At 42.3% G+C, this 140302-nt stretch overlaps 3 protein-coding genes across 7 annotated transcripts; 2 read left to right on the plus strand and 1 right to left on the minus strand.

Moving 5' to 3' along the window:
- Positions 1-24335: 24335 nt before the first annotated feature.
- LOC124115946 (collagen alpha-1(XXVI) chain-like) lies at positions 24336-79949 on the plus strand. 2 transcript variants are annotated; one of them, XM_048385240.1, is made up of 7 exons: positions 24336-25045; positions 55533-55607; positions 64524-64624; positions 65030-65100; positions 70482-70827; positions 73190-73354; positions 74513-77248. In XM_048385240.1, the coding sequence occupies exons 1-7, from the start codon at positions 24924-24926 to the stop codon at positions 74641-74643; spliced, it is 1011 nt and encodes a 336-aa protein (XP_048241197.1). In that variant the 5' UTR covers positions 24336-24923; the 3' UTR covers positions 74644-77248. The 2 variants fall into 2 exon arrangements, with proteins under 2 accessions (XP_048241197.1, XP_048241196.1); XM_048385239.1 differs by lacking the exon at positions 74513-77248 and adding an exon at positions 79071-79949 and having other exon boundaries at positions 24346-25045.
- A 6697-nt stretch (positions 79950-86646) lies between these two features.
- On the plus strand, positions 86647-97003 carry LOC124115945. The gene is made up of 6 exons (XM_046477122.2): positions 86647-86932; positions 88216-88362; positions 89004-89072; positions 91731-91925; positions 92239-92379; positions 93272-97003. Exons 1-6 carry the CDS (start codon positions 86765-86767, stop codon positions 93467-93469), a joined length of 918 nt encoding a protein of 305 aa, XP_046333078.1. The 5' UTR covers positions 86647-86764; the 3' UTR covers positions 93470-97003.
- Positions 97004-111038: 14035 nt separating this feature from the next.
- Positions 111039-137042, minus strand: LOC124115943 (universal stress protein in QAH/OAS sulfhydrylase 3'region-like). 4 transcript variants are annotated; one of them, XR_007218586.1, is made up of 5 exons: positions 136855-137042; positions 131396-131476; positions 124366-124472; positions 115305-115845; positions 111039-115257 (listed from the first exon to the last, which is right to left on the minus strand). XR_007218586.1 is itself a non-coding variant. In XM_046477117.2 (4 exons), the coding sequence occupies exons 1-4, from the start codon at positions 136925-136927 to the stop codon at positions 115630-115632; spliced, it is 477 nt and encodes a 158-aa protein (XP_046333073.2). In that variant the 5' UTR covers positions 136928-137042; the 3' UTR covers positions 111039-115629. The 4 variants fall into 4 exon arrangements, 3 of the variants coding, with proteins under 3 accessions (XP_046333073.2, XP_046333074.2, XP_046333072.2); XM_046477117.2 differs by lacking the exon at positions 131396-131476 and adding an exon at positions 131266-131346 and having other exon boundaries at positions 111039-115845; XM_046477118.2 differs by having other exon boundaries at positions 111039-115845; positions 124366-124469.
- Positions 137043-140302: the final 3260 nt, after the last annotated feature.

Consider the following 140302-nt stretch of genomic DNA (forward strand, 5'->3'; position numbering starts at 1 on the left):
GTGTTCAGAGTAAAAAAATATATCGAGGAATGGATATTTCCAGCTCTTGCCACCAGCCATGAGAGAATTTGCGTGAGACAATTTCCAGCTTATTTTCACTGAAGCGTTGACTTCATACTCTGGTGGGAGCGACTGCAGGAATGTCAACAATGCGGGTTTGTCACTCTCCCTCACAATGATGTCCACGTCGTCGTCCCAGGGAATAATGCCGTGATGGGAGTAGGAACCCAGTAAAGCTCCTGCATAGATGAAGTAGGTGATGTTAGAGGGCACACGTTCACTGAAGGTTCTAATGAGGTCCCTAAATTTCTCTCTATCTTCCCGTGATAACCTTTCAAAAAATAGATCTTTTGCTCGTCTCTCTGCCTCCGCATAATCTGTACTGGCTCCGTTACTCGCCCTGCTGACCCAACACCCATCCTTTCCTTGTTTTATGTTTTGGAGTCTTGGAGCATTTCTGGTATTTCCTGTAACAAGATTTCGCGTTTTATACTTTAATCTATGTTTTGTGTTTTCTGGTCTTGAAGCATCTCTTGTGACATTTCTTGTCAAATCTTTTGTAACAAATCTCGCTTTATTCTCTGCATTATCATGATTATTTTCTGATGCAATTTCTGAAGTCCTTGTCAAATCTATTCTGAAATCCCTCTTCAGTTTACAATGAAAGAGGTATGTGCTGCATAAGCATATAAATACCACACAGATGAGACACTTCTTGGATCGCATGGTGATGTTCTGTAAAATAAAAACAAAAAAACATTGATAAACTCAATTCAATGTGTTTATTAATTATTTTTCACCTATTGACATGACTTATATGCCTGTCGGCAGACCCAGGATAAATTCATACACATGCATGTCTGCAGGTTATCGGATTTTGTTATAAAGATATCCTAAGGAATGTAAATTGTAATAGGACAGACTTCAAGGTTTTACTAACCTCTTTAATTTGCTATCTGTTTATCATCTTCGAATTGAGATAAAAGCAATGTAGTTACTGTCATTGTTTTGACTAATCTTATGCAAATCGTTTTTGTTGAATCACAGCACTCAACAAAATATAAAAAATACAACGACCCACAAACAACCATAGGAATAACAGTCCATACTTTCGTATGATATTCTCAGACAAGTCATTTTCTCAACTTGGACTACCTTTCCAACAGGGAAGCAAATTTATGTTGTCATTTGAGAGAAGAAACAGTGAGAGGCATACTCGTACTTCCACGGCACAATAATTGGTTTTCAAATATCCGAACCAAATGGAAACTGAATAACATGGTTTTACGCCTGGTTTCCTCGAGGAAATACATTTAGTGATGGTTTTCAGTTGAAGGTTCACATAGAACATTTTGCTAACACTTTTCTGGAAATCACAGCTTCTGAAACCACACAATGACACCCACATGCACGTGTGAGTTACAGTCTAATGCGCAAATCACAGCTTCCTGAACCAACCCACAGACTATCAATCAATCAATCTTTATTGTATGAAAGGCCATTGGCCCATATACACATATAGATAAACAATATCATGTATAGCTGTACAGCGCATTATATAATTATTGGATAACTAATATGATGATGCTTGACATGTATTAGAGGTATTGTAATAACAGTGGTAATAACCACAGTGGCAGCAGTAGTATAAAATACAAAAGGAATGGAATAGCATAGCACGACGTTCAAGACAAAAGAATCTATCAGTAATATACATCATGTCATGACAATTTGACAATTTAAATGTATATGCATTTCTAGTAGAAACAAACAGACAAAAATGAAATGTAGATACTCCTGATCTAGATGCGAAAGTTTCAAAACAACTATTTTTTTCTGGACATATCGGATTCACTAAGTAATTTACTACGCACTCGTAGACTTTGATAGATGTATTGTAATATCTAAGTTAATTTTTGACTAGGGATACCATTAAAAGATAGTATTTTGTTCATGGAATAGTGGTTCTTTGTAATATCAGGCATATATTTCAATCTTAGGTTGTCGTAAATTGGACATATAAACAAAAAGTGTAATTCGTTTTCAATATGGTTTTCGCAGAATGGACAAAAACGCATATCCTTAGGAATAGAGGAGAAGCGACCCCTGTTGCACATCAAATCATTTAACCCTAGCCTAAGTTTAATAAATGTGTCTCTAATTTTTCTCTCTGTTATAGTATGCAGGTAAACCTCTGGTGTTAGACAATATTTAAAGGTATTATAGACGTCGTAGCGTGTACTGTTATCTAGTGACGACCTCCAGTTTTGAGTAAACATATCAATTGCTACCTGCTTAAAACAGCTAAGAAAATACATTTTGTCTCCAACGCTTTGATTTAGCCAAACATATCCAAATCCGTGAGAGAAGAGTAAATCCTTAATGTTTGATGCCCAGGTTACGTAACCAACACTATCACGATAGACAAGCATTTCGTAGCAATTACATGTAATCGATTAAGAAGGAATCAATACTTTTCGAAATTACAAACTCACAAAACATCACACTATCAGGACATCCGACACAAAACAATACAAATCGAAAACTAAACGGTACCCAAAGGAAGCCAAAGCGTCTCAATCGCATCACAACAATGGGACTCGGAAATTTTATGGCCGCGACATTGGCGTCCAACGTGGGGCTGTTCACGTTCATATTTAATTTCAGCAAAATAAGTCCCAGTACCCTACTATGCGGCCCGGGGCGTGCCTTCTGTTGACGGGGAAGTATTAGCAGGACGTGGAGTCATCCCACAGATGACATCCTTACCTTGTCAGCTTGCTGACGGGCTTAACCTCTTTGGTCATGTGGACAAGGCGTCCGACAACTGATCAGAAGTTCCGTGGTTTGAATCCCATCACGGGACTCGGAAATTTTAAGGCCACTACATATATTCAAAACAGAAGAACATATTTTGAAAACGTTTATGTAAGTGATTCTGACATGAGTATCATTATCAATAAATGGTTTCACAATGTGCTTAGTGTTGGTTTTCACGCATACCAATTTTCATGATCACAAGAAAACACTGCGTTTGCGGCAGAATCCAAAGAAACATGACATGGGATAAACATTAAAGTCGCTTGACTCTCACAAACAGTTTGATGCACGTGCAGCACGCACACTAGTGGCTATACACGTTGTGGAGGTCTCGAGCGTTTTCACATCACGGAGTAAGGAAGCTAATACTCTAATTCAAAGACCATTGACCATTTGGAGGCTGATGACTCTCGGTCAGCTGTGGCAAGGCTACTGCATATTAACAGCTGACACTGACAAGCCCAAGGACCAATAAATTATCTACAGCGTTCTGGAAGACCACACCCACTCAGGACAGTTTCACCTGCTTCATCGTTTCTCACCGGCCCCTTTCGATGGACTTGGTGGTGGCAGTGTTTTGGTGGCCATCTGATACACTTGAAGCACAACCCATGTGCACGTCACAAGCAACGAACCAGCCGTTCACCACATAGGAACCCAACATGTATAGGACGACCGTGATAAGGCGTATATGACGATGACGTAACCCTGTGCCACAGACATTGCAGGACTTGATGCGGATCTGGCAGAACATGTGGAATAACATCTCCAGACAGTTGATGAGGAATCTTGTTGACTCCTCAGCGGTGTCAGCGGAGTCAGGCTGTCATTGATTTCATTCATTGTCGCAAATGGCATTCAGCATTTCAGTATATATTGTCTTCATCCGACTAAATACTGGTATATAACGTAAAAGCCGAGAATAATCAGCTGCCGAAACAGATTCCACTGGGTGTAAATGGAAAAAATAGTGATGAAAAGTATTACGGCACAGTGTAGTCATCAGGGACAAGTGATGGTGCAAAATCGGGATATTACACTCCCCGAAAGGTAATACATATTTGTTAACCTACAAATGTATAAACCTTTTAATCACTACGATGTGGACTTTCGAATAACAGAATATTCCATTCCTGAAGGCTCTAACAACGGAAAGTGATGGCCACGTTGCCTGTCCTTAGTGAGCAGCAATCCAAGCATTGTTGAACCTTTGATTACAAGATTCTCTGAGGTTTCTAATCCGCCATACATAGATGGGGACTGTTATAACGAATGTGATTGGTACCCAATAAGAGACGTTACATCTAGCTCATTAAATTCGTGTAAGTGGAACGCGAACAATAAACTCCATTCTGTCTGTTCTGGAACTGTGATGCAACTGAGGCGATTTCCAAATTGAAACCATAGCTCGGTTCGTACAGAACTAAATTGTGTAATCAATAAATAATCCCACAAGATCCACGAAAAATCAATAAATTATTTTGAAACACTCAGGTTTTGGTTTACAATCACAACTATCGAGAAGGCGGGAATAAGTGGTGCACTTGTGCCCAATCCCTTTGTCTTTTTGGACAGTAAAACATGTTAAATATATAAACAAAATACAGTGTAATGGCAAGTAGCAATATATAACAGGCGACACTGTCGAATGCATTGAAGTCTTTGACAGGCATTTCGACGTTTGGAGAACATAAATAGATGACACATTTTTATGGATAGCAACTTCTTTAATTCTTTCAACGACGTTACAGGGCTACTTCTTGCTCTTTGATCGGGTGAATGTCTACGTTCTTGAATCTAGAATGGTGATGGAAACTGGCAGCTGAGTTCAGTGAGTAATAATAGTAATCTAATATGCGCTCAACAAGTACATAAGGCACGAGTTAGTTTGAAAAGGGCTCGTTTTCCTGATTAACTGGTAATACGTTGATGGATTAGCTATTTATATCTCAGTAGATCTGTTTAAGAGAAAGAGAGTTTGGAAGAGAGTTTGGAAGATAACCTGCGTTCAGCACAACAAACCAAACACTGAACACTGACACTGCACAACCTAACACTGAACAATAGGCTCATTATATTCCAGGAGTATATCTCGAATGAGTCAATAGAAGCAGCCCTTCAAGAACACATCCATGTTTCAAGATTTGAGCTGGGCTGTTAGAATGATATGGGAGAAAATTAATGCACTGTTAACCACATATTATCGCAACCCAGAATATTTTCGTTTTATGGTGCTGGGTGATGAGACAAGGATCGATCAATAAGGCCCCGAGAGTAAACAAGAATATAATTCGTTGAAAGGACGCAAACTTCAAAAAGTTTAAAGCAACCAGATGAAGAAAGAAACTTTTGGCTACCTTCAGTTGGCACAGCAAAGGTTAGAAGTGAGTAATTGTGACATCGTCCTGAAAAGATGGCGGGTGGCAAATAAAGCGACAAAACCATTTCCATGCCCAATAGAGAAATCTACAGAAAGCTGAGTCGATTGATTCCGACTATATCATGAGCATATGTTTATGAATCACTATCCAATAGTAATGATTCTAAGTGTTCGCGAAAGAGTGAGCGTAGCCTGCCCTACTGTTGGCACACGTCACAAACACATGCAAAGGGAAGTAAATTGTTTACCTGAAAAACGCGTCTCGGCAGTCACGCAACAATGCCGACAGTACCTAAAATGTATTGTCGCCGAAAATTCTTGAAAAAATAATTATGGTTCAGACCGGTCAAAAAAGAAAGAAATTGGCTGCCGCAAAATAAATCAATTGGCTGCCTCAAACACACACAGACCGGAATATTAAACGATCGGTCCCTAATCAAGTCTACAGTATATCTTCAAGTACAAAAGTAGTACATCTCGAGGAGGTATTTGAAATATATATGACGAGAAACATTCAATTGGAGATAAAGCTTTATCACTATTCCAACAATATTGTATAATGTGCAAGTGTTTGATAGAACCATATTTTAACATTCATTCAGAGAGATCAAGAATCACGTTGAACACAATACATTTATACACATACATTCTTAGCATTCAATTAAAGCCACAAAACCACCAACATGTTCACAGACAATGGCACTTAACAACTGTACTTACGTTAACATAATTCACAGCCCAGGGTTTATTTTGTGTATTCCTCAATGATCCAACATTCCTGATTTTATCTCCTGGCATTTTCACCCTTGCTGCAGCGAAAACAGCAATGTTCCACATTATAACAAAGGCCATACGAGAACTATATTCAAAAAGCATATACAAAAAGATAACATATCGTATAATTGTCTAAAATTTAGGGCAAAGTGTTAAATTTAATGTCCACATGTATAACGTCGGATCGGAAATATCTCAAAATTACCAAAATCATTAAGTGAGTTCCATAATAAAAAAACGCTTAACATTATTTTGTTTCCTTATCATACTCCGGTCCGAAAGAATGGATTAGTAGCCAGACAAACCAGTGATTGGTATTATGAGCCACGGCCTCACCCATGTCAGAACATTCCAAGAGTAAACCGTGCCTATCTCACCTTAATAATCACCAAACGACGACCAACTCACTGACAATATATTGTATAATTAATTTTTGACTATTGACTAGCTTATCACCACATCACCGAGGGCCAATCGCAAACACCCCGTTATAGCGCGCAACGAGAGACTCGTTTTACTTTTGCTCGTTTTCTTTAGAAGGGAGACGGATATATTTATCGAAAAATTATGAATTGATTCTTTTGTGGAAATATTAAAAATACACATTGTAAGCGCCTTGCTACAATATAACTTTATACAACACCAACACCCAGAAGATCCACATTTAGGCTAGTTTAGTTTGAGCTAATGAGGCTTATTCGTAATTAACAAGCATGTTTCTGTCTCAAACATCGTTGAGCGCTTTAGACTAGGGCGATAACAAGCAGCCTACAGTTAGTCGATCTGAAAATACTTCTGTTGTTTTAATTCTCTATCCTCGCTCTTTCTGGTCAAACATATACTGCTTGCCCTTGATAATTACTTTTTGTTTCCGTAAAATAATAACATGGAAAATAGCTGAGACCTCCTTCACCTCTATATACATCATGGTCTGTGTATCAAATATTAATATCAACACTGACGCTCAGTGAAAGTGACCGGCAAACTGCTTTCTAAACCCCGCCACTTCTGAATAATACGATACATTAATCATTTTACAATCTTCATGTACAGAAACATTACAACTAGCGGAGACTGCTTTTGAAAAGTTAACTTGCCTGATCCCAATCCACAGATCAACTATTCAGTTCCAGTAGCTTGAACTAAGATGGCTGCTGACAACATATCTTCCTCGATAATCTGGCGTCATTCTGACGTCACTTCACGAGGCAACAAGGCTTTACTTTTACAATTTACAATTGTTTGACGGTAATATTGCTTGTGACACTATATGACAAAACAGCTACGCAGCAAAGGTGGAGTTTTATCTTACTCATGTAAACTTGATTTTTATGAAACATACAGATACGTACAGACATAAGTCTACAGATTAAATAGATCTATATGTTCTAAAGAAATAAAACTAAGAGATGATAGATCTGCAATTGGTTTCCTTAACATTATTTACAAAAACGTTTTGTTATGCCCAATGCACCACGTTGTTGTTACGTTGTGGAATAACGTTACAATGTAACGTAATACTAACGTTGTCATAGAAAGATGCAAGTACGTTCTGGAGATTTTAGTAAGAAGAGATGAAAATTTAAATGCCGAATATATACGAAGGTAATGCATAACTGCCTCGGTATTCTGACAAAATCAAGTTGATTCTTATGAAGCAGTTCTATACCTCTGTGACTATCGACTAGCAAACTGTATAACGTTTCACCGTTGTTTCAGAAACGTAGTTACACAACGTTGTGGGATGTCTGATGCACAACGTTTTCACAATGTAAATATGCAACGTTGTTATAACGTTGTGAAATAACGTTGCACGGTGACGTTATAATGACGTTGTGACAACGTTATATGACGACGTTACCAACCCACAACCCTACCACAAAGTTGTGACAACGTAATGTGTCAGCTGGGCAATACCTGACTTGGGATGCGAGCTTCCGCCACTCACACCTTATTCGCCAGATCTGGCCAAAAGTGACTCCAACCTGTTTCAAATTTTAACAAACCACTTGCGTGGCCGAAGAGTTTGCTCACGTGGAGGGCTTGCTGATAGCCCTGGATTTGACTACTCTGTATGTCCAATATCATTGCGAATAAGTAGATGTCTTACCTTGTACGAAACTGCTCGATACACACTTTCACCATTGAATGTATTCATGAAACAGAACCAGGCAATGCAGCTGCAGGTGTTATACTAATAAAGAACGCACGGATAGCTAAAGGGCTCTATTTATTGAGAATCTGACGAACTTTTGACGAACGAACAATTGATACAGGATGAAATAAGAGATTTGCATATGAAACATGTTGACAATAAATCAATACTCAGAAGATACACACAAGTCTTGTGTATTTTAAGTAATGACGTGTTTATATCTAAACACAAAAGGGACATCTGGCTTTTCTTCAGAGAGTAAGATTACACAGATTATACAGCACAAATACACAGATTACACACAGAGATTACACAGCACAAATACACAGATTACATACACAGATTATACACCACAAATACACATATTACACACACAAATTATACAGCACAAATACACATATTACACAAACAGATTATACACACAGATTACACAGCACAAATACACATATTACACACACAGATTATACACATAGATTATACAGCACAAATACTCATATTACACTCAGGGATTATACACACAGATTATACAGCACAAGTACACATATTACACAAACAGATTATACACACAGATTATACAGCACAAATACACAGATTACACACACAAATTATACACAGAGATCATACAGCACAAATACACATATGACACACACATATTATACAGCACAAGTACACATATTACACACACAAATTATACACACAGATTATACAGCACAAATATTACAAACACAGATTATACAGCACAAATACACATATTACACACACAAATTATACACACAGATTATACAGCACAAATATTACAAACACAGATTATACAGCACAAATACACAGATTACACACACAAATTATACACACAGATTATACAGCACAAATATTACAAACACAGATTATACAGCACAAATACACATATTACACACACAAATTATACACACAGATTATACAGCACAAATATTACAAAAACAGATTATACAGCACAAATACACATATTACACACACAAATTATACACACAGATTATACAGCACAAATATTACAAACACAGATTATACAGCACAAATACACAGATTACACACACAAATTATACACACAGATTATACAGCACAAATATTACAAACACAGATTATACAGCACAAATACACATATTACACACACAAATTATACACACAGATTATACAGCACAAATACACATATTACACACACAAATTATACACAGAGATCATACAGCACAAATACACATATGACACACACATATTATACAGCACAAGTACACATATTACACACACAAATTATACACACAGATTATACAGCACAAATATTACAAACACAGATTATACAGCACAAATACACATATTACACACACAAATTATACACACAGATTATACAGCACAAATATTACAAACACAGATTATACAGCACAAATACACAGATTACACACACAAATTATACACACAGATTATACAGCACAAATATTACAAACACAGATTATACAGCACAAATACACATATTACACACACAAATTATACACACAGATTATACAGCACAAATATTACAAAAACAGATTATACAGCACAAATACACATATTACACACACAAATTATACACACAGATTATACAGCACAAATATTACAAACACAGATTATACAGCACAAATACACAGATTACACACACAAATTATACACACAGATTATACAGCACAAATATTACAAACACAGATTATACAGCACAAATACACATATTACACACACAAATTATACACACAGATTATACAGCACAAATACACATATTACACACACAAATTATACACACAGATTATACAGCACAAACACACATAATATACACAGAGATTATACACACATATTATACAGCACAAATACACAGATAACACACAAAAATTATACTCACAGATTATACAGCACAAATACACATATTACACAGACAAATTATACACACAGATTATACAGCACAAATACACATATTACACAAACAGATTATACACAAAGATTATACAGCACAAATACACAGATTTCACACACAGATTATACACACAGATTATACCGCACAAATACACAGATTACACACACAGATTATACAGCACAAATACACATATTACAAACACAGATTATACAGCACAAATACACATTACACACAGATATTATACACACACAGTTCACAGTATAAATACACAACTTACATACAGATATTATACACACAGATTATACAGCACAAATACACATTAAACAAAGAAATTATACACACACATTACTAAGCACAAATACACATATTACACACACAGATTGTACACAGATTATACAGCACAAATACACATTACACACAGAGATTATACACACAGATATACAGCACAATTACACAGATTGCACGCAGAGATTATACACACAGATTATACAGCACAAATAGACAGATTACACACAGATTATACACACAGATTATACCGCACAAATACACAGATTACACACACAGATTATACAGCACAAATACACATATTACAAACACAGATTATACAGCACAAATACACATTACACACAGATATTATACACACACAGTACACAGTATAAATACACAACTTACATACAGATATTATACACACAGATTATACAGCACAAATACACATATTACACACAGAGATTATACACACAGATTATACAGCACAAATACACATATTACACAAACAGATTATACACACAGATTACACAGCACAAATACACAGATTACACAAACAGATTATACACACAGATTACACAGCACAAATACACATATTACACAAACAGATTATACACACAGATTACACAGCACAAATACACAGATTACACACACAGATTATACAGCACAAATACACATATTACACAAACAGATTATACACAGATTATACAACACAAATACACATATTACACACAGAGATTATACACACAGATTATACAGCACAAATACACAGATTACACAAACAGATAATACACACAGATTACACATCACAAATACACATATTACACATACAGATTATACACACAGATTACACAGCACAAATACACAGATTACACACACAGATTATACAGCACAAATACACATTACACACAGACATTATACACACAGATTACACAGCATAAATACACAGATTACACACAGAGATTATACACACATATTATACAGCACAAATACACATATTACACAAACAGATTATACACAAAGATTATACAGCACAAATACACATATTACACACACAGATTATAAAGCACAAATACACATTACACACAGATGTTATACACACAGATTACACAGCACAAATACACAGATTGCACACACAGATTATACAGCACAAATACAGAAACTACACACAGAGATTATACACACAGAGTGAGTGAGTGAGTGAGTTGGGTTAAACGCCGCTTTTAACCGTATTCCAATTATATCACGGCGCGTCAGCTTAATGTGGGAGGAAAGCCCGAAGGGATGCAGGTCTCAGACGTTTACCACTTCGGTGAAACCCACGAGCATAGGTTTCTGGTGTGTCCAAGGGACGCAACTCTGCACAGCGAATCGCGGCGCCTTAGACGACTGGGCCACCCGTGCCCCCATACAAACAGATTATACAGCACAAATACACATCACACACATAGATTATACACATAGATTATACAGCACAAATACACAGATTACACACACAGATTACACACACGGATTACATACACATATTACATACACAGATTTTACAGCACAAATACACAGATCACACACACACAGATAGCTTACACAGATTATACAGCATAAATACACATATTAAACACAGAGATTACACACACGGATTACATACACACATTACATACACAGATTATACAGCACAAAGACACATATTAGACACCGAGATTTTACAGAGTCTACATACGCAAGTTACATACATATTACATACACATGTTACATACACACATTACACAGAGAGATTACATACACAAGTTACATACATATTACATACACATGTTACAAACACGTATTACACAGAGAGATTACATACACAAGTTACATACATGTACATATTACATACACAAGTTATATACATATTACATACACAAGTTACATACATATTACATACACGTTTCATACACATATTACACAGAGAGGTTACAAACACATATTACACAGAGAGGTTACATACATAAGTTACATACATATTACATGCACATGTTACATACATATTACATACACGTTTCATACACATATTACACAGAGAGGTTACATACACATATTACACAGAGAGGTTACATACATAAGTTACATACATATTACATGCACATGTTACATACACATATTTCACAGAGAGATTACAGACACAAGTTACATACATATTACATGCACATGTTACATACACATATTTCACAGAGAGATTACAGACACAAGTTACATACATATTACATACACATGTTTCAAACACGTATTACACAGAGAGGTTACAGACACAAGTTACATACATATTACATACACGTTTCATACACGTTTCATACACGTATTACACAGAGAGATTACATACACACGTTACATACATATTACATACACATGTTACAAGAGAGAGATTACAAAGACAGATTGCATACACACATCACATGGGGCTCGAGTCACCGAGTCTTCTCTGGCGCTGCAATTCGCACGCCAGGATCGTTTGAACGTGGTACCAAAGCCCGCTTCGTCCCGATTATGACGCTTTTGTCCTCGCCACTTGAAACAGAATAACGATTAATGTTAAAATGTTTGATAGGCATTCCTGGGAAGTTGACGGATGACAAGGTAAACACAATTTTTATGGATAAGAACTTCTACCTTGAAGATTAATGTTGATAAATAATCCAAGACAGCTGCATGTGTGCTTATATTTATCAATCGAAAACAAGCCATTTCGCCGAAAAAAAATACTTCCTACATTTATGATAAAAATGCGTGCGCTTTTCAAGAAACATCATTGATGACTGACGCTGGGCAATGTGACCTGTGTTGTGAGCTAAGCAAGGTGGCCTGTGTTGTGAGCTAAGCAAGGTGGCCTGTGTTGTGAGCTAAACAAGGTTGCCTGTGTTGTGAGCTAGAGAAGGTGGCTTGTGTTGTGAGCTAAACAAGGTTGCCTGTGTTGTGAGCTAAACAAGGTGGCCTGTGTTGTGAGCTAAACAAGGTGGCCTGTGTTGTGAGCTTAACAAGGTTGCCTGTGTTGTGAGCTAGAGAAGGTGGCCTGTGTTGTGGGCTAAGCAAGGTGGCCTGTGTTGTGAGCTAAACAAGGTGGCCTGTGTTGTGAGCTAGACAAGGTGGCCTGTGTTGTGGGCTAAGCAAGGTGGCCTGTGTTGTGAGCTAAGCAAGGTGGCCTGTGTTGTGAGCTAAACAAGGTTGCCTGTGTTGTGAGCTAAGCAAGGTGGCCTGTGTTGTGAGCTAAGAAAGGTGGCCTGTGTTGTGAGCTAAACAAGGTTGCCTGTGTTGTGAGCTAAACAAGGTTGCCTGTGTTGTGAGCTAAACAAGGTTGCCTGTGTTGTGAGCTAAGCAAGGTGGCCTGTGTTGTGAGCTAAACAAGGTTGCCTGTGTTGTGAGCTAGAGAAGGTGGCTTGTGTTGTGAGCTAAACAAGGTTGCCTGTGTTGTGAGATAAACAAGGTGGCCTGTGTTGTGAGCTAAACAAGGTGGCCTGTGTTGTGAGCTTAACAAGGTTGCCTGTGTTGTGAGCTAGAGAAGGTGGCCTGTGTTGTGGGCTAAGCAAGGTGGCCTGTGTTGTGAGCTAAACAAGGTGGCCTGTGTTGTGAGCTAGAGAAGGTGGCCTGTGTTGTGGGCTAAGCAAGGTGGCCTGTGTTGTGAGCTAAGCAAGGTGGCCTGTGTTGTGAGCTAAACAAGGTTGCCTGTGTTGTGAGCTAAGCAAGGTGGCCTGTGTTGTGAGCTAAGAAAGGTGGCCTGTGTTGTGAGCTAAACAAGGTTGCCTGTGTTGTGAGCTAAACAAGGTTGCCTGTGTTGTGAGCTAAACAAGGTTGCCTGTGTTGTGAGCTAAACAAGGTGGCCTGTGTTGTGAGCTAAACAAGGTGGCCTGTGTTGTGGGCTAAGCAAGGTGGCCTGTGTTGTGAGCTAAACAAGGTGGTCTGTGTTGTGAGCTAAACAAGGTGGCCTGTGTTGTGAGCTAAACAAGGTGGCCTGTGTTGTGAGCTAGAGAAGGTGGCCTGTGTTGTGGGCTAAGCAAGGTGGCCTGTGTTGTGGGCTAAACAAGGTGGCCTGTGTTGTGAGCTAGAGAAGGTGGCCTGTGTTGTGGGCTAAACAAGGTGGCCTGTGTTGTGAGCTAGAGAAGGTGGCCTGTGTTGTGGGCTAAGCAAGGTGGCCTGTGTTGTGGGCTAAACAAGGTGGCCTGTGTTGTGAGCTAAACAAGGTGGCCTGTGTTGTGAGCTAAACAAGGTGGCCTGTGTTGTGGGCTAAGCAAGGTGGCCTGTGTTGTGAGCTAGAGAAGGTGGCCTCTGTTGTGAGCTAGAGAAGGTTGCCTGTGTTGTGAGCTAAACAAGGTGGCCTGTGTTGTGAGCTAAACAAGGTGGCCTGTGTTGTGGGCTAAGCAAGGTGGCCTGTGTTGTGGGCTAAACAAGGTGGCCTGTGTTGTGAGCTAAACAAGGTGGCCTGTGTTGTGAGCTAAACAAGGTGGGCTGTGTTGTGAGTTAAACAAGGTCGCCCGTGTTGTGAGCTAAACAAGGTGGGCTGTGTTGTGAGCTAAACAAGGTCGCCTGTGTTCTGAGCTAAACAAGGTTGCCTGTGTTGGGAGCTAGAGAAGGTGGCCTGTGTTGTGAGGTAGGTAAGGTTGCCTGTGTTGTGAGTTAAACAAGGTGGCCTGTGTTGTGAGATGATTATGAGTTGGTAACCAATATGCCAGCACAAAAGACCTTAACTTCACCTCAATGACGACATTTGGTTATATGCATGTACTGTCGCGTAGTGACAAATGAAGGGAGATAACTCCGCGAGGTCTAGCCAACAACCCTGACGTACAGTAAAATACCCCGTGGGCCCTCCTCACACAACGCCGCGCACCAACCGGAAACATTATAGCATGTTTACCATGGCTACACTGTGTTGAACTTCAGAAACTTTCGATCCAAAAGTCTGTATTTGTAGATGATGAATAGATTTTAATTGGCTGAAGGCAACTGATGTCGGGTTTGCAAAATTCACCCAAACATATTTTAATGTTTAGAAGTCCGTTTTTGAGAGGTCCGTTTTTATAGCACGAGAATAGAAAAATGTAAATAGGGTATAGAAAGACAGGTGGTAAGAACACGCGAGAAAACGTCCAAGGTTATCAGTAGAAGCGAGAGAGAAAATATCCTTTGAGTGGCACTGATTGGAGCTATACGCAGGTCCATATTGCAAGAAAGCTCGGTCGTGCCTCTCATCCGACCTCTCACCGATAGAGCACCTCTAGGATTATCTTGGGCGACAATTCACTGAAACCTGTCGAACCACATGCAACAGCAGAAACGTGGGTCATTGAAGGAGTGATAGGACCTACCCAAAAATGTCATCAAGTGTCTAATGTCATCAACGAGGTGCCGTGGGTCAGCATGGGTCAACGCGTGATCGGCCAAGGTCGGGACGACCAAGAGTAACCACCCCCGCCCAAGATGCTACATCCGACTGTGCCTTCTACGTGGAAGGACACAGCCACCTCAACCGCATCCCAAATACCCGGACTGCGAATCTCCGACCAGACCGTACGAAACCGTTTAAGAGCAGCAGGTCTACGAGCAAGACGTCCTGTTCGACGCGTCATATTGAGTCGACCACATCGTCAACAACGACTGCTTTAGTGTCGTCAGCACAGGGTATGGCCTCAACTGCGACGGAGAGATGTCTGGTTCAGCGACGAGTTAAGATTTCTCCTCCGTCGAGGGTATGGGAGAACACGGGTCTACAGAAGTCGGGGAGAACGTTACGCCGGAAACTGCGTACAGGAACTGGACAGGTTTTGTGGGGGTAGCGTTCTCTCCACACTATTTTGGCTCAATACCTTGTATGGCTACATCGTGTAGCTTTGGGTTTCTGTTTTTGAAGAGTAATATGTTTATTTTTGTTTTTGCTTGTGGTTTAACTTCGCACTCTGCAATATTCCAGTTACATGACGGCGGTCTGTAAATAATCGAAACTTGACCAGACAAATCCAGTGATTGACATCATGAGCATCGACCTACGCAGTTGGGATACGAGGACAGGCATCTGAAGTCAGCGAACCTGATCACTGATTTAGGCGAGGGGATACTCGTATTTCATCCTATTTGAAATACTCTGGGCATGTTAATTATATTTGTGTGTCAGAGAATGATAAAACATAGTTCTCTCGGTATGAACTCAGATTATGAGACTCATCGTCTGTAGAAGCTTAGACGAAAACAACCATGTCTTCATGGACAAATACTTGGATCACCGGAGCCAGTTCCATATGAACCGGCATTCAGTCATAAGTATTCAAGAAATTAATTAAAAGTACTTGGAAATAGCCTATCATGTAGTGGAACTGCCCCGTTCTCACACAACTCTGGCGAAGGAGTCCCACATTTGTGGGAAAGACCCGAACCTGCCCGAATAACACGGAAATAGGCGAGTCGAAATCGCCAGTCTTCTCCTGTCAGAACACGGCATCTCCTTCAGACTCTTGTAACACTAATAGATTGGTTGCTATTGAAATGTTAAAGCTGCATATATCAGTACAATCTTCAGTCTACGACTGTGTGTTTGTGGCCGACCATTGAATATGCTGGGAAGGCCTGGTTGATTTGTTAGAGGCAGGATATTTCTTCCGTCACTGCTCCAAAACTAGCATGTTGTCTTAAAAGGATGAACCTTTCCTTTCAACACGTTCCGAAGTACCAGCCATACCCAAGAATATGATTTTCTGTTAACTCTGTGTATAGTGACAAATTTGTCAACTATGTACAGTGTCCCCTGTTATCTTTGTGAGGTGAAGAGAGGTTAAATGTGTATTAACGTCGCGATCGAGGTTATGGCACTTGCGGCCATGTTAATCTTTTGTACAGTGACGCCAGTTAACTAGTGTTCAGTGCCACCATGTTAATCTCGTGTACAGTGACGCCAGTTAACTAGTGTTCAGTGCCACCATGTTAATCTTGCGCACGGTGCTACGGTGTTAACCGCGTGAACACTGCCCCCATGTTAACCAGCTTAAAGATGTCCGTAAATAGGTCCGTATTAACGGGGTTTTCGGGTTAAGTTAGGTCCGTATTAACGGGGTTTCCGGGTTAGTAATAATAAATATAATTATTCGCAGGGGCAGGTGGTGACTTCGGAACCCATTTCTATTAGAAGAAGAATATTTCAGGGCGATTCTTTCAGTCCTTTGCTTTTTGCTTAGCAAAGAGAAAGGTAATCATCTTGGACCTCCTCAGCACAGATCCCCAACATCCCTCACTCACTTTACATGGATGACCTTGAACTTATTGCCAATGGAGGATCCACACTCAAAAACCAGATTCTCCTTGTCGAGTCCTTTTCTAATGATATCGGCATGTCCTTTGGACTCGACAAATGCAACATTCTTCATCTGAAACGTGGCAAGGTAGAAGAGGGAGGATCAGTCAGTTTACTTTGGAGGAGGAGTTATTGATCATCTTGTTGAAGGTCGTGGAAGGTCAGGTCTATACGTACTTAGGGATGCAGATTAGGGACAAACTCAAACTCATATCAAGGAAAACTTCGGGCAGAGTACAAATGTAGAGTTAAGAAAATCTGGAGTTCAGAGCTGAACGCTCGCAATAAAGTCAAAGCCACAAATACCTATGCTGTACCCGTCCTTTCCTGTATTCTTTTGGTGTTATTGACACCCTCACACGAAGAATCATGTCAGACAATAGATCCCACCATCCTCGCTCTTCCCTCAATCGCTTATATTTACCAATCATTATGAGAGGACGTGGTTTGATTAACGTTGGGGCTCTTCATGATAGAATTTTTTGTGCACTTGTGCACACATTTATTTGTCTGATGATCCTCTTGTGAAGCATGTCAAGACTCATGATGAAAACAAGGCATTCCATAGTTTTCTAAAACGAGCCAAGGATGTGGGACATAATCTCAATGTCGGTGTTGATTTTGTTGATGGTTCTGTACTGCTGGACGGTACAGAAATGAGTGTCAACCAAGCGAAGTGCCATAGCAGGTCGGCCCAGACTCAGTTTTTAAAGGAGAGGCTATCTGAACAACCACTGCATCGAGTTTATGTGCAGTGTGTTGAGAAGATCAGCAATCCTGCAGAGCCCTTTTCTTGGATGAAGTCGTCTGGCCTAAAAATGAAACAGATGGTTTTCTGTTTGTTGCTCAGGACCAGTCACTTCCCACTCGAAACCGTCAATGTGTGATTTTGCATCAAAATGTAAATATGAAATGTAGACTGTCAAACACATTGTCAGTGAATGCCCAGCTATGGCACAAACACAGTATCTTAAACGACATGATGGTGTAGCTCGATCATTATATTATCGTCTTCGCCATGCTTGTGGTGTTGACACAGAGGTCCACCCATGGTACGACCCGGAATATATAGAGGGCGTCATGAAAAATGATAAGTACAAAATCCTTTGGAATAGGCCCATTTACAGCCTCAGAAGTATCCAGGCCAACAAACCTGACCTTGTCCTTTTTGATAAATCCAATGAAATCATTTAAACCATTGAATTTTCTGTCTCTTTTGACAGTAATGTGATTGAAATATTGAGGATAAACATGGCAAATATGCAGACCTCGTTTTCAAAATATGTCAGGCTTGCATCCCAAATACCAAGTTGTCCGACTCCCCATTGTTCTCGGTGCCTTAGGTTTGGTACCTCCCAATCTGTTGACTGACATTGGGAGAAAACCCGGGTTTGCTACCATGAATACAGTCCTCGGACAATCTGGGTAATGCAGAAGGCTGCAGCGTTGGGGAGTCTTCACATTCTCCGAAATGTCCGAAATGGTGGATTTGACTAGACAGCGCTTCCTGGGAGAAGTCCCATTCGCTGTCAGGGCTGCGTGTAGAAGGGACAAGGGCCCTGAGCTGATGATGAGCCTAACCAGACTGACTGTGCCAGGATCACCCTCTTTGCAGCATTTTTTATTTTAGTCTGTAAATAATAATAATAATAATAAGTTAATGCTCATGGTGCTGCAGGAAAGAAAATGTCGCGGCTGGCGGCGAGGGGTGTTGGATGTAGGCTGAAAAGTACTGCTTGCAAAGGTAGGTCTTTAGATGTGCCTTGTATAGTGGGTGTGATGGTGAGAGCTTATATTCTGTTGGTAGATTGCTACAAAATGTGCAAGCACAGTATTCGAAAGATCTATTACCAAAAGTTTTCATGCGTATTTCTTGACAACAGGTGTTCACTTTCATAACAGAGATGTCTAGTTGGCTTATATTTAGGTAAAAGTTCCATCAGATACAGTGTGGCTGATTCACTGAAGCATTTAAACTAATAACTATTGCCTTAGAGACTTGTGCAAGTCTAGCATTTCGTCTACTGTTCTAAGAAGAGAATTATGTATTTGAAATGTGTGTCAATTGTCAATTGTGTTTAGAATCGACCTATTCATTTGCAAGATGCACAGAGTGTTATGAGATAGCATGTACAGTCAGTTGTATTGAGTGCTTGAAATGAGGGTACAATGTCGCCACAAGAACAGTCTATAGGCAACACACAATTATATCTACCGGCTCCATCAAATTTAAAATCTGGCGACCTATTTTAACTTCCCCGATAACCGTTCCTTAAAAAGTAATTATCCTTAAAATATGTATTTGCCTTGTCTGGATGAATGAGACCAGTGGAATCTGTTTTTTCTTATTTTACCCCATTTTTCTGTTGTTTTGCTCATTTTACAGTTGTTTTACTGTTGTTTCTCTCTTATTTTACTGTTGTTTCTCTCATTTTACTGTTGTTTTAGTCTCGTTTTACTGTTGTTTTATTCTAATTTTACAGTTGTTTTTCACTTGTTTTGAGTCAGTGAGTGAGTGATCGCTTAGCCTACCCCACCACTCAGTTACTATTGGTGCGATATGAGGTTGGTAGAATGTATACTGCATGATTGTCATACACTCTACCATCTGTGTTGTACATGATATAGATCCTTTAAATTTCTGTGTATGAACAATCTCTCCAGGTCAAGGTTAAATGTGCTCTCTAATCTCTGCTTTCTAATTTCCACACTGGCTGTAAAAGGGTTAATAAGATATTTCAGACGTCGCCATCAAATTGATCGCGTAATTTGGACATACAATGGACATTTATAACTGGCTCGTCAGTTGTTTTGGTTGGGAATTCAGAAACCTGACTCCTAGCATTAGACCTCTTCGTGATTTATTAGGATTATTAAAATTTGGGCGTGGTTCAAGCTTTTAATGTGCAGCAGATGGAGAGCAGTTTAGAAGCCGGCTTAGAACAGAGGTCGTTCAGTTTGACCTCCAGATTTCCAAGTTTCTGGTCAATAAACAACCCACGGGTCAGATGGGCGTCAGTGTCATCAACGTCACTTTGACGGCAAGAGTGTATGTGTTGCTGCGTGTACACTAACAGGGTTCGAGGGTTTATAGACACAGGGTTTACTGCTGGGTTTGAGGATATATACTGCAGGGTTTAAGGGTATGTACTCTGGGTTTGGGGATATATACTGCAGGGTTTAAGGGTATGTACTCTGGGTTTGAGGATATATACTGCAGGGTTTAAGGTTATGTACTCTGGGTTTGAGGATATATACTGCAGGGTTTAAGGGTATGTACTCTGGGTTTGAGGATATATACTGCAGGGTTTAAGGGTATGTACTCTGGGTTTGAGGATATATACTGCAGGGTTTAAGGTTATGTACTCTGGGTTTGAGGATAAATACTGCCGGGAGTGAAACTGGAGACTGCAGGGTTCGGGGATATATGCTGATGGGTGTGAGGGTATATAATTGAGGGTTTGATGCCATATCCACATTGTCACAGAGATCCACATTGTCACAGACATCCACATTGTCACAGAGATCCACATTGTCACAGACATCAACATTGTCACAGATATCCACATTGTCACAGATATCCACATTGTCACAGATATCCACATTGTCACGGAGATCCACATTGACACAGACATCTACATTGTCACAGACATCCACATTGTCACAGATATCCACATTGTCACAGATATCCACATTGTCACAGACATCCACATTGACACAGACATCTACATTGTCACAGACATCCACACTGTCACAGAGATCCACATTGTCACAGAGATCCACATTGTCACAGACATCAACATTGTCACAGAGATCCACATTGTCACAGATATCCACATTGTCACGGAGATCCACATTGACACAGACATCTACATTGTCACAGACATCCACATTGTCACAGATATCCACATTGTCACAGATATCCACATTGTCACAGATATCCACATTGTCACAGACATCCACATTGTCACAGACATCTACATTGTCACAGATATCCACATTGTCACAGAGATCCACATTGTCACAGACATCCACATTGTCACAGAGATCCACATTGTCACAGACATCCACATTGTCACAGAGATCCACATTGTCACAGATATCCACATTGTCACGGAGATCCACATTGACACAGACATCTACATTGTCACAGACATCCACATTGTCACAGATATCCACATTGTCACAGATATCCATATTGTCACAGATATCCACATTGTCACAGACATCCACATTGTCACGGAGATCCACATTGACACAGACATCTACATTGTCACAGACATCCACATTGTCACAGATATCCACATTGTCACAGATATCCACATTGTCACAGATATCCACATTGTCACAGAGATCCACATTGTCACAGACATCCACATTGTCACATATATCCACATTGTCACAGACATCCACACTGTCACAGAGATCCACATTGTCACATATATCCACATTGACACAGAGATCCACATTGTCACAGAGATCATCATTGTCACAGAGATCAACATTGTCGTAGATATCTCCATTGTCACAGAGATCCACATTGTCACAGAGATCCACATTGTCACAGACATCCACATTGTCACAGACATCCACATTGTCACAGACATCCACATTGTCACAGACATCCACATTGTCACAGAGATCCACATTGTCACGGAGATCAACATTGTCACGGAGATCCACATTGTCACGGAGATCAACATTGTTACAGACATCCACATTGTCACAGAGATCCACATTGTCACAGACATCGACATTGTAACAGAGATCCACATTGTCACAGACATCGACATTGTCACAGACATCCACATTGTCACAGACATCCACATTGTCACAGACATCCACATTGCCACAGATATCTACATTGATTTTTTCATGCGGGTAGCATGAGTTTTTATTTATTCCCCATTTCGCAATGCTTGCTGGGAAACGTGTGTCTACTTTGAGCTGCGGATATTTATATTACCAGACCATCGTCGTTCAATTAAGAGCAGCAAACTTCCCTTTTCCGTTTTCAGAATTCGGCGTGTGGTGGTATCTTCCATTGTCGGCTGTTCATACCCCGGGGGCATCCAAACACTTATCGGAGTTAGGAGTTAATATTGATTCACATGTACGTCCCCACCCAGGTGAGTTTTAGTTGGCGAAGTCTTGGACCCCTTCACACAACGTGAAAAAAGCGAGCAAGGGCGTCTAGGTTTTCTAGATTAATAATAAAGACAAGTTGTCCTACAAGAGACAGGACTCCTCAGGAGTACTGTCCACATATCTAGACCTGCTTATTAGGAGGATAGACTTACTACACATCCATTGACGTGTCTTTCACTACAGCCTTGGAGCAAGGCTACCCTCCTCTGTTTGCGTCTTTAGCAGTAACTTGTACCCTTCTGTAGTCACAATGTTCAATTGGAATATAATTTAGAAGTCGCCAGGGCTCAATTACTTGAGTGAGTATAGTTTCACGCCGCTGTTAACAAATCCAAGCAATGTAACACCTGTGGGATGGTTTGATTCCCCACACAGATACAAAGTGTAAAGCTTATTTCCGGTGTCCCCCGTAGTGATCATGCTCGAATATTGCTAAAAGCGGCGTAAAACAATACTCACTCACTCACCCTATTCATTGTGTCCATCATGCTTACCGTTTTTAGTTGTTTCCTTGTTTTAGCCCCTTAATGACAAGCGCCAGACAGGTAAGCAACCAGTACCATGTTTTAAAGTCGTTTTGTATGACGCGACCGGGGATCGAACCAGGAACCTTCCTCTCTCCTGGGCAAACGCACTTCCACAGGACCACTGGGGCGGTCTACAGAGACCACGACCCACTTGCACAAAGCGACCTTAGTGCTAAGATGATGGTAACTCCCATACTTTAACATAGACTTACAATAGTCTTATCGCTAAGATCGCTTTGTGCAAGTGGGCCCTGAGGTTACCGACCCCGCAGACCACCGGAGACGGCAGTTTGCAACATCGTTCCTGCAACCCTTCACGTCTGTGTTGAGGTTAAGGAACAGACAGAAGACCTTCAAGTACCCCGCCATAAGTACTGCAAAGCCTCACTCAGACTTCGGGTCAAAAAGTTAAAAACGCTAACGATAAGCCATTAAATCCTCGACCACCTGTTCCACGTTATCAGTTATATTTTAAATGTCATTTTAATGTTAGAATTGAACTTGCTCGCTAGAGATAGGACGCGTGCATACTACATGGGTTTTGGCAGCCATATTTACTATTCAAGAGTATCATGACAGAGGTGTTGGTCGTTCTACGTTTCTACTAAATTATGTTTCTGACCGTGAAGACACCTAAGCCTTCGTGTTTCATTACCAGTGACATATGTACAGACTCCAAGACTTTACATGAAGACCAGGGAGTGTCATTTGAGAAATAATGAAAAAGTTGAGACGAGGGTAAAACGAGGCGAGCTATGTACAATTCCAACATTGAAGAAACTCCTGTCGCTGCTCTCTCATTTCGCGATACAAATATACGGTTTCACAAAAAAAAACTCATTTCGGCAACAAATCGGTTCAGGTTCCGAAACTATTTTTGTCAGAAAAGGTTGCTATTTTTTTCCAAATGAAGCATCACTTTCGTCTCTCGGAAGCACTTTTTACAACCACAACACGGCAGGACATAAAAGCAATTAGAAGTTTCCGACAGCCGGCCCTCTCAAATAGGTCATTGTACGCGGGGAGGCGGGCGCCACGAGAAGGCGAGAAAAACCACATCAACACTCCCCTCGTCTGTCCCTCCTTTCTCGGTCAAACTGTGGTCGCTCAGTCAGGCACGAGGGTTTGTGGGGGGTGCTTCTCCAACGTCGGCTAGCCCTTCACCCTGATCCTTGCGACTGTCGCCGTGCGGGGCTCGTCGGCTTCTTGTGTGTGTAGAGTGGAATCCACCCGCGACTGGAGCAACTCAATGATGTACAAGAAGATATGATTTTTTTTCAGATAAAACAAGCGTTTGATTATTATACTTTGATGGATGTTCTTGTGGAAAGGATTTTTTTCCAGATCTAAAACAAAAACTGACGGATAGGAATGAAATATTGAACCAAGGGAACAAAATGGAGAGATTTGTTTGAAAGGGACAACTCTGTTCGTGTGTGTCTTCTGGCAAAGACTGAGGTTGCTGCAGCATCTGTAGCTGCGTCAAGACGCAGGAGAAAGTATACAGCTCAGGTTATTTCTGCAACAAAAAACGGGTATAGGATTTACAATCTGAGAAAAGTGACACACAAAAATGATGGATTAGATTTGAAATGAAGATAGTGAAGATTTAAGTGATCCGGGGTATAAACTCAGAGTGGATGATAGTCCTGCTTTCGACAGCGAGTATGGCGTCAGGAGGGGTTCTCCGACAACTGACAGTGTGTGTGTGTATTATTGGAATGTACATCGCAGGTGCAGCCAGCTACGGCGACGCAAGCGGGTAAGTGTTCTTCCTGCATCCCTTTGATGTTTCTACGTCAATGCACATTACGATGTAACTAATAATAACAATAAACAAACTCGCAAAAAACTCGCAGATGAGAGCGAAGGCCTGCGAGCTAGTTTGTTATTATGATGAATAGTTATAAATGGTCTAAATTGTGGTCAATGCATATCTCTCTCTCTCTCTCTCTCTCTCTCTCTCTCTCTCTCTCTCTCTCTCTCTCTCTCTCTCTCTCGCTCTGACTGCGTGTCTCTATCTGTGTGTGTCTCACACTCTGTCTCTCTGTCTCTCTCTCTCTCTCTCTCTCTCTCGCTCTGACTGCGTGTCTCTATCTGTGTGTGTCTCACACTCTGTCTCTCTGTCTCTCTCTCTCTCTCGCTCTGACTGCGTGTCTCTATCTGTGTGTCTCACACTGTCTCTCTGTCTCTCTCTCTCTCTCTCGCTCTGACTGCGTGTCTCTATCTGTGTGTGTCTCACACTCTGTCTCTCTGTCTCTCTCTCTCTCTCTCGCTCTGACTGCGTGTCTCTATCTGTGTGTGTCTCACACTCTGTCTCTCTGTCTCTCTCTCTCTCGCTCTGACTGCGTGTCTCTATCTGTGTGTCTCACACTGTCTCTCTGTCTCTCTGTCTCTCTCTCTCGCTCTGACTGCGTGTCTCTATCTGTGTGTCTCACACTGTCTCTCTGTCTCTCTCTCTCGCTCTCGCTCTGACTGCGTGTCTCTATCTGTGTGTGTCTCACTCTCTGTCTCTCTGTCGCGCTTGCCCTGTCTCTGCAATGCACAAGTCCATGTTTCTCCACATGAAGGCAGCTAGATGTATATTGCTATCATGTGTCCTGTCTCATGTACTACGCGGGGACACGTGGTCCCAGTCAAACGGGCTATGCACCTCCGGTAGTGGATTCCACTGAACACTTAGAGAAATAATTGCTGGTCTATCAGAATATGTGCCAGACAAAAGGTTGAAGGTCACCGGGGGCTGTATTTCGTCTCCTCAATTCCCCAATACACCAGGAGTCGACTCTCGTCCCTCGCTCAATTGACGTTTGTGTGTTACCCTTCCCCGAAACCTAAACAATTGCGCCGAGAAGAAAAAGAACCTGTTTTAATGCGCGACGTTTTTAACATGTTTGTTAATGCTTAAAGGTTTTGTTTCTAGTGCTTGTGGATGTTCGGTTGCCTGGAAACTATATTTCAAAGAACGAACTCGGAAGGTTAATAAATGTTGTAAAATCCGGAAAAGATTTGAAACGTATGTTTTGTCATTGGTGGGTCTTAATTCGGCCCCAACGCCTTCCTAATTACTTTCACATATTTGTTTGTGTGTGTTGCTTTGATCAAGGGAAGCAGTCGTTCTTGCTGATTGGTGTGTTGCTTTGATCAAGGGAAGCAGTCGTTCTTGCTGATTGGTGTGTTGCTTTGATCAAGGGAAGCAGTCGTTCTTGCTGATTGGTGTTGCTTTGATGAAGGGAAGCAGTCGTTCTTGCTGATTGGTGTGTTGGTTTGATCAAGGGAAGCAGTCGTTCTTGCTGATTGGTGTGTTGCTTTGATCAAGGGAAGCAGTCGTTCTTGCTGATTGGTGTGTTGCTTTGATCAAGGGAAGCAGTCGTTCTTGCTGATTGGTGTGTTGCTTTGATCAAGGGAAGCAGTCGTTCTTGCTGACTGAAATAGAAATGTGAACGTGTGGTCATGTTAAACAGGTCTGCGGTCTAGAGGGGAACTTAATAGAGCGCGGGAAATATGACAATATCGCATAATACGTATGTTAAACATCTATACTGAACAAACGTTAGGGATCAGGCAATATCTGTATATACCATACACATTTAAATACTCAACCTTCACCACAAAATAATATCCTCGAGAATTATGTCTAACAAACGTCACATCTCCGGGCCTCCAGTAGAACTATGGCTAATACACGTCATATCTCCGGGCCTCCAGTAGATCTATGTCTAATAAACGTCACATCTCCGGGCCTCCAGTAGAACTATGTCCAATAAACGTCATATCTCCGGGCCTCCAGTTAAACTTTGTCTAGTAAACGTCATATCTCCGGGCCTCCAGTAGAACTATGGGTAATAAACGTCACATCTCCGGGCCTCTAGTAGAACTATGTCTAATAAACGTCACATCTCCGGGCCTCCAGTAGAACTATGTCTAATAAACGTCATATCTCCGGGCCTCCAGTTAAACTATGTCTAGTAAACGTCATATCTCCGGGCCTCCAGTAGAACTATGGCTAATAAACGTCACATCTCCGGGCCTCCAGTAGAACTATGTCTAATAAACGTCACATCTCCGGGCCTCCAGTAGAACTATGTCTAATAAACGTCACATCTCCGGGCCTCCAGTAGAACTATGTCTAATAAACGTCACATCTCCGGGCCTCCAGTAGAATTATGAATACAAACGTCACATCTCCGGGCCTCCAGTAGAACTATGTCTAATAAACGTCACATCTCCGGGCCTCCAGTAGAATTATGAATACAAACATCGCATCTCCGGGACACTGGTAGAACAATGCCTTACAAACAACAGAGGCCACAAATTACACTATGGACATGGGATCAATGTGTACAATGTCTGAAGCCCGCGTTGTGGCCCCCGACACTAATGGAATGAATATGTGTAGACACTCACTCATTCACTCACTCACTCACTCACTCACTCACTCACTCACAGGAGTCGGAGTCTGTATGCTGACACTGCTGCAGTTCTGATGAAGGGGATGCTAACCTCACTCAATCATAAAGAAATGTTTAGTATTCGTGATCACGGAGCGGGTGTTCTCCCACTAATGTGTTCCACCTCAAATCAAAGGTCCACGTGAGAAGAGTTGGTCGCCTCATTGGGTTTGTGTGTATCCTCGTTCCACAGACAAGTCGTGGAACACTTGACACCATGTTGGCAGTGAAGCTGGGGCCCGTCTGCACAAAGAGTATAAAGAATGGACCCTATAACTGGCCACAGAGTAAGACTTTATTGTGGTACAGGGATGAAAACAACAATATGTCATACACTGGGTTCGAGCTGTAATCACGGCGCGAACAGATCTGATTGAAACACATATTCACGGCAATTAAAAGCGGTCTGTAATTAATCGATTCATTACAAGACAGACTATTGGTTGATAGCATTATCAACGTACCACGCCATTTGACAACGATACACACAATCTGAGACAAGTTTACCTGACCTGGTCAAAGCGACGCCCAGTTCCATGAACACGTGGGTTACGATGGTCAAGGGACACCGAAAAGATTCGTTATTCGTATAAGCAATAATCACTGAAACCACTCCATTGGGGGTAGAATCTAGTTCAACATTGCCTATTATTCGTTAAAATCGTTTCATCCATGGTTGCCAAGCCTTTCTCCAAGGCTGTACTGAAAGATAAGTCCATGGATGTGTAGTAATTATATCCTCCTAATAGGCGAGTCTAGATATGTGGACAGACTCGAGTCTCAGGGAAAACCGTTCTTATTAAAAATATTACATCATCTAGAAATTATGATTTAAACTAATAAGTATTGCCTTTGAGACTTGTGCAAGTCTAGTCTCTGTCATACCTTTTTGTTCTGCCGGGGTCGCTGGTGGCCCAGTCGTCTGTTAACGTGCCGCAATTCACTGAGCTGTGTCCGGCAGGCGTGCCAGAAGGACGTGATCACCGAGTAGCCCTGAGTAGGTTTCTAGGTTTGTCAGCAACATACCCTCAGCAAAGTGGTAAACGTCAGAGACCTGCATCACTTCGGGCTCCCCTCCCACATCAAGCTGGCACTGAATTACTTTTCAAAGGGGCGTTGAACACAACTCACTCACTCACTCACTCACTCACTCACTCACTCACTCACTCGTGTTCGTCATTGTAATGTTGTCCTTTAGTTCCGTCATGGCAATACATATAAACGAACAGGCGACAAAACGACAACAAACACTATCTTAAAAAAAATAAATGTTTTTTTTATGTTTAATTATTTTTTTCATGATTGTGCTATGACCTATGACGAGACCTTGCACAGTGATGAAGCTGGGGTCAAGAGTTCAGTATTGGAGCAAGTACTTAGTGTTCTCATACACAGTACTGTCACAGGGCTGAAATCACAGCGATTAGTCATAAAGCGTGTGTCCTCCATTAGCACGCGGGCGGTGGGGTAGCCTCGTGGTTAAAGCGTTCGCTCGTCACACCGAAGAGCCAGGTTCGATTCCCTACATGGGTTCGATGTGTAAAGCCCAATATCCGCCGTGTTATTGCTGGTATATTACTAAAAGCGGCGTTAGAAAACAAACTCACTGTCTCACCAAATGGAACGTAAACAAGCTATACCCTTGCGTCGAACTGAGCACTATAGTCCGGCCCTATTCCTCAACTAGGATCACGCACTCGCCCTGTGAGTTGAGTAATTAGTTGTTCCCTGATCTGGCGCCACAGAGGCTCGTCGGGGAACATGTCGTGAAATCGTGGTGGTCAGGGCAAGACGTAGAGCTGTATGTAGAACACCAGGTGTTACCTGTGACATATCGTCAGATATCGCAGCTGTGTTGAGCTGTATATAGAACACCAGGTGTTACCTGTGACATCGTCAGATATCGCAGCTGTGTTGAGCTGTATATAGAACACCAGGTGTTACCTGTGACATATCGTCAGATATCGCAGCTGTGTTGACCTGTATATAGAACACCAGGTGTTACCTGTGACATATCGTCAGATATCGCAGCTGTGTTGAGCTGTATATAGAACACCAGGTGTTACCTGTGTCATATCGTCAGATATCGCAGCTGTGTGGGTCGAACATGGAACACCAGGTGTTGCCCCGTTAGATATCGCAGCTGTGTTGATCTATATAGATAAAATGCCAAGGTGTTATCCTCTTCAGATATCGCAACTAGGTGGGCTGGACATAGAACACTTGGTGTTATTCCCATGCAGATAGTGAGGTTGTATTGGTCTTTTTATGTATATACTAAGACGGTATTCCCATGCTGATAGTGCGATTGTGTAGCTCTGTAAATAGATACTAAGACGTTATTCCCATGCAGATAGTGTGATTGTGTAGCTCTGTGATGCAGATAGTGTGATTGTGTAGCTCTGTGATTGTGTTGGTATATAGAACACCATATAGAATACCATATATATATATATATATATATATATATATATATATATATATATTTATATTTACTGAACCGCAAAAGAAACGGCACCATGTATAGATGCATGAGAAACCTTCTTTGTCCAAACACTGTAAACATACTTTGAGACATATTAAAAAGTAGAACTTGGCAAAACTGATCATCAAGGTTAAAATTAAAGTGTCAAATGTTCTCTTAAAGTGAAACACAAGACAAGTCTCTGGGAAAATTGCATCAAAAGTCAGTATCTCGTGTGTCCGCCATGTGCATTGATGACTGCCGTGCAACGTCGATACATGGAATGGATGAGGCGATTGATGAAGGCCCTAGGCACTTGGGCCCATACTCTGAGGAACGCCTGACGCAGTTCAACTGCAGTTGTCGGCCTTGGTCGGACATCATTCAGCCGTCTTTGAATCTCGGCCCATATGTGCTCAATGGGATTTAAATCGGGACTGAAGGCAGGCCACTGCATGGTTCTGATGCCATTCTACTGGAGGAAGTCTCTTGTTGCTTTCACAGTGTGGGCGTTATCATGCTGAAACTCGTGGATGCGGCGACGTCCCAAACTAGGTATGGCGTGTGGTCTCAATGTACCGAGCTGCTGTGACACCATTGCCTCTCCCTGGACTGATGTTCTGGAAGACCACAGGGCCGACCCTCTGTGCACATCTTCCCGAGGCAAGAGAGTTAACTGACTATAAAAGTCCAGTTTCCACCATTGCCGAACTAGGTTGGTATTATGGAGTTACATTTTGGCTGGGCTAACCAGACTATGCAAAGTCCAATCAAAATCGCGCACCGAAATCGAAATACGGTTTGTAAAATGTCGTGCAGATTTCTGTCGAATGAAGGATTTGCAAAGCATGTGGACCGCCAACTCGTTGTCACAGTTATTTTCCAAGTCTTTTCATGTTTTTAATCAAGGTGCTCACGTGATTTGATGCACTTCGCTATGTAAGACCTGTTTTATCACAATATAGATCTGGATTATCAATCAGATCGTTTTGACTTGGCGCCACCATTGTGTTTGAAACAAATGCAAGTGATACGAGAGGTGGAATCTGATTGGTCCATAGGAGAGGCTTAGAAGTAACATAACTCGTAATAACCACAGGTGGCGCTACGGTCGAGCCCAGGAATTCCAGCCTAGTTTGGAAACTGGTCTTTTATAGTCAGTTAACTACCTTGCCTCGGGAAGATGCTCTGTGCAAGACCAATTCCACCCCACACCATGATGCTCGGACCACCCCACGAGTCTCTCTCAACAACACAAGCATCCGAATAACGTTCCCCGTGGCGTCGCCAGACTCTCTCTTTGCCATCTGCTGTTGAAATACAGTAACGGCTCTCGTCTGTGAAGAGGACTCTTCTCCACTGCTGGTGGCGCCAATGCAGGTGTCAGAATGGGTCCTCGGCGTGGCCTGTGACAGTGGAGGTGTCTGCTCGTCAATCGTCGACATACGGTGTCCGCACTAATGTGTCGCTGGTGTGACCCCATGGTCTGTCTAGCAGTTTCCGCATCAGTAACAAAGCGATCTTGAAGATGCTGTTGCATAATCTGACGATACTGACGTCGGGTGGTGACCCTTGGGCAAGAAATTGGGGAACGCATGTGCATTTCAATTGGCACGGAACTCACGTGCATCGGGTTACCATGGCCGTTGCCGTGATGCGTTTGGGCGATCGGTTTTATTGTCATCTTTTTTTTATCATCAAATTACTTTTTTTTCCGGACAAGGTAATGTTAAATTTTAGAAACTTTACCCAGATATATACAACTTTTATGCAATGTTTCTTGGAGTGACGTTTCTTTTGCGGTTCAGTATATATACCAAGACCTTATTCCCATGCAGATAGTGCGATTGTGTTGGTCTGTATATAGATACCAAGACGTTATTCCCATGCAGATAGTGCAGTTGGTTTTGTCTGTATATAGGACACTAATGTGTTATCCCCATTGATTTTGTGCCGTTGTAGGCCTGTATGTAGAACGCCATGTCTCCATGCAGATAGTGCAGTATGTGTTGGTCTGCATGCAGAACATAGAGATGATTCCCCCAGGTGTTTCCCCCCAGGTGCCCCCCCCCCCCCCCCCCCCCCCCCAGGTGTTTACCCCCGGGTGTTTCCCCCCAGGTGTTTCCCCCCAGGTGTTCGCTATTTCGCAAACACCTGGTGTCGTCACTATTTGATAGATATTCTTATGAGATTTCCTATAATTATGGAAATGGTTTGTCGCTTTTATTTTCAGTATATTACATGTAGCTTCATAGAGTTGGGGTAAATAGTATAAAACTGTTTCTGTACGACCCAAGTATACGACTAGTTCAATGGCACGTACAACAACGCAGCTTTTGTTTTCTCAAAGCCCCAATCATGATTCATACATAACTTCATTGCAAACGTCCTCAAGACTTCAAATGACTTGCATGTGCTTATTACTTAACATGATCTAAACTGGCGTTTTAGTGAGTGCAGGGTGAAAATTGTGAACTACAATATGTATTAAGGCGGGACATAAATAATCGAGTGCGGGCCAAACAACTCATTACATGGTGTTGTGGCATACACATGGCACATGTTAGATCCATGCATATCTCGTGTGATCAGGAGCCATTAAGGACACCCGAGATTGCTGATGTGGGTATGTGGGTATGCGTTTATGCGTGTACGCGGTATCTTCCTCACTGGTATCATATCCAAGTCTCCATCGGGGAAATCGCGACGCAATCATTAACGCGAGAGCACCTATCACATTCGGCAATATTAAATGTTAGCGTTATAAAAAGGACGGCAGTTGACCTGACCTACGCCATCCCTAGGTGTCACTGGTTCAAAGACTCACGACCGCAAACACAGCTAAAAAACGTAGATTAAACAAACACAAGCCCATCTCGACACCATAAAAAGAACATTGTTTCCTTTTAACATACCGACCAAACGTCGCTTCTGTACAACTACCAAAAGTCATGTGTTAAATGCAAAAGTATTTCTCAAACGTGCCTCGCTGAATGCCCTGACGGGTGTAGGTCCAGCATCATGCATGGTCTCCTTGTCGTACAACATTCTTTCCTTCTGGGGAAAATCTGTTCGTAACAAGATCATATTATTAACATATTCCGCACAATTTGCTAAAACGCAAGGACACAATACATCCCCTTGCTACACCCCTGTCAGCACGTAAAGCTTTGTTTAACCAGTACCTGTTGCCCGTATGTAGCCCAGTGGATCACAGTGGGAATCTCACAGTGTGGAAAGTTCACTGTCTGACATGAGGCCAGGAGAAGAAAGAATACCTGAAAATCGAGATGATAATACTTTGTATAAAGGATGTAGATATGAAAGGGTACCGTATATGACATTTATTGTCCGAACTGCTACCATCTGGCTTTTGTTATGTCAACTGGGAGAGACTGTATGCATTAGATGATATTCATGTCTTGATAATGCAGTCTTGTAGGCCTGTGAAGGAGGCTAGTTTAAAGGCGTTTTCAGTATATGAGTGTGGTGTAGCAATTATATTGTTTCATTGAGACTGGGTTTTATCACAAAGATATACCATTTGTTGTTATCGGAAACACAATGGGTGTTCTGCTGCAATTACGTCGTCGTCATATTTCACAGGGGAGGCCCTTGTCTGGGTAGTGGAAATAAAGTAGTTGATACAAGTGTGCATTACTTGTAATTAAAAGCAAAATAAAGTATATCGAGTTTCGTTTAATGTAATTGAAAATTGAAACTGCTGTTAAATTTGATCATGTCTATTAAACCATCACTCATTCCCGTGACAGATTGTATAAAGTAATTTTTTGGGGGTAATTTTGTGTAAAAGTAAATTGGTAAGATGAAGACTGAGGTACGAAATGAATTTACAATCAAATGTCCCCCAGCAATTTGTAACATGTCCCCTAGCAATTTGTCACATGTCCCCCAGCAATTTGTCACATGTCCCCCAGCAATTTGTCACATGTCCCCTAGCAATTACGTTTGAAATGTAAATTGGTGCAGAAAAAAAGCAAATTTATTGATTTTCAAAGATACCCATCAGCAGTTGTGTATTATGCGAAAAAGTATTGTTTTTATATGTTCAACGTTTTAAGTCAATAAGTTGTGGATATGATCTCGCTAAATTTAAACATTTTTTATTGAAATTCAGAGTTACAGTTTCTTTTACTCAGTTTATGTTTGGAACTAAAGGGCGAACTAGCTGTAACAACTATAGGAATGGACTGCTGACATCGGTGATGACACCAGGTGTTCGCGAAAATGATGAGCATGTCCTGCCCTAACGGAGGCTCCCGTGATTCACACAATGTGCATAAACAAATTAAGTACTTATAGCACAGCAGTACTTCTGCCATGCGACCCGTGAAGACCCATCTTCCCGAGGCTAGACAGTAAACTGACTTTAAAAGTCCAGTTTCCACCCTTGCCGAACTAGGCTGGTATTATGGAGTTAGATATTGGCTGGGCTAACGACAGTTAGTTAACTCTCTTGTCTCTAGAAGATGGTGAAGATCCGGGCTAGAAGAGGTCTTCAGCAACCCATGCTTGCCGTAAAAGGCGCCAATACTTGTCGCAAGAGGCGACTAACGGGATCGGGTGGTCAAGCTTGCTGACCTGGTTGATGCATGTCATCATATCCCAATTGCGTAGATCGATGCTCACGATGTCAATCACTGGATTCTTTGGTCCAGACTCTATTTTTCACAGACCGCCATCATGTAGCTGGAATATTGCTGAGTGCGGCGTTTAACAACAAACAAACAAAACTTCTGTCATGTAAAACATGAAAACAAAAACAGACAATCGCGTTATCGAAGAAACAAAAAATCTTGTGACACGATAGTGCATTTACCAAAATTGTTGAGTCTTGAAATACTTTTCTTCTTATATAAAACTCTCTGACTGTCGTTGTTCAGAATGTAACGCGTCTCCACAACACACCAACACTTCTCTATCCATGTCCTCTACACAATGAACAACGAATACCGTCAATATATCTGTAAAAACAAATGGTTGGGTTTCGTCAGTTGTCAGGAGGCGACTAACGGGATCGGGTGGTCAGGCTCGCTGACTTGGTTGATACATGTCATCGTATCCCAGCTGCGTACATCGATGCTCATGTCGTCAGTCACTGGATTGTCTGATCCAGATTCGATTATTTACACACCGCCGTCATATAGCTGGAATATTGCTAAGTGCGGCGTTAAACAACAAACAAACTAACAGTGCAGGCAGTTAAGGTCTTTAGATTACACCAGTAAATGTAATATTGTATTAGGGATGTAAGCAGTTGGTCTTAGAGGTCTTCATGTATTGCCGGCGTGTTTCGTTGTGATGGAGAGGGCAACGGGGAACGCACTAGATACCTCCACCCCATTGTGTTTCTCCTTCGAAATCTTCTCCAATGTATGACATTAATCATCTTCGTCTGACTGGGTGGAGAAATGCTGATGTGTGTTTGTGGGTGGTCCACCATGGTCACGTGACCAACGATGTTATGAGGAGCTTCTCTTTTAATTTTTGTAGAAGAAAAATGTTTTATTATTGTTACACAATGTACAGGACAAGATACCTGAGTATAAAATACCGAACACTGTACAACCAGTACTATTAACGAGACTTAGACAGTCGTACCTTTAAAAGGGCACTGATGTTTGTCAATTCACCGAGACTAGTTGTTGCCGTTGGTTTTTTCCGTAAATACCCGGATGATATCCCAGAAATCTCGACTAGTTCGCGTCCTGTGCTGCGCCAACTGTAAGCGTACCTGTCGCCTTTTTGATAATATAAGGGCTCATCGTCACATTGATCAACACAATGAAATACAGTTTTGACTAGGAAATTATAAAGAAATGTGGGTATCTTTCCGGGGGAGCATGGTTACAAAGTTTTGATAAGTCACTTGCTTGGTATTGTGCGATTTTCGCTTACAAAATAAATATTTCACCTGACCATTGCTTATTTCATCGCCTGTATATGTTCACTGAGGCAATTTATTATCCGCTAATATATTGAATTTCAGTTATTTTACAAATTGCCTGAAAAATGGGTCCATTTATTTTATTATGGACAATATATAAAATGACTGAAATATTTATCAATGGTTTGTTTATTGTGCCGCGCCCAAATGAAGTTTTGCATGGGATGTAGAATTGTCCGCCCGTCACGTTTCATTACCAGAGCATAACTCACACACTATTCAAGATTTATTCATGCAATTATGTATACAGATGAGCCATACCCTGTTCTGGAACCTTGTGCAGTTCAGGGTTTATTTTGCATTCCCATGGTAACAACTTGGACTTTGGACGAGGGTGGGAATCGTTTCCAGAGAATAACTCATGTATTTGTTTCTATTGTTTTGTATGATGCAAGTGCTCCACTGATGGGTTTTGAAAATGAGGTGGTTTGTTTTAGATTTTGCGTGAACAAAAGGTTTTCATTTTGCAGTTTAGTCAACTGTCTCAATATCAGTTGTATTTACAAACTTCTTTTGGTATATGACGTACAGATTGTTTGATTTATTCACTTTTTTAAAAGGGCGGGGGGGATTGGTGACTTTTTCCTGTTGTTCAGTTTACAGCTGGTAGTCGATAATATACAATAACTAGGAAGCAATGACAAAATAGGGTTTCATTTACGACCTCGTCATGTCATATCATGTCATGGGATACAAGTGGCACCGAATTATTGACGTAGCGGACAAATTACCGGACAAATGTTCTGGCTTAGATACCTTAACATGACATGATTACAGATCAGGCTATAAAACACGTATTTATCCACGCTATCCGAAATCCTAAAATGTGTTTTTTTATTTAACTATAACCATCAGGGGTATTTCGCCGTTCTTTTTTTTGTTTCTTTGGGATGAAGAAAGTAATAAACATGAGCCGCTTGTATTATCGAAATCTTCAGAGATCACGGGTAATCAATCAATGTTCAGACTTTAGTCTAGACTCTAGAAACGATTTCGGGTCCCCCCCCCCCCCCCCCCCCCCCCCCCCCCGGCCGCTTCCCACCAGTGTCAATCCTCAGTGTTCGTGTTTGGGTTCAATTCAGTTCTGCCAGACTCGCGATATCAATCAGGCAATCATTTTTATCTACTTCTCCACAGAATCTATAATATATTCGTGTATTACGATCCGGGAGTGTATAGGTCTTCAGCAACCCATGCTTGACGTAAAAGGCGACTATGCTTGTCGCAAAAGGCGACTTACGGGATCGGGTGGTCAGGCTCACTGACTTGGTTGATGCATGTCATCGTATTAAAATTGCGTGGATCCATGCTAATGGTGTCAATCACTGGATTGTCTGGTCCAGGCTTGATTATTTACAGACCGCCGTCATATAGGTAGAATATTGCTGAGTGCAGCGATAGACAATACACATACAAACAAATCATCAGCTTGCGGTAGCGAGAAATGATCGCGGCGTCGTATATCGCTGCTGCCAACACTGGAATACACGATCAGGCTATATATTTGTTCTACATCGTTCCAGCTCCCCAAACTCACTCACTAACCGTGTCTGTGTATGTTTCATACTCTTCGAGTTTAACGCCGACCCTGGTGTTATTCATGATTTTACAGACTTGTTGCGAGCTGCGTGTGAAAGCGTGGGCAGGTGGTCTCAACTTTGAACATAAGGTCATGACCTTCTCGGACATCAACGTGATAAGCGGCATGTTTTTCAATTAGAGTGTCCTCCCCTTCCAAACAATCGTATTGTGGCCACCAGATGGGGCGACATGATCGGGCTGCTATCACACGTAGCGGACAAATTACCCCCCGCATGGGGTCGTAACCTCTCACAAATACGGGACATGCCGACAATGTGTGTTCGAAGAACATCCCGTCTAGAAACTGGAGAGAAATTTAATAGATAAGTGAAGAATAACCTGCTTCGTCACATCACAGTTTTCATAGTGTTGCGTACAGTTCCTTTAAAATATTCGGCATTCAATCGTAAGATAGGAACAGTTACGTAGATACGTCATATTACAGTTTAAACATCAGAATCAATAATTCTCAAGATTATGATTTATTTTTTGATAAGTATGATTATCAGGCTAAGCGGCAATACAAACATGCTTCAAGCAGGATTTTATATTGTTCTCCAGTTCCCTGACTGTTACGATCATCGGGTCTATATACCAGGAAATAAAAGGTATTACTTCTGGAAAAACAATTAATTGTTAATATCCGAAAAGGCATAGGGGAAACAACACAATAAAGTAAGACCACGTCCTTTATTCGTAAAATTAACGTAATATTAACGTTCATTTGACACCGAACGCATAATGATAAGGTTAAAACATGATTTTTTTAGAGTTTCAAATAAGTATTTGAAACGTACAAAATGATTATACAGTAAGTATACAAACTGAATGATGTACAGTTTTCAAATAAGAATTTGAAACGTACAAAATGAACATATAATTAGTATACAAACTGAATGATTTACAGGTTTCAAAAACGAATTAAAAACGTACAAAATGAATATACAGTAAGAATACAAACTGAATTATTTACAAGTTTTAAATATTAATTTAAAACATACAAAATGAATATACAGTAATTATATCTTGACAAGAGAAACGCGAACTCTTGTGTACAGGTTGACGATGAGTGATGATGATGCGCATGACCGGCTGCTGGCAGTGGGTTGGATGGTCAGGGATGAAGCTCCAGCGCCTCAGTGTCCCACTAACTAGTTGCCCCTACACACACCCGAAACCACAAATGGCTCCATTATACTAAAATCATATCAAAAGAAGCAATCAAGGTAATCTTTACTGATACACATTCAATGTGTATCGACATTCTTAATACAAATGTTGTCGGCAAGTGTTGCTCATTATTATTTTTCCCCGATATTTACCAAAAATGTATTCAAAGGCCGAGATTAATTAAATAGATTCCTGAGCTTCAAATCTACATTTACAGCAAATTCTGAATGAGACATACATTCAAAGTGATTGTATGTGGAGGATATCATTATATCCCTTTATACCTGATGTCAGCGAGTCCATATCTTAGTTGTTGTGTAGTTGTACGGAGCGCAGGTCACAAATTAGGGGATGTTAAGCATCGCTGGCGGCGGAGAGTAGTTGGATGGGTGACCATGTTCGACAGCTTGATTGTTGTTAGTCTCTAGGGCTTCGAACCTGGTGTCGCCTTAAGCAAGGGACCTTGTACAAATGTGTCTGAGTTATATTCACATTCATATGTTTCTTCATCCAGTAGTGAATGGGTACCCGGGAAGATAAGATGTGATTGTTAACTTAGCGTCTCACGGGCAATTTGGGTATTACTCCCCAGGAAGCTGAGAAAGAAAATCGATAAAATAACGCATAATGGGTAGTAATGATGCATGGCATAATTATTTTTTTCAAGAATTTTCGGGGACAGTTCGATCAAACCCCTATAGCCTGAGCGGAGTTAATCTCACCCCCAACAATATGGACGAATTAGTCATAGACATTTTGGGATATTTTTTGTGAACCTACACGCTTCTGATAATAAATCATGTTACATTTCTATAGATACTGATATGTCTGAGTTACATTGTCGATACCGCCTCTGTGGTCTAGTGGTAGAGGGTCCGCCCGGAGAGCGGAAGGTCGCGGTTCTATCCCCGGCCGCGTCCTATCAAAAGACGTTAAAAGATCGTACTTGTTGTTACCCTGTCTGGCGCTTGGGACTGGTCGGCTAGGAGTCAGTAGACTGTGTCTGAGTGGGACTATTACAAGCAGACACACACACACACACACACACACACACACACACACACACACACACGTGGATTTACGTCACTATATAAGTGCAATAATCTTGGACGCGACGTTAAACCCAATTTCACTTCATATTGTAGACTAACATCTAGTCTCTGAAATGAACATATCGTACAGAAAAAAACTGTTGTTAAATTATCATAAAAAGGAGCCCAGAGACTGATACTGCAGTAATCTAGCTTTGCCAAACATTATAGACTTGCTTGGGCTGTATTTTATATATTTGTATCCGGGTTTATAAATCAGACAACTCATGTTGTCGAATAAGTGTTTAAAACAACTGTCATTGGCGGATTCTGTATCACTTCGGAGTTTTTGATTCGTCATTCATGCTGCTTGATAGACAGGTGGCGAGAGCTTAATTGAAAGGCCAGGTGTCGCTGTTTGTCGGCTCGCTTTGATTACATAATACATTCGAGCTGGCAATCAAACCCGATCCTTGCCGTCCAGACACTAAACCCACTGGACAACTCATCCCCGCTCTCCGGATAAGAACCAGACGGAAATGTCCCTGGTGTGTATGTAGCAGGGCGTGGAGTTATCCCACAGATGACATCCTTACCTTGTCAGCTTGCTGACGGGGTTAACCTCTTTGGTCATCAGAAAACAATATCTACCTTTTGGAGCAAATTGTCACCTATTGAGATACACACAATACATTATAAGGCACACAGTGTCTCACAGGATCGCGAGACAACACCGCGAGGTGCCGCTTACGACATGACATTCTACAGGCTGAGCAAGCCTCTGATGATGGAAGGGAATCATCAGTCTTTCTGGGGCGTAATATAGGTCAGTCTTTAGACACAAACTGATCCTAGGAATGGGAGAACTGGTGTTAAACAGGCATAGAACGGGATTCTTTTGATGTGAAGTAAATGTTTAGCAATAAACTAAATGCAGGCGCGGTCTTCTCTTTGATCTCACCGACACCACGAGGAGCATACTGCACGGGAATCACGGTGCTTATTATAGGTCAAAGGTCAACAGTAAGCCATAGACTCCATTTAACACGGTTTGTAGCGCCACTCAGCAGTCCGGCTGTATGACGGAGGTCTGTTTGTTAGATTGTTTGTTTTTTCGTTTGTTGTTTAACGCCATACTCAGCAATAATTCTGCTGTATCAAGGCGGTCTGTAAGTGTAGAGTATGGACCAGATAATCCAGTAAATGAAATCATTAGCTTCGATCTGCACAATTGGGATACCATGACGTGCATCATGCCATTCAGCGAGAGCCTGACCACCCGATCCCGTTAATCGCCTCTTACGACAACCAAGGATTGCTGAAGACCTATTTTAACCCGGCGCTTTTGATGGGTAACGCCTAGATATTATGCCTCTTGCCTGTCGTATGGCTGGAATATTGCTGAGAGCGATGTTAACAAATACAGATCAACATTAACTCTTTGATTGAAATACGTTTAAATGTGAATGCAACCCTTCTAGGCACTGTAGCTTGGAGGATACCACGGTAAACATTCAGACACACGGATACCATGGTAAACATTCAGGCACACGGATACCTTGGTAAACATTCAGGCACACGAATACTACGGTAAACATTTAGGCACACGGATACCTTGGTAAACATTCAGACACACGGATACCATGGTAAACATTCAGGTACACGGATACCATGGTAAACATTCAGACACACGGATACCATGGTAAACATTAAGGCACACAGGTACCATGGTAAACATTCAGGCACACAGGTACCATGGTAAACATTCAGGCACACGGATACCATGGTAAACATTCAGACACACGGATACCATGGTAAACATTAAGGCACACAGGTACCATGGTAAACATTCAGGCACACGGATACCATGGTAAACATTCAGGCACACAGGTACCATGGTAAACATTCAGGCACACGGATACCATAGTAAACATTCAGGCACACGTATACCATGGTAAACATTCAGGCACACGGATACCTTGGTAAACATTCAGGCACACGGATACCTTTGTAAACATTCAGGTACACGGATCCCTTGGTAAACATTCAGGCACACGGATCCCTTGGTAAACATTCAGGCACACGGATACCTTGGTAAACATTCAGGCACACAGGTACCATGGTAAACATTCAGGCACACAGGTACCATGGTAAACATTCAGGCACACGGATACCTTGATAAACATTCAGGCACACAGGTACCATGGTAAACATTCAGGTACACGGATACCTTGGTAAACATTCAGGCACACAGGTACCATGGTAAACATTCAGGCACACGGATACCTTGGTAAACATTCAGGCACACGGATACCATGGTAAACGTTCAGGCACACGGATACCTTGGTAAACATTCAGGCACACGGATACCATGGTAAACATTCAGGCACACGGTTACCATGGTAAACATTCAGACACACGGATACCATGGTAACCATTCAGGCACACGGATACCTTGGTAAACATTCAGGCACACGTGCTTCAGTGTCATAGCCTCTGAAACTGGAGTGTATGTTCAGCTGTACGTGCTTGACTGTAGCGGGCTGCCCACGTGGTGTTAAACAGGGTTGAAGTTGGAATAACGTCCACGTGTTCACTCCGGGCAGGAACAGACAATACTCGAGTGTTATTGAAACAATTAGTTCTGTTCAATATCAGCCGGACGCGGAAGTGTAATCTGCACTGACACGTTATACAATCTTACCCTTCCTCACAACGTAATTGGACGTGTGAATTTGCGCTGATTCGGCAGTTTAAGGAATTACCATGCTCTAATTAGCCGAGGTTAACTGTTGACATACTGGGAATTTGCAAGTCATCCATTTCTTGTGGGAAAAGACTGGTGCCAAGCACGAACTATTTCACGATAGAACATGATTGAGTTTCTGAAGCCAACACGCTTCTTAGTAAATGAGATCAAGGGAAATATAATTTAGAAAACATAAAAATGTCATTTTGTATCTTTGCAAACAGATGATGGAGTGCTATGTTTCAAAAATAACGATAAACTTACAAATCAAAACAAGACTTCGCACTCTCCTGAGTCTACGACAGGTTATATTGATTGTATTTTAAAATTTCTAAAATAGAAATGTTTCATGCACGTCCCGGCGCTATACTCTCTGACGTTTCTGTGTACGCTCTGATACAGTCTGCCCCTGTACTCCTGCCCTCCACGCCGACAGTAGATTGCTTGTATTATTGGTATAGATTACAAAGACAACAACGTCGGGTCCTCAAACCAAGGAATGGTAGGTTCCCATGGCGATGTCTCATATATAGACTTGCACAAGTCTCTAAGGCAATAATAATTAGTTGAAATCATAATTTCTAGATTATGTAAATAATAAGAACGAGTTGTCCTACAAGAGACTGTAGTCTTATACTGTCCACACATCTAGACTTGCCTATTGGAGGATAGAATTACTACACATCAATGGACTTTACTTTCAGTACAGCCTTGGCGCAAGGCTATCTTCGATACATCTGAAGCCGGGACACACTGATGGCCATTACGGGGAAAAACCTACAGTGGGTTGTACCACGGCATTTTTAACTTGTCAGCTTCTCTCCTTTAGGGAGCAGTTTTTCAGGGGCCTAAGTGCAAACATGTGTTGAAAGGAGATAAACCTAAACCATTGCGTGTCTTTGATGGATGTTTTAATCCAACGGAGCGCATGGGACACAGGACCCAGACAGACCTTAGTGAAACCTGTGCCATGTTTGTTTGCTTGTTTGTTTGTTTGTTGTTAAACGCCGCACTCAGCAATGTTCCAGCTAGATGACGGCGGTCTGTAAATAATCGAGTCTGGGCCAGACAATTCAGTGATTGACAACATGAGCATCGATCCACCAATTGGGACACGATGACATGTATCAACCAAGTCAGCGAGTCTGACCACCCGATCCCGTTAGTTGCCCCGTACGACAAGCAGATTCAGATTCAGTTTATTTCTCAATAAGCCTTTTACGGCAAGCATGGGAGGCTGAAGACCTATTCTACCCCGCATCTTCACGGGTCCTGCACCATGTACACAGTTAGTTTTACAGGAGGAAGTGGGTGAAAACTGAACGATGCTCTTCAAGTGGTTACGGTCATTAATACATTCCGAGGTAATAATGCTGTAGTCGGATTTTTATATTTTGTTATTCTGTAAATGCACTAATTTTCTTCTTTGAACTTTTTAATTGCACTGGTGTTAAATTGGGCAGACATACGTATGCTTTTTGAATATTTCAATTGCAATTCATATTTAAACAAAATAAAAATGTCTTTATTCTGACTAACAATTGCTCTTTACCACGCAGAGTTGCGTCCCTTCACATATCCGGATCCGCTGATCGTGGGCTCGATTTATGTTTCTCCCTGACTATTATCTTTGATACCCTCATCCTCCCAAGCCTCGTGGATGCAGGGCTGTGCACAGAGGTTTGAGGTGTCGCAAGAGGCGGTTCTGAGTTGCCTCCCCTATCTGTAACAGGAATCGTTTATCATAGGTTCGAATCCCAGAAACACACAGATTATTTTTATTGGTTTGTGCCAAGCATGCAAATGGTTAGTGTCAGGGTTAGGGTTAGGGTTAGGGTTAGGTTTAGGGTTTCACCAAAACTTGCTCTACAACAAGCTGACAATAACTGTGATGTTCAGTAAGCGACGTTAACCTCTCACTCACTCACTCACTCACTAACTCATTCACCCACCCACCCACCCACCCATCCACCCACTCACTCACCCACCCACTCACTCACTCACTCACTCACTCCACCAGGAACAGTGATTGTAACTGCTGGTATGAGTGGTGTGTCATGAGGATCAGTGATACAGGTTTGGGGATGCAGACTGACAGTGACGGCAAGAGCAACAGGCGCCCGACTAGACCACGTAACAAAAGCAACTACTGCTCACATGAACATGGCTCCAAACACTCACGAGTATGTACTAGTATATACATTCTTCAAAAAAAAGAATCGGATAGATAAAAAATAAGGATATTATTAAGCGGATGTAAAAGTATCTACACAGAATATGCGTGAACACAATCAAATGAAATTAGACACAGTGATCGACAAAAGCATTGTCGTCATTGTCAGCATTAATTCAGTTCAGTCATTGTACATGTGTAGCCACAAGGGGGCGTCATGGTCAGTACCTGGTCACATCACCTCTTGCAGCCGTCACTGCTCGACATCTATTTGGCACAGATTACACAAGTCTTCGGATTTGTTCTTGGGGATTTCTTCGCCATTCCTCTTGTTAGGCGTTGGCGAGTTGTGCCAGTGTGGGGACGCTAGTGACGTTGACGGACGCGTCGATCAAGTTCGTCCCACAAATGTTCAATCGGGTTGAGATCAGGCGATTTGGACGGCCATGGAAGGACATTGATGTTCTCATTAACTAGGAAATTAACTGTTGCACGTGCTGTGTGGGGCCGAGCGTTGTCATGTTGGAACAGCTCCCTCTGGCGGTCCAAAGTTGGGAGTTGAGGACAGCAGAATTTGGTCTTTGTATCGGTTTGCTGTAAGATTGCCCTGGACAACTACTTACTGTGATCTACCCGTGTAGGATATGGCTCCCCACACCATGACACTCCCTCCACCAAATCGGTCGACCTGTCGAACGCAGTTCGGCGCAAAACGTTCATGTCGACGTCGGTATACACGTTGTCTTCCATCCCGTTGTTGAAGAAGAAAACGTGACTCATCGCTGAACCAAACGCGTCGCCAGTTCCTGAGATCCCATGCCTGTACTCTGTTGCACCACCGGACAGTCGTTGACGGTGTAGACGTCGCAAGACAGGTCCAACTTTTGGTCGTCTCGCTCGAATTCCCACTTCCCTCAGACGATTTCTGATGGTTTGGTCGGAAATCCTTCGCATACCAGGCACTTGTCCTGCAGTGTCCGTGGCTGTAGGAAATCGATTCCGAAGGTGAAGCAACCGGATGTACCGATCCTGAGCAGGGATGGTCACTCTTGGTCTTCCATTTCTGGGATGATCTTGAGTCGAATAAGAGCGGGTATATCGATCCCATAGTCGAGATATGGTGCTTTGGTGAACGTTGAAGTGTCTTGCAACGGCAGACTGGGACTCCCCTGCTTCCAAACGTCCAATGGCGATATTTCGGTCAGCTGCAGTTAATATTGCCATTTTTCGATCTCCGTTCACGTCAGAAAATTCGTAATGAACTGATGAATTTTGTACGGTCTTTTATAGTCAGTGTCTCTAATCTTGTTTCCAACACTTTACACGTGCATTGTGCTGAAAACCTTTTTCTGAAAGCAATTTCCGTGCATCCTTTGCATTTTTGCTGATAAACGTTTACCAAAAACATTTGAGATGTGTTTGCGCGCAATGCACAACAAACATGACATGATTAACGGGAATCAAACATAAGAATTGTTGTTATGACGATTGCTGGGGATCTAATTGGAATTCTGAAATCACCTATGCGTTTCTCTTTTTGAAGAGTGTACCAGTATATATAAGTATAAGTAATAGTTTTGTTTGTTTTTTTGTTCAACGCCGTCCTCAACAATATTCCAGCTGTATGACGACAGTCTGTAAATAATCCATACTTGACCATGCGATCAAGTGATCATGCACATCGTTCTACGCAACTGAGATACGATGACATGTATCAACCAAGTAAGCGAGCCTGACCACCCGATCCCGTTAGTCGCCTATTGCAATAAGCATTTTTTGCTGAAGACCAATTCTAACTCGGATATACGTGGTAATGCTTCTTATGGCTTGAGTCCCAATGAATTCCACTCATTCTGTAACTAGTTCTTAAATCTTAATCATATTGTTGATGTTATTTCTACCCAAGGGCATGTCACGTAGCAACGATCTGCTGGAGGAGCGAGTCTATGCCTGTACATGCCTGTGTGTGTGTGTGTGTGTGTGTGTGTGTGTGTGTGTGTGTGTGTGTGTGTGTGTGTGTGTGTGTGTGTGTGTGTGTGTGTGTGTTTACGTGCGTGCGTGTTTTCGTGTATGTATGTGTGTGTGCGTGCGTTCAAATTGCTGTTTTTCCAACTTAAAACCGGAGGGGATTTTGCCCATTTGCTTAGCCATATAGAGAATGGGAATGGGAATGGGTCCCACCGACACGACAAAACACAACACATATTAGACATATTCCCCGATTATAGATATTCCTTGATTATGCATATTTCCTGATTATCCATATTCACAAATTACCTGATTATACACTTAGTATACATATGCCAAAGTAAGATACACGTGCAAGTGCAAGACATAGGTACGGTGTTTGAGGACGGCTGACACAGTGCTGTGACCTTTATCACATGCGTGCCTCTATATCCCGTCTTAAAAGTAACCCTGTTGTGTACGTGCAGGGTATGGTAGCTCCCCTCCGTCTAGTCAGGTATAGCTATTTCTTTAATACCAGCCAGTGGATGAGTGGGGACTCCCCAGCGAACGCCACACCACCAAGGCGAGATCTCTCGTCAGCTTACAAAGCGACTTCAGCTACTTGATCAGAAATTCTTAACAGCTTAAAATACCCCAGAAAACGCATGTGTACTGCACTCGCGACCGACGCTTTGTTAAACCAGCTCGGGAGGTAACAGTCAGAATACCGTCTTTATCAAGTGGGATTATTTTGAAATCTGAGTCTATCGGAGGGAAAGGTCTCGCTAAAGAATTCTCAGGTGCGATCACGAAATCCGTGGATGGGGCGGGCGCTTTGATATAATACAGGTCACGTGAAATATAGTTTGTGTGAGACGAGGCATGACGGGAGCCAGGGAGATTGAAGGCAGGGGGTGAAGGAGGCCAGGTAGACGGGGTGAGCTCAGTGTAAGGGGAGATGGGCGGTTCACCTCGTCGCCTCCCGACTCGCATCACTGACGGGAGGATGGAGTCAGGACTAAGTGGCTTAAAGTCACGCTGTGGGATGTGGGTGAGAAGTAAGGGTGTTGCGAGTGAGTGAGTGTGGTTTTAGATGGGTGTGAGGTAGGAGTAGAGGGGGTGTGAAGTAGGGGTGGAGAGATGGCTGTGAGGTAGGGGTGGAGAGATGGCTGTGAGGTAGGGGTGGAGAGATGGCTGTGAGGTAGGGGTGGAGAGATGGCTGTGAGGAAGGGGTGGAGAGATGGCTGTGAGGAAGGGGTCGGAGAGATGGCTGTGAGGTAGGGGTGGAGAGATGGCTGTGAGGTAGGGGTGGAGAGATGACTGTGAGGTAGGGGTGGAGAGATGGCTGTGAGGTAGGGGTGGAGAGATGGCTGTGAAGTAGGGGTGGAGAGATGGCTGTGAGGTAGGGGTGCAGGGGTGGGTTTGAGGTAGGGGTGGAGAGATGGCTGTGAGGAAGGGGTGGAGGGGTGGGTTTGAGGTAGGGGTGGAGAGATGGCTGTGAGGTAGGGGTGGAGAGATGGCTGTGAGGTAGGGGTGGAGGGGTGGGTTTGAGGTAGGGGTGGAGAGATGGCTGTGAGGAAGGGGTGGAGGGATGGCTGTGAGGAAGGGGTCGGAGAGATGGCTGTGAGGTAGGGGTGGAGAGATGGCTGTGAGGTAGGGGTGGAGAGATGGCTGTGAGGTAGGGGTGGAGAGACGGCTGTGAGGTAGGGGTGGAGAGATGGCTGTGAAGTATGGGTGGAGAGATGGCTGTGAGGTAGGGATGGAGAGATGGCTGTGAGGTAGGGGTGGAGAGATGGCTGTGAGGTAGGGGTGGAGGGGTGGGTTTGAGGTAGGGGTGGAGAGATGGCTGTGAGGAAGGGGTGGAGGGGTGGGTTTGAGGTAGGGATGGAGAGATGGCTGTGAGGTAGGGGTGGAGAGATGGCTGTGAGGTAGGGGTGGAGGGGTGGGTTTGAGGTAGGGGTGGAGAGATGGCTGTGAGGAAGGGGTGGAGAGATGGCTGTGAGGAAGGGGTCGGAGAGATGGCTGTGAGGTAGGGGTGGAGAGATGGCTGTGAGGTAGGGGTGGAGAGATGGCTGTGAGGTAGGGTGGAGAGATGGCTGTGAGGTAGGGGTGGAGAGATAGCTGTGAGGTAGGGGTGGAGAGATGGCTGTGAGGTAGGGGTGGAGGGATGGCTGTGAGGTAGGGGTGGAGAGATGGCTGTGAGGTAGGGGTGGAGGGGTGGGTTTGAGGTAGGGGTGGAGAGATGGCTGTGAGGTAGGGGTGGAGAGATGGCTGTGAGGTAGGGGTGGAGGGGTGGGTGTGAGGTAGGGGTACGGGGGTGTGAGGTAGGGGTGGAGGGGTGGGTTTGAGGAAGGGGTGGAGAGATGGCTGTGAGGTAGGGGTGGAGAGATGGCTGTGAGGTAGGGGTGGAGGGGTGGGTTTGAGGTAGGGGTGGAGAGATGGCTGTGAGGTAGGGGTGGAGGGGTGGTCCCCGTGAGGTAGGGGTACGGGGGTGTGAGGTAGCTATAGGGGTGGAGGGGTGGGTTTGAGGTAGGGTTGGAGAGATGGCTGTGAGGTAGGGGTGGAGGGGTGGGTGTGAGGTAGGGGTACGGGGGTGAATCGTTCTGATAGTGTACGCTCACGGAGGTTAGATATACATGTCCATACTTTATTTATATACTGAACCGCAAAAGAAACGTCACCCCAAGTAACATATATAACATAAGTAACATAAGTAAAGTTGTCAGTTAAATATCTGGGTAATTTTTGTCAAAGTTTCTCAAATTTAACATTACGTTGTCCGGAAAAATGAAATTTGATGATAAAAAAACAAAGCAAATGACAATAAAACCGATGGCCCAAACGCATCACGGCAACGGCCATGAGTTCCGCGCAAATTGAAATGCACATGCGTTTCCCCATTTCTTGCCCTATAATAATCCACCCAGATCGAATAACATTCATTCGTTATTGAATTGCTACCACATGCCAAGATTGACACGAAATCAGCGACACCAAGCCCTTGGACGATTGCAAGCTGGACAAACCGCCCGGGAGGTAGCCAATGCATTTCAAGTCCACGTAAGAACCATATACAGGCCCCAGCAACGGTACCAGACCACCAACACTACAGATGACCGACCACGTAGTGGAAGAACAAGGATCACCACCTGACGTCAGGATCGTCAGATTGTGCGACAGCATCTTCAAGATCGCGACGCCGTGGGGAACGTCATTCGGATGCTTGTGTTGTTGAAAGAGACTCGTGGGGTGGTCCGAGAATCGTGGTGTGGGGTGGAATTGGTCTTGCACAGAGGGTCGGCCCTGTAGTCTTCCAGAACATCTGTCCAGGTAGAGGCAATGATTCACTGATCAAATCTTGAGACCACACTCCATACCTCATTTGGCACGTCGCCGCAACCACGAGTTTCAGCATGATAACGCCCGTGCCCACACTGCGAAAGCAACAAGAGACTTCCTCAAGTAGAATGGCATCAGAACCATGCAGTGGCCTGCCCTCAGTCCCTATTTAAATCCCACTGAGCACATGTGGTACGAAATTCAAAGATACTGAATGACGTCCGACCAAGGCCGACAACTGCAGCTGAACTGCGCCAGGCGTTCCTCAGAGTGTGGACTCAAGTGCCTGTGGCCTTCGTCAACCGCCTCATCCATTCCATGTAGCGACGTTGCACAGCCGTCATCAATGCACATGGCGGAAACACGAGATACTGACTTGTGATGCCATTTTCTCAGAGACGAGTTTCGTGTTTCACTTTAAGAACATTTAACACTTTAATTTCAACCTTGATGATCAGTATTGCCAAGTTTCATCTTCTTAATATGTCACAAAGTATGTTTACAGTATTTAGATATATAAATTTCTCATATATCTCTCCATGGTGACGTTTCTTTTGCGGTTCAGTATATATGCGCCTTCGTGCCCAGGTTTTCTACGTGGAGAGTTAGGAGAGTCGAGAGTGCACGACTGGCCTGGCAGCGAACGAATGAGGGGAGTGAGTGAAAAAGCCACCAGAAAGACGAATAAGAATGAAGACTGATTAAATGGTGAAGCACTCCTCGTGTCGCGTTAAGCAATAGTTCAGCAATGTAATGGGGGAACAACAGAAATGCGCGTGTACCTATGTGGACCTGGGCCTTCGGCCTGACGTTAGAGCGCTTTAACCACAAGGCTACACCCTACCGCAACAGGAACGATGGAGTGAAATAATCTTAGAGTGAACGAATGTGTGCCTAGATGACTGAGCAGATCAATGTGCACAGTGGGTCCACGTTATAACTCCATGCACTGTTTACATCCAACCTGTACCGAACCCTAATAGATATCTAGGTGCGTTTAACAGGCACGTGTGCAGTTGTGAGTTTAACGAAACAAATAAACATCCCATGTTAGTTTAACACAGGAACACCAACCATTGCCTGTATCAACGGGAGGTGATTACAAGCTGAAGGGGTATTTTAAATGCGTATTTAATTATTCCAGCAGTGATGTATAAATAAATGTTATTCAGAGAAACGGTATTGTCGATCAGGACAGAAATGTTCAATGTCAACAAAACACAAGGAGCATATATTGCAGGTCATTGTGAAAAGGATGAAGCGGGGGAAATCTAAATAAATTCAGAGGTAAACTGTTGCTTTTTATCTGGTATTGTTACCTGATGCACATACACTGATGCCAGTTTCTCTGTTAACGAATTTAGCGTAGGTGTATCACAGCGCGATTATTGACAACGTTTATCTGAGAGTCCATGTTCAACTGAGCTGAAAAACATGGCCGTTGCTCTGGGTACCACTTCCTCTTCCTGCAACACTTCCGGCCCATGCAGAACGTCCTAGCCATGCAATACTTCCGGTCAATTTAACTCTTCCGGCCCATGAACCAGTTCCGGTCCATGCAACACTTCCGGTCCATGCAACACTTCCGGCCTATACAACACTTCCGGTCCATGCAACACGTCCTGTCCATGCAACACTTCCTGCCCATGCAACTCTTCCGGTCCATGCAAAACTTCCGGTCCATGCAACACTTACGGCCAATGCAACACTTCCGGTCCATGCAATACTTCCGGTCCATGCAACTACTTCTTGTCCATGCAACACTTCCAGTCCATGCAACACTTCCGGTCCATGCAACTACTTCCGGTCCTTGCAACGTTTCCTGTTCATGATGGTGTTTCCGTCATTTCTTCAACACGATTTAGTGCAAAACATTTCCGGGTCAATAATGTTTTTTCATTTTCATATGAAGGTAAGTTTCGTGGTTATGTGACCGACCTCTTGCTCAATAGGTAAGCCGTATATCACGTGACCGACCTCTTGCCCAATAGGTAAGCCGTATATCACGTGACCGACCTCTTGCCCAATAGGTAAGCCGTATATCACGTGACCGACCTCTTGCTCAATAGGTAAGCCGTATATCACGTGACCGACCTCTTGCCCAATAGGTAAGCCGTATATCACGTGACCGACCTCTTGCCCAATAGGTAAGCCGTATATCACGTGACCGACCTCTTGCCCAATAGGTAAGCCGTATATCACGTGACCGACCTCTTGCTCAATAGGTAAGCCGTATATCACGTGACCGACCTCTTGCTCAATAGGTAAGCCGTATATCACGTGACCGACCTCTTGCTCAATGGGTAAGCCGTATATCACGTGACCGACCTCTTGCCCAATAGGTAAGCCGTATATCACGTGACCGACCTCTTGCTCAATGGGTAAGCCGTATATCACGTGACCGACCTCTTGCTCAATAGGTAAGCCCATATCGTGATGGTCTGTTAATAATCAAGTCTTGTCTAGACCATCCAGTGACTGACATCACGAGCATTGATCAACAATTGGGATGCGATGACATCATCCAAGTCACCTCGCATGAGACCCGTGAAGATCCGGGGCATTCTAGGTCTTCAGCAACCCATGCTTGCCATAAAAGGCGACTAACGGGATCGGGTGGTCAGGCTCGCTGACTTGGTTGTTGCATGTCATGATATCCCAATTGCGTGGATCGATGGTCATGATTTCCATCACTGGATTGTCTGGTCCAGACTCAAATATTTACAGACAGCCGTCATGTAGCTGCGGCGTTTAACAATAAACAAACAAACAAACCTCGCATGACAAACCGATCCCGTTAGTCTCCTCTTACCACAAGCATAGGTTGCAGATGACCTACATTTTTACCCGGAATCCCCTCTGGAATAACGACTCGCGGCTGTGGTCCACTCCACGTTTATGACAAGCCCAATAGAGTTTGATACATTTGAACTACAAAAACGAGCGATCGTATGGTAACTTTCAAAGCTTATAAAAAATAGATGATTGAATTGATTGGAAGTTGCTTTACGCCGGAGTCTATTAAACCAGTGGCTGACAGCACGAGCATTGTATCCATGCGACCATCATCGGTTTGAGGTACCCGGAATCTCATCAGATGCTTTTGCTTTGCACTAGTCACGTGTGTTCGCTTTCAGAAATAATTTAACCTTTGCCAACCTTTTAGCTTTAGATAGACTTTAGGTTATTCTGTACTTATATACACAATCCCATTAATCCCTCTGACATACTTGACAGTGCCTGTACATGTCGTCTAACGCAATGGGTGGAACGGGGGGAGATTGTAGTTGTATGGAATTTTAACCCCAGGGCTGAGTCCGCTGTAATTTTAGACCGTCCCCGCGGTCTAGACAGTTAGACAACCGGTTCACTCTGCCAGGTGTATGTCTCTGGGGAGTGTCAGATGGACAGAACTTTCCACACGGTACCAGACCAGTCCAGTGTCACTGGAACATCACAGAATAGTCCTATGTTTCTTTTACGCTTGACATTCATCCACACTATTACGGAAGTGTACAGATAATCCGAGCATCTAAATATATACTTCCTCACCACTGCTTACATTAAAGAGTACTACATTCCTGAAACTAATCATTGTCTTAATACAATGCAATGAACTTCTACTGAACCTCAACCGAAACAATGTAATACAGTTACAATCATTGTTTGACAATCAATTACCCTGCCATATAACAATATAGTGGTCTTTATGAACGCAATATATATGGCGGTATTTATAAACGACAGCATATATGGTAATTTATACGAGAATAGTTGTCTTTATGAACGGCTCTCAAATCTTCTGAATGAAGACCTGCCACTGTTTTCACAGTTAATTGAGTTACTTATATCAATAAACACCCCGCCAACACAGATCAGCACAGTGAGTCTACATGTCAACATGCACGCTCTATGTAGACCACCTGAGAATCTCCTCACACTGACAGCCTCACCAGCTTCCGCAGCCCTGTGGGCGTGTTTAATTGCCCAATTAAAGCCGTTATAGCTGACACTCTCAAATTTCTATCGACTTCCGTGAGTAAAACTCCTTTCTCATTGTTTCTAATATGAATTTCCGCCTTAGCAAAACTGCCTGAGGCATCGTGACTTCGGTGCCTTGATGCGACTCGCTATACTGCCCAGAATAAGTAAAGAAATGTTTTACCGTATACGTAGGTCATCATTTTACAACAAGGGGAGCTCGTAATGTGGCGTTGCTGTTTATGCATGTGTACACGCGTCATATCTTTTTTACTACACAGCCGTAGCGTAATGGATTGTCTTACATCCTCGTAGCGTAATGGATTGTCTTACATCCTCGTAGTCTAATGGATTGTCTTACATCCTCGTAGTCTAATGGATTGTCTTATATCCTCGTAGTCTAATGGAGTGTCTTACATCCTCGTAGCGTAATGGATTGTCTTATATCCTCGTAGTCTAATGGATTGTCTTACATCCTCGTAGTCTAATGGATTGTCTTACATCCTCGTAGCGTAATGGATTGTCTTACATCCTCGTAGTCTAATGGATTGTCTTACATCCTGGTGGCGTAATGGATTGTCTTACATCCTCGTAGTCTAATGGATTGTCTTATATCCTCGTTGCGTAATGGATTGTCTTACACCGTCGTAGCGTAATTGATTGTCTTACATCCTCGTAGTCTAATGGATTGTCTTATATCCTCGTTGCGTAATGGATTGTCTTACACCGTCGTAGCGTAATTGATTGTCTTACATCCTCGTAGTCTAATGGATTGTCTTATATCCTCGTTGCGTAATGGATTGTCTTACACCGTCGTAGCGTAATGGATTGTCTTACATCCTCGTAGTCTAATGGATTGTCTTATATCCTCGTAGTCTAATGGATTGTCTTACATCCTCGTTGCGTAATGGATTGTCTTACACCGTCGTAGCGTAATGGATTGTCTTACATCCTCGTAGTCTAATGGATTGTCTTATATCCTCGTTGCGTAATGGATTGTCTTACACCGTCGTAGCGTAATGGATTGTCTTACATCCTCGTAGTCTAATGGATTGTCTTATATCCTCGTTGCGTAATGGATTGTCTTACACCGTCGTAGCGTAATGGATTGTCTTACATCCTCGTAGTCTAATGGATTGTCTTATATCCTCGTTGCGTAATGGATTGTCTTACACCGTCGTAGCGTAATGGATTGTCTTACATCCTCGTAGTCTAATGGATTGTCTTACATCCTCGTAGTTACCTGATTACACATGTATCTTGGGTTTCACATAGGTCGACGTCTAAACCGTCATCACCTGGGGCTGACTATCGTGATGCTATTGAAACACTGTACCAAGCGGCCTTAAACCCAACTCCCCCATACTCAGGAAGCTGTATCTTTACTTCCAGGCACTGGTGCTCCCGCGTTCAGACCAGGCTCGTCAGCTGCCTGCAGCCCACGTGGGACTGGCATCGCAGTAGAAGGTGAGGTAAGCTTTTAGTATCCTTTACATCAGTAACATACATCATTGCATGATTACTCCAGCGGTAACAGATCGTTGCACATATTTCTGATATTTGCAGTGTGCACATATGACATTTCAGTTCTTCTAGGCATTTGATTGGCTGACTGTGTTTATTGAACAACCTTTACGGGACTACTTTCGCTGCATTCAGTCGTTCCTGTTTTTGTTTACCCTGGGAATGCAACCAAGTAACGGATAACAAACTGAAAAAAGTTTAATTTGTAATTTTTACTAGTAAAAACAATATTTTGAATATGCATATGCAGCTGATTATCTTTATCACCGAATGAACGTGAGCCAGTTCACAAGGTAGAGTGAGTGAGTGAGTTAAAACTTAACGCAGTATCGGCATTATTTCAGCCATTTCACGTCGTACAGAAGGACCGCGGAGGGATACGGCTAAACAGTGGGACTATTTTGCTTCAACTGACAACATACAAATTACAACACTGCAACGTTTGTGAAACCAGATTGTTCACTAAACTGTTCTGAAGAGCATCAACAACAGCAGGTGCTGTTTGTCATGATTGGGTTTAATACTGACTGCCATGTTGGCGGTCGCCGCTAACTCCCGCTTGCTTAACGTTTCGCGACATATAAACGAGCAGTAGGTACCCACTTGAACATCCTATAAACTGTCCGTGACGCATGTCCCACCGTAGATATGTGTACATGCACGTTTCTTTTTCATTAGAGTGAGTGAGTAAGTTGGGTTTAACGCCGCTTTGAACAGTATTCATCATAGGTTTCTGGAGTGCCCAAGGGACGCAACTCTACACATCGAATTGCGGCGTCTTAGACGACCGGGCCACGCGTGCCCACTTGTCATTAGACTTGACTGTGTTGGAGTTTTCAGCAGATGCACTCGGTGGCCTTTAAATAGAATATTTGCCTCGCTGTCTATTGCACATGCGAAAATGTCGGGTCCACGTGTGCTTAGACAGATTGTTGTTTATTTGGGGCGAAATTAACGATGGATTGCTATCACATTTCTTTTTAAATTAGTTTGTTCTTAGCTTTGACCAAGCGTTACTGCAATGTTAAAAACCAAATCCGGCCTTTCAATCAATTATTTTGATAACACATCATTTTGTTGTTTACGGTAGTAGAGACGACATGAGCGGGGAACTATTTTAAAGCGCAATGACAGCACTGACTTCCGGTGTGGTTTGGTCAGCACACAATGTAACCTTCACCTTTCTCTCGGTTTCTATATTGACGATTGTGAAACTGTTTGTTTTTGTTGATTTCTCTTTAGATTACATCTGTCATAATAAATAGAATACACTCGCTTCAATATTTGATATCAAGTCTATGACTCTCGTGAAATAAACCTCGGGCAAAGTGAAAACTATCACACCCGGGACATGAACTTGATATTACATTGAAGCTCGTGTAATATCCTAAAAGTAGTACACCACTCGCCGATACAATCGTTTCAACATTATTTTTTTATATAGCTGGATATCATTATATTCAATATTATGGGTGTTGGTGGATGGTGCGTGTGTGTGTAGGTGTGTAGGTGCGTGTGTGTGTGTAGGTGTGTTGGGGGTGTTGGTTGATGGTGCGTGTGTGTGTGTAGGTTTGTGTAGGTGTGTTGGGGGTGTTGGTGGATGGTGCGTGTGTGTGTGTGTAGGTGTGTGCAGGTGTGTTGGGGGTGTTGGTTGATGGTGCGTGTGTGTGTGTAGGTGTGTGTAGGTGTGTTAGGGGTGTTGGTCGATGGTGCGTGTGTGTGTAGGTGTGTGTAGGTGTGTTGGGGGTGTTGGTGGATGGTGCGTGTGTGTTTGTAGGTGTGTTGGGGGTGTTGGTGGATGGTGCGTGTGTGTGTGTGTGTGTAGGTGTGTTTAGGTGTGTGTGTAGGTGTGTGTAGGTGCGTGTGTGTGTGTAGGTGTGTGTAGGTGTGTTAGGGGTGTTGGTCGATGGTGCGTGTGTGTGTAGGTGTGTGTAGGTGTGTTGGGGGTGTTGGTGGATGGTGCGTGTGTGTTTGTAGGTGTGTTGGGGGTGTTGGTGGGTGGTGCGTGTGTGTGTGTGTGTGTAGGTGTGTTTAGGTGTGTGTGTAGGTGTGTGTAGGTGCGTGTGCGTTGGGGGTGTTGGGGGTGTTGGTGGATGGTGCGTGTGTGTGTAGGTGTGTGTAGGTGCGTGTGTGTGTGTAGGTGTGTTAGGGGTGTTGGTGGATGGTGCGTGTGTGTGTGTATGTGTGTGTAGGTGTGTTGGGGGTGTTGGTGGATGGTGCGTGTGTGTGTGTAGGTGTGTTGGGGGTGTTGGTCGATGGTGCGTGTGTGTGTGTGTAGGTGTGTGTAGGTGTGTGTATGTGTGTTGGGTGTGTTGGTGGATGGTGCGTGTGTGTGTGTGTGTGTGTAGGGAGTACATCACATCGGGCTGTCCTCAAACATGATGTGAACATGATGTGATGTAACTGCAGATCTCGTCAAGTCTGATATATCTGGCGTACATGTATGATCAAACCTTACAGAGTCAGCACTGTGCTACGTGCACAGAGAACATTAATCATACGCTGAAGCTACAACAACACCAACAACAACTATAATCCCAGACATGTGAAACACATCCCTCTTATATCTAGCGCCCCCAATACAGGTCATGACGAAATATCAAATGTTCCATGAAGGTTCGTTTTTTCACCTAGAGCGTTGAGAAATTTATCTTAACATGTGGTAACACACATGTCGACTGACATTAGGAAGGTTCCCTTGATATCTGACAAACTGTCCTCCATCACATGGCTTCCCCGTCTGCCGACATCAACACCTCGCATAAAGACCAGCTTATCACCACATAGTCATTTGTCCACACACTACGTGTTCATACGGTGGCACGTTTCGGCCGTGAAGCATATATTTCTTATTTATTTTATCTCGGTTGTGTGTGATTTTTTTCTCGTCTGAGAAACTTTCTGGCACCAAGCGGCAAAAGGGAACAGCTGTTCGCCGCCATTATCTCGAGGGAGCGGTGGTTTGCAAAAACCAAGGGTACATAACTCTAAATGCTTGACTTGATGTCAAATTTGCTTTGATTACATTGTAAGTCACTAGGTCGAGCTCAAACTTCTGACGTTATGTGATACAGAGAACTAAACACTGCTTGAATTCTTCAGATGTGGCCGCATAATAATTACATCCTTTTACACATCTCCAATTAGAAAAAACAAATCATGTTCTGAATGCACATTTGTGATCTCAGAACGATCAACGCAGAAGAGCAGCGTATCATTGTTTAGGCGAATTTGCTTTAGAAAAACCCCTGCAAACACGATCATTGATTTTTATGCTAGGTGCAACAAGAACCAGCCTCTACGTCACCCTGAATGTCTGAAAGTAATAGTTCTCAGTGGTATCAAATCAGGCATTAACCCTGGTGTAAAATTCAGTGGCAAGATGTAACCATACAGAGAAACCCTGTGGGCGATGTGTAGCGCCGTGGTCAGGACCGTTGATCAGATGCCCTGAATGAACACTTGACGTCATCAGACACGGGAGCATGACTCCATATCTTGTACGTCATCATAGATTGGATAGCGTAGCGTGGACACAGTACTCAGACCATATGTTGCATGCATTACCTGTACGCATGTTAATCTAAACTAGTATTTATTAACGCCCTACTCTCACACAACATCCTGTTAATACCGTGTTTCTGGAATCAAGCAATTATCTCTCCTCGGTCTTGGTTCATCGCTTCGCTGGTCTGAGTCTACACCCAGTCAAAGATTTATTGCTCATGGAATACATTGCGTATCAGGAGATCTATAACTCCACATTTGCTCTCCAGAGGTCAATGCCCGGTGGTAATAAATGCACCCTATAAATCACGTGGCAGCAATGATGACAGGTTGAGGAGATATCGCCCCAGTGGACAAGTTGAGTCGACCAATCTGACCCTTTACGAAGTTGACCAGAGGAGATATGCATCAACAACAGACCCATGTTATCACGCACTCGTATCGCATTCTCTGTTATCACACTCTCGTATCCCATTCTATGTTATCAAACACAGGTAGCTGCGTTCTCTCACAAGTGCTCGTATGTGTCAAACGTGTCTCAAAATGATGATAAATGTTTGTTTAGAAACCCCTCGGGCACTTCATCCTGTTTGTTCTCTACCCGCCACTCCTGACGCCACTCCTAACCTAGGTCGATCCCTCTCGAACACTGTTACTTATATCCTACATTTATCAAAACCATTGCCTATACCAGTACTAGTCATGTATTAGCATTATTTACGGGTGGTGAGGTGAAATTGGGTTTAACGTCGCGTCCAAGATTATTGCACTTATATAGCGACGTGCATGTACGTGTGTGTGTTTGTGTGGCTGCTTGTACTAGTCCGGACTGATGCCGATTTATAGTGCTAGCTCAGTGAGATACCATGCCGCAGTTTAACATGAATACCCCACTCAGACACAGTATACTGACTCCGAGCCGACCAGTCCTTGTTTTTGGCCCTTAATGCCGAGCGCCAGACAGGGTAACAACAAGTACCATCTTTTAACGTCTTTTGGTATGACGCGGTCGGGGATCGAACCCCGGACCTTCCGCTCTCCGGGCGGATGTTCTACCACTAGACCACGGAGGCGGTCCCATTATTTACATGTCTTAACATAAGCATGTAAAGAAACCCCGGGAATTCCCTAACATGAAATATATTGAGCAGCCTTTTCTTCTGATCAGTTACACGCTTTCGTCTTGCATTAGAGTGGTTGACTGCTAACCGCCATGCGAGTGGTCTCTGCTCGCGTTACTTATACTTCAAATAACCTCAAATATCAAATGTCTTCTCCAACTGAGCAAGACGAAGACAAGCACAATCAAACTATGCATTTGATCGGTGCCAATACTGACAGTGACAGGTAACAACAATCTATGAGTATTTCGTTATTTATTTTACTGTCTATTTGACACATCTTTATGATCACGTTTGAATGATCGGCCAGAAATCTGCCCATCACGTTGTTCGTGGATGCCATTTGGACGTCCCGTGATGAGACGCACTGTCTCTGGGACTGTTATACTGGAGTCATTTTAACTGACAATGTTCATATAAAGCTGATATCGTTTAAATCTATGTTCGTTGCCAAACTACAAAATAAATTAGTCTGGAGAAAATTGAGCCTACATACACTCATGCCATCTCTCGCTGTGACGAACTCTTTTCCGCGATACAGCTGGTTGTTCATGAAGTCTATTCTAAATGAAATCGTGTGTGAATGAAGTAATTCGGGATTTAAAAATGAGAATTGACTTACACTGGTGTGAACCTTCATGGAGTGAGGGCCAAACACGCCCCGACGTTCATACAGGGTGTCTCTCACTCCATAAAGGTTCCCCTCCAGTCAACCCACACGAAGTGAAAGTCAATCATCAAACACCAAGCACCAGTTGCACTGTCGTATCACACTTTCGTTAAGGGGGAATCATGTTTCAGATTCCTGCCCTTGGAAACGTAAACAAGCACATTTCGGGGCGGGGATCAGGAACACGCTGCTTGTTGGAGTCTTATGATTAATGTATATACATTTTTGTAAGCAGCCCAACTCAATCACTCTCTACATTATTCTACTTTACATACAGAATTGGTGTTCCCTCAAGCCATGAGAATCCGTCGTCTAGTGGTAGAGTGTCCATCCATCCGTCTGTCCGTTAGTCCCGACCTTCACGTGAAGTGTTTCTGTGTTCTAGTCAGATCAAGGAAGGGGTAGAAATGAAGTGACGTTACCGACCTTCACGTGAAGTGTTCTCTGTGTTCTAGTCAGATCAAGGAAGGGGTAGAAATGAAGTGACGTTACCGACCTTCACGTGAAGTGTTCTCTGTGTTCTAGTCAGATCAAGGAAGGGGTAGAAATGAAGTGACGTTACCGACCTTCACGTGAAGTGTTCTCTGTGTTCTAGTCAGATCAAGGAAGGGGTAGAAATGAAGTGACGTTACCGACCTTCACGTGAAGTGTTCTCTGTGTTCTAGTCAGATCAAGGAAGGGGTAGAAATGAAGTGACGTTACCGACCTTCACGTGAAGTGTTCTCTGTGTTCTAGTCAGATCAAGGAAGGAGTAGAAATGAAGTGACGTTACCGACCTTCACGTGAAGTGTTCTCTGTGTTCTAGTCAGATCAAGGAAGGGGTAGAAATGAAGTGACGTTACCGACCTTCACGTGAAGTGTTCTCAGTGTTCTAGTCAGATCAAGGAAGGGGTAGAAATGAAGTGACGTTACCGACCTTCACGTGAAGTGTTCTCTGTGTTCTAGTCAGATCAAGGAAGGAGTAGTAATGAAGTGACGTTACCGACCTTCACGTGAAGTGTTCTCTGTGTTCTAGTCAGATCAAGGAAGGAGTAGAAATGAAGTGACGATACCGACCTTCACGTGAAGTGTTCTCTGTGTTCTAGTCAGATCAAGGAAGGAGTAGACATGAAGTGACGTTACCGACCTTCACGTGAAGTGTTCTCTGTGTTCTAGTCAGATCAAGGAAGGGGTAGAAATGAAGTGACGTTACCGACCTTCACGTGAAGTGTTCTGTGTGTTCTAGTCAGATCAAGGAAGGAGTAGAAATGAAGTGACGTTACCGACCTTCACGTGAAGTGTTCTCTGTGTTCTAGTTAGATCAAGGAAGGGGTAGAAATAAAGTGACGTTACCGACCTTCACGTGAAGTGTTCTCTGTGTTCTAGTTAGATCAAGGAAGGGGTAGAAATGAAGTGACGTTACCGACCTTCACGTGAAGTGTTCTCTATGTTCTAGTTAGATCAAGGAAGGGGTAGAAATGAAGTGACGTTACCGACCTTCACGTGAAGTGTTCTCTATGTTCTAGTCAGATCAAGGAAGGGGTAGAAATGAAGTGACGTTACCGACCTTCACGTGAAGTGTTCTCTGTGTTCTAGTCAGATCAAGGAAGGGGTAGAAATGAAGTGACGTTACCGACCTTCACGTGAAGTGTTCTCTGTGTTCTAGTCAGATCAAGGAAGGGGTAGAAATGAAGTGACGTTACCGACCTTCACGTGAAGTGTTCTCTGTGTTCTAGTCAGATCAAGGAAGGAGTAGAAATGAAGTGACGTTACCGACCTTCACGTGAAGTGTTCTCTATGTTCTAGTCAGATCAAGGAAGGGGTAGAAATGAAGTGACGTTACCGACCTTCACGTGAAGTGTTCTCTATGTTCTAGTTAGATCAAGGAAGGGGTAGAAATGAAGTGACGTTACCGACCTTCACGTGAAGTGTTCTCTGTGTTCTAGTTAGATCAAGGAAGGGGTAGAAATAAAGTGACGTTACCGACCTTCACGTGAAGTGTTCTCTATGTTCTAGTTAGATCAAGGAAGGGGTAGAAATGAAGTGACGTTACCGACCTTCACGTGAAGTGTTCTCTGTGTTCTAGTTAGATCAAGGAAGGGGTAGAAATGAAGTGACGTTACCGACCTTCACGTGAAGTGTTCTCTGTGTTCTAGTCAGATCAAGGAAGGGGTAGAAATGAAGTGACGTTACCGACCTTCACGTGAAGTGTTCTCTGTGTTCTAGTTAGATCAAGGAAGGGGTAGAAATGAAGTGACGTTACCGACCTTCACGTGAAGTGTTCTCTGTGTTCTAGTTAGATCAAGGAAGGGGTAGAAATGAAGTGACGTTACCGACCTTCACGTGAAGTGTTCTCTGTGTTCTAGTTAGATCAAGGAAGGGGTAGAAATGAAGTGACGTTACCGACCTTCACGTGAAGTGTTCTCTGTGTTCTAGTTAGATCAAGGAAGGGGTAGAAATGAAGTGACGTTACCGACCTTCACGTGAAGTGTTCTCTGTGTTCTAGTCAGATCAAGGAAGGGGTAGAAATGAAGTGACGTTACCGATCTTCACGTGAAGTGTTCTGTGTGTTCTAGTTAGATCAAGGAAGGGGTAGAAATGAAGTGACGTTATCGACCTTCACGTGAAGTGTTCTCTGTGTTCTAGTTAGATCAAGGAAGGGGTAGAAATGAAGTGACGTTACCGACCTTCACGTGAAGTGTTCTCTGTGTTCTAGTCAGATCAAGGAAGGGGTAGAAATGAAGTGACGTTACCGACCTTCACGTGAAGTGTTCTGTGTGTTCTAGTCAGATCAAGGAAGGGGTAGAAATGAAGTGACGTTACCGACCTTCACGTGAGGTGTTCTATGTGTTCTAGTCAGATCAAGGAAGGGGTAGAAATGAAGTGACGTTACCGACCTTCACGTGAAGTGTTCTCTGTGTTCTAGTTAGATCAAGGAAGGGGTAGAAATGAAGTGACGTTACCGACCTTCACGTGAAGTGTTCTCTGTGTTCTAGTCAGATCAAGGAAGGGGTAGAAATGAAGTGACGTTACCGACCTTCACGTGAAGTGTTCTCTGTGTTCTAGTCAGATCAAGGAAGGGGTAGAAATGAAGTGACGTTACCGACCTTCACGTGAAGTGTTCTCTGTGTTCTAGTCAGATCAAGGAAGGGGTAGAAATGAAGTGACGTTACCGACCTTCACGTGAAGTGTTCTCAGTGTTCTAGTCAGATCAAGGAAGGGGTAGAAATGAAGTGACGTTACCGACCTTCACGTGAAGTGTTCTCTATGTTCTAGTCAGATCAAGGAAGGGGTAGAAATGAAGTGACGTTACCGACCTTCACGTGAGGTGTTCTGTGTGTTCTAGTCAGATCAAGGAAGGGGTAGAAATGAAGTGACGTTACCGACCTTCACGTGAAGTGTTCTGTGTGTTCTAGTCAGATCAAGGAAGGAGTAGAAATGAAATGACGTTACCAACCTTCACGTGAAGTGTTCTGTGTGTTCATCTTCCGATGACTCTTGTGTTTCAACGAAGTAGAAATGAAATGACGTCAATGTGGATCCTTGACCGACCTTCATACTGAAGTGTTATCTGTGTTCCAGGACTGAGTACACCTCCCGGAAGTACACTATAGTGTACCGGCAGCTGAAGGAGAGAAAATGGCGTTGCTGTCCCGGATTCTGGGGAGACAACTGTGAGGAAGGTAAGTGGAGACAACTGTGAGGAAGGTAAGGGGAGACGACTGTGACGAAGGTAAGGGAGACAACTGTGAGGAAGGTAAGGAAAGACAGCAGCGAGGCGGGTAAATGAGTTTTGTGTATCTGGTACCGCCACACACAGTTCGACAGCCACTCTCAGGTCCCGGGCTCGATCCCCCGAACATGTTAAGTCTTTTGCTTGCGTAGCCTAGTGGATGATGCGTTCCACAGCCGCACACAGTCCTCGGGTTCTATCCCAACAATGTCTTAAGTCTATTCCTGATGCCTTGTGGTCTGGCTGTGTTAGTGGGTTCCGTGTTAAATCTTTCTCCTCACTCTGACATTGTTTTATTTATGATGCTACTAGGTCTGGTGTTGAAATAAACAGATCTATATGTTTCTGTTTCCAGAATGCTTCAACTGCACCAGTATACGAGCGCTGAAGGCTAGACTAGATAGCACGGAGAGCATTGTTAGACAGGTGAGACTAGATAGCACGGAGAGCATTGTTAGACAGGTGAGACTAGATAGCACGGAGAGCATTGTTAGACAGGTGAGACAAGATACCACGGAGAGCATTGTTAGACAGGTGAGACTAGATAGCACAGAGAGCATTGTTAGACAGGTGAGACAAAATAGCACAGACAGCATTCTTAGACAGGTGAGACAAGATACCACGGAGAGCATTGTTAGACAGGTGAGACTAGATAGCACAGAGAGCATTGTTAGACAGGTGAGACTAGATAGCACAGACAGCATTCTTAGACAGGTGAGACTAGATAGCACAGAGAGCATTGTTAGACAGGTGAGACTAGATAGCACAGACAGCATTGTTAGACAGGTGAGGCTAGATAGTACAGAGAGCATTGTTAGACAGGTGAAACCACATAGCACAGAGATCATTGTTAGACAGATGAGACTAGATAGCGCAGAGAGCATTGTTAGACAGATGAGACTAGATAGCGCAGAGAGCATTGTTAGACAGATGAGACTAGATAGCACAGAGAGCATTGTTAGACCGATGAGACTAGATAACGCAGAGAGCATTGTAGGACAGATGAGACTAGATAGCACAGAGAGCATTGTTAGACAGATGAGACTAGATAGCGCAGAGAGCACTGTTAGACAGATGAGACAAGATAGCGCAGAGAGCATTGTTAGACAGGTGAGACAAGATAGCGCAGAGAGCATTGTAGGACAGATGAGACTAGAGAGCACAGAGAGCATTGTTAGACAGATGAGACTAGATAGCACAGAGAGCATTGTTAGACAGGTGAGACTAGATAGCGCAGAGAGCATTGTTAGACAGGTGAGACAAGATAGCGCTGAGAGCATTGTTAGACAGGCGAGACAAGATAGCGCAGAGAGCATTGTAGGACAGATGAGACTAGATAGCACAGAGAGCATTGTTAGACAGATGAGACTAGATAGCACAGAGAGCATTGTTAGACAGGTGAGACCACATAGCACGGAGAGCATTGTTAGACAGATGAGACTAGATAGCGCGGAGAGCATTGTTAGACAGATAAGACTAGATAGCGCAGAGAGCATTGTTAGACAGGTGAGACTAGATAGCCAGAGAGCATTGTTAGACAGGTGAGACAAGATAGCCAGAGAGCATTGTTAGACAGATGAGACTAGATAGCGCGGAGAGCATTGTTAGACAGATAAGACTAGATAGCGCAGAGAGCATTGTTAGACAGATGAGACTAGATAGCGCAGAGAGCATTGTTAGACAGGTGAGACAAGATAGCCAGAGAGCATTGTTAGACAGATGAGACTAGAAAGCGCAGAGAGCATTGTTAGACAGGTGAGACAAGAAAGCCAGAGAGCATTGTTAGACAGATGAGACTAGATAGCGCAGAGAGCATTGTTAGACAGGTGAGACAAGATAGCCAGAGAGCATTGTTAGACAGATGAGACTAGATAGCGCAGAGAGCATTGTTAGACAGGTGAGACAAGATAGCCAGAGAGCATTGTTAGACAGATGAGACTAGATAGCGCAGAGAGCATTGTTAGACAGGTGAGACAAGATAGCCAGAGAGCATTGTTAGACAGATGAGACTAGATAGCGCAGAGAGCATTGTTAGACAGGTGAGACAAGATAGCCAGAGAGCATTGTTAGACAGATGAGACTAGATAGCCAAAGAGCATTGTTAGACAGGCGAGACTAGATAGCCAGAGAGCATTGTTAGACAGGTGAGACTAGATAGCCAGAGAGCATTGTTAGACAGGTGAGACAAGATAGCCAGAGAGCATTGTTAGACAGGTGAGACAAGATAGCGCAGAGAGCATTGTTAGACAGGTGAGACAAGATAGCCAGAGGGCATTGTTAGACAGATTAGACTAGATAGCGCAGAGAGCATTGTTAGACAGGTGAGACTAGATAGCGCAGAGAGCATTGTTAGACAGAGACGACCCAGTGTCACAGGTCACAGAATATCATGAGAAACACTGAGCAAGGAAATGGTCAGCCTTTAGGTCGACCTAGGCGTGTCTGCTCGACTTCAGCATGTATATCTAAAACAGATGTGTACCGAGCTGCTGATTCTGCATATAAAGAAAGCTTATGTCAAGACTACTTAATCACCTGAGTGACAGCAATATTTACGTCCATGTATTGAATTAAAACTAGACTACCTAAATCCTTTAAACGAAAAAAAGATCAGCCATCGTTAAATAATTATACAAGACAAAGAAATCAATATACAAATCTTACTCGTGAAAAAAAGAGACAATACCAAGAAGACATCAAAAGCGCAATAGTTAATAATATACATAATGGTAAACTGTTCTGGTCTTCGTTGAAGCGTTTATCTAACACTCAGCCTACTCCAAAACCGGACATTAACATAAACCAATGGTTGAAATACTTTCAGGGTATGTTTGAAACTAAATCTGATACAGTCACCGAAGATGAATGTATAAACACGAACACCGATCAGCTTGCAGATTCTGTTCTTGACTCTCCCATTCTCCAAGAGGAAGTTATTTTAATTCTATTAATTCATTAAAATATGGTAAATCAGCTGGTGCAGATAAACTTATAACTGAAATGTTTGAATATGCCCAGGATATACTATGTCCAATCTTGACTTTAATATTTAATGCAATGTTTGATACTTCATACTTTCCTTCTATGTGGACACATGGAGTTATTGTTCCCCTCCACAAAAAGGGTGATACTAAAATACCAGCCAACTACAGAGGTATAACAATACTGAGTGCTTTCAGTAAAGTCTACACTAACATATTAAATAAGAGATTATAGTTTTGGGGTGAATCATGTGATAAATTTGTCGAATCCCAGGCTGGCTTTCGTCGGGGCTACTCTACAGCTGACAATATTTTTATATTACAATCTATCATCCAGCGACATTTAGGTAAAAAGAGAAGTAAAGTGTATACACCTTTTGTAGATTTTTCGAAGGCTTTCGACTTTGTTGATAGATCAAAATTGTGGCGCGTATTAAACGTACATGGAGTCTCGCCAAAGATGTATAAAAATATCCAATCTATTTATAAATATGTTATCTCTTGCGTCAAATATGGAAACCAACAGATTTTTTCCCGTGTAATACTGGAGTCCGTCAAGGCTGTTTACTAAGTCCCTTCCTGTTTAATATGTTCATTAATGACTTGGCTCTAGAAATTGAATCTAAATGTGAACCAGGAATCCAGTTTCATCCAGAACTTCTTCAAGTGTTTTTATTATTGTTTGCGGGCGATGTCACTCTAATTGCTGATACTGTATTTGGCCTACGGAAGCGCATGGATGTTCCTAAAGATTTTTGTCATAGATATTCATTAACTGTTAACTTTGACAAAACTAAAGTAATGGTGTTCAGTAAGGGAGGAATGTTGTCTAAAAATGGAAAATGGTATTATGGAGATGTTAGATAAGAATGTGTTTCTTCTTGTAAATATTTGGGTGTATCATTCTCAAAAACTTTAAATTGGTCTAACCATGTATGAAATGCTGCACTTCAGGCCCAAAAAGTATTGTGTGATATTTTAAAATCACTGAGGAATGTAAAACCATTTGATTATAATGTATTTTTCAAGATATTGGATACCAGAATAGCACCAATATTGTTATATGGAGCTGAAATTTTGGGCTTAAATAAATACAAAGAAATTGAACAGATCCATTTATTAGCATGCAAACAATTTTTAGGCGTTAAGTCTTCGACACCTGATCATGTCGTAAGAGGCGAGTGTGGTCGATATCCTTTGTACATTTCAGCATATAAGCGTTGTATTACTTACTGGTGTAAGATAATATCTATGCCAAATAATCGTTACCCAAGAAAGAGCTATAATCTCTTGTTTAAAGAAGCTGTAAATGGCAAGATTAATTGGGTATCCAAGGTTAAAAATACCTTATATAAATTTGGTTTCGGCTATGTTTTTGGGAAAACGAATCAATTTCTTATCCAAAACTATTTATATTTGAATTTGTATCACGATTAAAATATATACATAAACAAGAATGGCATTCAGATATTGCTAGTAGTCCGAAAATGTACACCTATTCTTTATTTAAAAATTTTTTTTGTGTTGAACCGTATCTTCTAAATATCAGTATTGGTAAATGTCGTACTGCGCTTTGCCGCTATCGTTGTAGTTCGCACACACTCCATATTGAAGTGGGTAGATATTATAATGTCCCAAGAGACCAAAGACTTTGTAACCTCTGCATCATTGGTCTTATCGAAAACGAATACCATTTTCTGTTAATTTGTAAAACATATAATAATCTTAGAAACAAATATATTCCAGGAAAATATCATGTCCATCCTACATTACATAGATTTAACCTGTTGTTGTCATCACGAAAAACCTTTCACTATATATATTCCGTGCCATGAATATTAGAAGCTCGTTAATGTCCATTGTGGATCTGACTATCTAAATGTACAATAGGCCTACAGTGCGAAATGAATAAAGAAATACAACAGAATTAAAACTGTCACAGGCCTCGGATATTTTGAATAACATCTTTCACGAGGAGAATCAATGATTTTACGAGGGCTTCTCAATCTATTGTGTTTCCACGATGAACGGCCTTAATGTAGGAAGGTACAGATGTTGTGAAGTCTTCATGTGACATTTACTGGCTTGATCCAAAATTACCTTCTATAATCATTTATTAATTAATTTGCAAAACGTGATTTGAGTAGTTACAATATCTGAATCTAAACTTCTTATGTGTTTCGGAATGAAAAGATAAATGTTGATGAATTTACTGAGGCGAGAGGCCGTCATAAAGAAGAGTTTTCCCAGTCTCATTATATCTCATTCAACTGCAAAATCAATCGCGGCCTCTATGCGATACCTCAATACTCAAGGCCGCGTCAAGTGAACTTTCTGTCCAATCAGCGCCAAGCTTCTTACTTCTCGAGATGAGTGAGCGAAGCATTCAAACAAGCATATGTGGTATCTGTATATCAAAAACTAATGTAGTCGAGGGAGCCCGACTGTTGTGGGTATTTATGAATCATGTTGTTTCTGAGCGCCATGGCACCTGCACCCAAATGGTAGGGCCGTGAATGGTATGTCTGTGTTCTATGGCGGTTTTCGTTTGTTAATATCTAAGTTTCCGTGTCGAGGCGTTAAAGGAATAATGAAGCCGAATTGTTTAAGAAAGCTAACATCTGATTGGTTGAAGACACCACCCATCCTTCATTTTGACTTGGCGGTCAAAGTTCACTCAGTGTTCATCAAATCGCTTTGTTGCACAAAAACACGCAAGTCAGTCACTGCGTCTGCGTTAGCCCTAACGACCCCGAGTAACTGTAAACTGAACAAATCCTGTTAAAGTTTCTGAAACCGTAAATTCTGTTTTATTTGTAATTTCAGATGACATACACCCATTCCGCACCTAGTGCCTTAAAATCTCGAGACGCTCAAGCTTGCACGTGCCCCCAGGGACCTGGTGGGGAAAGGGGGCCGGAAGGCCCGAGGGGTAAGACCGGGCCCCAGGGGCCCCCAGGACCCCCGGGCGTTACCCTAGAAGCTGACCCAGAAAGAGGAGCAACACGGACGGTGATTGGTCAAGCTGGCCCAGTTGGGGCGCCGGGGCTGCCCGGTACTCCTGGTCCCGTGGGGCCCAGAGGCGAACAAGGACCCAGGGGTGAGCTGGGTATAGCCGGGCCTAAGGGGCCACCAGGCAAGGCGACGCTACAAGATGAACAGAGAGAGAAAGGTAAATGTAACCTCAACGTCTGCGAATTATGCACATTCTCCCAACACACTTACTACCATTACACCAACTCCAAACACACCTTCTCCTAATCCTAATAGACCTACTCCAATTACACCTACTCTCAATACACCTTCCAAAAGACCTACCCTCAATACACCTTCCAATACCTTCCAATTCACCTACACTCAATACACCTTCCAATACACCTACTCTCAATACACCTTCCAGTACCTTCCAATTCACCTACACTTAATACACCTTCCAATAAACCTACTCTCAATACACCTTCCAATACACCTACTCTCAATACACCTTCCAATACCTTCCAATTCACCTACACTCAATACACCTTCCAATACACCTTCTCTCAATACACCTTCCAATACCTTCCTATACACCTACACTCCATACACTTTCCAATACACCTACTCTAAATACACCTTCCAATACACCTACTCTCAATACACCATCCAATACTTTCCAATTCACCTACACTCAATACACCTTCCAATACACCTACTCTCAATACACCTTCCAATACCTTCCTATACACCTACACTCCATACACTTTCCAATACACCTACTCTCAATACACCTATCAATACACCTACTCTCAATACACCTTCCAACACACCTACACTCGATACAACTTCCAATACATCTACTCTCAATACACCTTCCAATACACCTTTTAATACACCTACTCTCAATACACCTTCCAATACACCTACACTCGATACACCTTCCAATACACCGACACTCGATACACCTTCCAATACACATACACTCGATACACCTTCCAATACACCTACACTCAATACACCTTCCAACACACCTACTCTCAATATTCTTTCCAATACACCTACTCTCAATACACCTTCCAATACACCTACAATCAATACACCTACTCTCAATATACTTTCCAATACACCTACTCTCAATACACCTTCAAATACACCTACTCTCAATACACCTTCAAATACACCTACTCTCAATACACCTTCAAATACACCTACTCTCAATACACTTTCCACTACAATTCTTCTCAAACCACGTTTATTGTCACCCCCGCCTCCCCAACCTCCCCCGCCCCCCTACACATCCACTCCCTGTAGAGTCCTCCTAACATCAATCAAGTATATTAAACTACGGTTATTACCACTAATCTGAGTTCGTTATATCCGTCGTTCGTTCTAAGCATTTCGATTGTCAGACATCTTGGATCAAGTCACGTGACCACATGCTACTCGATGCATGTTGACTTAACATCTCAGAACATCCTTCAGATGCGGCAGAGAGTCATCCTTTTTCATGACTAATGTTTGTCTGTGTCCATGACCTTAGCGGTGCTCAAGGTCGTTGAAAGCATTTGTAGTGATTTCCTCCAAAGAATTGAATGTATAAAGATTGTTAACCGAATGTGTAATATGATACGACATGCACGGGGGAATACTCTCTGTGTCATATCATGTCATTCTTAGAATAACCGAAGCCAAAGTCAATAGTGTTTTCAGCATGAAAACACCGCATCACGAATAGAGATTACTTGTAGTAGTTCCTGGTGGGTATTTCGTTTAGATAACAAGGATCGATAGTCTTCTATACAAGAACCATGAAGCTGGAAGCGATCATGTAGGGTCAGGACGGGTTGTTGAATGATTATATACTCAATTGCAAAATAAACGCACATCCTAAAGTATGGAAGTCGCGATCTGAGATTAGCCGTTGAAAGCCGACGCACAGGTCTGTTTTGGCTTCTTTTTGCAAGCCTAGCAGTAGTTGACGCTGAAAGGTGGCGCTGGTGCAAGTGAGAACGAACCATAACGTTAACCCGTAACACGTTGACGTCCGCTTCTTGGGCGGCCCTGCACACTGTAAGATTGCATATCTTAGTGTGGTGAACCTGTAGATCTCCTGTCATTCGTTTGGCCGTGTCTTCCAGCTTCAATCATGATCAGTACTCGATGACGATCGTTTATAGTCTGGACTTAGTTCATTCCTTGTCACTCAGAGAACTGTCGGGCGGTTAGTGTCAGGTTTCACTGTGACGGGTACCTGCAGCACCCAACAATCCATGTTTCACATTAAAACCGCGCATCGTGCTCTGAGCACGTCCTCGGAAGGACACTTTCTGACCATTCTTGCTGATAGATATCAACAGTCTCTGTCCAGTGTTCGAATCTAAAAACGTTGTTGTGCAAAATAGGTCACTTTTATTTGAAATCAATGACATCGGAAGTTACAACATGAGAAGGGCTTTTCTTTTGGAACTTAGTACATATATACCACGAATGGTCTTTTCTCAAAACGTTTCTTTAGACAAAATTGAAATACACTACCAGCATGTATTGCTTTTGTCTAGCACAAGAGAGCAGGATCCTGCTCCTGGAGGGGAAGGTCGAGTACTTGGAGGGCCGTGTTCTGGAACTGGAAGGGGAGCTTAACTCCACCGTGGATACAAGGAAGACCATTGACATCCTGGGGGACCGCATTCTGCTTCTGGAGCGGATCTTCCCGAAACTCGCAGGTGAGAAGTCATTGACAGGTTTTTGTGTCAACGACACCTATAGCTGTAACAGTGTCGAGGGACGTTACACTGTTAATTCCTTCAGAGAGAGGATTCGTGAGAGAAAGTATATCCAGTTGAATAGCTCAACTCTCGTATCTAGAAGCTCTTATACCTAAAGGAAGACATCGAGCGGAACACAAAGGCTGGAAGAACTAAAGTAACACGTGACCGAAAGTGTGACATGTTTCTACTGGTTGTTCTAATATGTTGTGCCGTTATATGGCTGAAATATTGCCGATCCGACGTTAAAAATTATAACTCACTCACTCACTTTAATCAGATGCAAAATGTCAAATGCTTATAGCTGCAATGTCTGACTGTACCCACATTCATTCCCTGTCACTAACTCCTGATTGCATGCCCTGTCAGCTCTGTAGGCGGAATGCTTCGCCTGAGCACGTCACAGCTGAACACGCCTCATCCTGTTCGTGTTAATGGAACATATCTCCTTTAGAGTGGCAATGGTTTTGATCAAGCTACGTCCAAAGTCTCCGTTCAGATGTTTGCAAAACGTGATTAACTCATTGTCAGTTTTAGAGGCTTAGTTACTTTTGTAGGCATGAAACTATAATTATATTACCGTTTTGGCAAACCCCTCCAGTTGGTCACGTGATAATTGGGACCGGCCGTTCAATATTCCGGGAGACTATGGGACAGGATAGATGTTAGATATAAACTGCCGGGCAAAAGAAAGTATACACCCTGATGGTGGCTAAATATGCACAAACAAGACATGGTCATTCGATAGTGCTGTATTTCATACAGGTATCACCGTTGTGTTGTCGACCTTAAGTCAGTGGTCCGGCGACCGTTGTTATCCTAGTAACGACGTTGAGATAACATTTTTAATTGTTTTCTTTGCAAGTATAGTGTTTTTTCTCGGGAAAGCCAACGAACAAGTTTGTAGAATCCGAGACAAAATTACTTTTTCCAGTATTTTCTGGAATATTTATTTTCTCAAAAAAGTCCACTTTCTGAATATCAAATGGTCGACATCAAGTTGGGGTGAAAGGTAGGGGATTACGACAACCTGTAATGTTTATCTCTGCATGATTTGTGAATGTCACACCGGAATGAGCATGCTCTATCTTTCACTTTCTCTCTGTCTTTTCGCAGAACTAGAGCTAAACGACCCATCCGCCTTGCCTTCTATCTTACGGGCCTATGCAGATGAGCATGGACGAGACAAGCCCAAAGCACGCAAACCCTTTCGCAAAGCAACCAATAAGAAACCGACTAACAGCTGATATGTGGAGGTCGCTATTAAAGGCGTGCAATGATTGGTTAAATATATTCGTTGTCACGGCGACCTTATTCTGAAGTGCAATGACTGGTGCATATCAACCATATGACCTCGTCTTTAATTGGCGCCTGCAATGTGCAATTATTATAAATGTTCAATACATTTAGATCTGTGAGATCTCCTGTAGAGTATTATATGTGACGTCATGAATGCAATCATAATCGTATATAGACGTGTGTCCCTTTGTACTTTGCATTAAACACAACCGTCCACCAAACCACGTGACTGTTCTGAGACTTTCTCACAAGGTTGACTCTCATGATCTGCATACGTTTGTTAATTTATCTGTCATATTGTAGAACAATGCAAAATGGTTATGTAGCATAACCCCGGTTATAACGAATGTAGGGGTTATGTCGACTCTGGGAATAGGGACTTGTTATGTCCGGGTATGTATCAGTAGTTTGATGATTAAGTACATCTCAAATATATCTTACCAAGCAACAGAACACCGTAGGGTGTCTTAGTACATCTCAACAATATCTTACCAAGCAACAGAAAACCGCAGGGTGTCTTAGTACATTACTACACTATCTTACCAAGAAACAGAACACCGTAGGGTGTCTTAGTACATCTCAACAATATCTTACCAAGCAACAGAACACCGTAGGGTGTCTTAGTACATCTCAACAATATCTTACCAAGAAACAGAACACCGCAGGGTGTCTTAGTACATCTCAACAATATCTTACCAAGCAACAGAACACCGTAGAGTGTCTTAGTACATCTCAACAATATCTTACCAAGAAACAGAACACCGTAGGGTGTCTTAGTACATCTCAACAATATCTTACCAAGCAACAGAAAACCGCAGGGTGTCTTAGTACATTACTACACTATCTTACCAAGCAACAGAACACCGTAGGGTGTCTTAGTACATCTCAACAATATCTTACCAAGCAACAGAACACCGTAGGGTGTCTTTGTACATCTCAACAATATCTTACCAAGAAACAGAACACCGCAGGGTGTCTTAGTACATCTCAACAATATCTTACCAAGAAACAGAAAACCGCAGGGTGTCTTAGTACATCTAAACAATATCTTACCAAGAAACAGAACACCGCAGGGTGTCTTAGTACATCTCAACAATATCTTACCAAGCAACAGAACACCGTAGGGTGTCTTAGTACATCTCAACAATATCTTACCAAGAAACAGAACACCGTAGGGTGTCTTAGTACATCTCAACAATATCTTACCAAGAAACAGAACACCGTAGGGTGTCTTAGTACATCTCAACAATATCTTACCAAGAAACAGAACACCGTAGGGTGTCTTAGTACATCTCAACAATATTTTACCAAGCAACAGAACACCGTAGGGTGTCTTTGTACATCTCAACAATATCTTACCAAGAAACAGAACACCGTAGGGTGTCTTAGTACATCTCAACAATATCTTACCAAGCAACAGAAAACCGCAGGGTGTCTTAGTACATTACTACACTATCTTACCAAGCAACAGAACACCGTAGGGTGTCTTAGTACATCTCAACAATATCTTACCAAGCAACAGAAAACCGCAGGGTGTCTTAGTACATTACTACACTATCTTACCAAGCAACAGAACACCGTAGGGTGTCTTAGTACATCTCAACAATATCTTACCAAGCAACAGAACACCGTAGGGTGTCTTTGTACATCTCAACAATATCTTACCAAGAAACAGAACACCGTAGGGTGTCTTAGTACATCTCAACAATATCTTACCAAGCAACAGAACACCGTAGGCTCATCTCAACAATATCTTACCAGGAATCAAACACGTTTAGCATCGAGACATATATCTGTCCCCTTTCGAAAGAGATCATCAGAGATGTTTGCGAAATTTCTCAATTGATCTGTCATTTTGTTTTTAATTTCATTTGGATATCTTCACAATGATCGTTTGAACCATATATTGTATCTTGATGTCTTGTTTTACATTACGTTCGTATTGATGATGTGAAAACAATTGGACATTAATTAGTTTATGTTGTTTCTTCATACGCTTACAAGTTCACGTACGCTGTGCCCTGTTCCATCCCATTGCTTCTTATTGACCATCTTCAATATCGTGGTGATATTTGTTTACCCCTTACCTCAAGTCAATGTACCAGGTTGCAAGTATGCAGATCTTTCTGTCGTACTCTGTTATATGTAAGCTTCGTTCAGGGGATGCTCTGTTTCCTTAGTGTGTTCTTCCCCGAGAAGAGCATATCTTTTAAGCTTCTTGCAGCGTGTTGGTTGTGACGTTTTACTACGCATATCGGTAGTTTGTGAGGACCTGAGAACCGTCAGGTGAAGGACCTGAGAACCGTCAGGTGAAGGACCTGAGTGGAGGCAGGGCCTGCACACACTCTGCGCACTCCGATACAGCTGATTGTACAGTCGTTATGACATTAGAAGTAAAGTCTGTGTGTGTTCGGGAACCTTTGTGTTGTTGAATTTGTTTTGATTTTCTACTTGACATCAACGCCATGATCGATACCAGGTGAATCGCTTGATAGGCATTACTTAGAAGTTGACGGATGACAAAGTAGACACAATTTATGGAAAACAACTTCTTTAATACTGTGAAGGCGACGTTTCGGTATAGATCCTTATACCGTTGTCAAGCAAGGACTTGGACTTCACCAAAGCTCGACAATGCGACAACGCGACATTTTTCAAGGTCAAAAGATGTCGGCGTTGTCGCTTTGTCGCATTGTCGCGTTGTCGCATTGTCGCCCTATCAAAAATGTGTAAGAAAGGAGTATAACAATTCCGGCGCACCATTAATCGAGAAGGGGACAATGCGACAAATGGCCAAAATGTCGCGTTATCGCGTTGTCGCCTTGTCGTGCTTTGGTTAATTATGACACTTTTTGCTTGTTTTTGGAAGGGCGACAACGCGACAATGTCCCTTCTACTATTCCATAGTTATTGGGTAACTATTCTAAGCCGGAATCCTTACGGAGGCACACCATTGCTAGTGGCGTGATTAAGTGTGATGGTACACCGTTACTAGTGGCGTGATTGCGTGTGATTGTACACCGTTACCAGTGGCGTGATTCCATGTCATGGTACACCGTTTCTATTGGCGTGATTGCGTGTGAAGGTACACCGTTTCTAGTGGCGTGATTGCGTGTGGTGGTACACCGTTACCAGTGGCTTGATTGTGTGAGATGATTCTACAATTCTTATGGAATGTTGCGTCCCTTGGTCGTGTCAGGATCCGATATGATGGGTTTGAATCTTTTTGTAAGATTAATTTAAGCTCCACACTTTTATCAGCTCCTACCCGTGCTCGTGGGTTTTACAAAAGAGGTAAACGTGTACGACCTGCTTCACACTGAGCAGACACGCTGTGATAGTTTCTGCTCACAAAAATTTGTTTGTCACATATTGTATAACGCCGCACTCAGCAATATTCCAGCTATATGACGGCGGTCTGTAAATAATCGATTCGGACCAGACAATCCCGTGATTGACATCATGAGCATCGAGCCTGACTACCCGATCCCGTTAGTCGCCTCTTACGACAAGCATAGTCGTCTTTGACGGCAAGCGTGGGTTACTGAAGACCTATTCTACCCCGGATCTTCACGGGTCTGCTCACAAAAGAGAGGGGCCATGCGAACAGAGTGAAGTTTTAAATGTAAAAAGTAAAACCGCAAAACATTGACAAAGAACACATCTTGTAGGAGAGGACATGGACACCATCTGCCACGTGACAAGTTCCTGCAAAACCAGGAAGAAAAATTATACTCAGGGCTTCCGCGGGTGGGTGACGTTGGGGTTGTTTCAAGATCCACTTTATATTCTATATGTTTCATTAAGTGCAATATATAAGATAATAATATTATGTCGATGACACACAGACTGGACATAAGGATATTGTCATCACAGGTTGTATTGATGTGAGTATGCTATGTTTCCGAACAGGTTGTTCTGTTTTGTTTCTGTGTGTGAAAACAGTTCGCACACACTGCTTTACTTCGCGGATACATATCTAAAAGCATGAACAAAACATGCATGTGCGCCACGTGTCGACCACACTGTGTCGTTGTAATGTCAGTTTGGCTTTAGAGTTAGGATAGGCAACATCGCTCGACACGCATGTCATTCAGTTATCGTGATCATAATAGAAATTTGGGATTTCAGAAAGTTTGGAAATGTGAATTAAAGTACCATAGTAATTGTTGTTTGTAAGTGTTGCTGTTAACCAAAATAAAACTTTTGTAAATGATTTAGTGTTCTTTGCCTGCCTATTGCATTTGTACTATTTCTGCTGACCACAGACAGTTTCAGTAGGGCATGGATGATTAAGAATAACTATGCCTCAAACTAGGCTGGACCAGGTTGTTGTGGATTGTCCCCCTTTAACACCTTGACCTTCGTGTTCCAGGGGAGATGGAGAAAGCGGACCTAAAACAGATGCCGTTCAGGGCTGAAAACAACGACGAAGATAATGTTGTGAAAACTGACCGATCACAATATGGACGTCAGAGTCACATGCAACAGGACTGCGCATGCCCAAGACCTCCAACCCCACCACCGCTTCCGGCCAACCTGACCAACTTCCTGTTTGCCAATGCATCGAATGCCTTCACGGAGTGCAGGCGTCTGGGTTACCTCAGTATGCTGGATGCAAATTTCAAAGGGCATTCGTTTCCATCGAGACAAACGCTGAAAAGAGACTTGAATTTGCCCGTAATACCCTTACCCGCTCACACAAACACTGGGACAAAACTACACACCGTTTACACTGCAAGTTGGTACATGTTAATTTGGCAATTATTTGGACCACAGTCAGACCCTTAATGTGTCATAAAGTTGGGAAAATGTGCAATTCGACGAAAGAATCAAAACTAATATTGACCTAGGCTTTCAATTAAAATTATATACGTTTGTCTAGATGGTATCAGAATATTAAAGACTGTGGACAATTGACAAACGTTCCATGGAATAGATTAATATGCGATATTGACATGGTAAAGAAAAGACTGGAAGCACATTAGTATAAGGTAAGACCAGTTTAGTGTTTATCCGCAAATATTTTCTATATTTTATATATTTATTGCACAGTAAGACACAATGTACAGTATTTTATATATTTATTGCACAGTAAGACACAATGTACAGACACTAAAATACATATATGAAAAAAACTTAAATATAAAAAATGTCATTTTCTTTCAGAGACGTCATCTGTCTAACACTAAGTCTGTCAGCTTCAGCACTAGTCACGTGACATGTATATACTGAATAAAACCACTTCAACATGTCTGTGTATCTTTTCCTGGTGATTCCCTGCAGTATAAAACGCTCGTGGTTAGAGCGTCTGCCCGGAGCGCGGAAGGTCGGGGGTTCCATCCCCGGCCGCGGCATACCCCAAGAAACGTTAAAAGGTGGTATTTGTTGTTTCCCTGCCTGGTGGGGTCATTATTCTGTTGCTGAGTGGGTATCATTTTGGAACTGTGGCATGGTATTCTCTGTGGGCTAGCACTGGAAAGCCTACATTAGTCCGGACAATAACAATCACACACGCACGCAGACGCACGCACGCACGCACGCGCGCGCACGCACGCACGCACGCACACACACACCATTTCAACACACCACGATCACCCAGTAATACAACTGGGTATGTTTATCGCGTGGCCTTTCTTGCATCACTTGATGATCTATCTACATGTATAGAAATGACAATGCTCAAAGCTGCCATATACTGTCTGTACATACAGTGTGCCTGGTACTGCGTCATTTAGACAACGGCCACGCCAGTGGACTAATGTGAGCACGTGGTGCACGTGCATCATATCATAGAGTGTTCCGCATCAAGTCAGGCTGTATAGCTTCAGATTCTAAACACAAACCTAAACACGTTCCTTGTCCCATAATGGAACTAAACATGTGTAGGATTTTGTTTAAATGGTGAATGTGTTTAGGGTCTAAATGTGGGAAAAACCCGACTGGGACATTATCTGACTACATACAGCCGTGGTGTATAACCAGGATATTATCTGACTACATACAGCCGTGGTGTATAACTGGGACATTATCTGACTACATACAGCCGTGGTGTATAACTGGGACATTATCTGACTACATACAGTCGTGGTGTATAACTGGGACATTATCTGACTACATACAGTCGTGGTGTATAACTGGGATATTATCTGACTACATACAGCCGTGGTGTATAACTGGGACATTATCTGACTACATACAACCGTGGTGTACAACTGGGATATTATCTGACTACATACAGCCGTGGTGTATAACCAGGATATTATCTGACTACATACAGCCGTGGTGTATAACTGGGACATTATCTGACTACATACAGCCGTGGTGTATAACTGGGACATTATCTGACTACATACAGTCGTGGTGTATAACTGGGATATTATCTGACTGCATACAGCCGTGGTGTATAACTGGGACATTATCTGACTGCATACAACCGTGGTGTATAACCAGGATATTATCTGACTACATACAGTCGTGGTGTATAACTGGGATATTATCTGACTACATACAGCCGTGGTGTATGACTGGGATATTATCTGACTACATACAGCCGTGGTGTATAACTGGGATATTATCTGACTGCATACAGCCGTGGTGTATAACTGGGATATTATCTGACTACATACAGCCGTGGTGTATAACTGGGATATTATCTGACTGCATACAGCCGTGGTGTATAACTGGGACATTATCTGACTACATACAACCGTGGTGTACAACTGGGACATTATCTGACTACATACAGCCGTGGTGTATAACTGGGACATTATCTGACTACATACAGCCGTGGTGTATAACTGGGACATTATCTGACTACATACAGCCGTGGTGTATAACTGGGACATTATCTGACTACATACAGCCGTGGTGTATAACTGGGACATTATCTGACTACATACAGCCGTGGTGTATAACTGGGACATTATCTGACTACATACAGTCGTGGTGTATAACTGGGACATTATCTGACTACATACAGTCGTGGTGTATAACTGGGATATTATCTGACTGCATACAGCCGTGGTGTATAACTGGGACATTATCTGACTGCATACAACCGTGGTGTATAACCAGGATATTATCTGACTACATACAGTCGTGGTGTATAACTGGGATATTATCTGACTACATACAGCCGTGGTGTATGACTGGGATATTATCTGACTACATACAGCCGTGGTGTATAACTGGGATATTATCTGACTGCATACAGCCGTGGTGTATAACTGGGATATTATCTGACTACATACAGCCGTGGTGTATAACTGGGATATTATCTGACTGCATACAGCCGTGGTGTATAACTGGGACATTATCTGACTACATACAACCGTGGTGTACAACTGGGACATTATCTGACTACATACAGCCGTGGTGTATAACTGGGACATTATCTGACTACATACAGCCGTGGTGTATAACTGGGACATTATCTGACTACATACAGCCGTGGTGTATAACTGGGACATTATCTGACTACATACAGTCGTGGTGTATAACTGGGATATTATCTGACTGCATACAGCCGTGGTGTATAACTGGGACATTATCTGACTACATACAGCCGTGGTGTATAACTGGGACATTATCTGACTACATACAGCCGTGGTGTATAACTGGGACATTATCTGACTACATACAACCGTGGTGTACAACTGGGATATTATCTGACTACATACAGCCGTGGTGTACAACTGGGATATTATCTGACTACATACAGCCGTGGTGTATAACTGGGACATTATCTGACTACATACAGTCGTGGTGTACAACTGGGACATTATCTGACTACATACAGCCGTGGTGTATAACTGGGACATTATCTGACTACATACAGCCGTGGTGTATAACTGGGACATTATCTGACTACATGCAACCGTGGTGTACAACTGGGATATTATCTGACTACATACAGCCGTGGTGTACAACTGGGATATTATCTGACTACATACAGCCGTGGTGTATAACTGGGACATTATCTGACTACATACAGCCGTGGTGTATAACTGGGACATTATCTGACTACATACAGCCGTGGTGTATAACCAGGATATTATCTGACTACATACAGTCGTGGTGTATAACTGGGATATTATCTGACTACATACAGCCGTGGTGTATAACTGGGACATTATCTGACTACATACAGCCGTGGTGTATAACTGGGATATTATCTGACTACATACAGCCGTGGTGTATAACTGGGATATTATCTGACTACATACAGCCGTGGTGTATAACCAGGATATTATCTGACTACATACAGTCGTGGTGTATAACTGGGATATTATCTGACTACATACAGCCGTGGTGTATGACTGGGATATTATCTAACTACATACAACCGTGGTGTATAACTGGGACATTATCTGACTACATACAGTCGTGGTGTACAACTGGGACATTATCTGACTACATACAGCCGTGGTGTATAACTGGGACATTATCTGACTACATACAGCCGTGGTGTATAACTGGGACATTATCTGACTACATGCAACCGTGGTGTACAACTGGGATATTATCTGACTACATACAGCCGTGGTGTACAACTGGGATATTATCTGACTACATACAGCCGTGGTGTATAACTGGGACATTATCTGACTACATACAGCCGTGGTGTATAACTGGGACATTATCTGACTACATACAGCCGTGGTGTATAACCAGGATATTATCTGACTACATACAGTCGTGGTGTATAACTGGGATATTATCTGACTACATACAGCCGTGGTGTATAACTGGGACATTATCTGACTACATACAGCCGTGGTGTATAACTGGGATATTATCTGACTACATACAGCCGTGGTGTATAACTGGGACATTATCTGACTACATACAGCCGTGGTGTATAACCAGGATATTATCTGACTACATACAGTCGTGGTGTATAACTGGGATATTATCTGACTACATACAGCCGTGGTGTATGACTGGGATATTATCTAACTACATACAACCGTGGTGTATAACTGGGACATTATCTGACTACATACAGTCGTGGTGTATAACTGGGACATTATCTGACTACATACAGCCGTGGTGTATAACTGGGACATTATCTGACTACATGCAACCGTGGTGTACAACTGGGATATTATCTGACTACATACAGCCGTGGTGTACAACTGGGATATTATCTGACTACATACAGCCGTGGTGTACAACTGGGATATTATCTGACTACATACAGCCGTGGTGTATAACTGGGACATTATCTGACTACATACAGCCGTGGTGTATAACTGGGACATTATCTGACTACATACAGCCGTGGTGTATAACCAGGATATTATCTGACTACATACAGTCGTGGTGTATAACTGGGATATTATCTGACTACATACAGCCGTGGTGTATAACTGGGACATTATCTGACTACATACAGCCGTGGTGTATAACTGGGATATTATCTGACTACATACAGCCGTGGTGTATAACTGGGACATTATCTGACTACATACAGCCGTGGTGTATAACCAGGATATTATCTGACTACATACAGTCGTGGTGTATAACTGGGATATTATCTGACTACATACAGCCGTGGTGTATGACTGGGATATTATCTAACTACATACAACCGTGGTGTATAACTGGGACATTATCTGACTACATACAGTCGTGGTGTATAACTGGGATATTATCTGACTACATACAGCCGTGGTGTACAACTGGGATATTATCTGACTACATACAGTCGTGGTGTATAACTGGGACATTATCTGAGTACATACAACCGTGGTGTACAACTGGGATATTATCTGACTACATACAGTCGTGGTGTATAACTGGGATATTATCTGACTACATACAGCCGTGGTGTATAACTGGGACATTATCTGACTACATACAGCCGTGGTGTATAACTGGGACATTATCTGACTACATACAGCCGTGGTGTATAACTGGGATATTATCTGACTACATACAGCCGTGGTGTATAACTGGGACATTATCTGACTACATACAGCCGTGGTGTATAACTGGGATATTATCTGACTGCATACAGCCGTGGTGTATAACTGGGATATTATCTGACTACATACAGCCGTGGTGTACAACTGGGACATTATCTGAGTACATACAACCGTGGTGTATAACTGGGACATTATCTGACTACATACAGTCGTGGTGTATAACTGGGATATTATCTGACTACATACAGCCGTGGTGTATAACTGGGACATTATCTGAGTACATACAACCGTGGTGTACAACTGGGATATTATCTGACTACATACAGTCGTGGTGTATAACTGGGATATTATCTGACTACATACAGCCGTGGTGTATAACTGGGACATTATCTGACTACATACAGCCGTGGTGTATAACTGGGACATTATCTGACTACATACAGCCGTGGTGTATAACTGGGATATTATCTGACTACATACAGCCGTGGTGTATAACTGGGACATTATCTGACTACATACAGCCGTGGTGTATAACTGGGATATTATCTGACTACATACAGCCGTGGTGTATAACTGGGATATTATCTGACTACATACAGCCGTGGTGTATAACTGGGACATTATCTGACTACATACAGCCGTGGTGTATAACTGGGATATTATCTGACTACATACAGCCGTGGTGTATAACTGGGATATTATCTGACTACATACAACCGTGGTGTACAACTGGGATATTATCTGACTACATACAGCCGTGGTGTATAACTGGGACATTATCTGACTACATACAGTCGTGGTGTATAACTGGGATATTATCTGACTGCATACAGCCGTGGTGTATAACTGGGACATTATCTGACTACATACAGTCGTGGTGTACAACTGGGATATTATCTGACTACATACAACCGTGGTGTATAACTGGGACATTATCTGACTACATACAGCCGTGGTGTATAACAATGTTGAAACATTGAAATGACATTGATTTTGCTTTGATTTGAGAGTTGAAATGTCGACGTTGGCTCATCATCAGATATTAGTAATACATTTGGCTGTGTTTAGGTTGCATTGATACACGCAGCTCTAGGAAGTATATCATCGGTTCAAATGGACCCCCAAGACTTTGCTCCTCATCTGAGGCGCCCGATTTAAGATCTGGTCTTCAGCAATCCTGCTTGTTGTAAGAGGCGACTAACGGAATCGGGTGGCCAGGTTCCCTGACTTGGTTGTTGCATGTCATCGTATCCTAACTGTGTAGATCGATGCTCGTGATGTCAATCACTAGATTGTCTGGTCCAAGTATATTATTTACAGACCGTCGTCATTAAGCCGAGTGCGGCGTTACACAACAAACAAACACTCCAACAAAAATGTATAGCCTGGTTGGGGTGGGTGAGGATTTTACAGCTGTTTTTATCATGGCCCCACGTACATGCAATATTCCTCATAAAATGGTATGTTTGTTTGTTGTTTGACGTCGTACTCGGCAGTATTCCAGCTGTATGACGGCAGGTATAATGACAATATCCTGATAACAATATTAAACCAAGCTAGCATGTCACTAACTGTTTTTAAATAATTGATTATCAAAACAGGTAGACGTTTAGAACAATATGTTAATCCAGTCTAATCGGCGAATGTGTCTCCTTCAAATGAAACACCCTAATAAAACATATGACGCAATATCAAAAGCATCCGTCATGTCAACTCGGAACCAAGTGAAATGGGATGGTGGTATGTTCAAAGAAATAGCAAAAAAATATTTTAAACCGCTAATGCAGGTTCTAGCATCTGCACTAAACTCCAGTTAAAATAACTTATCTTCAAACCAAGAAACATCATATTGATCAAAGCTTTTGTAAACGTGTAATTAAATAAGACAGATTGTGTAGATGTAGAAATATGTTTAAATCTATTTGAAATGAGCAGCCGAATGACAGAAAAGCTAGTTTCCACCAAACAATTATTTATTCCTAGTGGTTGTTTTTTTCTGGTTACAAGTTAGCTCCCTTTGTTTACAGAGAGGGCGCTGTAACTTCCCGCTTGCATTCAAACGACTTGCCATTGTTTACGTTTGTCGCATCATCATACGCATTTTTTTTTAAAACAATCAGCTTCATTAACAATCACGATGTCTATGTCAGTATACGACTATGTTCGTTTAGCCGCCCTGATTGTCATTGTCATAGTTTTGGCAACCCAGAAGGCGAAAACATTTATTCTTGTCGACGCAGTTCTCACTGTAACTAGTGGAGTACTGGCAATTTGGGGATTTTCACCATTGACGTACGAATCTGAGGTGAGTATTTTGTTCAGTCAGGCGTCACAGATAAAGTTTGATAAACAATCACCTCTAAAGTCTATTAGCTATTTGTGGAATTCTTCTGAATAAAAGGCGCAGAGCAGTGCAGCGTAGGCCTATTCCATATTTATTCAGAGTGAAAGTTGAAACGAAAATAGTCTCCCTGGCCAATCCCAGGCTATGCAATAAAAAGTAGGCCTATAGGATACATGTCAATTTGATTATCACGATTATAAAGATGAGATTATCCTCTGCTGTTCAAGCCCATAGTAATATTATTCCAAAATTCACCTGTCATTTTCCCGTTTTTTCATAACATGTATGTAGATCTCAATCAATATCACTGATGCCCTGTTATTTTCGTGACACCATTAGGCCTACATACATTGGAGCCGCAATAGAATATGTTCGCCACTATTTTCATTCAAGGATCCAAGGGCTAAAGATAGAGTTGTGGGTAACCTACCCTAACTCTACCAAAATTAACCTTAGGGAATGTAAATGTGTATTGTATGTACATAATATTATGTAATTATGTATATATAATTATGTATATATGTAATTAACTTGAGATGTACCTAGTTTTTATCATGTTTATGATGCTGTTGGGTGGCGGACAGATTCTGTAATTGCACCCATACATTCATCAGCATTATAAATTGAAAAGTCAGTTGCTTAGAATGATTAGTACTGTTATGGTTTAGTATACTGAGACTGGGTAGCCAGGTATTGTTGAACACAACATGCAAAACAACTCATATTTCTCAGTGTCTGAATGATAGGACTTTTGCAGAGATTATTTCCTCTGTAATGTGTATCCACGTCTGCATTGTCACCAGGAATGTGTCTGTTGAAGGGAAACAACAGTCTAACCCTCAGTCATCTATCCAGCGCTGTTTTAATATTCTGCGAAATCACCAGATACCAATTAGTGCCAGCGACAAAAAACTGGACTTCGGTCCAACGTTGGAGGACCTTGTTGACAGTGAGGGGAATGCCATTGGATCCTCGCATTTGATTGGATGATGCTTACAATGACAGTGGGGTAGCCTATTGGTTAAAGCTTTCCCTCGTCATGTCGAGGACCCTTGTTCGATTCATGACGTCACGTGGGTACAATGTGTGAAGCCTATTTCGGGTGCTCCCAGCCGTGCTATTGCTAAAGCTAAACTCACTCACTACCTTGGCCTTTCACCATGCAAATTCACCTGCATGTGGAAATGTCATCATTGATATATCTGTTAATATATGCACTGTCACCATGAATGTGTCTGTTTCAGTCAACTGTGGCCTATAATGGCCTTCACGTCCTCCTGTTTCAAACTTTCATGTGCGCCGGTGTCATGCCAGCCTTGTTCTACTTATTCTTTGCCCGCTCCGCCAAAGACGACGATGCAGCACAAGGCCTCCTTGCCACCCGTACTCTCGTGAGTAGCTCAATGTTTATGTTATTTACAGTTGTTTGTTTGATGGTTTTACTTATCACATAATCATATACTTTATGATCATACCACAACATCTATGTGGACCCGTGAAGATCCAGGGTAGAATAGGTCTTCAGCAAGCCGTGCTTGCCGTAAAAAAACGTGTATGCTTGTCGTAAGATGCGACTAACGTAATCGGCTGGTCAGACTCAATGATTTGATTGATGCATGTCATCACATCCTAATTGCGTGGATCAATGCTCATGATGTCAATCACTGGTTTGTCTGGTCCAAATTGGTCATACAGCGAGTCTTTTGCTGACTGCAGCGTTAAACAAAGAAAACAAATATCTGTCATGTTTTTAAACCTAGATCCAAGAATTGACAGTGAATGTAAACTTAAGCATGAAAATCACCAGATGGTCAAAGGGTCATTGTTTTCACCTTCATATTCAGTGTTTAGGGGGTCCCTAGATTCCAAAACTGTATTTCCTTGGGAACCCCCTGTAATCTGAAACACAGTCAGTGCCTCCTCTAGTGTTCAGTGTGTATCAAGGATCCCGGGAGCGTGTATACTTTTGAACACTGTTTGTGTTGTTGTGATTGTGATCATGTTGTTGATTCTGGACACTTCTGATTTACAGACAATTGGTCTGTGTACGTTCATCATGGCCCTCAACCAGTGGAGACACCCCAAGATCTTCAAGGACACAGTAAGTACATATGCACTAGGGAAGTGTTGGATAGAGTGATTTTATCAGAATCGCAGAAAAATATACAATCCATTTACTGCTTACTCACTTTCTCAACACGTTATTGACTAATACTTTAACCAGTGAATACCCACTGACTACACTGACTACACAACCACACTGTCTACACAACCACACTGGCTACACAACCACACTGGCTACACAACCACACTGGCTACACAACCACACTGACTACACAACCACACTGGCTACACAACCACACTGGCTACACAACCACACTGGCTACACAACCACACTGACTGCACAACCACACTCACTACACAACCACACTCACTACACAACCACACTCACTACACAACCACACTGGCTACACAACCACACTGACAACACAACCACACTGACTGCACAACCACACTGTCTACACAACCACACTGACTGCACAACCACACTCACTACACAACCACACTGACTGCACAACCACACTGACTACACAACCACACTGCCTACACAACCACACTGACTGCAGAAACACACTCACTTCACAACCACACTCACTACACAACCACACTCACTACACAACCACACTCACTACACAACCACACTGTCTACGCAACCACACTCACTACACAACCACACTCACTACACAACCACACTCACTACACAACCACACTCACTACACAACCACACTCACTACACAACCACACTCGCTAAACAACCACACTGGCTACACAACCACACTGACTGCACAAACACACTCACTACACAACCACACTCACTACACAACCACACTCACTACACAACCACACTCACTACACAACCACACTGACTACACAACCACACTGCCTACACAACCACACTGACTGCAGAAACACACTCACTTCACAACCACACTCACTACACAACCACACTCACTACACAACCACACTCACTACACAACCACACTGTCTACGCAACCACACTCACTACACAACCACACTCACTACACAACCACACTCACTACACAACCACACTCACTACACAACCACACTCGCTAAACAACCACACTGGCTACACAACCACACTGACTGCACAAACACACTCACTACACAACCACACTCACTACACAACCACACTCACTACACAACCACACTCACTACACAACCACACTCACTACACAACCACACTCACTACACAACCACACTGTCTACGCAACCACACTCACTTCACAACCACACTCACTACACAACCACACTGACTACACAACCACACTGACTACACAACCACACTCGCTAAACAACCACACTGGCTACACAACCACACTGACTGCACAAACACACTCACTACACAACCACACTCACTACACAACCACACTCACTACACAACCACACTCACTACACAACCACACTCACTACACAACCACACTCACTACACAACCACACTGACTGCACAACCACACTGACTGCACAACCACACTGTCTACACAACCACACTGGCTACACAACCACACTGACTGCACAACCACACTGACTACACAACCACACTGACTGCACAACCACACTGACTGCACAACCACACTGACTACACAACCACACTGACTACACAACCACACTGACTACACAACCACACTCACTACACAACCACACTCACTACACAACCACACTGGCTACACAACCACACTCACTACACAACCACACTGGCTACACAACCACACTGGCTGCACAACCACACTGACTGCACAACCACACTGACTGCACTGACTACACAACCAGACTGTCTACACAACCACACTGTCTACACAACCACACTCACTACACAACCACACTGACTGCACAACCACACTGTCTACACAACCACACTGGCAACACAACCACACTGGCTACACAACCACACTGACTACACAACCACACTCACTACACAACCACACTGGCAACACAACCACACTGTCTGCACAACCACACTGGCAACACAACCACACTCACTACACAACCACACTCACTACACAACCACACTCACTACACAACCACACTGGCTACACAACCACACTCACTACACAACCACACTGGCAACACAACCACACTCACTACACAACCACACTCACTACACAACCACACTCACTACACAACCACACTGGCAACACAACCACACTCACTACACAACCACACTGGCAACACAACCACACTCACTACACAACCACACTGTCTACACAACCACACTGGCAACACAACCACACTGACTACACAACCACACTCACTTCACAACCACACTGGCAACACAACCACACTCACTACACAACCACACTGGCAACACAACCACACTGTCTACACAACCACACTGGCAACACAACCACACTGACTACACAACCACACTCACTACACAACCACACTGGCTACACAACCACACTCACTACACAACCACACTGTCTACATAACCACACTGACCACACAACCACACTGGCTACACAACCACACTCACTACACAACCACTCTGACAACACAACCACACTCACTACACAACCACACTGTCTACATAACCACACTGGCTACATAACCACACTGGCTACATAACCACAATGACTATGCAACCACACTGGTAACACAACCACACTTACAACATAACCACACTGTCTACACAACCACACTGGCAGCACAACCACACTGGCTAAGCCATCTTTTGTTGCAGCATGTTTCCGTCCGACTGTCATCATCTGTGCTTTGGTTCTGTCTGGCGGCGTATGCTCTGTACCGGAGCGGCATCACTCCCCCAAAACGTGGCCGAATCTCTGCCATCAACCTGTACATCAAGATCGACATCGTCATTGCAGCCCTGTATGGTGCCTTTGACCTCCTGTTTGCACGCTTCGCTGGCAGTTTATTGGTGAGTACAATCATTATAATAACAATAAGTACTTTTGTTATTCGCAAAATCCCTTTCACTCAGTATCAGTGCCACAAAGAGTGTAAGGATCATACTTTGTAAACAAATAAATCTGAATATTTGTTTTGTAGGTGAAAGAGGATGAAGTTTGAGGGTAAACATTGAGTTGTAGACACATGTAGTCTCCAAAGATATTTACCTTTGACAGAAACAAACAACTACATGTAATTTGAGCAGGAGCCTTCATATTGTTATATAGAGTAAAGAGATGTAGGTTAACATGACCTCATTAACGTATGATCTCATTGTCCAGTCCGGACGCTTCGACCTCCTCCACGAGCACATACTGACCCTTGAGGGTGCAGCGAATCTATCCACTGCTGTGTTGGGAGTCTACGCCCTCGGTGTCCGCAACATCGCTGAGAGGAAGGGCTATCTGTGCTGTCGCCTCACCGTAAGTATGTCCCTGTTACCAAGGGATGATAATCTTCCGCGGATGCACGAATTTTAGTGATCGCACATTTGTTAAATTCTAATGAACCCCCTCTAAACATCCCCAAATTATGGACCTCGCTCCATTGAAAAGATATTTGAAAAGAACTATTCATTCTCATCCCTGGTTACCATGGTTACACCCTGATCAGTTTGAAGTAGTACACGCTAAGCGGTCGTTCGTGTAACGTGTCCTTCATGAAAAAAGGTAACACATGTTATACATGATTTCATGATGATATGTCCGATAAGGGTAAAGGGGTCACATTGCCTGTTATGGTGTCTTTACTCACTCACTTGAATATTGCTGAGTGTGGCGTTAAACAACAAACAAACAAACCTGTGTCATAGTTTTGGGCTGAAGTGTGTATATGTTTTGTGTGTGCTAGGGCTGCAACGAAATACACTTAGACGCAAATATGATTCGTATCACGTATATAGGGTAACAAATACAAATATTAATTCACGAATACAATAACAAGTCAGCAGTTGATGTATCATTTATTATATTCATTGAAACAATAACAACATAAATTCTTTGACATGGTTTATCCATTATTAATATACATTTATATACTGCACTTATCCAGGCACTAGTATCGGCTAAAATGCGACAATGAACAGTGTCAACAATACTGTCAAATTAAGTATTATAAGAGTGTTGTTTTTGAAAGAAATCTATGCATATATGTTCTTATGGATGTTATTAGGTACAGGGTATGTAAATGCACGTAATTGCATATTCACAAATATTCGATTCTAGTGGCCACGAATAACAAATTCAATTAATGAATGGATAGGGTTCGATTCAGCCCTAGTGTGTTCCTATTGATAAGGTTGATGTTCTCCTGCAGGTCCTGCTGCTGGGTGCATGCTGCCTGGCGTGTGGACTGTACAACAAGAAGCTGTCCCTGACTGGCTCAGACATGGCCGTGTTTGCATCAGGCTTCATTCCGGTCATCCCAGCGGTCACTGGCCTCGTGCTGACCGGGGACAAGAGGATCTTCACCTCATCTACCTCAGCTGGCTACAACCTTCGCAGGCGGGACTAACATACCAGCATACCTGACGTACATCCTTGCCCAGATCCTGTTGTAACTCCTACACTTCGTCATCCACTAATGATAGTTGTAGTTCTAAGATGGCTTTATGCAAGGGGGCTCTGGTGACACTGGATTGTGGTTTCTAGATTCCTTATTCTCTGCAGTGTAAAACCATTTCTGGTTTGGTGTGGTATCACAAGACTTGGTCCTCAGCTCATGTAAAACATCCCCACCGTTTTTTGTTGTATAGGACAGGACGTGGCCTCATGACATGATGGCTCCCCGTTAATGAACTGCTGCAGTTGCTGTCTACTTCTTCGTGACAGTGGAAACAAACAAGGAACTGCCTCTAGTTCTTGTCTTTTACTTTATTTGGCCTATACTTATTAGTATTAATTAATTTTAATATTCTATATAACTTTTTAATGTGAGATTTACACAATATACAGCTTTTCCATTGGACGAAGGGTCGGTCACATGATCACAAAACTGGCATTCATAAGCGTATAAATGACACAATTTGACTTCAATGTTTTTCACGAAACTATATTCTTGAAATGACATAAACACTGACAGACGGTTTCCACACTCCTGGGGTAGCCCTGAGAATTCCCAAGCACAAATACATACAGAAGCGATGTTTCTGATCATTTAGACCCAATAGTCTTGGACTCAGAGTTTTAGCAGTGTTTTTTGAGTGTTTGAATGCATGATAGTTCACAAATATCTTTGCTACGACCCATCCTAGCGAGGGAAATGAAATGCACATCCACACTATTGTGGTATCGCCTCGATGCGTGTCCAGGCAGATGGATACAGTCTACAGCAATCTGTGAATTACGTTAGTATTTAGTTAAGGCATCTTGACAATCACCTTTCAGTGATTGGCCGATTGATCAATGATGACTAACACTTGTAATTGCCCCAGGCTCATCAACAATTTGAGAAATCCCTCCAGTCACGTTTATTGTGTCGGCCATTTTGACGTCGATGTAAATGACTTGTATTACGTACGGCACGCTGTCATTGTTACTGACTTACTGAGGTAGCTCTTAACAGACCTTTTGCATCTAATGATATTACTTGAAGACATTTGTTGTAAACAAACCACAAGAGATGTGGTAGAACAACATACATACATACATACATACATACATACATACATACATACATACATACATACATACATACATACATACATACACTCATGTCACCTCTCCTTTTGAGGAGCTACTTCATTCTGCGATACAGATAGCTGTTATATGGCTGTCAGTGTAAACTTGATGTCACATGTACTAAAGAAAATTTGTTTAGAACTTCATAGGGATATTAAAAAATTGTACGAATTGATATTCACTTTGTGTGAGTTCCCAGTTTGGCCCTCACTGTAAGAAGGTTCATACTCAAATGAACTCACACAAAGTGAAAGTCAAGTCCTCCATTAATTATAGTATTGATTTCAAGGCCTGCCATTTACACAACATTTACTTTGAGTTTCGGAGTAGAAATATGTCATCTGGTGAGACCTGTCTGAAATGTCCATGATCTGCTACGTTTTACTACGTACTACGATTTAAGACCAAGACTGCCACACCAACATCACTACACTCTGGTTCAGATACAGCAGATCGATGCTCAGTACATCAACAACTGGATTGTCTGGTCCAGACTCGATTATTTACAGAGTTGTGTCATATAGCTTGAATATTGCTGATTGCAGCGGAAAACAACCAACCAACCAACCAATCAGATACAGATAGGATGTGACCTTGTTTATAATGGATAGTGTATGGATAGTACATTTGAATAAGCCAGTTCAACAATCCCAAGGTGTTGTTTTATAGTTGTTCCAGGTCTCACGATGTAGTTGTGCCATGTCACCGACCCGGTTGTAGTCACTTTGTGTAGCTGTCATGTTGTTTTAACTGTGTTTTGATGTATGAAGTTTTGCAGAGTTTTACAAATACTTGTTTTGTTCACAACCATTATTGAAAAATTGGTTGAAATCATTCTCTGTGCACATGGTATAGAGAACCATGTCAGATCGTACTCATTTCATCATGGCAATGTTGTTTTGTTTCTTTGCCATGGTAACCATATGGTTACTGCAGAGTTTTGTAATTGACATTTGTTGTTGGTTGTCGGAAACAGAATCTCAAACAAAACATCATTGGGAACAATGTGTGTATATGCTACCCAGCTGGACTCTATTTTGTTATCAACCCTGTCATCATCATCATCATCATCATCATCATCATCATCATCGTAGCAATACGTTTTTACACTTTCCTCTTTAGTTAAGTTTTTAACAATTTTCATCACCTCTCCTAATTGTTATTTTTTAATGACTGCTTTAGTGTTTTACAGTAAAACTGAGTCTCAAATATAACTTCATGGATAAAATTCTCTGTACACAGGGTACCCTGGATCACATGTATTATCATCATCATCATGGCAATGTGTTTTTACTTTGTCTCGTTACATCGTAATTGCATAGTTTTGTTTGTTACTTTTTTGTTAAGCTTGTTCCCATGATTTCACGTAATTACTGAACGTTACCAACAGGAGGCACAACAAACATCAGAAAAATGGAGGTGTGTTTGGTGCTCATTACCTCCCCCCTCCCAAAAGAAATTAAAGTTGTTACCAAAACGCAAAGAAAATGATATTCAAAATAAGCATATTACAGTTGGTAGTTTTCTGTATTTAAGGGTATGCTCGTTCATTTAGCAAAAAAAGTGACAATTATGCAGAAGTTTTGGGATACGCATTCTCATACAAGAGTTGTCTCCCTTTTACAACAAAACACACGATTCAAAAGAAGATTAACATCCATCATAACAATGTATTCTAAATTGTTGGTTATATTGGCCTCTCACTCTTGCAATCTCCCTATCGTATACCTGTTAACCACTGACAGACCAGAGTAGTATTTAGTTTCATGTGTGTGCTGCATGTGTTATTTATAGTCGTCAATATGTTGTAGCAATTGTGGAGCAGGGTGTTGTTCTGACCACTCACTACGTCGGTCGACGTTCAGCGGATGCTGTCTGGCAATTCCTTTACGGTTATATACAAAGAGAACATAACCTTTTCTGGCATTGATCAACCAACATCTACTCCGAGGCTGAAATTCTGCCCTATGTCATGTCAGTGAACATAACACAATTTGAATTAAGAAGTCCCAAGTCACTTTGTTATTGTTCTTACTAATGTTCTGACTTTGCAGAGGGGACATGTATTTCTCTGATACCAGGACCACGAGGAAGAGACTAGTGCTTACCAGTTATTGCAATGAATGCAATGTTATCATAATTTTGATTTTAAGAATACAAGAAATTTTTAAAAATCCCAATTTTTACTTTATTCTAAATTAGCTTGCCAAAGGTACTCCGATAAATCCTAGATTTATAGAAAGTAGATAGCAATCTTTATTACAGAGGTCGAAAGGTGCTTGTGAAATGTCAACACAGTACTGCTATTGGTGCCTTGCAGCCAACCTTTGTTATCAGAAAACGAATAAACATATCGTAAATGTCCAAAGTTTTAGTTGTTATTTTTTAGCTATGTTTTACTTTTTGTCAATATTTTGTTTTCATTCTTGAAGTAGCTTGACTTTGGATTGTTTTCTTCTTTGAAAATTGTCACGCTATTCCATACATCATATACATGATGTACTACTCAAAAGAAGTTTTAAGAACACCCGACTCTTTCATATAACTGTTGTTAATCTGTCATGCCCTTTAAGTTATATGACGAACTGTTCTTTAACTTCCTTTGAGTAGTGTACATGAACACTACCCGGTGATGTGCTCGACTGCCTTCGGGGACTAGTGGATAGATGGCCTGCTCGGAGAGCTGTCTGCTGTCGGAGTACATTCGTGACCAATTCGTCCCATTCCGGGACAAGCCGAATATCGACCCGTGATCCTCTTGAAGGTCCCTTTCCCGACGAATGCAGACCCGTGCCAGTCTCGAAGGTTTCCGACCGCCTCCGGTGTATAGTTGTTACAGAAGCGCTCGCTTATTCCTGTTGAAAAGTACTGAACCTCTCAGATGTACAAGCGTTCGCTCGTCACGCCGAAGACCCGGGTTCGATTCCCAACATGTGTACAATGTGTGGAGCCCATTTCTGGTGTCCCCTGTCGTGATATTGCTGGAATATTGCTAAAAGCGGCGTAAAACCATACTCACTCACCCACTCTAAGATGTACAAAAGTATGTTTGGCAGGCCATTTAACTCGTTCTTTGTCAACCGTTTATCTTTTATTTGCAAATTATATATTTTTAAAAAAGATATTAAAACTATATGAAGAAAACTGACAAAACGAAAGCGGTTTTCCGATATGAGCAATTTCAACAATGACATTCAGTTAAGTACAGCAATTTAGACGATATTTCCAATGCTAGAAACGACATAGATTTCATGACTGAATCTGACCTTTCATGGACAGCCTTAACAAATAGTACACACGTTTTATATGAATTAACGACAATAAAATTATGAAGAAATATGATAACTGCCATGTCTCTCGTGAGATCGTTGCTTCAAATATGGTTTGCCTGCTGACAAACATGCTTCATAACTTCACGTTTAAGGTGTTAAGAAAAATGGAAGCTTTACAGTCTAGTACGAAATATGTGCTGGATATAACAACCAGCTTTGGTACAGTTGGTATTAACTGATTAGATTGTGTGGGAGCAACATCCTAGTCTCTTACACGTTTACTAATCCAGAGTATATGTTATATACAAAAAACGATGTTTATTATATAAAGGTTTCATCAACATTTTCTGAACCTTTTACGATAGCTTCCTGTATTTCTTTGTTCAGTTGCCTGTTGTTAACGTGATAAGGGTATGACACCGATCTGACATCACAGAGGTATGTGGCGGGGTATCTTAGGAAACCAGATAGTCCTTAATGTATATTTATAGCAATTACATTTGTTTGAAATACATGTATATTACCACTGCCCTTATTTTGATATCTGGAATCTATCTACACATACCCACGCGTTAATATGCTAATATAGCGAAGTTAAACATCATTCTTACATTCGAATCCCGACATGGGTACAATGTGTGAAGCCCATTTCTGGTGACCCCCGCGGTGATATTACTGGAATATTGCTAAAAGCTGCGTAAAACCTTACTCACTCACTCATTCTAGTGTAACATATCAAAGCCAACTGCACCCCAACAGAACTTATGTCCATAAAGCCATGTCTGACAAACATAGTTGACAAAGACATCATCGAAATCACACCACGAGAATACAGCGGCTTTTAATAAGTAGAAAGATCATAGAACTAGTGTAGGGACTTCGCGGACATGAAACCCTTGATCATTTACATAGGACCCGCGTTATGGTTCACATCACTCAGTGAGTGGCTATCTCCTGTAACAACTATAGGAGGGTTGGCAATGATGGCTGTTGAACTATCGACATTCAGCCAACACCCCTCTCTAACATACGTCACAAAGCAAGTTTATGTGGATCCTTCAGACTGCTGCATAACTCATCGAGTGCTATGACAACCAGCGTATCAACAATTTGTTTGCTAAACACATCAATCTAAAGTGAGCAGTTTAACAACGGGACGACTGAATAGGTGTGTGTGTTGAGGGTCCCACACAGCCACAGTATATTCACTTTCAAGGACTGGCACAGTAGTAAAGGGTGGCTACTCCAGTGCATTGTTAATTGAAGGCGGCAAATCCATCCCATAATCATACAAATCATCTACTAAGGGCAGAGTCTTTTGCACGATTCCGACTATATCATGAGCATGTGTGTATAAATCACTATCAAATAGTGATGACACTATCAGTGAGTGTATCCTGTCTATAAGGCAGTTAGCTTACAGGTTACACACCTGTCTGGATTTATACATTGAGGGCTTACACACCTGCCTGGAGTTATACATTGAGGGCTTACACACCTGCCTGGAGTTATACATTGAGGGCTTACACACCTGCCTGGATTTATACATTGAGGGCTTACACACCTGCCTGGAGTTATACATTGAGGGGTTACACAACTGTCGAGAGTTATACATTGAGGGGTTACACACCTGTCTGGAGTAATACATTGAGGTCTTACACACCTGCCTGGAGTTATACATTGAGGGGTTACACACCTGTCGAGAGTTATACATTGAGGGGTTACACACCTGTCGAGAGTTATACATTGAGGGCTTACACACCTCCCTGGAGTTATACATTGAGGGGCTATACACCTGTCGAGAGTTATACATTGAGGGGTTACACACCTGCCTGGAGTTATACATTGAGGGGTTACATACCTGTCGAGAGTTATACATTGAGGGCTTACACACCTGCCTGGAGTTATACATTGAGGGCTTACACACCTGCCTGGAGTTATACATTGAGGGGTTACACACCTGCCTGGATTTATACATTGAGGGCTTACACACCTGCCTGGAGTTATACATTGAGGGGTTACACAACTGTCGAGAGTTATACATTGAGGGGTTACACACCTGTCTGGAGTAATACATTGAGGTCTTACACACCTGCCTGGAGTTATACATTGAGGGGTTACACACCTGTCGAGAGTTATACATTGAGGGGTTACACACCTGTCGAGAGTTATACATTGAGGGCTTACACACCTGCCTGGAGTTATACATTGAGGGGTTACATACCTGTCGAGAGTTATACATTGAGGGGTTACACACCTGTCGAGAGTTATACATTGAGGGGTTACACACCTGTCGAGAGTTATACATTGAGGGGTTACACACCTGTCGAGAGTTATACATTGAGGGGTTACACACCTCTCGAGAGTTATACATTGAGGGGTTACACACCTGTCGAGAGTTATACATTGAGGGGTTACACACCTGTCGAGAGTTATACATTGAGGGGTTACACACCTGTCGAGAGTTATACATTGAGGGGTTACACACCTCTCGAGAGTTATACATTGAGGGGTTACACACCTCTCGAGAGTTATACATTGAGGGGTTACACACCTGTCGAGAGTTATACATTGAGGGGTTACACACCTGTCGAGAGTTATACATTGAGGGGTTACACACCTCTCGAGAGTTATACATTGAGGGGTTACACACCTGCCTGGAGTTATATATTGAGGGGTTACACACCTGCATGGAGTTATACATTGAGGGGTTACATACCCGTCGATAGTTATACATTGAGGGGCTACATACCTGTCGAGAGTTATACATTGAGGGGTTACACACCTGTCGAGAGTTATACATTGAGGTGTTACACACCTGTCGAGAGTTATACATTGAGGGGTTACACACCTGTCGAGAGTTATACATTGAGGGGCTACACACCTGCCTGGATTTAAACATTGAGGGGTTACACGCCTGTCGAGAGTTATAGATTGAGGGGTTACACACCTGTCGAGAGTTATACATTGAGGGGTTACACACCTGTCGAGAGTTATACATTGAGGGGTTACACACCTGTCGAGAGTTATACATTGAGGTGTTACACACCTGCATGGAGTTATACATTGAGGGGTTACACACCTGCCTGGAGTTATACATTGAGGGGTTACACAACTGTCGAGAGTTATACATTGAGGGGTTACACACCTGCATGGAGTTATACATTGAGGGGTTTCACACCTGCCTGGAGTTATACATTGAGGGGTTACACAACTGTCGAGAGTTATACATTGAGGGGTTACACACCTGTCTGGAGTAATACATTGAGGGCTTACACACCTCCCTGGAGTTATACATTGAGGGGCTACACACCTGTCGAGAGTTATACATTGAGGGGTTACACACCTGTCGAGAGTTATACATTGAGGGGTTTCACACCTGTCGAGAGTTATACATTGAGGGCTTACACACCTGTCGAGAGTTATACATTGAGGGGTTACACACCTGTCGAGAGTTATACATTGAGGAGTTACACACCTGTCGGGTTTTATACATTGAGGGGTTACACACCTGCCTGGAGTTATATATTGAGGGGTTACACACCTGCATGGAGTTATACATTGAGGGGTTACATACCTGTCGAGAGTTATACATTGAGGGGTTACACACCTGTCGAGAGTTATACATTGAGGGGTTACACACCTCTCGAGAGTTATATATTGAGGGGTTACACACCTGCATGGAGTTATACATTGAGGGGTTACATACCCATCGATAGTTATACATTGAGGGGCTACATACCTGTCGAGAGTTATACATTGAGGTGTTACACACCTGTCGAGAGTTATACATTGAGGTGTTACACACCTGTCGAGAGTTATACATTGAGGGGTTACACACCTGTCGAGAGTTATACATTGAGGGGCTACACACCTCTCGAGAGTTATACATTGAGGGGTTACACGCCTGTCGAGAGTTATAGATTGAGGCGTTACACACCTGTCGAGAGTTATACATTGAGGGGTTACACACCTGTCGAGAGTTATACATTGAGGGGTTACACACCTGTCGAGAGTTATACATTCAGGTGTTACACACCTGCATGGAGTTATACATTGAGGGGTTACACACCTGCCTGGAGTTATACATTGAGGGGTTACACAACTGTCGAGAGTTATACATTGAGGGGTTACACACCTGCATGGAGTTATACATTGAGGGGTTTCACACCTGCCTGGAGTTATACATTGAGGGGTTACACACCTGTCGAGAGTTATACATTGAGGGGTTACACACCTGTCTGGAGTAATACATTGAGGGCTTACACACCTCCCTGGAGTTATACATTGAGGGGCTACACACCTGTCGAGAGTTATACATTGAGGGGTTACACACCTGTCGAGAGTTATACATTGAGGGGTTTCACACCTGTCGAGAGTTATACATTGAGGGCTTACACACCTGTCGAGAGTTATACATTAAGAGGTTACACACCTGTCGAGAGTTATACATTGAGGAGTTACACACCTGTCGGGTTTTATACATTGAGGGGTTACACACCTGCCTGGAGTTATATATTGAGGGGTTACACACCTGCATGGAGTTATACATTGAGGGGTTACATACCTGTCGAGAGTTATACATTGAGGGGTTACACACCTGTCGAGAGTTATACATTGAGGGGTTACACACCTGTCGAGAGTTATACATTGAGGGGTTACACACCTGTCGAGAGTTATACATTGAGGGGTTACACACCTCTCGAGAGTTATACATTGAGGGGTTACACACCTCCCTGGAGTTATATATTGAGGGGTTACACACCTGCATGGAGTTATACATTGAGGGGTTACATACCCGTCGATAGTTATACATTGAGGGGCTACATACCTGTCGAGAGTTATACATTGAGGGGTTACACACCTGTCGAGAGTTATACATTGAGGTGTTACACACCTGTCGAGAGTTATACATTGAGGGGTTACACACCTGTCGAGAGTTATACATTGAGGGGCTACACACCTTCCTGGATTTATACATTGAGGGGTTACACGCCTGTCGAGAGTTATAGATTGAGGGGTTACACACCTGTCGAGAGTTATACATTGAGGGGTTACACACCTGTCGAGAGTTATACATTGAGGGGTTACACACCTGTCGAGAGTTATACATTGAGGTGTTACACACCTGCATGGAGTTATACATTGAGGGGTTACACACCTGCCTGGAGTTATACATTGAGGGGTTACACAACTGTCGAGAGTTATACATTGAGGGGTTACACACCTGTCTGGAGTAATACATTGAGGGCTTACACACCTCCCTGGAGTTATACATTGAGGGGCTACACACCTGTCGAGAGTTATACATTGAGGGGTTACACACCTGTCGAGAGTTATACATTGAGGGGTTTCACACCTGTCGAGAGTTATACATTGAGGGCTTACACACCTGTCGAGAGTTATACATTGAGGGGTTACACACCTGTCGAGAGTTATACATTGAGGAGTTACACACCTGTCGGGTTTTATACATTGAGGGGTTACACACCTGCCTGGAGTTATATATTGAGGGGTTACACACCTTCATGGAGTTATACATTGAGGGGTTACTTACCTGTCGAGAGTTATACATTGAGGGGTTACACACCTGTCGAGAGTTATACATTGAGGGGTTACACACCTGTCGAGAGTTATACATTGAGGGGTTACACACCTGTCGAGAGTTATACATTGAGTGGTTACACACCTCTCGAGAGTTATACATTGAGGGGTTACACACCTGCCTGGAGTTATATATTGAGGGGTTACACACCTGCATGGAGTTATACATTGAGGGGTTACATACCCGTCGATAGTTATACATTGAGGGGCTACATACCTGTCGAGAGTTATACATTGAGGGGTTACACACCTGTCGAGAGTTATACATTGAGGTGTTACACACCTGTCGAGAGTTATACATTGAGGGGTTACACACCTGTCGAGAGTTATACATTGAGGGGCTACATACCTGTCGAGAGTTATACATTGAGGAGTTACACACCTGTCGAGAGTTATACATTGAGGGGTTACACACCTGAATGGAGTTATACATTGAGGGGTTACACACCTGTCGAGAGTTATACATTGAGGGGGTACAAACGTGTCGAGAGTTATCCATGGAGGGGTTACACACCTGCATGGAGTTATAGATTGAGGGGTTACACACCTGTCGAGAGTTATCCATGGAGGGGTTACACACCTGCATGGAGTTATACATTGAGGGGTTACACACCTGTCGAGAGATATTAATTGAGGGGTTCCACACCTGTCGAGAGTTATACATTGAGGGGTTACACACCTGTCGGGTTTTATACATTGTGGGGTTACACACCTGCCTGGAGTTATACATTGAGGGGTTACACACCTGCCTGGATTTATACATTGAGGGGTTACACACCTGTCGAGAGTTATACATTGAGGGGTTACACATCTGCATGGAGTTATACATTGAGGGGTTACACACCTTCATGGAGTTATACATTGAGGGGTTACACACCTGCCTGGAGTTATACATTGAGGGGCTACACACCTGTCGAGAGTTATACATTGAGGGGTTACACACCTGCCTGGAGTTATACATTGAGGGGTTACACACCTGTCGAGAGTTATACATTGAGGGGTTACACACCTGTCGATAGTTATACGTTGAGGGCTTACACACCTGCATGGAGTTATACATTGAGGGGTTACAAACCTGTCGATAGTTATACATTGAGGGGTTACATACCTGTCGAGAGTTATACATTGAGGGCTTACACACCTGCCTGGAGTTATACATTGAGGGGTTACACACCTGTCGAGAGTTATACATTGAGGGGTTACACACCTGCATGGAGTTATACATTGAGGGGTTACACACCTGCATGGAGTTATACATTTAGGGGTTACACACCTGCATGGAGTTATACATTGAGGGGTTACACACCTGACGGGTGTTATACATTGAGGGGCTACACACCTGTCGGGTGTTATACATTGAGGGGTTACACACCTGTCGAGAGTTATACATTGAGGGGTTACACACCTGTCGAGAGTTATACATTGAAGGGCTACATACCTGTCTGGAGTTATACATTGAGGGGTTACACACCTGTCGAGAGTTATACATTGAAGGGCTACATACCTGTCTGGAGTTATACATTGAGGGGTTACACACTTGCCTGGAGTTATACATTGAGGGGTTACACACATGACGGGTGTTATACATTGAGGGGCTACACACCTGTCGGGTGTTATACATTGAGGGCTTACACACCTGTCGAGAGTTATACATTGAAGGGCTACATACCAGTCGAGAGTTATACATTGAGGGGTTACACACCTGTCGAGAGTTATACATTGAGGGGTTACACACCAAAAGTTTAACATGAAAGTAACACATGCTCCCATGTCTGTCCAGTGTGACAGCAGTGTAGTTTAACATGGAAGTAACACATGCTCCCATGTCTGTCCAGTGTGACAGCGGTGTAGTTTAACATGGAAGTTACACATGCTCCCATGTCTGTCCAGTGTGACAGCAGTGTAGTTTAACATGGAAGTAACACATGCTCCCATGTCTGTCCAGTGTGATACGGCTGTAGTTTAACATGGAAGTAACACATGCTCCCATGTCTGTCCAGTGTGACAGCGGTGTAGTTTAACATGGAAGTTACACATGCTCCCATGTCTGTCCAGTGTGACAGCAGTGTAGTTTAACATGGAAGTAACACATGCTCCCATGTCTGTCCAGTGTGATACGGGTGTAGTTTAACATGGAAGTAACACATGCTCCCATGTCTGTCCAGTGTGATACGGGTGTAGTTTAACATGGAAGCTACACATGCTCCCATGTCTGTCCAGTGTGATACGGGTGTAGTTTAACATGGAAGTAACACATGCTCCCATGTCTGTCCAGTGTGATACGGGTGTAGTTTAACATGGAAGTTACACATGCTCCCATGTCTGTCCAGTGTGATACGGGTGTAGTTTAACATGGAAGTTACACATGCTCCCATGTCTGTCCAGTATGACAGTGGTGTAGTTTAACACGGAAGTAACACATGCTCCCATGTCTGTCCAGTGTGACAGTGGTGTAGTTTAACATGGAAGTAACACATGCTCCCATGTCTGTCCAGTGTGACAGTGGTGTAGTTTAACATGGAAGTAACACATGCTCCCATGTCTGTCCAGTCTGCACCTACCGACTTCCTCCATGTTCACATCCTGAAAGTGGCCACGGCTGGACACCTGACCTCTGCTCTGATGGGTGTCTACGCCCGCGGCTTCAGCAACATCGCCGACACGAAGGGCTATATCTGCTGCCGCCTCACAGTAAGTGTGTTCCCCTTACGTCTTCGTCAGCAGGGATTCCGGGGCATATGGTTCCCACATTACATTTTCTTCGACAATGGCTACGATAAAAAATGGGTCCCCTAAAACATATATAATGTTTGAATTGTGATTAATAATGTTTCTCTGCCATTGGCTGACAAATCAAGCTGTTCCTGAAGCAGAGTCAAGTTACTCACTCACTCACTCCACCTTAACTCACTGTACCGCAATCAATAACTCATTCACACACTCACTCGCCCTCTCAGCCTCCCTGACTAACTCACTCACTCTACCCCAATCATTCATTCACTCAATCCATGACACTCACTCAATCCACGTCACTCACTCACTCACTCACTCCTCCATGACTAACTCACTCACTCACTCTCTCCCTGTTTATCCAGCTGCTGCTGATGCTGGGAGGCTGCTTTGCCTTTAGCGTCATCAACCAGAGGATCATCTTGTCACCGTTTGACTGGTTTTTGTATCTAGCCGGCTTCGTCCAGATGGTCCCCCTGCTGGCTGGACTCCTGAGAAGCAAAGACGAGGCGACCCCCTCCAAGCGGGACTAGCACTCAAGATTACAGCCCCGTGGGGATTCCAGTTAGAATACATCCACAGCAATGTCTGCATGTCGTATAAGGCTAGCTAAATGGATCGGGTGGCCAGGCTCGGTGACATGGTTGTATTTTGGACTTTGGATCTGCCATTTGTATTGTCGGTGGTAGATGTTGGTATGACTGAGAGAGAGACTACCGCACCAACAGTGCCACAACCCTGGGTCAAGGGTCACGCTTTTCGTCTTTTCCACCAGTCGAGGCACGTGATTTTGCCTGCACTGGAATCTATGGGCAGCCGTTCGGTGAAACATACAAAGTTACCCGAAGTATAGGACAAAAGTACGCTATGATAGTCAAATGAATGAATGAATAAAGAATGAATGATGCACATAAAGGACAATATATTCACATACGAATCATGAACTCAGACACAAAACAATTCCAGTGAACAAGTCGCAAACAAAAGACGGCATATGTAAAGGAAGAACAATGTGTTCTAAAGAACTTGGTATTTTGTGAGCAAATGGCGGCCCAGTGGAAACACAACAAAACTCACTTGTTCCTCTTGGTAGTATATTATCAATGTTAGTGACGACTGAACTATTGCACATTCTGAGCCCACACAGATGCAGCTGATAATATGTTTCATTGGACGGATGTTTGTGGGGTCAGGAATACAAATCACAAAAATGTAGAGTTGGAAAACTAATTCTTCGCTAAATATTTACAAAGAGCGGCATGAAGCAACACAAGCTACTTGAACAGTAGGGCAACTGTAATAATAGTGTAGCGCTTTGAGGACGAGCCTGTGTGGTGTGCAAATAGGGCACAATATCAATCGCCTATTATTATTATTTTTAATTTGTATTATTGTTGTTGTTTTTATCATTATTCTGAGTATACAGAATGAATGGCATCAAATGACCTTGAACTTCAATGATTGGACTTTGACACATGGTTGTGATCTTGCAGCCAGAAGGTCGTCAAGTCAACGTTTGACCAATAATATCGGAACTTCAATGTCTGGAACTCACTCCAGAACTCGTCCAGTTTACAACCTCAAGTTCTTCTTCAGGGCACTTGCTTATTGTGCAGAATTAACAAGAGATTTCAACACCAGATAGTACCGTTGTATTGGCTCTTTATCAGTTATAATGATACACGACTGCATCAGGAAGCACTAATACCGTCTTTCAGTAGCCAGTAACATATTGTGTACGGTTGTACAGAAACAAGAAACTAGATGCTATCGTCACAGCTGTCACTGTGGTCAGACGGGCGAAAATTGTAACTGTGACCATTCTCTCAGTCGCCATAGAAACCAAGACTTTTGTTCGGTTCAACTCCTATCTGAGACAAGAAGGAGATTACTACACTCTCTTCCATGTTAAGGCCGGTGGGGTAGCTTAGTGGTTAAAGCGTTCGCGACATTAAACCCCATGTCACCTGACCCTGCTTTAAAAATGTTCAGAAAAATATGCTTCTTTTCTACATGACATTTTGTTGTAGCTGGTGGGACGTCTTCACTACCTTTCTATGTTACCGGTCAACATTTCTAACCTCATACAAACTATTTTCATACATCATACATAATATATATTAATCGTTATAGCATTTCAATGTTTTTTTCTATATCTATCCTTTTTAGTTATATTACCTTTTATAGAAAATCTTGCTTACAATAAAAATGTAAGAATTAATAACCTGTTGGAGTCTTTTATGTGCCGGGTTAAGTCCCTTTGTCATGTCAGGATCCAATGAACCTAGGTTGGAATTTTAGGTTCACCCGTTTCTGATCATTTGTTTGTCAGAACCGTCTCCAACTGGTGAGATTCAACCAAGGTGTAAACATATCATCGTCTTGCACTCTGCTGGTGAGATTAAAAAAAGGGGTGAACATGTCATCACCTTGCACCCTGCTGGTGAGATTCAACACATGGGTAAACATGTCATCACCTTACACTCTGCTGGTGAGATTCAACACATGGGTAAACATGTCATCACCTTACACTCTGCTGGTGAGATTCAACACATGGGTAAACAAGTCATCACCTTGCACCATGCTGGTGAGATTCAACACATGGTAAACAAGTCATCACCTTGCACCATGCTGGTGAGATTCAACACATGGGTAAACATGTCATCACCTTGCACCCTGCTGGTGAGATTCAACAGATGGGTAAACAAGTCATCACCTTGCACCATGCTGGTGAGATTCAACACATGGGTAAACCTGTCATCACCTTACACTGCTAGTGAGATTTAACACACGGGTAAACAAGTCATCACCTTGCACCCTGCTGGTGAGATTCAACACATGGGTAAACATGTCATCACCTTACACCCTGCTGGTGAGATTCAACACATGGGTAAACAAGTCATCACCTTGCACCCTGCTAGTGAGATTCAACACATGGGTAAACATGTCATCACCTTACGCTCTGCTGGTGAGATTCAACACATGGGTAAACATGTCATCACCTTACACTGCTGGTGAGATTCAACACACGGGTAAACAAGTCATCACCTTGCACCCTGCTAGTGAGATTGAACATACGGGTAAACATGTCATCACCTTGCACTTTGCTGGTGAGATTCAACACATGGGTAAACATATCATCACCTTACACTCTGCTAGTGAGGGCACTGCCATACGTGTGACAGCACTGCGATACGTGTGACCACACTTGCATACGTGTGACAGCACTGACATACGTGTGACAACACTGAGATACGTGTGACAGCACTTACATACGTGTGACAGCACTGCGATACGTGTGACCACATTTACATACGTGTGACAGCACTGACATACGTGTGACAACACTGAGATACGTGTGACAGCACTAACATACGTGTGACATCACTGCGATACGTGTGACCATACTTACATACGTGTGACAACACTGACATAGTATTACGTGTGACAACACTGACATACGTGCGACAACACTAAGATACGTGTGACAACACTGACATACGTGTGACAGCACTGACATACGTGCGACAGCACTGCGATACGTGTGACCCCACTTACATACGTGTGACAACACTGACATACGTGTGACAACACTGATATACATGTGACTACACTGACATACGTGTGGCAGCACTCATATACGTGCGACAGCACTGACATACTTGTGACCCCACTTACATACGTGTGACAACACTGACATACGTGTGACAACACTGAGATACGTGTGACAACACTAAGATACGTGTGACAACACTGACATACGTGTGACAGCACTGAGATACGTGTGACAGCACTGACATACATGCGAGAGCACTGACATACGTGGGACAGCACTGAGATACGTGTGACAGAACTCATATACGTGTATGGATGTCTGTGACTCACCTGTGTTGCTCTGTTCCGGCAATATTTGCGGCTTCCCCGTCATCAAAAGTCCTCTCTTGACCAGCGCCTCGTGGTTGGCGTCGAAGCCGTTGAGCACCACCATCAGCGTATTGCCGAGGTAGAGGCGGACCACGTTTCCGTGCTGCTGGTGTAGGCGCTCAAGCAGCGGCTGCAGGTTCTCCCGATTTAGCATCAACTGAATCAGATTGCCAATGAACGGAATTGCATATGGCCCCGGGGGCAGCCGAGAACGTTTAGAAACCTGAGTGTAGAGCAGACAGACGAGGAGGAGGAGGAGGAGGAGGAGGAGGAGGAGGAGGAGGAGGAACACAACCACTAGGACATCCATGTTGACCCACAACTGTAGTGAAACTGTCCAATGTTCCCGTCCATATGTACTCTATGTCATTAGTGAGACGGTAATATACACACAGGTCCACGCTCTGAGGGGGCAGTTCAATACATGTGTGCTTTGTTGTAGGTCTAATTGTTTCGACTGTCATCAGGTAATTGTTTCCAGGGTCATCAGCATGACTTGATTGGATCTCCTCCCACTTTTGTATGCAAGCAAACGAATTGTTACTCAACCATCAATTTGGACTATTAATCACATTTGGTGGGACGCGTGCAGGGGGTCAAAACCTGGGAGTCAGCTGGGACAGCTATGTCATGCCACATTCTCTGACTGGGCCCCAAACTCTCATCGTCACACAGCATTATAGTCTGTTGTGTCTCTACTCTCAGACATAAGTCTGTTGTTTCTCCATCACTGTCAGACATAAGTCTGTTGTTTCTCCATCACTCTCAGACATAAGTCTGTTGTTTCTCCATCACTCTCAGACATAAGTCTGTTGTTTCTCCATCACTCTCAGACAAAAAAGACTGGTTAAAAACAAAACACAAGTACCAATGTTTGGTGAGGCAATTTATTGAACCGTACTGAAAAGCTGATAAATACACAATGTTTGAGTCTATTTTAAACATAATCCTCCCATGTGAGGCATTGTAAGTCCATGTCCTCCCATGTGAGGCATTGTAAGTCCATGTCCACCCATGTGAGGCATTGTAAGTCCATGTCCTAATGTCAAAGCCTTGATAACACATATGGTTTACAATCAAGGAAGACCTACTAGGACCCGTTTTATTACAATTTTAGATCTTGATTATCGATCAGATCGACTTGACTGGGTGCCGCCATTTTGTTTGAAGAAAATGCAAGTGATATCAGAGATGGAATCTAATTGGTCAATAGGAGGGACATAGAAGGGACATTGAAGGTAACATAACACGTAACAGCCGCTGGTGGCACGACGATCAAGTCGGACTTTGATAGTCAGTTAACGCCCTGCCTCAGGAAGATGCAGTGTTTAAAGTGGGGGTTGAAGGACAGGGGGGGAGATGATGGGGGAGGTCTATGGGACTTGAAACATAATATATTACTGACTGATGATTATTTAGGGATGTAGATAGATTCAATATATTGGTTGCATAAATCAGGTGATGTGAAGCACAATACATAATAATAAAGTAAATATCAACAAAGCAAGAAATGAGAAATACATCCAAATCCAACATTTTTGTTCTATAACTATGTACATGAGATACTCAATTTCTTGTTCATTTCCTCTCCAGTTATTTCTCTTGTTTCTTACAGCAGCATAGGTACAGATACAGATTTGCTGACAAGATATAGACACAGATGGTACAAGGTACAAAGACCAGTGGGTGAGGTCAGATCAACACCTCACCTCATCTCACCTCAGGTAAGACAAGACACACAATCAACGGAGCCACACCACCTGATTACATTCACCCAGTCCAGTCGCCTTTCACAACGAGCAGCATGGCTCCTTATTACATAGCTTCAAGGAATGGGACAGAGTCATTCAAGAAGACCTACTCAGAAACAGTGATAATCTGTAGACATTACATAGCTTCAAGGAATGGGACAGAGTCATTCAAGAAGACCAACTCAGAAACAGTGATAATCTGTAGACATTACATAGCTTCAAGGAATGGGACAGAGTCATTCAAGAAGACCAACTCAGAAACAGTGATAATCTGAAGACATTACATAGCTTCAAGGAATGGGACAGAGTCATTCAAGAAGACCAACTCAGAAACAGTGATTATCTGAAGACATTACATAGCTTCAAGGAATGGGACAGAGTCATTCAAGAAGACCAACTCAGAAACAGTGATAATCTGTAGACATTACATAGCTTCAAGGAATGGGACAGAGTCATTCAAGAAGACCAACTCAGAAACAGTGATTATCTGAAGACATTACATAGCTTCAAGGAATGGGACAGAGTCATTCAAGAAGACCAACTCAGAAACAGTGATAGACTGAAGACATTACATAGCTTCAAGGAATGGGACAGAGTCATTCAAGACCAACTCAGTAACAGTGATAATCTGAAGACATTACATAGCTTCAAGGAATGGGACAGAGTCATTCAAGAAGACCAACTCAGTAACAGTGATAGTCTGTAGACATTACATAGCTTCAAGGAATGGGACAGAGTCATTCAAGAAGACCAACTCAAAAACAGTGATAGTCTGTAGACATTCGTCACGGTGATCCTGCTGCTCTTTGTAAGTCAGACCAGCATCATCACCTTAGGACGTGGGTGCCATGAAGCTGGCAGTTTAACAGTTTAAGTAATACTGAAATCATGATACAATATTGTATTCAATCATAATTTGGGGCAAAAATTCAATAAATCAATTCCTTCATAATCACAGCAATGCTTTCAGCTGAGCAAAATAATGTTCACTTAAGTACATTTAAACAGAGATTGCATTGGCCATGACAGAAAGACATCATTGGATTTGACAAGCAATAGACAAACTAAATATTGTCTGAAGTTCTCTAAATTGTGTATAAAATGAGATTCAGAAAGTGAGTGAGTGAGTGAATATGGTTTTATGCCGCTTTTAGCAATATTCCAGCAATATCACAGCATGGGACACAAGAAATGGGCTTCACGCATTGTACCCATGTCGGGAATCAAACCCGGGTTTTCAGAGTGACGAGCGAATGCTTCAAACACTAGGCTACCTGACCGCCCCGAGATTCAGAAAGAAAAAGATGGATGCTGCCAGACAACACTGATTTCAATCCAACTCTGAACACAACATACAACTAGAAAACTAGCAAGCTTACTTTTGACTGGATGTACTCAAGACAAGAATATTTATCCTAGAAACAGTGAAGGGCTAACCGAGCAATCTACATACACAAAACATATTTCAGTCTTCAGATAATGGAAAGTGAGCATGTGGCAAGTGAGGCGGCATACACCTTGAAGCACGGGTGTGCTGACAAACAGGGGTCATACAAAGGGCAAATCTTGGGCTCAAACCCACAATCATAGGATTCTGACATGTCAAAGGGGCACAACTCTGCAGGAAACAAAAGAACAGTCCATGAGTGTCTCGTGAATGAAAATATCAACTTCACATTATAACTGTCTTGTCGTCTTGATTGGATTTCGTGTTTTTTTCTGTGTTTTTTGCACACTTCATTTTGAAAATACTTCGGCTCTCAGATTATATTTGAACTTCCAAAGGAGCATTGCTCAATGAATCCCAGAATGGCTAGACATTTGCAGGGGGATATACCAGGCATTGCCTCCTTTGTTTAGCCTTGATTGTCAAACGGAGCAAACAAGTAACTCTGATTGGAGCGAGAATACCAAGCCATATCACAGACCACCTGGATGTGTGACAAACTTGTGTCTGTCACACCAGATCACAGACATCCTGGATGTGTGACAAACTTGTGTCTGTCACACCAGATCACAGACATCCTGGATGTGTGGCAAACTTGTGTCTGTCACACCAGATCACAGATCACCTGGATGTGTGGCAAACTTGTGTCTGTCACACCAGATCACAGACATCCTGGATGTGTGACAAACTTGTGTCTGTCACACCAGATCACAGACCACCTACATGTGTGACAAACGTGTGTCTGTCACACCAGATCACAGACCACTTGGATGTGTGGCAAACCTGTGTCTGTCACACCAGATCACAGACATCCTGGATGTGTGGCAAACCTGTGTCTGTCACACCAGATCACAGACATCCTGGATGTGTGACAAGCTTGTGTCTGTCACACCAGATCACAGACATCCTGGATGTGTGGCAAACTTGTGTCTGTCACACCAGATCACAGACATCCTGGATGTGTGGCAAACTTGTGTCTGTCACACCAGATCACAGACATCCTGGATGTGTGGCAAACTTGTGTCTGTCACACCAGATCATAGACATCCTGGATGTGTGGCAAACTTGTGTCTGTCACACCAGATCACAGACATCCTGGATGTGTGACAAACTTGTGTCTGTCACACCAGATCACAGACCACCTGGATGTGTGGCAAACTTGTGTCTGTCACACCAGATCACAGACATCCTGGATGTGTGACAAACTTGTGTCTGTCACACCAGATCACAGACCACCTGCATGTGTGACAAACATGTGTCTGTCACACCAGATCACAGACATCCTGGATGTGTGGCAAACTTGTGTCTGTCACACCAGATCACAGACATCCTGGATGTGTGACAAACTTGTGTCTGTCACACCAGATCACAGACATCCTGGATGTGTGGCAAACTTGTGTCTGTCACACCAGATCACAGACATCCTGGATGTGTGGCAAACTTGTGTCTGTCACACCAGATCACAGACATCCTGGATGTGTGGCAAACTTGTGTCTGTCACACCAGATCACAGACATCCTGGATGTGTGGCAAACTTGTGTCTGTCACACCAGATCACAGACATCCTGGATGTGTGACAAACTTGTGTCTGTCACACCAGATCACAGACCACCTGGATGTGTGGCAAACTTGTGTCTGTCACACCAGATCACAGACATCCTGGATGTGTGGCAAACTTGTGTCTGTCACACCAGATCACAGACATCCTGGATGTGTGACAAACTTGTGTCTGTCACACCAGATCACAGACCACCTGGATGTGTGGCAAACTTGTGTCTGTCAAACCAGATCACAGACATCCTGGATGTGTGGCAAACTTGTGTCTGTCACACCAGATCACAGACATCCTGGATGTGTGACAAACTTGTGTCTGTCACACCAGATCACAGACCACCTGGATGTGTGGCAAATTTGTCTCTTTCACACCAGATCACAGACCACATGAATGTGTGACAAGCTTGTGTGTGTGTGTGTCACACCAGATCACAGACAACCTGTTCGTGTGACTGGCTCACATCTGTGAATGGAGTAGGTGCCTTGGGACTACAGACTTTGATCACTTCACAAGATATGACATTTGGTGGACGCACACTTATTTAAATCTCACAACATATGGGCGTGGTCCTATTACTTGTTTCAAACCATCACCCAGCCCTATTTACTTTCTAAGTAGTTTTTGCATTGACTCTCTTCATAGTAGTGTATTCTGCTTTTTAATTGGGAAACATGAGTACTTGATTACATGCCCATATTAGGACTTGATGACCTATTTCTTGTGTTCGGACACTGGTTTATGCCGGCACACAAGTACCGGCACTGGTGAGTGATGTAGACAGTAGTCGCTGACGCTGCCCAGAAACGTTCTTCTAATCTTCCCCATGCCCCGAGTCCCGACAACGATCATTGCAGCATTCTCTCCCTTGGCAGCCTCGACAATTGCCTCCCCGACCTTGCCAGTCATCTGTTTGACCTTGCCGCCCACCTGTGAAGGAGGAAGAGGCATGTTAGGATTCACCAACCTACAATGTTGTCCACAATTCATGTATGCCATCGTGATCTATTGTTTGTTTGTTTGTCAGTTGTTTACCGCCGCACTCAGCAATATTCCAGCTACATGACGGCAGTCTGAAAACAATCGAATCTGGACCAGACAATCCAGTTATTTCAACATGAGCATCAATCCACACAATTGGGATACGATGACATGCAGCCAAGTCAGCGGGCCTGACCACCCGATCCCGTTAGTCGCCTTTAACGACAAGCATGAGTTGCTGAAGACCTATTGTAACCCGGACCTTCACGGGTTTGTGATATATTTATAAACTGAGAATGTGAGGTGAGGTGACATGGTGCCCATACATACAGCTACACGTCTGTTGTTTGAGGTTCAGGAACATTTGTCATATATGAAGGAAATACCATCTGAAGTTTACATTTCAATATGTGAAATGCCGGACTTCCTCATTAATGACATGGACATGTGAAATGCTGGACTTCCTCATTAATGACATGGACATGTGAAATGCTGGACTTCCTCATTAATGACATGGACATGTGAAATGCTGGACTTCCTCATTAATGACGTCCATGTAAAATTTGTGGGTTAGACATTTAGGCATGAAGTAGGCATCCCCATGGGCACCAATTGTGCTCCCCTTCTTGCTGGTCTGTTTCTTTAAGCATATGAATCGGAATTTCTACTCATATCAGCAAATTCAAAACACGATATTTTGACCAAGAAGTTTCAAGCTTCAGGTATATGGATGGTCTGATGTAAATCAATAACAATCAAATAGCCAATTCCCTTCCACTGATTTACCCACCTGAACTAGAAATAAAGGAGACCAATGAGACTGCTTCATCTGTGTTCTGAAGCGTCCGGGAACAATTGTCCGGGAACAATTGTCCGGGAACAAGTTTCATGTTCCTGGACACAGTGGTTGACGCATGGGTACACAACAGCTTCGCGGAAAGCGTTAAAGTTGGCATGCAGCACGTGCTTCTTGCTGGATGAGCGCAAAATGCGCATGCTCTAGAAACAGTTTATTTCAGTTGTCTTCTGGCATTCATATGGGCAAGGAGTAAATGGATATCTCTCTCTAAGTTAGCAAATAGTGAATTAGAATATTACAGAAATAGAATAGAACAGAATAGAAATAGTTGAGAGAGTTACCCATTTACATTGTTACCATACGGCAACTTCACTTTTAGTTTCAAATCCATTTCATTTGATCTTATCACATTTTCATTGTTTAGTTGATTACAAGGGGATTTCACGTTTAGTTGATTATAAGGGGATTTCACGTTTAGTTGATTACAAGGGGATTTCACGTTTAGTTGATTGAAAGGTAAGTTCATGTTTAGTTTAGTTTAGTCTTCCACTGCGAAACATTGGTAGCAGAGCGTGGTTGCTCTGAATATGGGCTAGTTAGTTAGTTATAGTGACTGGTGTTGATAGTTCTTAGGGTCAACGTACGTCATTCAAAAATAGGATAGATTTTCACGTGTAGTTTGATGCTTGGTTGTTCACAATGGCTGGCAAAGCAACAAGCATGTCTGATATAGCAAAGTCTGAAGGTGGGATAATAAATCCTGAAAAGGCTACAAGTATTAGTGATGTAGATAAGCTGGAGTTAAAAATAGCTCAGCTTAAGAAACAAAAGACGGCAGCAAAGTCTGCATTGACAAAGGCTCAGAATCAGATGCTGAGTATGATAGACCAGGAGGATCTCCCCACAAGGAAAGCAGTGAGGGATGAGATAGATAAGGTGAGTTCACTTCAGGCTAAAGCTGTTGACTTATTGTATGACCTGTCCAAGGCATACGACCAACATGGAGATTACGAGAATGCCAAGAAAACATGTAAGGAAATAGATGAAGTCTTAGAATATAGCGATGATGCAATACACAATGCAAGATTGCATTTGAGCAGCAGGTCAGATGACAGCTCGTCTTCTGGTATAAGGTCAGTAATGTCGAGGATATTTCGCCCAGTTAACACAAAGAAACACATGCCTGTGAAACTTAAAGTCGCAGAGCTTCAAGAAGAACAATGTGTTCCTTCTGTTCATCAGAATGTTGGTCATGGTGAGTCAGTTGCACCAGAAATAGATATGAGTAGAATAAGAATAGAAATGGAAGCACCTGCTTCTCCTGAAATAGAAAGGGGGAAATTACATTTGCCATATGACCGGATAGATAGCAACTATGACCACAAAATGAAATCTTTCATTGAAAGAAATAAGACATCGCATAGTGATAAAATTGGTGCTGATATGTGGAACAAGATGAAACGGGTTTCAATTCCTGTGTTTCATGGCAACATTAAAGACTACGAAAGTTGGAAAGCTGCTTTCATGGCATGCGTGGACAGAGCTAATGCCACTAATGAGTATAAGCTGTTACAACTAAAGCAATATGTTGCAGGAGAGGCTTTTAATCTCATATCAAGGCTAGGTCACACTGCTGCAGCTTATGATGTAGCTTTAGAACGGCTGGAGAGAAAGTATGGAGGTAAAAGAAGGCAGATTGCTTTAAAAATGGAGGAAGTTTATAACTTCAGACCCATTCGTCCTGGCAACGCCAAGGACTTAGAGAATTATGCCGAACTTTTAGACATTACTGTTGTCAGTCTTAGAGAAGCTGACAAAAATGAGGAATTGGGTGACGGGTGTCTGTACTCCCAATTGTTGAGGAAAATGACCTGGTCAATGATAACAAATTACCAAAGATGGCTGTTTGAACTCCAACGTCAGGAATCGGTTGAGACATTAAGAGAATGGGTTCTCAAAGAATCCGAATTTCAAACCGTAGCATCTGAGGTGAAACTGGGTATCGTTGAAAGGCCCAATGATAGGGAACATAAGTCCAATCAAAAGTCAGGATCTTTCTTTGGCAGGAAACAGGTACAGCTCTGTCACTTCTGTAAAGAGAAGGGTCATCAGATAGTGAACTGTAAAATCTTCAAAGCTTTAGATATCCAGAAACGATGGGTCAAAGCAAAAGAACTGAAGCTTTGCTTTCGGTGTTTAGGAATCCGTCATGTTGGGAAATTATGTTCCACAAATGTGCCATGTGGTATTGAGGGATGTCGGTCAACACACAATAGATTACTTCATGATAGTGATTGGGTAAACTCACGGACAAAAGACACTGTGAATACAAGCAACACATCTGAAGAAGCTCGGAATGAGTACAAACAGACAACAATGTCTACTACGAGAAAGGAATATTCCTTTTCTTCGCTCAGGACAATTCCTGTTATACTGAAAAATGGAACTCGCAAAATACAGGTCAATGCTCTTCTGGATGACGCCAGCACACAAACCTATATCAATGAAGACGTAGCATCAGAGTTAGGTGTGCATGGTCAAAGACAGACAGTATCTGTGAATGTTCTCAACAGCAAGCAGGAAACCTTTAATAGCATGGCTGTTGAAGTGGGATTAGAAAGTGTTGATGGATCGGTGAACATGAACATATCAGCATTGACTACAACAAAGGTCACAGGGATGATGAAAGTGATTGACTGGAACAAACATGCAAATGATTGGAGTCACTTGCGTAACATTGAGTTTCCAAAATTGAGTTCTAGACCAATTGTGGACATATTGATTGGAATGGACTATTTGGAACTCCATTGTTCTCTCAAAGATGTTTGTGGTCATCCTGGTGATCCTATAGCAAGGCTAACACCATTGGGGTGGACGTGTGTTGGTAAAGTACACGAATCAGAAATACATACTGCACATGTGACTGGATCATTCTTTGCTCATGATTCACACACAAGCAACGAAATGGAGCTTGAGGCATTAGTAAATAGGTTCTGGGAGGTTGAAACCATTTCAGGGTACACGCCCTTAATGACACGAGATGAGGAACAGGCTGTGGATGCTGTAAAAGAAACACTTACCTATGATTCAGAGAGGTACACTGTTGGTGTTCCATGGAAGGACAAGTCAAAGCTTCCTGAAAGTAATTATGATAGTGCTTTCAAACGTCTGAAACAAATTGAGAAAAGGTTATCCAAAGATGTCACAACTCAGACAGCATATGGGGACGTGATATCACAGTATCTGAAAAAAGGATACATCACAAAAGTTCCTGAAAAAGAAGTTAACAAAAAATGTTGGTACTTACCTCATTTTCCAGTGGTCCGACCTGAACGAAATACAACGAAGGTAAGGATGGTTTTCGATGCATCAGCAAAAAGTGATGGGGTGTCCTTAAATGATGTTGTTCACCAAGGTCCAAAAATGCAAAATGATCTTGTTGAAATATTGCTAAGATTTAGAAAACATCCAATCGCAATCATATGCGACATTGCAGAAATGTACTTGCAAATCAAGATTACTGAAGCTGATCAACCGTACTTCAGATTTCTATGGAGATCAATGAACCTGGACGAAGAACCTGATGTATATGAATTTTCACGGGTAGTCTTCGGAATGAATTGTTCACCATTTCTGGCACAGTATATTACACAGGAACATGCTAAGGCATGCAAAAATCATCTTCCTTTGGCTGCAGACACAGTTGCTAAATCAACATACATGGATGACACAATGGATTCGGTAGAAACCGAGGAAAAAGCTATAGAGCTTTATGATCAGGTGAATGAACTGTGGACTGCAGCTGGAATGCACGCCAGGAAGTGGGTCTCCAATTCATTGAAGGTCCTTGAATGTATTCCATTTGCAGATAGACTATCTGAAATTAATATTCAGATGACTGAACTGCCATCAGTGAAAGCTCTTGGGTTGCTCTGGAATGCAGAGAGTGATAGGTTTCAATTCTGCTACAACATCCAAAATGATCACTTTCAAATGTCAAAAAGAGCTTTCTTGAGGGAGATTGCGAAGATATTTGATCCTTTGGGACTGTTAGCTCCATTTACCATTCGGGCAAAGATAATATTGCAACACATTTGGGTGTCTGGTGTAGGTTGGGATGACAGTTTGCATCCTGATTTAGAGGAAAAGGTCTTGCAATGGTATAGGGAATTGGCAGATTTGAAGTCTTTATATTTCCCAAGATGGATTGAATTTAGAACAGAAATAGCCAATCCAAGCCTACACGTGTTTGTAGATGCATCACAAGATGCTTTTGGAGCAGTCATTTATCTGGTGAGTGTTAATGAACACAGGACAGCGAGTCAACTTGTAGCTGCAAAAAGTCATGTTGCTCCCCTGAAGGCTATCAGTGTCCCACGACTAGAGTTGATGGCAGCGATTCTTGGGGTGAAACTTCTGCTTGCTATTGCAAAAGGCCTAGAAATGTCACCTTATGATGCTAGGATCTGGTCCGATAGCATGAACGTGTTGTGGTGGATAAAAAGCCACAGTAGAAGCTTTAAGCCATTTGTGGCAAATCGGGTTGGTTTTATACAAGAAGTGACAAAACCCAGCCAATGGATGCATGTGCCAACTAAGTTGAATACAGCTGACATACTTACAAAAGGTTGTAAACCTGAAACACTTGGTACAAAAGCATGGCTACAAGGTCCTGAGTTTTTAAAACTTGATGTAAGCCAATGGCCAAAACAGATACATGCTTTCCAGAAAGTTGAGATTGAAAGGAAAACTGGATCAAATATGAAAGTGACAATGATGGTGCAAGATGTTGATCAGACATGGCGTTTGGATCCATGTAGGTTTTCCGACTGGAAAAGACTGTGCAGAGTCTTTGCATGGGTCTACAGGTTTCTCAGTAACTCTCGGACACAAAAGGATATGAGAAGGAAAGAAGAACTGGACCTGGAAGAGATTGAAGGAGCTGAAAGAAAACTAATTTCAGAAGATCAAAAGGAAGCATTTCCTAAAGAGTATTGGGCACTGTACCATGACAGCAGAATACCACCTAACAGTAAACTCATAGGATTACAGCCTTTTCTGGATGAAACAGGGGTGATGAGATTAAATGGCAGACTAAGGTTTGCAGAAGTCCTGTCCTGGGAAGCAAGGTTTCCTATTATTCTTCCCAGAAAAAGCCCGGTGACAAAGTTGATAGTTAAACATCATCATGAAATGTGTCACCACATGGGAACAAATACCACATTAGCTTCATTGTCTTCCAAGTTCTGGATAATATCCTCAAGGGAGGAAATTCGTGAATGGGAAAATGCATGTTCTTGGTGCAAAAAACAAAAAGCAAAGCCAGCACAACAACTCATGGGCAATCTTCCAAAGGTGAGAGTAGTTTGTTCAATGAGAGCATTTGTTCAAGCGGGGGTAGATTACGCTGGTCCATTTCTTACTGTACAGGGTCGAGGTAAAAGCCGTCAAAAGCGTTACCTGTGTCTGTTCACATGCCTAGCTACACGCGCTGTACATTTAGAAATCGCTTTTGGACTAGACACAAATTCGTTCTTGAATGCTCTCTTCCGCATGGCACACAGAAGGGGAATGCCCAAAGAGATCATATCGGACAACGGGACGAATTTCGTTGGAGCTGTGAAAGAGCTTAAAGAGCTGGTGACTTCATTAGATTCTGACATCACAAAATCGAAATTGGCAAACAGAGGCATTGTATGGAGATTTAATCCTCCAAATGCTCGTCACTTCGGAGGAGTATTCGAATCGATGGTCAAGTCAGCTAAACGGGCTATTTATGCTGTTCTCAGCTCAAGTGATGTCACCGATGAAGAACTGATGACTGCTTTTACTGGGGCCGAAGCTCTGTTGAATTCAAGACCACTCACATATCAGAGTGCCCACACACAGGATGATGTTCCGCTCACACCAAACCACTTTCTACATGGGCAGCTTGGTGGAGACTTCGCTCCAGAAATAGATTCCACTTCCTTTTCTCCCCAGAAGCGTTGGCGGAGGATCCAGGAACTCATCAGGCATATCTGGAGGAGATGGATGAGAGAGTGGCTTCCAACGTTGAATGTCCGAAAAAAGTGGGTCACGTCATCAAGAGACTTCCAAGTTGATGATGTGGTGATTGTCGTATCACAAGATAATCCAAGAGGAACTTGGCCAATGGGAAGGATATTGAAATCTTACCCAGGCAAAGATGGCCATGTTAGAGTTGTAGATGTTAAAGTTGGAGGGTCGAGATTGACTCGACCAGTTACAAAGATCTGTCCTCTCGAATATCGAGACTGAACAAGAACAAGTTGTTCAAGGTTGTAAATAGTGCTGCTGTTTTCATTGACTAGTCATTGTTGTAAATAAGTTAGGTTTTTTTTGTAGTTTGTCAACTGCGTATTGTTCCAAATAGATGATAGACAGGGGTCTATCATGGAAGGGGGCATGTTCTGAAGCGTCCGGGAACAATTGTCCGGGAACAATTGTCCGGGAACAAGTTTCATGTTCCTGGACACAGTGGTTGACGCATGGGTACACAACAGCTTCGCGGAAAGCGTTAAAGTTGGCATGCAGCACGTGCTTCTTGCTGGATGAGCGCAAAATGCGCATGCTCTAGAAACAGTTTATTTCAGTTGTCTTCTGGCATTCATATGGGCAAGGAGTAAATGGATATCTCTCTCTAAGTTAGCAAATAGTGAATTAGAATATTACAGAAATAGAATAGAACAGAATAGAAATAGTTGAGAGAGTTACCCATTTACATTGTTACCATACGGCAACTTCACTTTTAGTTTCAAATCCATTTCATTTGATCTTATCACATTTTCATTGTTTAGTTGATTACAAGGGGATTTCACGTTTAGTTGATTATAAGGGGATTTCACGTTTAGTTGATTACAAGGGGATTTCACGTTTAGTTGATTGAAAGGTAAGTTCATGTTTAGTTTAGTTTAGTCTTCCACTGCGAAACAATCTGTTTCCCTATTTAGATCCATGCTGAAAGATTCAGAGAGACAAAACACTCTCCACAAAGCTGTGTTACAAGAGGGAGGACTTCACCTTTCCAACAGCCAACTTTCCCTTCATGTCGAGCAATATCCCTGCAGTTCCAGCCTATGGTGTTTACATTTCACATTGTTTATGTACAACCAATCAGGCTCTTTTCTCCCAAGATTTCAAAGAGCATCATTCGACTCTTGTTCAAAAGTTGTTTGATCAAGGTTACAACATTCAAGGCCTAAGTAAAGCTTTCAGAAAGTCTTAAGGAAGATCTGTGGCAGACATTTCCCAATTTGATGCCTCAGTGACAAAAATGTCCGATACAATGCCCTTATTTTACTTGTTCCCATGTGTTTGCAGGTGAATAATTGACTTGCCTTTGCATGTTTGTGGCTGGTGCCATCGGTGGGGTAGGATACAGCAAGCCAGTGGCTGACTGTGTGAGTGAGTAAACAACATTACAGCAAGCCAGTGGCTGACTGTGTGAGTGAGTAAACAAAGTTACAGCAAGCCAGTGGCTGACTGTGTGAGTGAGTAAACAAAGTTACAGCAAGCCAGTGGCTGACTGTGTGAGTGAGTAAACAAAGTTACAGCAAGCCAGTGGCCGACTGTGTGAGTGAGTGAGAGAGCAATGTTACAACGAGTAGGGCCATGTGACCAGAATATAAACAGTCCGTTGTAGCACATACATGTATTTTCTTCATCTTCTCACTGTATTTCTCCACTAGGTGTTTGACCTTGACCTCTTCCTCTTTAATCAGCTCTGCCACAACTACTGGATCGGTCAGCAAGGCTGCTGTTGAAATAGAAGCAGATTGTGCTGTGATTTTGACACAAACAGCTGTATATAGGTAAATGACTTGAACCCAAGAAATGTAATAAGTCTACATCTTCCTGAAGCAAGGGAGTTAATTGACTATAAAAGTCCAGTTTCCACCCTTGCCTATCTCAGCTGGAATTATGGAGTTATATAATGGCTAGACTAACAAGTCCATGCATAGTCCAATCACATTCGCGTAACGAGATCAACATACAATTCGTAAACTGCCATGCAGATATCGGTTGATTGCAATGCAATACCGTTTGTGATTGAATGAATATATACAATCTGTCCAACAAACATCGCCGTGAGAAAAGTCGCTATAGCTGCTGACAGTGTTTCCCTCATACAGGAAGCAGGATGCAAAGACACGTGCTGCTCAGAATTTCAATCATGTTTTAATGGCTGTGCTATATTTTATTAAATCGATGCTAACACTAATCCTTACTAGTTACTTTTTAAACATGAAATTATGAAACGCGTAACCCCTTGTATATCACCTTGTATAACACCTTGCTTTGCATTTCAATTGGACAAAAGTCTGACTACTTTACAGCCATCTGTGAAATTGAAATTTTGTCAGTCAATGACTGGTGACCGACAGCAGTCTGAAACTCTGAAGTGCTGAAAAAATAAGTTGGCCCAAGGTTTTACAAACAAATATAAGTTGGCCCAAGGTTTTACAAACAAATATAAGTTGGCCCAAGGTTTTACAAACAAATATAAGTTGGTCCTAGGTTTTACCCACAAATGTAAGTTGGCTCAAGGTTAACACAATAAGTTGGCACAAGGTTTCACACACAAGACTGAGGCCAGGTTACTCTGCGCACCCCTTGCATTGTTGGCTTCACTGTGCGGAGCTCTTTTGTTTAGGTTTGAGAACTGAATCTGGCATGTGACGTAAATAGTCCTCCTCACAAGGTGTCACCGGGATGTCATAAACAATGTCAATAAAGAATACAATATGTACCTTTCTGTATTTCATTTACAAGTGAGAACCATAGTGAATTCACTGTATATAAGCAGTCGATCATCTGTTTGACGTCACAAAGACATGGTCCTGGTAGAGTGAGTGAGTGAGTGAGTGAGTGAGTGACATGGATTGAGTGAATGAATGATTGGGGTAGAGTGAGTGATTGGGGTAGAGTGAGTGAGTGAGTGAGCGAGTGAATGAATGATTGGGGTAGAGTGAGTGAGTGAGTGAATGAATGATTGGGGTAGAGTGAGTGAGTGAGTGAGAGTGAATGAATGATTGGGGTAGAGTGAGTGAGTGAGTGAGTGAGTGAGTGAGTGAGTGAGTGAGTGAGTGAGTGAGTGAGTGAGTGAGTGAATGATTGGGGTAGGGTGAGTGAGTGAGTGAGTGAATGAGTGAGTGAGTGAATGAATGATTGGGGTAGAGTGAGTGAGTGAGTGAGTGAGTGAGTGAGTGACCGAGTAAGTGAGTGAGTGAGTGAGTGAATGAATGATTGGGGTAGAGTGAGTGATTGGGGTAGAGTGAGTGAGTGAGTGAGTGAGTGAGTGAATGAATGATTGGGGTAGAGTGAGTGAGTGAGTGAGTGAATGAATGAATGATTGGGGTAGAGTGAGTGAGTGAGTGAGTGAGTGAGAGTGAGTGAATGAGTGAGTGAATGAATGATTGGGGTAGAGTGAGTGAGTGAGTGAGTGACCAAGTAAGTGAGTGAGTGAGTGAGTGAGTGACATGGATTGAGTGAATGAATGATTGGGGTAGAGTGAGTGAGTGAGTGAGTGAATGAATGATTGGGGTAGAGTGAGTGAGTGAGTGAGTGAGTGAGTGAGTGACCGAGTAAGTGAGTGAGTGAGTGAGTGAGTGAATGAATGATTGGGGTAGAGTGAGTGATTGGGGTAGAGTGAGTGAGTGAGTGAGTGAGTGAGTGAATGAATGATTGGGGTAGAGTGAGTGAGTGAGTGAGTGAATGAATGAATGATTGGGGTAGAGTGAGTGAGTGAGAGTGAATGAATGATTGTGGTAGAGTGAGTGAGTGAATGAATGATTGGGGTAGAGTGAGTGAGTGAGTGAGTGAGTGAGTGAGAGTGAGTGAATGAGTGAATGAATGATTGGGGTAGAGTGAGTGAGTGAGTGAGTGACCAAGTAAGTGAGTGAGTGAGTGAGTGAGTGACATGGATTGAGTGAATGAATGATTGGGGTAGAGTGAGTGAGTGAGTGAGTGAATGAATGATTGGGGTAGAGTGAGTGAGTGAGTGAGTGAGTGAGTGAGTGAGTGAGTGAGTGAGTGAATGAGTGAGTGACATGGATTGAGTGAATGAATGATTGGGGTAGAGTGAGTGAGTGAGTGAGTGAGTGAGTGAATGAGTGAGTGACATGGATTGAGTGAATGAATGATTGGGGTAGAGTGAGTGAGTGAGTGAGTAAGTGAGTGAGTGACATGGATTGAGTGAATGAATGATTGGGGTAGAGTGAGTGAGTGAGTGAGTGACATGGATTGAGTGAATGAATGATTGGGGTAGAGTGAGTGAGTGAGTGAGTGAGTGAATGAATGATTGGGGTAGAGTGAGTGAGTGAGTGATTGGGGTAGAGTGAGTGAGTGAGTGAGTGAATGAGTGAGTGAATGAGTGAGTGAATGAATGATTGGGGTAGAGTGAGTGAGTGAGTGAGTGAATGAATGATTGGGGTAGAGTGAGTGAGTGAGTGAGTGAGTGAGTGAGTGAGTGAGTGAGTGGAGACACTGACATATACATGTCCACAGAGAGCTGGCCTATAGGGTCTGCAACACTGCTACCCGGCTCATGAGCGAGAACAAGACATTTCAGACAGGAACGTGTGCTTAGTGTATCTACCGGTGCTTAGTGACTCTGGTGGGACACTTCCTTCATTGACTTCTGCCATACGCTAGTCGGTGATGGTTTTTTGGGTTTTTTTTTTTGTTTCTTGTTTGTTTGTTGTTTAACGCCGCACTCAGCAATATTCCAGCTATATGACGGCAGTCGAATCTTGACCAGACAATCCAGTGATTGACATCCTGTGCATCGATCTACACAATTAGGATATGATGACATGTATCAACCAAGTCAGCGAGCCTGACCACCCGATCCCGTTAGCCACCTCCTACGACAGGCATAGTTGCTTTTAACGGGGTCATATTAAACATCCTTTCTATTATGTTGTTACATGATATATTTGTCTTTTTGATAAAGTTTTCACATATGTATTAAAACTGCCAATGTATATATGTAATTATTGGGAGGGGTCTTAATATAAGCCTTGCTGCTTGTTACAAATCCCCATTTCATTCTACATGTGATGAAATAAAACTATGTTTAAACCACGATGGTCACAGTCATTCATTGTAGATGCTGTGATGGGGAAAGAGGTTGTCTTCATGTGCCCTTGGCGCCATGTTTACAAATTTCATGGGCCATTTTCACAAGTCTGGGCTATTCAATTGACTGTATGGGCCGCTGATAATTGCAACTGGTGACAAATTCAACACAACATAAACACTGGGGGAATCTATGATTCCCATTAATTTCCATATTTTTCTCTACAAACAGACATCAACACATCATCGGAAATAGCACATCAACACATCCTTACTGAATTACACAGGATAATCGTGTTGTTACAGTCTCTGGTAATAAAAGGTGGTCATTGTATATCTGGGCTTATATTTGTAATCTATTTTAGTCATTTTATTAAGATTTTCATTCAATATTGTTTACATTCCGGCGAAACCGTGAACTGATCGGGCCAGATCATCATTATCTACCGCAACCACAATCAGATTACCACTATTGACGCCTTGAAAGAAACTTGAGTTGACCGACAATGGATACATATATCATAAATGACATACTTTAATTCATTAAAAGTCATTTTTCTTATGGTTCGACTATGAGACGTAAATATTATGTTTATGAAACTCGCAACAGAATTCAATAAACTCAGATATACATCAAGATTCACAGATATACATCAAGATTCACAGATATACACCAAGATTCACAGATATACACCAAGATTCACAGATATACACCAAGATTCACAGATAGACATCAAGATTCACAGATATACATCAGGATTCACAGATATACACAAGCATACACAGATATACACAAGAATTCACAGATATACACAAGAATACACAGATATACACAAGAATTCACAGATATACACAAGAATTCACAGATATACACAAGAATTCACAGATATACACAAGATTCACAGATAGACATCAAGATTCACAGATATACATCAAGATTCACAGGTATACACAAGAATACACAGATATACACAAGAATTCACAGATATACACAAGAATTCACAGATATACACAAGAATACACAGATATACACAAGAATTCACAGATATACACAAGAATTCACAGATATACACAAGAATTCACAGATATACACAAGAATTCTCAGATATACACAAGAATTCACAGATATACACAAGAATTCACAGATATACACAAGAATACACAGATATACACAAGAATTCACAGATATACACAAGAATTCACAGATATACACAAGAATTCACAGATATACACGAAGATTCACAGATATACACAAAAATTCACAGATATACACAAGAATTCTCAGATATGCACAAGAATTCACAGATATACACAAGAATTCACTGAACACAGATATACACAAGTATACACAGATATACATGAAGGTTCACAGATATACACAAGAATTCACAGATATACACCAAGATTCACAGATAAATACCAAGATTCACAGATATACACAAGAATTCTCAGATATACACAAGAATTCACTGAACACAGATATACACAAGTATACACAGATATACATGAAGATTCACAGATATACACAAGAATTCTCAGATATACACCAAGATTCACAGATATACACCAAGATTCACAGATATACACCAAGATTCACAGATATACACAAGAATTCACAGATATACACCAAGATTCACAGATATACACCAAGATTCACAGATATACACAAGAATTCACAGATATACACCAAGATTCACAGATATACACAAGAATTCACAGATATACACCAAGATTCACAGATATACACCAATATTCACAGATATACACCAAGATTCACAGATATACACAAGAATTCACAGATATACACCAAGATTCACAGATATACACAAGAATTCACAGATATACACCAAGATTCACAGATATACACCAAGATTCACAGATATACACCAAGATTCACAGATATACACAAGAATTCACAGATATACACCAAGATTCACAGATATACACCAAGATTCACAGATAGACATCAAGATTCACAGATATACATCAGGATTCACAGATATACACAAGCATACACAGATATACACAAGAATTCACAGATATACACAAGAATACACAGATATACACAAGAATTCACAGATATACACAAGAATTCACAGATATACACAAGAATTCACAGATATACACAAGATTCACAGATAGACATCAAGATTCACAGATATACATCAAGATTCACAGGTATACACAAGAATACACAGATATACACAAGAATTCACAGATATACACAAGAATTCACAGATATACACAAGAATACACAGATATACACAAGAATTCACAGATATACACAAGAATTCACAGATATACACAAGAATTCACAGATATACACAAGAATTCTCAGATATACACAAGAATTCACAGATATACACAAGAATTCACAGATATACACAAGAATACACAGATATACACAAGAATTCACAGATATACACAAGAATTCACAGATATACACAAGAATTCACAGATATACACGAAGATTCACAGATATACACAAAAATTCACAGATATACACAAGAATTCTCAGATATGCACAAGAATTCACAGATATACACAAGAATTCACTGAACACAGATATACACAAGTATACACAGATATACATGAAGGTTCACAGATATACACAAGAATTCACAGATATACACCAAGATTCACAGATAAATACCAAGATTCACAGATATACACAAGAATTCTCAGATATACACAAGAATTCACTGAACACAGATATACACAAGTATACACAGATATACATGAAGATTCACAGATATACACAAGAATTCTCAGATATACACCAAGATTCACAGATATACACCAAGATTCACAGATATACACCAAGATTCACAGATATACACAAGAATTCACAGATATACACCAAGATTCACAGATATACACCAAGATTCACAGATATACACAAGAATTCACAGATATACACCAAGATTCACAGATATACACAAGAATTCACAGATATACACCAAGATTCACAGATATACACCAATATTCACAGATATACACCAAGATTCACAGATATACACAAGAATTCACAGATATACACCAAGATTCACAGATATACACAAGAATTCACAGATATACACCAAGATTCACAGATATACACCAAGATTCACAGATATACACCAAGATTCACAGATATACACAAGAATTCACAGATATACACCAAGATTCACAGATATACACAAGAATTCACAGATATACACCAAGATTCACATATATACACAAGAATTCACAGATATACACCAAGATTCACAGATATACACAAGAATTCACAGATATACACCAAGATTCACAGATATACACCAAGATTCACAGATATACACCAAGATTCACAGATATACACCAAGATTCACAGATATACACAAGAATTCACTGAACTCAGATATACACCAAGATTCACAGAACCAGGCTAGTCATGCAGGAAGGGAGGCAGTAGACGCTACAAGCGGTGGAGACACACTGTTAGTACTCACGGGCCTGAGTCAAGTGATAGTACTCTGGTACGTGCACCAGTATGATGTGGTCGGAGCCGCGGTGGGCATGTTGGATGTAGACTGCAACAAAGTGGCCACAGTTAGTCACAGGTCAGTGACTGCTACTTACGTGCATGGATGAGCGATGCGTACTCCGAGCAATGGACGAGCGTGATGTTGTCGCCGGGGTGATGCACATTCTGCACATAGACTGAAAGACAGAACCACATCCAGGTGAGTTAAAATCCGTTATCAGAGGCTTAGACCTCACGAACTTCAGTTTACATTTAGACCTGGCATGTTTTAGAGGCTGACTGTAATTTGAAGCGAATCTTGTAATCTTTTCACTCAAATTTACATGATAAAAAATACTTTTCACTCTCTCTAGGCAGTGTTTAAAATACCCACCTGCCCGAAATGGTCTATTTTGATGATGGACGGTCAGTTTTAAAAGGTTGCAAACCTGATGGTCAGGGGTTAAAGTTATTAGTTATTAGGTTGACCATGCACCAGTTTTTTGTTGTTTTCTAAAAACTAACATGAAACAGCACTATTCTTCTGTTTACCTTTTTTCACTGGTCAAGAAAATTCTGGAATGGTAACATTTTATCTGGTCTGGTAACTTTGCAATGTTGCCAGTCCGAGTGTCTGACTGAAACTTGGTGAATATTATACACTGCCCTGGGTACTTAAATATATTTGTAGGCATCATATGTATAAAGGCAAGGTCTGCAGGAGAAAGGAGAAGAGAAACAGAGGTGTGATCGATTTTTTTGTTCTCTGTGAATAGGGACAAACACTCAACCCTTTGGATCAACCTATCAGAGCACCTGTTTGTAAAGTGAATCAGGACAGACACTCAGCCCTTCAGATCAACTTATCGGAGCACCTGTTTGTAAAGTGAATCAGAACAGACACTCAACCCTATAGATCAACTTATCAGAGCACCTGTTTGTAAAGTGAATCAGAACAGACACTCAACCCTATAGATCAACTTATCAGAGCACCTGTTTGTAAAGTGAATCAGAACAGACACTCAACCCTATAGATCAACTTATCAGAGCACCTGTTTGTAAAGTGAATCAGGACAGACACTCAGCCCTTCAGATCAACTTATCAGAGCACCTGTTTGTAAAGTGAATCAGAACAGACACTCAACCCTATAGATCAACTTATCAGAGCACCTGTTTGTAAAGTGAATCAGGACAAACACTCAACCCTTCAGATCAACTTATCAGAGCACCTGTTTGTAAAGTGAATCAGGACAGACACTCAACCCTATAGATCAATTTATCGGAGCACCTGTATCTAAATGAGCAAGGGTCTTCTGGGAACATGAAATATACACAGGAGATAATGAGCTGTATTACATTCTGATTGCTCTAGCACTTGTTTACAGAGACGGTGTAGGAGATTTGAACACGTCGCATGGCACGTCTCCAGGAGGAATCAGCTCTGTTCGGTTGATGAACACCTGGTAGAGGAATGGCAAGTATATTCCTGACTCCGCAACCCCAGGTTGTGTACATGGCACACCTGACTGCCTGCCAACAGGGGGGTGTCAGCCCATGCATTCTGGCAGAGGAATGGCAAGTATATTCCTGACTCCGCAACCCCAGGTTGTGTACATGGCACACCTGACTGCCTGCCAACAGGGGGGGGGGTGTCAGCCCATGCATTCTGGCAGAGGAATGGCAAGTATATTCCTGACTCCGCAACCCCAGGTTGTGTACATGGCACACCTGACTGCCTGCCAACAGGGGGGGGTGTCAGCCCATGCATTCTGGCAGAGGAATGGCAAGTATATTCCTGACTCCGCAACCCCAGGTTGTGTACATGGCACACCTGACTGCCTGCCAACAGGGGGGTGTCAGCCCATGCATTCTGGCAGAGGAATGGCAAGTATATTCCTGACTCCGCAACCCCAGGTTGTGTACATGGCACACCTGACTGCCTGCCAACAGGGGGGGGTGTCAGCCCATGCATTCTGGCAGGAGGCTGTTGTTGTTAGCCTTGCCTAATGATCTCTGATGATCTCTGTAGAAATAAGTTTGGACTGAAAACGGTATTCATCATTCCAAACTAGCTTCCACAGGAGACATCAACTGGTGAGATCCCACTTTATTACATATTTCACTGTGAAAGACTGAGTTGAGAAAAGTCATATTTTCATTGCAGTGAACATAACACTTGATATTTCACTGCAGTGAACATACAACTTTGACAGCATTATTGTCTTACAAAAGTGACCTACCAACAAATTATCGCACTTTATCAAACGTGAATAGCCCATTCACAAATGTTGACTTCCTATTTACGTTAGTTCCTCACGGACATGGCAACATAATGACAGATGGTCATTAATGGAATCCTTATTACTTCTTGCCGTTTGGTTATTCTCTTGAAAATGTTTCAGATGTCAAGATATTTTTTTATTTAATTTGATTTTTTGTATAATCATATTCAAATGTATAATAAAGACAACAACTACATTATCATGATTATGTTACTTTCGTTTATATTTTTTAAGATTTTGCAAACACGGAACTTCTTTTTAAGTCGCACTTACAATGGGTGGTGAAAGGTACATGTGTGTTAGGTTGGGAGAATTTACATTTCAAGGTTTTACATTTGTAAAGAAATTTTAAATAGGATATTTCATGTGTCGAGTGAAATATCATGTTTCTCTCATCTCCTTTCCCCCTGAACACATGAAATATCCTCTCTATATCTCTTGGAGTTTACACCACAATACAACTGCATCACAATGCTTCGCAGACCATTGTGATGTCATCAGTCACAGGGGCGATGGGGTATCCTTGTGGCTAAAGTTTTGCTAAAAGTGGCGTAAAACCATACTTACTCACCATGACATCACAATAAAAATGACATCACTAATCTCTCAGCCACTGAAGCTAGTTATTAATGTTCAGAAAGAAGAAGAATATTTTTCTTTACATCACTGTCTTTGAAAGGCATTTAGAAGTGATACACATAAGAAAGAGAGAAAAAAATGGATGTCAACTTCTATATTATGAGGGAGTACCTGATGAAGGAGTAGGCATACACTCCAAAATGTTGTGTTCCTCATAAAAAAGAAGTTGACATCTATAAATACTCTTCCTGCTTACATCACTGGCTTCATACACGACACATCATCGCAAGGCATCATACACATGCTATTCCTGCCACATAAAGTATTTACTATACAGAAACACACTTGGCTAATAATCTCTGTTCAGCAACAGCCCAGCTATATTCCAACAGGGGACATGCTATTCCTACCACATAAAGTATTTACTATACAGAAACACACTTGGCTAATAATCTCTGTTCAGCAACAGCCCAGCTATATTCCAACAGGGGAGGGCAGTAACCCTGGGGGGAATCTATCCCGGGGGTCCAGTGGGACGAGTGTTTCCCTTAACCATGAGCCTATCCTACTCCCTAAAATGTCTGTTCCCTGCCTCACACCACAGCAGGGGTGTATTTGCACCAGCAGAAACTGACATTTTTAGTCAACTCATCCTTCCAATAATAATATATAGCAATACCCTTAAACTGGCAAATTTCTACAAAGCAAGGACTACAGGACTAGTGCCAATTTTCAACACTGATTTAACTGCTGGCCTGTTGGCACGTGGCCAGTTAAAATAACAAAGGGTTTGCTGAAATGTAAAGTACATGGCCCGTCTGGTTAGTCAAAATCTCACCCCTTCGCCATGTCTGTTAAATTCTTCTAAGTGGACACTACTCGTGAATTAGGGCTGTGAGGGGCACCTAGGGAACACGGGTCGGGTGGGTACTGAGTAGGACCCAGGTACCCACAGGACAACCCGGACCCGTGGTTAGTCACGTGGTATATTGTTTAATGGAAAAAATCATCTGGAACTCTATGGTTACACAATAAGTGACTAATGTTTGCATTTCTTTCTGACTATGCACTCATAAATTCAGACTTTATATGTTTGAATAAAGATAAAACTTCTGTCAACTTCAGTGTATGCATGACCAGATCATTTTATACGAGTATCTTAACACATTTTGGTCAAACTATTCCCAATCAGACATTTGTACCTATCTCTTCGGACCTACAGCAGGTACCCAGGTAGGGTCGGGTAATATGGGAGTGGATACCCGGGTAGCAAATTTGGACTCGTCCCAGCCCTATTGTGAATCATGTAAGTTTAATGAGAAAATATTTAGGGCGGATGAGGTCTTGTGAATGGTTAACTCAATGAAAGATATATGTCTATTATCTTGGTAAAATGTCACAACCGGCTGACATTTTGTAACGCTGTGTACAACGTCTTTATTTGCTCATAAATCACAATGAAATGAGGTGTATGGAAGCAAAGATTTAATCTCAGAGTGCCGGAAAAGGTGTTTCAGGGGTGAGGAGCCCCGCTATAGGTGGCTATGCGACCACAGGTTTGGTCACTTTGCGGTCTCCACCATTTAGTTCTAGGCCAGTTAGTCTGGAGAAGGGCCAGTAACTTTGAAAAGGAGCAAGTCCTGCTGAATACATACAAATTTGTTGTTAAATCTACTCATGCACTGACAACATTACCCCCCTTCCTGACACCAGGATCTGCTAATTTACCCATTGTGCTCATGTAGAAATATGTGAGGAATGGGGACAACTCCTGATCATGAACTCCATTAAGGTAAACATAAAACACTAACTCATTATCTAGGACGCCTTGTAAGTAAGTCCCTTGGTGTCTGTATAGTGTCACGCAATTGGAATATGATGACATGCATCAACCAAGTCAGCTACCATGACCACCCGATCCCGTTAGTCACCTCTTACAACAAGCATTGGGTGCTGAAAGATAAATACTAATCCGGACCTTCATTTAGGTAAGTGATGCAGGACTCCGACGTGTTCTTACCACGAGCACCTGCACAGTGCTGATTACCCAAGACATTTCATCACAGCAAGGAACCTGGAATTCCTCACCTGTCATTGGTTTCCATGCTATTCCTCCGCCAAGTACATTGTGACGCCTCAGTCGACAGGTCTCCTGTACGCCCCTTGATGCCAAGAGACGCACAAGACAGAGGATTTTGGCATGGTTTATTTTTGGACATACCTAATTATCATCGGGATAACTGACCCCACATAATGAAGACCAGAATAAGACCAAGCTTCACGTAATCACAAGTTTATCTGGTCGTATTTCAACATTTCTGGGGTACAAATGCTGTGAGAAATGAGGTGTTTTCAGCAATATCATATGTAGTTTTATTGTTTATGATCATAAATCGAACAAATTTTGCAAATCAAATAAACATGTGGTCAAAATAAAGATATCAGTGTAACTCAGAATCTGTATTGATCAGTGACATTCTACTCAATCTGGTAATACAATAAAATGTAATTCGATGATTTCAGCATGTTCAATAATCTGACATTTGAAATGTTATCATGTCAGCCTATCAAAAATGTTGTCTAGAACACTTCGCTCCCCACCGCTAAAGCTGTGACTTGATATTTCGCGGAGCTTCCTGTCAGATTCTAACGCTAAGCGTGTCAATAACAATGGGTGTTATTTGGACGTGCAAAGGGTTGGGTGTTCTACTCACAGTCGAATGCATATTCCGAGAATTCGCTGTCATCTACGGCTATGACCACGTTTCTCGCCTCCTCTGTCGCCATGTCAGCAGCTTGAAGATATTGACGCACGTAAATAGTATCAATGCGACCCAACACTCAACAACAGTGCACAAACACCGAACAATCTCCTTCTTTCAGATCGCGGGACTCTGTAACCTTCGACCCTCAAACCAGGGTCAAGGTCGATTACGTCCAGCTGTGGGGGTTTCCCAGCTTTTTGATGTTCACTTCCTGAAAAGTGTTTGGGATTTGCGATAAATCGCTAACGAAATGTGTTATAGTGATTAGGCAACACGTGTTTGCCTTTACAAGACATTTGGCCATACAAAAAATATGGATTGCCGGGAAGAGAAGAAAAAAAATATGCATTGGGTGCGTGTTAAAATATTTAGTCACTTCTTTGTCAGGTGTTGTGTCATGAATTGTGTTTGTCAAGCAGAAATGTTTTTAATGTTTAGGTACATGTACACGGATGGAAAGAGTTCACTTAAACATTTCTCTGACACAGTTCAGGCACAGGAACTCGATGATAGCGTGTATAACATAATATATTCGTAAATAAAAAAAATCACACCCTCTATAAACATATATATACTCGATGATAGCGTGTATAACATAATATATTCGTAAATAAAAAAATCACACCCCTCTATAAACATATCATCGAGTTCCTGTGAGTTCAGGAACTTCCATTCCATTGCGCTGTACATGGATACGTACACACACCAGTGGCGGAATCAGTCGGTGAGGGGGATGGGAGGGGAGGAGGGGCTGGGTGGGGTCGTGGGACGAGGGATGGAGGTCCGGAACCCCCCCCCCCCCCCCCCCCCACACACACACACACACACCCCTCCTCTGGACCCGCCTGTGGTAAAGATATGCGGCATGCACCATACAAGGAAAGACACATACCAAACAGCGCACGTTGCTAGGTGACAAAGTGGTCAAGAAATCTATCACATCCTTTGGAAAATTAGACTCACGTAGTCAATTGGTCAACAGGTCAACAGGTCAACAGGTCAAGTGTTGCCACAGTTTAGTGTGTAAGCGGTTATACTCTTGTATATTTGGAATGCTGCTATCCAAAAGGATCTTGTTTAGAAATAGTGTCAACAGTCCATTAGCAGCAGGAAGCCCATGGTCGGGGGACACCAGAAATAGGTTTCACACATTGTAGCCATGTCGGGAAATCCTGATACAAATATATATCAAATACAGCCCATGCATTTCTATAATGTTTGGCAAGTCTAGATTACTGGGCTTCCTTTTATTATATTTTTATTAAGATAACTGAACAACTGTTTCTTTTTCTGTACGATATGTTTATTTGAGAGACTAGATGTTAGTCTAGGTGCTGATTAGCCTTGCTCCAAGTCTGTACTGAATGATACGTCCATAGATGTATTGTCATTCTATCCTTATAATAGGCAAGTGTAGATACGCTGACAGTACGCCGGTGTTTTATAGGGACAATTTGTTCTTATTATTTATATTATCAAGGAATTATGATTCAAACTAATAACCATTGCCTTAGAGTCACTAACCCATATACACTAAAATGGATGACATTAATTAAATTCGTGTGTTTCTTACAATTCCATATTTTCTACCGTTTTCAATCATCAAATTGGGATTACATCTGACGTTTGTCAGTGTAATTCTATAAATATTTATTTTAACAATAGATAAATAATCCTCACAGTTATAATCTAGTTTTCACAATCTATGTTTCAAATCTAGACAAATGTAAGATTGGTTACACCACATCTATGGTCATTTGCCATGCACTTTTAACACAGTTTAAAACGATTTAGCACCGTCAACGTCTTGATTCCCCATACATGTCCACTCCTATATTTAAACAATAAAGAGTTGTCTTGCAATCCGCAGCATCAACGTCCACGTTCAGCTAAATCATATTGATCATGATAGACCTTCCTGATACAATAATCTCAACTATGATTTCATAATTTTGATATACTAACCAACTTGCGTTGAACATCGACCTTATTCACCCCTCAGCTTGCTACGAGGCAAGGAGTGCTTCTTGACTGTATCTGGTACAGTGAAGTAGGTATAGTAGAGTTTTTCATCATCAATAGTTGAACATGAAGAGCAGAGTCTCTGATGATGTAACGGCTTGGGTGGTTTTGTATATCTATGTTTAATTTATGGTTACTTAATTTTGAACTTTAACTGTCAACCTTGGAGAGCTGCCCACAATTGTCACATGGAGTGTACCTGCTGTGGCCAGCTGGTGTGATCACGTGGTCAGAATACTCCCCCTACTCTACTCTAATGGGCTGTGTTGGGTTTTTGTTTGTTGTTTAACGCCGCACCCACAACATTCCAGCCATATGACAGTGGAATGTAAATAATCGAGCCTGGACCAGACAATCCAATGATTAACATTTGGAGCATCGATCCACGCAATTAGAATACAATGATATACATCAACCAAGTCGCTGAGCCTGACCACCCGGTCCCGTTAGTCGCCTTGAACGGCAAGCATGGGTTGCTGAAGACCTATTCTACCCCGGATCTTCACAGGTCCTAATGGCCATGACAGGCACTGGATATTACACCGTGTAAGCAGGGCAGAGTTTTGTTGTGGGGAGATAAGACTGGGATACCATATCACGTGATTTGGCCCTTTCTCTGCGACATGCACATGTTCTGTTAAGACCGATGTTTTCAACATGCCCTCTAGCACTGTCACTGTAGTGATTTGACAGCAGTAATATGAATAAGCAGGTACAGGATATAAATGGCAACCTGATAAATACCACTCACTCCGCCCCTGTCTTCGCCAACATCAGATTTTAGGATGTAGAAGTTGAACCATCACTTCAACTGTGTCTGTGCGACGTCACCAAGTACGTCTTGATATCTACCCTGCAACGTAAAGACAGTGCTTACTGTTCAAAGTAGAAGATCTACTCCAGCCTTGTGGTGTGCTGTTTGTAGTGGACACATATTTGAAGGTTGTTCATACTACGACGCGATACACCAATGACAAAACACAGTTCAGCCATGTTGTGCTTCTGTCGAGCTGATAATGAAATTCCTCTGTTCAAATAATCAGTATTGGACTAATTAATAATCAACTTGTAATAGTCATTTCTTAGCAATGTAAGAATATGTAAAGACTGATTTCCAGTTATAAAGAGAAAGAGCATGTTAACACAGCGAGACCTTTACCAGCCGATGTGTCGGCCACGCAACAATGACAGACGAAGCGGTCGTAAAATATTCGTGCGCGGACACGCGGTCAGCGGTGGTACGACAGATGCGTCATCCCAAATCTAGATGATCCACCCTACAGTAGACACAACATAGTATTACCAGTTCAAACAGCAGTGTAGTATAACAAACAACAGTATAGTATTACAAACACCAGTTTAAATTATTACACAA

The sequence above is a fragment of the Haliotis rufescens genome, unplaced genomic scaffold (assembly GCF_023055435.1).
Source record: "Haliotis rufescens isolate VD_foot unplaced genomic scaffold, xgHalRufe1.0.p SCAF_56, whole genome shotgun sequence".
Lineage (NCBI taxonomy): Eukaryota > Metazoa > Mollusca > Gastropoda > Lepetellida > Haliotidae > Haliotis > Haliotis rufescens.

Bases quoted from the DNA above. Each gene is read 5' to 3' on its own strand.
- LOC124115946 (XM_048385239.1), top strand. From the start codon at position 24,924: ATGATAGTCCTGCTTTCGACAGCGAGTATGGCGTCAGGAGGGGTTCTC. The intron at 25,046-55,532 runs GTAAGTGTTCTT...CTTTACTTCCAG, and splicing joins AGCTACGGCGACGCAAGCGG to GCACTGGTGCTCCCGCGTTC. The intron at 70,828-73,189 runs GTAAATGTAACC...GCTTTTGTCTAG, and splicing joins AGATGAACAGAGAGAGAAAG to CACAAGAGAGCAGGATCCTG.
- LOC124115945 (XM_046477122.2), top strand. From the start codon at position 86,765: ATGTCTATGTCAGTATACGACTATGTTCGTTTAGCCGCCCTGATTGTC. The intron at 88,363-89,003 runs GTGAGTAGCTCA...TCTGATTTACAG, and splicing joins TCCTTGCCACCCGTACTCTC to ACAATTGGTCTGTGTACGTT. The intron at 91,926-92,238 runs GTGAGTACAATC...CTCATTGTCCAG, and splicing joins GCTTCGCTGGCAGTTTATTG to TCCGGACGCTTCGACCTCCT.
- LOC124115943 (XM_046477117.2), bottom strand. From the start codon at position 136,927: ATGGCGACAGAGGAGGCGAGAAACGTGGTCATAGCCGTAGATGACAGC. The intron at 131,347-136,854 runs GTGAGTAGAACA...ACTTTGTTGCAG, and splicing joins CTCGGAATATGCATTCGACT to TCTACATCCAACATGCCCAC. The intron at 115,846-124,365 runs GTATGTGCTACA...CCTCCTTCACAG, and splicing joins AGAAGATGAAGAAAATACAT to GTGGGCGGCAAGGTCAAACA.